Below are 144179 nucleotides of genomic sequence, written 5' to 3' on the forward strand. Positions count from 1 at the left end.
CGCTCTTAATCGGAACTCGGGTTGGGCACGAGTCTGGTATAAAATTTCATAAACTATACCTGAGTCAGTGTATTAACCAAACCTTTGGGTCCAGACCCAGGTCTTAATTGGGTATTCTTATTTGTCACCATATCCGGATCCTATAAGGTTTGGTGGCATTTTTAGTGTCGACATTAATTGAGCCATATGTAGGGGTGTCAACTGGTCGGTTTTGATTCGAACCCAGGTGAAACCAGACCTGGCCCGATTTTCGGGTATGGTATCCATCCTAATCTTGAGTCTAATCAGACTCATCATAAGAGAAACCATACCCGGACCGATAAAAACTACATGAACCAGACCCGGGCCATACCCGATAAAAACATATTTTTTTATCACTTTTGGATTGAAAAATTTGTGGGTCTTAATCGGAACTCGGGTATAAAATTTCATAAACTATACCTGAGTCCGTGTATTAACCGAACCTTTGGGCCCAGACCCAGGTCTTAATTGGGTATTCTTATTTGTCACCATATCCGGATCCTATAAGGTTTGGTTTGGGTTGGATCCTGATAAACCCAATCCGTTGACACCCCTAACCATATGGGTTGATGTCGTAGGAGATCAGAGGGTCAGGCGCCATTGATAGTTAAAAAAGAAAGAAAATAGTAATGAGGCCATCGAAACAATAAACTATGTCACGTTTGTGGAATGCACGTTCCCTTTAACAAATCAGTGACAACGAACCAACAACAAAAAAGTTAAATAATGTGGAGAAAAAAAAGCAATGAGGCGTTCTTGCAAATCACATTGGGCCGTGTGCAGTAACAGTAGAAGCTCAGATATATAAATATTTCTGTGTGTTTGTTTGCAATGATTTTTCACACATCTTATGAGTCACATGAGACCCGCTTGGCTGATTTGGTCTGACGTGGGGCCATCACAATCGCTCTCGAATTGCAGGAGTAAGTAAAATAGCTGCAGGGTGATTCACCTGCTTCAGTAAATACTTAATGAAGGCTCCAGTTTAGATTTTGGAGAAGGGAGTTTGTTCCTTGGAGAGAATCAGGTGAATGGGACTTGGATCCAAGTTTCCTCCTCCTCTGCCCCTGTTTGGCAGTAGGAGAGAGGATGGGGTGGTTGGGAGAACCCAGGAATATCATTCTACTTAATTCTTTGTAGAGAGAGATTCACGTTTTTAAAAGTTTGTACAGTAAATACAACTAGTTGGGAGGAGCCAACTGTGGACTATACCATTGAACCAAACCTCAAAGGCCACCAATCCTGCAGGTGCATTTCACTCTTAAAGATTTGGGTGTAGGTGAATCCATCCAAAGATTATCAGCTTTGATGGCAAACTTTGTCATAAAAAAAATTCAATAATCTTCGTTAGTTAGCTGATGCCTTACCTCAACTTGGCTTGTTTGTCTGTCTGATGTTATTTTCTCTTGTGCTTTCTTTATTTGTTTTGGCTTTTGCTCTTGTTCAGTTCATGGGTTCAACATTTTGTTGATCTTCATGAGTGGTAATATTGAATTACTTTCGGCTCAACTTGGCTTGTTTGCAAAAATAAAGAGAAAAGAAAAAAATCAAGAGGGGGACTCTTTCTCGTTTTTTTCTTTTATATATACACAGTTGGAAGTCGAAACCAGAGACCTAGACGAACTGGCGTGCCGTACGTGATCACTGTTCTGTCATGGTAAAACTCGGTGGAATTCTCTCTCTCTCTCTCTCTCTCTCTCTCTCTCTCTCTCTCTCTTTCAAAAGCAATGGTTATGACGCAGACAAAAGTTGACACCCTATTTCATGTGTTAAGAGGACAGAGTGAAGACTGACCAGTTAAAAGTTGGAAAAATTTACCTTTAACAACTTGTCATAAATTTATTTTTAAGCGCTTCAGTTTCAAAAGTTTTCCGATAATAGAAGCCCTTTTAACACACAACCAATATTGTCACTTTTTCCTATCAAAATTACTTATTTGGACTTAATTGCACTACACCTATGAAAAGCGATTTTCAGCAATTTAGAAAAAAGGGATGGTTAAAGAGTCATTTTAAAGAGCCAACGTGATAGAAAAATCTTTGCAAAAGGTTTTTTTTTTTTTACCATACTATAAGCATAAAAAGTGGCATTTAAATCTCATTTGAAATTTCATGCAAATCAGAGAATGAATTTTATGTGGGAAACCCATGTAAAAAATCACATTCGGGATCATATATGCGAATCACTCTTTCATTTGAATGATCGAATGATTCTCGTATCCCAAATCTCATGTCTAACCAAACAAAAAATGTGGTTGGTATGAGAAACCGAATCGATTTGATTTTTCTCCACCATGACATTTGAAATCTCATATAAATATGTGATTTTGAATCATATGATTAGAAATCAAAATGAATTGTGAACATTAGAGCTCTCAAAGCCCTCCACGTCTTTCTTTCTCTCAACCCCTACATCATTTACTCCTACAACCCATAAACCACTATCGACAACCAATCGGTGTCCCCTTCTATGCCGCGGGGGGGGGGGGGGGGGGGGAGGGGTCCTTCCCTTAGCATCTTGATCATGGCATGGACCACTTCTTCTTCTTCTCTTTTTTTCTTTTCTTGGTTGCGTGGTAGAGCGTGCCAAAATCTCAATTTGAGCAAGCTCCACTGCTCCATATACCATGGATTAGGGGGTTGTTGTCAAGCCCTTGTTTCATTCATCATCTTCTTGTTTGTGTTTTTTTTTTGTGATATCAATCGGAAGGAAGGGCAGATAAGGGGGCTCGCCGGAGTCCCACCACCCGCAAGCTCTACTACATCATACAAAATCAATCAAAATAGGAGTTCATGCGGATAAGCCCTTGTTTTGGCATGAACCACATCTTCTTCTTTTTTCCCCTCACACCAACCAAACTTGAGAATTTAAATCACATGGGATTCCAAACCTCATGTGATTTATTTTCACTTTTGAAAAATACAACCAAACATAAGTGACTCTTATGTGATTCCAAATCTCATGGTGTAATATGTGGTTTGAAATCATATGGCTTCAAATCACTTTGGTTGCTTGTGGGGTGCTGTGCAAATGAGATTCACTTTCTAAATCTCATGAGAACTCAAATCTCATGTAATTCTAGTTCTCATGCAAATAAGGATTCTCTTTATCATGAGGGTACTTTTTACCTTTGGTTGCTTTTGCAAAAAAAAAAAAAGAAAATAAGATTCACTTAAAGTGTACGAGGAAGTGAATCTCATGTGAAAGAATCAAACTTATCCATCACCAAAGATTCAGGAAAAGAAATGGTTAAATTGTTATTTTAAAGAATCAATTGGAGTGAAATGAGAGAAAATGTGACTCATAAGAGCAATTTCTTCAAAAGATAAGGGCCTATCTAACATTTTTACAACGCAGGCCGTTAAACCATAATTTCATCATAAGTTATGGGGCTTAAACGTATTTCCGTAAAAGTTGTCATCTAAACGGGGTGACACCTTTTGCCCCATATTTTAAAAAGTGTTTTAAGGTTTAGGGATGCAAATGGGTGGGGATCACAGTGACAAACGTTTTTATCGGTAATTTCTCGTTTTGCAAAAACTTGCGAGAAATTGAAAAAATTTCATAAATTTTATGTTTTTTAGGCAAAATCTCGGCAATAAAAAAATTAATTAAAAAATATAAACTTTATTTTTTATAAGAAAATATTAATAAAAAATATTTAAAAATAAAAATACATGATTTTTCTATTTAAAATGTAAATATCGCGTTTAAATCGTGGTATTTAAGTTTTTTTCATAAATCTCGTGATATTTTGAAAATCTTGCAAGAAATTGCCGTTTTAAACTTTCAGGCAATTTCTCGCACTATTTTCATAAATCTCACGATATTTGTCACTATGGTGGGGATCCAAGATGGAGGTTTTGCATTTTTTTTTTGGTTCTGAATCTGACTCTCCCATGTATTTAACTGTTCTAGAGGATCCGTTTTGCACCCTTACTTTGGCTCTCTGGAAAGACATTTCAAGACACTGCTTTTTAGTAAATCTGTCAAATAGAAACCTCCAATGGATTAACTCAAGTTAACTGTGAGTTTGTATAATAAAATTAGTAAGCTGCCTCTATTTCATATTAAACAAGGCAAAACAACTTTTTCGAATTGAAAGAAGGTAGAATTTGTGTTTTCTATCCAGACTTTAGCGAGGAATTTTCAGATGAATGAAATTTCACCATATCCAAATGTTGTCAATGCGATACCAACAGAGGCTTCGGTTGTGTGGCAGGAGCAGTTAGTATACGTCACCTTGTGTTGGGATGTTGCAAGTTCGAACACTACAAGAAAATACGTTGTTAGCGACAGACTTTAGTGACGAAATACTTTCATCGCTAGTTAGCGACGGATTAACGAGCGAAAACCATCCGTCGCTATAATGAATGAAATTTATGAAAATAGCGACAGACGATATCCCGTCGCACAATCCGTCGCTACTTAGCGACGGATTTTGCGACATAATGTTTTGTCGTAACGGACGCAACATTTGGCGACGACCTTTGCTACGAAACATTGTTCGTCGCTACTTAGCGACGAAATATATTCCGTCGCTAGTTTCGTAAATTTGATTTACATCGGCTTAGCGACGGAATTAATCCGTCGCTAAGCCATCGCGAATTTTTGAATAACCCTAATCCCAAACAGCTTTTCCTTTTCTTCTTTCGTTGCTCCCGCTCCCGCCGTTCGCTCTCTCCTGCCGTTCAATATTTTCTTCATCGTAGCATTCTGATTATTCTCTTTTAATTCGTTAGGTTATTATTCATAACATCATAAGAAAATGACTGCAAACTGTGAATGAATGTGTCATAGGATAGTAGATAATGAGTTATCGCATGAATATATGGATGATGTTGAAAGTTTTATTGAATTTGCAACGACAAGTGTCAGTACAGTGGATCCCACAGGTCGGATTAGGTGTCCCTGCAAGATTTGTATAAATAATCGATTTGTAGAACCTCATGGCGTTAGACATCACCTATACAGGAAGGGTTTTGTGAGTGATTATCAGAACTGGACGTTTCATGGAGAAGAATTTAGAAACAATTTTGATGCACGGGTGAATGTGGTGCACGATAATCCATATATAGATTTGATATTTGATGCCGTAAGAACAGAACTGGGTTCTGCTATGAGTTCTAGTGATGTAAGAATTGTCGTAGATGAAGAATCACCAAACGATGCAGCTAATAGATTTTATGATTTACTTAGAGATGCTGATGAGCCACTTTGCAACGGTTGCGAGAGTCACACTATCTTATTTGCAGTTCTTCAACTAATGAATTTGAAGTTCGAGTTTAATTTGAGTCAATCATGTTTTGACCATTTGTGCATGATTGTGAATAGTATGTTGCCCAAAGATGAGAAATTGTTACAAAATTTCTATCGTGCGAAAGTTATGGTCAACGCTCTAGGTATAGGTTACAAAAAGATTGATGCTTGTCCAAATCACTGCATGTTGTATTTCAAGGAGCAGGAAAACAACATATCATGTCCGTCATGTGGGAATTCTTGGTTCAAGCCAAACGCAAGAGGTAATGGTAGCACGAGATCAAAGAAAGTTTCATACAAGTCGCTCCACTACTTTCCTATCACTCCTAGATTGCAACGATTGTATGTCTTCAAGGACAGCTAAACACATGAGATGGCATGCAAATAAAGTTCGACACGATGAAAACAAGATCACGTATCTTGTTGACGCTGAAGCTTGGAAGCACTTTGATCGTACTCATCAAAACTTTGCAATGAAAGTGCGAAATGTTAGACTCGGTCTATATACAGATGTATTTAATCCATTTGGGGGTAGATCAACTCCATACTCATGTTGGCCAGTATTTGTAACTTCATACAACTTTCCACCAAGCTTGTGTATGAAACGTTCAAATCTTTTCTTGTCTCTGTTGATCCCTGGTCCGACCTCACCTGGCCAAAATCTTGATGTATATTTAAGGCCATTGATTGATGAACTAAAAGTACTGTGGGATGACGGTGTTACCACGTATGATGCCCACAAAAAACAAAATTTTAACATGAAGGTCGTTGTTCTATGGACAATCAGTGACTTCTCTGCATATGGTATGCTATCTTGTTAGAGCACACATGAGAGGTTGGCATGTCCGTACTGCATGGAAGATTCCAAAGCTTTTAGATTGACACACGGAAGGAAGCCTTGCTGGTTTAAGTGCCATCGTCGATTTCTACCCAATGACCATCCGTTCCGACGACAAAAGAATGTGTTTAAAGCAGGCACAACTGAAATAGAAGGTTCATCCTCAAGATTGTCTGACATAGAGATTCTAAGAAGATTACGATACTTTCCAGATGTATTAACAGATGCCCGCAGTCCTACACCCTTCCGTGGATTTGGAAAGGATCACAATTGGACGAAGAAATCTATTTTTTGGGAACTACCGTATTGGCCGACCATATTGATACAACATAATTTGGATGTGATGCATATGGAGAAAAATGTGTTTGATAATGTGTTCAATACAGTAATGAATGTTAAAGGGAAAACGAAGGATAATCCAAAGGCCTGTATGGATTTAAAAGTAATATGTAAAAGACTAGAATTGGAACTCAAAAAGTATAATGACAAAGTACTAAAACTAAAGGCAAAGTACATGCTTGGACCTGATCAAATAAAATATGTATGTCAATGGTTGAGACAATTGAGATTTCCAAATGGATATGTCTTTAACATTGCTCGGGCTGTGAAGATTGACGATGAACAATTATATGGGTTGAAGAGTCATGATTGTCATATCTTTATGCAATGATTGATACCCCTAGCATTCCATGATATGTTAGACAAACCTATATGAGGGTATTGTCTGAGTTGAGTGAATTTTTCAGAACATTGTGTGCATCGGAGGTCGTAGTATCATATATAAAGAATATCGAGGACTCTATCATCACCATTGTTTGTCTGCTAGAAAAGATATTTCCGCCAGCATTTTTCGATGTTATGGAACATTTGATCATACATTTGCCATATGAACTAAGGGTTGGTGGCCCTGTGCAATATCGATGGATGTACCCATTTGAAAGGTATATGTTTTTTTTATATTTGTCTCTTTATTGACAGATATTTAAAATTTGAAATGTATATTTTTGTCAGATGCATATTCGACCTCAAAAAAAAAAAGGTTCGTAATAAAGCAAGAGTAAAAGGCTCTATTTGTGAGGCGTACACTTTAGAAGAGATTTCAAATTTCTCATCTATGTACTTTGAACCTCATATTCTAACATGTTACATATGCTTGCCTCGTAACGATGATGGAGAACAAGTAACTATAGCTGACAAGCTGTCGATATTTCAACCACTTGGGCATGCATTTGGTAGTTGTCGATCAAGGCTCTTGACAGATCGAGAGCAAGACACATCACACATCTATATTCTTTTTAATTGCTCAACAATCGACCCATACATCGAGTAAGTATATGTGGACGCAACACAATTATAAATCCTTTTATGTTCTATACGTGGATACATGTCTCGGTAATATAAGTATTTGTGGTTTGCAGACAATTTGATCTGGAGTTGCAATGAGAAGTTTCACATCTCACTGATGCAAAAGTACAAAAAGAATGTGAAACTAAGTTTGTGGAGTGGTTGAAACAGTTGGTAAAGAAGCTAACATAAATTTTGTACTTGTAAACAACACTAAGTTACTTAATTGGTCGTGATCACAATCATTGTTTATGTCTGTGCGTAGGTCTGCCATGGTGATGTTAAAGATCAAGAAATATGTGATTTAGAAAATGGTCCGACCAAAGTTGTGCAATGCTACAACGGGTACATCGTAAATGACTATCGATTTCATACAAGAGATTACGGTATAAACAAATCAACAATGAATAGTGGCGTGTGTGTCAAGGGTAGCAGCTATAATCACATATAAAGTTTTTTGCCTGCCTTAGAGCACATATGGGCATGATAGAATCACATATAAAGTTTCTTTGACTGCCTTAGAACACATATGAGCATGCTATAATCACATATTCAGTTTTTTGACTGCCTTAGAACACATATGAGCATGTTATAATCACATATTCAGTTTTTTGACTACTTTAAAACACATATGAGCATGCCAAAATCACATATAAAGTTTTTTTAATGCCTTAGAACATATATCATTCATGATAGAATCACATATAAAGTTTTTTGCTTTGTCTGCCTTAGAGCACATATGAGCATGATAGAATCACATATAGAATTTTTTTGACTGCCTTAGAACACATATGAGCATGCTATAATCACATATTCAATGTTTTGACTGCCTTAGCACACATATGAGCATGATCGAATCACATATATAGCTTTTTGCCTACTTTAGAGCACATATGAGCATTCTAGAATCACATATAGAGTTTTTCTAGCTGCTTTAGAACACATATGAGCATGATATAATCGCATATAAAGTTTTTTTACTGCCTTAAAACATATATAATTCATGATAGAATCACATATAGAGTTTTTTTCCTGCCTTAGAGCACATATGAGCATGATAGAATCACATATAAAGTTTTTTTACTGCCTTAGAACACATATGAGCACATGATAGAATCACATATAGTGTATAATTTATTTCATAATATTTTGTTTATCAATACTGATTGTTCTTTTCTTGTGTAGGCTGCTAGCGATAATCAGCGTAGCGGAGTTGAAGGGACAGATCAAGGCAATGAACAAGAAGACGCACAAAATCTTGGCGATGATTAGAAAACTGTGTTGAAGAAGTTCTATTTTTTTTGTTTTGAAATTGTAATTGTTGAATTGTAAATAATTAAACTTGTTAATTTTAAGGTGGAACGATTAATTGTTGTAGATTCCTTTTATATGAAATTTTATGTGTACTTTGTTTTTTATTTACAGGAAATATAAATTGTACCGTTCTCGATATTTAATTTTCAAATAATTTTTTTTATTTTTTTTCGTGTTTGCGACAGATTAGCGACGGATTATTCCGTCGCTATGCATATAAATCTAGCGACGGCTTAGCGATGGATGTAAATCCGTCGCCAACCGAGGTCGCTGTTTAGTACCGTCGCTCGTTATTTCGTCGCCAACTTTTAAATCTGGTGACAGAATACGTCGTTCGTTATTCTGTCACACCTAGCGACGGAACTGGCAACGGATGTATTTCGTCGCCAACTAGCGTCGAAAAATTCGTGACGTAAGCTTTCCGTCGCCTCGTCGTCGCTATTAGCGACGGAATGTGGTCGTCGCTAATCCACTGCTTTGTTGTGGTGGAATTCCTATGGTATAGTTGTATAACTGGTAAGGGTTTGCCTAACCCCAGCTTTCTCTATCAAAAAAAAAAATGTTCTCGTGCAATATAGCTAATCTTCACTAGGGCAGTATGTGGTCAGTGGGGTCTTGTGTCAAGCTGAAGGCTCATGATATCTCGCTGGTGCATGGGTGCTGCCATTAGGGGCATGCAATACTCGGTGGTCGTGTCCTCGACCCGGAGTGTGTTTTCCTTCGTCATTAAATAAAAAAAAAACAGTATTGAATCTTCCGCATAGTGGTGGTTCCATGTGATGCATGTTAGTCTCATGCCATACCTGACAGCCACTATGTTTGGGGTGCTCTTATTGTAAAGTGCTGCCAAATCACTTGATCAGATCGTTTTACCCTTTTACTGCAACTATGTCTACATTCCAATTTAAATAATTCAAAAGAAGGGAAAAAAGAACTGAACAAATGTACTGAGATCACTATGAGCCTTCTATTATTATTATTATTATTATTTATTTATTTATTTTTAGGATAAGCTAGGAGCCTTTTATTTAAGCAATAACAATCAATATCTGAGCTGGAAACCGGATAAAGAAATCTTAGGGTGTCATGATCATCCGATTTGGCACACTAAAACAACCATTGGTTCATAATGACCCATGGGCTTTGTTGAGCAAGTTGCTAGAAAGCTTTAGGTGGGTATAGGCTACAAGGGGGAAGCCCACTTGGCCACAGTTTCCCATCTTTTTTAATCATATTGATATGCTTTTATAGGTCACTAGCTTGAGACATTGGTGACGTACCTAGCAAAATTTTCAACTTTGGTTGGTTCATATGGACCTACAAGCATCTTGGCCTTAGAAGACAAAGTTTATCATGCTTGATGTGGACCTACAAGCATCTTGGCCGTAGAAGACAAAAGATTATCCCTAGTCGACAATGGAAAGTCTAACCCAAATATTTCTGATTAGCAAATTACTGGTTTAAATTTGTATTGGGGGATTTGGGACAATCATCACCTGTCATGCCCTGCAGAAACAAAGTTGAAGTAGGAGACTGGATTGACACAGTTGCCACAGCTAGAAGTGGCTGCCAAGATGCAACGCGTAAAGCTTTTATATATATATATATATATATATATATATATATATATACTCTGCCTGTTGTACTTACGATCACTGTCCTGACAGTGTAAAACTCTGTAAAGCATTTAAAAAGGATAAGAAGCAAGCAAGAAGTGATAAAAAAAAAAAACTACAAGTTTCTACTTGTCTGGTGACTAGTGAATGTCACCAAGTTGACAAAATATCACAATTTCGAAACCCACCAGTTGCATCCCTTGCTGCAAGGTTGAAACTGGGTGTGCTACTCGCGGTGGACGGGGGGACCTCAAGGGTTTTACCAACTGCAGGTCAGCCAATGTGCGGTTGGTGATGGGGTTTTTCCCTTGGATTATCAAAAAAAAAAAAAAAAAAAGATAAAACTTGCACATTTGACTTAAATACATCTTCACTTGATTTCCCCCAAAATACCTATCATATGTTGGTTTTACAACAAATTTTTTTTAAAAAAGTGTCTTTCTAATATAAATGGATATTCAACATGGTTGGGAAATCGAGCTATCATAAAGGTTAAAAAAAAACAGAACATGCATTTTTACTTAAATTCATCTTTACATAAATTGTCCGAAAATACATATCATATATATGATGGTTTTACAATAAAATCTTAAAAAAAATAAATTGTCTAACATAAAAAAAAAAGTCCATTTCTAATATCAATCAAAGTTCAATTTCATATCCAGTGAAGCGTGACAAAAGCCTGCAGTTTCACGATTCAGAATCAAGCTATCAAAGTTTTCAAAAGATTTTGGTAACCATGAATTGACACACATCATCATTTAGCTTTGCTCATTGGGTTTCATTTAGAATGAAAACTAGTTAGCGTGCGAGTGAAAATGAAAGATTACACAGAAATTCAAGTCTCTTTGTGATTGTTTGACAGATGTATAATCTGGTACCATTTCGATCATAGCAAATTCACCATGCCAAACACATCTGCATGGTTGTTTCGAAAAAAAAATTATTGAAATTAACCAGTTCACACAGTTCTCATATTCTAGTGACTATATATATACACATTCCTACTAAATAAAATATGCTAAATGGGTTTTTCACTTTTCTAGTATTTTTTACTGACCCCATAAATGTGTTGGACATGGTAGATTTACTAGAAATCCATGTTGGGCATGGTCGATTTACTAGAAATCCATACTGGATAATGTGTTTTCAATAAAAAAAAAGATATTTGGAGCCTGAAAATTTTATAAAGATTTGAGACCGTTGTTTTTTCAAACCTTATAAAAACTCACCCGTGTGTCAGAATCGAGCTGATCCCTATAAAATCAAGTACATGGATCACATCTAGGTCAAAATTTAAAAATAAAATGAAAAAAAGCCCAAAAAAACCCATTTATCATGTTTCATTCAGAGTATTTCATTTAGCACCGATGTATTACCCTATATATATACATATAATTTATTTATTTATTTCACTGTTAAAGCATCGGGTTGGATACCTTACTCGGTTAATGGTAAAAGAGGGTGTCCCATAGGGAGATCGGACTTGAATTCCATTGAAGAGGATGTCGTTCTGGAAACATACCCTAAAATGTCATCGAAATTGAGGAATGCTAAGGGCATGCCTGTGTCCCATAGAACATGTGGCCTTTCAGTGCAAATGCATGAAAAGCTGAGTGCTTCCGTTAGCCCTACATTGACAAACAAACAAGGCACCAGCTTTCCTTGTGGAAAACAGGTGCCTCCAATTTTAAATGAAATCCATATTTGCTTTGATCGTAGGGTGGACGAGTCATCATAATTGAAAAAATTTGATACGTGATTGTTGGTTAGAAGATCAGTCTTGTTGAGTTAACTTTTCCCAGTTTTAAGGGAGGAGCATTCTCAAGTGAGAATCATAATCACAACTTCCACTTTCTCACGTTTCAGTAAACTTGAGGAGATGCTTGTAGTTTGCAATTAGTGGCTCTTGAGAAATCCAACTTTCACAGGGCATTGCAAACGTGAATTCCCGGGGGGCGTACAAGCGCCGGAGGCCAGATTAGATGATGGAATAGAACCAGAATTTTGGAAACAAACTTTTGCAGGACAGAACCAGATTTTTTTTTTTTCGACAGAGAAAGCTGGGGTTAGGCAGACCCTTACCAGTTAAACAACCATATCATTGGGATTCTGTTAGTCGAAGATAAACCCAATCAATTCGTTCTAAGAATTACATTTTCTCGGAGCTCAACGTCCATGTTCATAACATACAAGGAAATTGTATTTTTTTTTATGACAAGGAACCCTTGCCGAAGCGAGGAAAACCCAGGGTGTATTTGCTGTTTTCACTCACACGATTTTGAGATTTCAATTCCAAAGGCCAAACAGCTCATTGTCAGCAATGCAGAAACCCAAGAGAAATAGATGATATAGCAAGACTCCCATCGGCAAACACATCTTTCTTTTTTTGAAAGGCAAGCTAGGATTAGGCAGACCCCCACCAGTTACACAACATACCATTAGGTTTTGAACTTGCAACGTCCCAACTCATGATGACGTTCACTAACAGATCCTACCAAACAAGTTTTAAGGAAACGTTTAGTAGACTAAAATTTATATTAAAAAAAATACTTCATAAAAAACTCAGGTAAGGATTGAATTGTATCAAACTCAGTATCAAATTGCAGCCTTGAATTAAAATCACACAGTTCCCATACCGTAACTCTATTTCATAGAATTATATATGACTATTTTCCACCTCATTTTATAAAATTAGAAACAAATTAAACCCACATATACTATTTGCTGACTCGGTCTTTTGAATGTAAAACCTTTTTAATCATGTATTCATTATTTAACAATTTAACTTTTGGTGGGTTTTGCAATTTGGTAACCATGTTCTGGCTTCTGATTGTACTTTGAAATGCCTTTATGTACCACAGAGGATAACTATACCATTCAGATCCAGGATTTCTAGTTGTTAATGGAGACCAAAAGCATCGTTAGATTTAACAAAAACATCCCGTGAAAATTCTAAAATGTTGACACAAGGTTGCACAAGGGGAACTTACTGGAGCAACCAAAAATGGTTATCAACCTTTGAAATGCCGAGCCCCAAAGGGGTTTGGCCTAGTGGGATGGGATTTAGGCCTCTAGGCAGGTGATCTAGGTTCAAATCCCATGGGCGTTACACCTTGTGCAAGCCGAAGTATGGTAACTCCCTGGGGGCAAGGGGTAAGCCCACAAAGTTTTATGCTGCCAGAACACTGACCATAAGTACGGCAGGCAAAGCCAGTGCAGCTAGGTCTCTGATCCTGGGGGTGGTTTTTCCGTGTAAATATAAAGAAAAACCTTTGAAATACCTTAATTGTGAAAAAAAAAGGCATCCAAAATAAAATATATAGAGATTAAGAAGTTACTACACTTGTAACACTTATGGAGATTCGACAGTAGGAACTAAGCGGTTTAACCAACAGATATCTAAGTGAAAAGAGACAAAGATATGACAAGTTTTAAAAGTATTACAGTTGTTTCCAAGCACGACAGCACCTGTAAACAAATCGGACCTGCAGCTTTAGATGTTAGCCTTTGAAGATAAAGGATTTGGCAAACATCCATGTTAGTCTTTCAGCTGGATACCGGATTGTGTGACTCCACATCATCTGTGTAACAAAGATGAAAAAGCAGGGCATTCCTCAGTCTTTATGTCATTAAACAAATAGCGCTACCTGGTAAGTTCACTGAACCATTACTGAAGAGGTATAGAATGCCAAGGATTTGAGAAATGCTGAGCTTAATTGCATTGATAATGTATCCAAGCATGTATTAGAATACACTGTTGTCTACTTGTATATCTAGCACAGTGTCCTATTCCAAACTAGGAGCTGCTTTGAGCTAAATGAGGATTCATTAACTGCAGTTTACACAAGCTTTCAGGTATCTGTGTGCTATAATTAATAATGAACAGCATAATACATTGACTTCAATTATTTGCAACCTAAGATATCGATATCAATTTGGAAGAAAGCTCACTTAGAATAAACCACTAAATTTGGCATAGGCTAAGAGATTTCCTCTGCCAAAAACTCTGCTAGACAGACGTTCAGCCGGTTATAACACCTGCAAGTATGTCAATCTTTCCACGTGCATAGATGGTGTAAACAAGACGAACTGCATCCATCCATCCATCCATGGAATCCCATGTATCAGCTACCTGAAATAAATGGTCGGCGTTAATCATCCTATGGTAAAGTAATTTATTGTGCATATCCAAGTCAAATAGGCACTTCCAAAACAGCCAATCTAAAATAACACATCTTAAGAAATAGCCATTGCAGAAAATATAAGAAAACAACATACACATGAACAGATTTTTATACCTTGAAACCTTTTCACTTAACTGATTTCTTTTTACTGTTTTCAACCGTCTACCAAAAATAATTGATAATAAGAGCTTTGGAAGGGTACCAAAAAGCTGCTGGTCAAAATAGGTGGCTTGGAAAAAGAAAAAAGGACTTATTTTTTTAAATATATCAGCAACTTCAACCAACAATATGCAGGGTATCATTATTCAAACATCATGTATATTATAGTATGTGAAAGAGAAAAACACACTCTTCATAGAAATTATTAATGCTGGAAAAGTGATTTTGCACCTCATGAATGCACAACTAAAATCGTCTTGGACATGTCATAGTGGAGAAGATCATAGCATCCCCAACAAGTATGTCAAACAAAGGAATAGTGCAAAGAAGCCATTGAAAGATGAATGAGGATCTGCACAACTTGATCACAGTTAGCGAAGAATACTAAAGGAAGAACTAGTGCTCAGATTTGTGACATTGTATGGAAGTCCATCACAAAAGAAACAAGATAAAGCAAAGCAAATTCTTAACAAGAAAATCCTGAAAATGCATCCCTTGAATGACTAATTTTGTGGGGAAACTTTAGCTTTTATCCACGTCTTGCTAACAAGGACTCTACTGGAACGTTTTTAACATGCACAATTCAGGAATCCATGATATAATGACAATTCCTTCAATTCAATATCCAATATCGAGTTCCATAACAAAATGCAGACCACAGAACCATGGCTTGACCAAGAAAGAAAAGATAGAGAAAGCAGGATTTTTCTTTGAGTAATTTACAAAAAGCTGCCCGACCTATTAGCTATTTATAAAAAGTTGCCTAACGTTCCGGTCATTACATTTAGCTGCAAGCTTTTATAAGTAATATTTTCAAAGACATGCTTGATCCTAAAACCAGTTGGTTGCCCATTAGTCAAAGAGTGACTTTGCTGATTTGTTTAACAAAAAACCATAAGATGACATAAGATCAGTTGCTTAATAGAGAAGACAAAAATGTTATTTTATACCTCAAGCAGGTATTTGATATGCATCCAGATAAAGTAGGTGGTTAGATGTAATAACCAAGGTTTAAAAACTCGCCGGGTCAACTCGTTGACTTGGTTGACTCAGCACGGATCACCCAGTTACTGGGTCAACCCAGATGACAGACTCGTCTTGAGCATAACCTCTCCCTGACTCGTCCGAGACTTGGTTGACTTGGGAGAGTCATGAATCAGGAGTCACTCAAAACTCGAACGAGTTTTACGTGTTATTTTCACACAAAAAAAATGGACAAGTTTTGTCCTTGACTTGCTTGACTCGGCCGAGTCATGAGTCACTAATGACTCAGCCGCGTCAATCAATGGTTGGCTTGTAATTATCGGAAAAAGGCAGCCTTTTTTTTTTGTACATGAGTTTTTAAGTTTTTAAAATTTGGGAAACAGGAAACTCGACATTAGGTTTCCTGTTTCCTTCTCCCTCAGTTTTCCTCCCAAGGCTGAACCCTCCCATTCCCACCAAGGCAGCAAGGCACAATTCCGGTGCACAGGCGGTGACCGGTGAGCTGCTCTCTCTCTCTCTCTCTCTCTCTCTCTCTCTCTCTCTCTCTCTCTCTCTCTCTCTCTCTCTCTCTCTCTGTGTGTGTGTGTGTGTGTAAGAGAGAGAAACAAAAGAGTTTTTTCTATTTGGATCAGGCTAAAACAAGCTCTCTCTCTCTCTCTGAAACGTGAAACTAAAGAGGTTTTTTTTATTTGGATCAGCTGAAATGAGCTCTTTCTCTCTCTCTCTGAAATGTGAAACCTGAACTGAATACGAAAGTGGTTTTTCTTTGTTCTTCAATTGTTATGTGGTGCTCAAGGATCGAAATGATTAGTGATGATCATTGTAATTTCTTTGAATTTTGAAAACTGCCATACATGGGGTAGGATGTGGAAGGAATCATGCATTTCTACTCTGACATCCCAACTTGAAAGGAAATGAGAACCTCCAACAATGTTCTTCAAATCACCAAAGTGGATACACAAGATCCACCGAAAACACCACCAAGAACCACAAAATAGGCTGATACAAACCCCACTCAATGGGCACAAAAGGAACACTCACAAATAAAAAATATTATTTTATTCAACCTCAATTCATGCAAGAAGCATTACAAATGAGAGGGGTTTCACACACACACACACACACACACACACACACACACACACACACACACACACACACACACACACACACACACGAGTGGGAAGCTCCAAAGAGCTGTTGGGAAGGCTCAACGGCTCTATTTAGAGTCGTTGGGCCTTCCCAACAGCTCTTTGATTTGACTAGTCAACAAGTGTTGACTAGTTCAAACTCAAACATTAGTTAGAAATAAACTAACTAATCCTAGTCCTAGTATACACACATATATATACATATGTAAATATACATATATAGATAAATACATATATGTTACATTATGTATATTTACATTTTTAAGACTTTCCCTCAAACTTACGGTTAGATAACCGAAAGTTTGCCTTAAATTGTTATTTATTTATAATTTTATACTTGGGTTGTAAGTTGCAACAGTTAAGTTGTTAATATTTATGTGTGCAGCAATATGGTGGAAAATACATGGCATAGGTACTCCTAAACTCTAATGAATTGTTGTGTGCATACTCATCCAAACATGTTCATCGGGATGTCAATGCAACTAGAGTACTTTTGACCAGATCCAGACTAAAAGAAGGAATAGATTGGCACAAAAAAAAAAACTAAATGGCCTAGTATTTGAACATTACAATTTACGTTTGCGAGAAAGACATAAGAAAAACAAGTATTAATTCAATTTCTTTGGTCAATATATTACTTACAAGTTACAAACATCAATGGGTAAATGGATCATGGAAGGAGTTCTAGATGGAGACAAGGTTAAAATTTTATATTTTTCCTTTATCTATACTTTATATGTAACGACCCCAACTCATACCTTTGAAAAATGCGATTTTTTTTTTCTAAGAGTTGCGGAAAACTTCTCAGAGACCTGGGGTCCCTACAGTTCCAATTTCAGTTGGATAACCACACACCACAAACCAACTTACATTTATCATTCATAACCAACCAACTGAACTCTTTTATTAATGAATCAATAAAAGTCATATTTAATGTCAAAAGTGAAATAGCAATTTGCAGGAAATAAGAAAAAAACTAAAAGAAAATAAAAGTAGAGTCACTCTGTCCGTAAGTGAAGCCGTCTGAAGTAAACGTGATTCTCGTATCCCCTCAAAAGCGAGTCGATTTCATTGATCATCTGTGTCTGGGAAAAACCAATAAAATGAGAGGGTCAGAAATCCGAAGAATTCTGCGTACAGGTTTCCCTAATGAATCAAATAAGAAAAAGAATATAAATAAGATTCATGTAATATTTTAGAAGGATACAATTATAACCAAATTATAAGGCAATTAACCATTCATGCAACAATAAAATAAACATTAAGCATGAGGAAACACTAAGTAAGTAACAATGATTATAATTTAATCAATAAAGCAATTAAATGCAAAAGAGATCAACATCATGCAATGATCCACATATAACAACCAAGTGAACAGGTAAACATGCATGAACTAATGCATAGCAAGAATATGCATGATTTATGTGCGATGCATGAATCCTTATTATCTTTCATTTAAGTTCCCCTCTTTCCATATGCATGTCCTATTAAATGCACAAAATCTTTAAATTTCTCTTTTTAATTTACCATTGCCCGCGGATACACCAAACGGGTACAATCCCCGAGGTCAAGTAGGGTTCCCGGGGTAGCTTCACACACAATTTGTAATTTATTACCGGGTTCCAAACTTAGCCCTCGACCGAAATCAGGAAACAGCACCATCCGTCGGAACCTTGGAAAACAACATCCAAAGTCGGGGACACCATGGAAAACAGCATCCACTGGCGCCACTTTCTTGGTATACCAAAACAAACTCACAGCTGTAACTAACACACCACTCCCGGGTAAAGTGGCGGATTCTCCCTAAAACCGTGGTCAGGAGAAGAACCTCAATATCGGGTTCAGGGGCAACAAAACGCACACGGAGTTTTTGTATCCTCACGGTTTCCCCTAAACCGCAATGTCCAAGATTCTCACGCTAAAGCAGGGACATCAAGGAGAAAGTGAATTACACTGTTCTTTACTTTCTTTTATCTGGTTATTAATTCATCTTTCTTACATTTACAAATTTACATGCAGAATTAGTAACATAAGCTTGCACATCAGCATGCTAAGCTTTTCACGGGACCACCGCCCGTGACAACATAGAACAGTGCGGTAAAACAATAATATTACATTTGATTTGTCGCAATGCATCAAAATAACTAAAACAGAGAACAACTGGTTCTCGAGGCTCACCCAGCCTCCTGATGATCCAATTTGATCATCACTGCATTGACATGCAAAAATCATGAATAACAGGCCATTATGAATTCTTTTCTATGCTTCTCAATGCACATTCATTTAGGATAATTTAAAGGTGTGCATGAAACAATAACATACATATACATGTGCCTGAGTTCACAACTTTAATTTAAATTTCATACTTCCATTCCATACACATGCTCATATCCCATGTATGATTTTATTTAGCCTATGCATTCATGTCAATGCATGCTTTAACATACATGTTCTTGTCACATTCACACTTTGATGAAATCACACATCTTAATCAGCATATGAACCTTCAAGTGGTGGTGCACGTGTCAATACATCAAGTTAGTATACGATATGCATAAAATGTAGCTTTGCAGCAAATACTTTGATTTTAGCTTAATGTGCGAAATGCAGGAAAACAAAACATATCATGCTCTTACACACATAGGTCTGAATATCAGGTAAGCATAAATATGAAAATTTCAAGAAGAACTGAACCTTACACAAGCTAATTTAACTCAGCCTATAATATTTAGTTTAAGCCTTGGAAAACAGCCTGTACGATAACAACCGAAAACATTTACATGTTTAGCTAAATTATGATAACACCCATAACGTTTGTGTCATACAGATTACGTGGGTGTATTCCTAACAATCTTTGCACGTCCATATGCCTCTTAATCACCTGGTAAATAGGTATGACAGGATGCATGACATTAATCAATTATGTTACTAAGACATTTAACAATTATGAAGCAAATGACCACTTACACATGAGTAAAAAAAAAAACAATATAACCACGCAAAGCTGGACTAACACAGGTATAATGTAGTCTTATTTGAGAAGCAATGACCCAGCCAATGCACTTGGATGAGGCTCCAAAACCACCAGGCTCGGCCTGTCAGGCCAGCCAAATTCGGCTGGGCTGACAGCCAGCCCACCTTAACAAAACCTTTCATATATATATATATATATATATATATATATATATATATATTGTTACAGATGGGGGCTGACAACACTTTGGCAAGTGCTGCCAGACCTCACAGGGACTGGGTATTGCCCAGCCGACCCAATTTGGTTTGGTTTAAGCCTAGTTGTTAAATACAGTAACCCAAGTTTTATAAATAAGAACTCAGATAAATATGTATTTCTAGTTCTAATAAAATAAAATCTCAGGTTCAGTGAGTATCAAAACTATAGATGTAATACGCCTCCGAGCTTAGCCTGTATGCATTATAAGTATTACTCATATAAGAGAACTAGTTCAACCCTGAAAACGAAATGGGGGCAACAAACATAGGAAAAATAAAAGAAACATAATGCTAACAGGTAAGTAGAGTTAAAACTCTCCTCTGAACACTACAAACCAAATGTGAATCTGGGTTTGGGCAGATTCTGGATTCAATTCTGAAACGCAACAACAAGTAAAAAGAAGCATAAACAACCAAAAACAGAGTGGAAACATGTAGGATCCAAAAACCTATTTACATATTAACAATTAAAATTTGCTTTTATAATTGATATCTGATCACAGGAGTGTACCATTCAGCATGTCTACAATTTATCTTAGTTTTCATTAACCTCAAAACATAATACAGAAGAATACGTACTTTCAAAAATTAGTCCATAAAATTTCCAGACTTCGGTATATAGCAAGCGCTAAGCCTATTCCAATACTTATTAAGACTACAGAGGTTTCACAGCAACATCGATCGACTATTAAACATGCTAAGCTTTATCTAGATGGAATTCACCAGAAGACATAATACCTACGCCAATTAATAAACAGAGGCTTATTCAAAAGGATCGTGTATGGGTATATCTCCCTCCATAAGGACTCAGAGTCATAGTTCAACAACCCAAAACTCCACAAATCAGCGAACTTAAATCCCTAAAATTGTCGATTTGGGGTCTCCGGCACATCAAACCCCCAAATCTGCCTCTCCCTAATGATTACCCTAAAATATTCCATGGAAAGCAAATCTACACCCTCTTTCTCACTCGAAATCAAGAGGAAAACCCGTACCTCTTGACGAAATTTTCCGGCGAACTCTCCGGCGATCGAAGGCTGCAGTCGCGAGGGTAGGGTCGGCTGGTGATGCTCCTCTCACTGCCGTGACAAGGTGCTCGCTAGAGGTCGGTGACGGCAGCAGGTAGCCGGAGCTTTGCCGGCGACTGAGCTCCCTCCGGTGAGCACGAAAACGAGAGAGAGAGAGAGATGGGAATCGAGGAAAGAGGCCCACTAGGGACCCCTTTTGAAGAGGAAGGCCCGGCGAAATCGGAGCCCCCTTCCCTCCAGCGGCTGCGCTTCAAGCCTCCCTTTCTTTCCTTCCGGCGATTTCGGTTAGGGTTCTCTCTCAGAACCCTAACCCCCCCCCCCCCCCCCCCTTTTCTTCCTTTGTTTCAAACATATCGGGCAACCCTTATCGGGTTGCCCTTTACTTTTTAAAAGGGCTGCTACAGGGGTGCAGTTCGGGTCCGGACCCGAGGCCCGTAACCCGACCCCCAAACTATATGGATCCACCAGTTGGATCCGAATGGATCCAACTGTGGATCCTCGGATAAATAAATAAAAATTTAAATTTTATTTATTTCTTCTTCTTATTACTATTATTATTAGTTTTATTATAGATATGGATATAAAGACCACTTTATGGATCTTAGATCCACATGTTGGATCCATTTGGATCCAAACACGGATCCAACCTTAAATACTTGGTTTTTTTTTATACTATTAATTATTTATTTAAATATTATAAGTATAGTTTTAATACCCCATGGTGGGTTATTTACGCATTCTTTTATGGATCCGGTAACGGATCCGAGGCCCAAATTTAGAAAAGTACTCGTTATTTTCAAATAAATTTAAATAAATAAATTACAAAAATTGAGGTTATTACATTATAATATCTGCCTTTACTTCTTTTTAATTTTTTACTTTCTATGTTTTACTTTTCTAAATTAAGTTTTATTTTCTTAATTGCGAGGATTTTTGAAGGAATTGGAGGAAGAGATCAACATTGATGAAGTTGAGGAAGAGAATGGAGATGCCGGTAGTGAAGAAGAAATAGCAAGTGCTCCTACTCCTATAATCGAGTCATCTGAGCATGCTGAGCATTCCCGTGTAAATTCATCAACGGAAGATAACTAGCAACTAGCAATGTGGAGTTTGTCGTTGTTATTTTGCTAATATTAATCACTTAAACTTGAAATTTAATGTTAAGTTTTAAACTTGAGAATTGTGTGATTGTGATTTGAGATGAAACTTGAAATCCAAAGTCCAAACTTTTAAGACTTAAGTTTGCATTAAAGTTTACATTTTCTAATGCTTGGATAGAGGAATTGGACTATTGGAGTTTATTCTCTAGTCTTTAAGTTTAATAGTTTAAGATTTTAATTATGTTGATTGGTGAATGCTTGAATAGTGTTGAACTAATGTTTGATGATGTGATGGGCCATGGAGTTTCATCTATTAGAATTTAGAAGTGTGGAAAGTTAGAATTGTTGTGATTTGTTAAATTTGCAGCTTGAAACTTGAAAATAAAAGTGTGAAACTGAAAAGTGAAATATATGATAGAGTATGGACTATGGACTTTTAGACTTTAGTTGTTGGCATGTTGCAATCATTAACCTGCAAGTACGCATTCTAATTGTCTAACATTTTTTAATTTTGGTAAATGTTAAATACTAAAATTTACTAGTCAATTTCAATTTATTGAAGATCTTGAAGTTCAATGCTTGTTTTTGTTTTTGTTTTAATTCATTGATATTGTTAGACTGCTTACATGAACTATGTTATATAATCCATAGTTGGAGACACTAGTTTAGTTGTTTGGTACTTCAATTTCTTGTTAGTAAATGGTTAAATGTAGCATAGTTGTAACTTAATATGATGTTATTTGATTTATTTAGTGATTTTAGAAGAAATCATGCCTTTTCTATCCCTTGTACAAGCCGAAGCGTGGCGACTCCCTAGGGACAGGACGTAAGCCCATGGACTTTTATGCTGCCAGGAGCGCCCGTAAGTATTGCAGGCAAAGCCAGTGCGGCTAGGTCTCTGATCCAGGGGGTGGTTTCAAAGTGTAAATATAAAAAAATGTCATTTTCTAGTTTTTTTTGTATTTAGTTGACTAATAGTACATTACTTTTATACAAAATCAAAAGTTAACAAAATCCTAACGAGTCATCAAGTTGACTAGCTTGAGTCACGATTCACTAGTGGATGAGCCGATTCCAGAGTTAATGGATTTTTGAACCATGGTAATAGCTCAAATGTTAGGCAGCTTCTTGTACATACTGTTAAAATATGTATATATAAATATATATATATATATATATACATATACTTATATATATACATGCGTATATATATAAGTATATATATATATATTTATAATTCAAATACCCAAAAGGGGTATTTGTGTAATTCCCATGTATTTTTTACTTTTTCTTTTTGTTTCTCTTTTCTTTTCTTTTCTTTTACTTTTCCTTTTTTTCCCATTTTTCCTTTTATTGTAAGAGGACCACTAGGGGCCCCACCTTGTAGTCGTTGGGGCCCCAAGGGGCTCCCAACGACTACAAGGGAGCCCCTATGTGGTCCCTTCCTCTACCTTTTCTCCTCTATAAAAAGAGGGTCCTTCCTCTTGCATTGTAATGGGTTTTTCACCCTCTTCTTTCTTTCTTCAATAATATTCAACTTATGACTTTTAGTCATTTTTCCCTTTAGTGGGTTTTGTATACACTTTTAGTGTTTGTGTTCTTGGCTCTTGGCTTCACTCTTCTAAAAGAGTGGTTTGCGTTATTGGTGCTTCCGCCCTTTTCATTACATGGTATCAGAGCAAGGTTAGTGATCGGGCTTCTCTTCTTTTTTGGTGTCTTGGGACGTGTGCGTCTCAAGCTTTTGAAGAAAGGAAGGCTATTCGGTACCTATGGAGCACGAATCTAAAGTAAAGCTCTCTTTTAAGCTCAATGGATCCAATTACCTTATGTGGGCCTCCGCTATGGAAAATCATCTAAGAGGTAAGAAACTTTGGGGTTTTGTTATGGGAACTACTCCCGAACCCTCTCTTGTTCTCACTAAAATTGAAAGTGGGATTGAAAAAGCGTTAGATGGCGATGAGCACATCAAAGCTATCAATGACCATCAATCCAAAGTTGAGGATTGGGAAAGTAACCATGCCAAAATCTTGGCATGGTTTATGAACAATGTTGACCTCAAAAATTGTGCCAGCATTGCTAAGTTTAGAAGAGCCAATAAGGCATGGTTCTTTCTTAAGGGTATGTATACCCAAAAGGATCTAACTAGACAATTTTTTTGTCAAGAAAAAATTTGTTCTACTAGACAAGCCGATATGAGTATACGTGATTACTTTAGTTCTTTAACCCCCCTTTGGGATGAGCTTGTTCTTCTTGAGCCCAAATGGGTGGCTCCAGAAGATATTAAGTTAAGAAGAGAACAAATTGAAAAAGGAGTATTTTTTCCAATTCCTCCATAGTCTTCGGCCGGAATTTGAACAAGTTAGGACATCCCTTCTCCATAGAAGTAAAGCCTTACCCATTGAAGACGCTCTTGCCGAAGTATGGCAAGAAGAAACTCGTCTTGGCATAAGTATTAAGAGTGATGAAATTTTGGTCGTTGCTAGGCCCGGATCAAATGTAAAAGCATATAGACCTCCCCACTTTAACAAAAATAATGGATATAGAAAGGGAGTGATTTGTCAGTATTGTAATGAACCGGGACATATCAAGCCGGTTTGCCCAAAGCTTAAAGGAAAAGTGGTCGTGGTTGGAGAAAATTCTCGAAAGAAAGAAGAAGAAAGTGTCAAAAAAGAAGATATCAAAGAAACTCTTAACCATATCTCCGAAGTTCTCCAACATCTTCTCAAGACTTCTTCATCTTCAACATCAGGAGCCGCCATCGCCTATTCTTCATCACCTCCAGGTATGTGGATACTAGACTCTGGTGGTTCTTTTCATATGACATCTCATAAAAACTCTCTTTCTAATGTTTTTTCCGAACCCATATCTTCTTATGTTTCAACGGCCGATGGGACATCCTTAAAAATTGAAAGTATTGGAACACTTGATTTTAAGACTTCTCAAAACTTTTTTGTTCCTAAAGTAAGAGTCGTTCCAAAAATTAATCTAAATCTTTTTTTTGTTTCCCAAATCACCGATCATGGATGCCAAGTCTCTTTCTCACCTAAAGATTGCACCGTGCAGGATATCCAGTCAGGGAAGCTGATTGGGCAAGGCCATAGAAGGGGTGATCTTTATTTTATGAACTTTTTGACCCTTCCATCGAAGTCATTTTGTAATCTTATAAAGGATAAAAGTATTGGAGTTTGGCATGAGAGACTTGGTCATCCAAATTTTGTAAAGATGTTTCTTTTTGGTTTTTTGAACAATACTTGTAAAGTCAAACACATGACTTGTAAAGATTGCATTTTTGGGAAATCTAAAGCTATTCAATTTCCTCAAAGAAATTATGTCATCACTCGGCCTTTTGAACTTGTTCATTCCGATGTATATGGACCTTCCCCTATTTTATCCAAATGAGGCTTTTCATACTATGTGGTCTTTATTGATGATTTCACTCGATTTACATGGATTTACTTCTTGAGTCGCAAATCCGAAGTTTTCTCCTTTTTTAAAGAATTTCATGCAATGTTTATAAAACCATTTTTAGGAAACCTATCCATTCTTAGATCCGATTCGAGAGGCGAATATATGTCCAATGAATTTTAAATCTATTTGAAAGAAAATGGTATTTGTCATCAACCTTCTTGTCTAAACACTCCGCAACAAAATGGTATTGCGGAAAGAAAGCATAGACACATAATAGAAACCACAAGAACTTTATTAATTTCAAAGAACATTCCAAAATCCTTTTGGGCTGAAGCGGTTCTAACCTCAACATATCTTATCAATAGAACTCCTTCATCTTCTTTGAAAAATCTTTCTCCATTTGAAAAACTTTACAATATGTCTCCCGATTATAAAAGACTAAGAATTTTCGGGTGTAAATGCTTTGTTCTAACTCACAAAAATGATAAACTTTCTTCAAGGGCAATTGAATGTATTTTCTTAAGATATGGCGAAAAATAAAAAGGTTATCGATGTTTTGACTTATTCAAAAACAAACTTTATATCTCAAAAGATGTCACGTTCTTAGACGAAGAAAATGGTTTTTCGCATAAACTAAATGAAAATATTGATTACTCCTTTTTATTTGACTTGTTACCCCAAGAAAAGGTTATAGATGATCATGTTGAATCTAGTGAAACTCTCGTAGAAGATCATTTTGAACCTCCAAATGATGGGCAACATGACCAACATGAAAATTTAGAAGAAAATATACCAAGTCAAACACAAGTTTACTCTAGAAGGAATGAAAATAATCCTCCTTGTGCCCTTGACAAATTCTCTCAAAACGAGTCCGTTGAAGAAGCCTCTCAAAGAAGATCAAATCGTATTTCTAAAATACCAAATAGATTTGTATCTTATGATTCTTTTTCTCCAAATTTTCAAGCATGTTTGCTAGCCCTTCATTCATTCCATGAATCATCTCATTATAATGATGCTAAACAATATGCTCATTGGAATAAAGCAATGGAACTTGAACTTAATGCACTTAAAAAAGCACAAACTTGGGAAATTATTGATCATCCTAATGGCAAGAAACCCATTAGATGTAGATGTGTTTTCAAAGTAAAAACTAAGAGTGATGGCTCTTTAAAAAGATATAAGGCTATATTAGTAGCCAAATGATATGCCCAAGAATATGGGGTAGATTATGATGAAACTTTTTTCTCAGTTGCTCGAATGACTAGTGTTCGAGCTCTTATTGCAATAGCCTCTATTAAAAAATGGCCAATTTTTCAACTTGACGTTAAAAATGCATTTTTAAATGAAAATCTAAGTGAAGAAGTTTATATGGAACCACCTCCTAGCATGAATTTAAATGGTAAAATTTTGAAATTGAAGAAGGCCTTATATGGTTTTAAGCAAGCTCCTAAAGCTTGGTATGACAAGTTTAGTAATTTACTAATCAATTTGGGGTTTATTTCTTGTTATACTGACACTGCTCTTTTTATTAAGAAAACAGGTGACTCCATTGTTATTCACTTTTGTATGTTGATGATATGATCATCACTGAAAGTGACAAAAAGGGAGTAAATGAAGTTAAGGTCATGTTAAAGAAAACTTCTGATATGTCTGACCTTGGATTTTTGAGATATTTTTTAGGTATTGAAGTGGCATACTCTCCGCGAGGATATACTCTATCTCAAATGAAATTAGCAGCAGACATCTGTACCAAGTCGGGAGTATCTGATGAAAAGAAAATGGAAACTCCTGAAGTTATTAATGCAAAGTTGAGACTTGAGGATGGCGTTCTACTTAGGATCCCACTCCCTATCGGTAATTGATTGGATCCCTTACTTACTTATCCATCACCCGTCCAGATATTGCTCATGCGGTTCATACTGCAAGTCAATTTCAGCATGCTCCTACTACAATTCACATGGAGGCCGTGATGCGAGTTGTGCGATACATCAAGAACACCATTTCCAAAGGGCTTTTCTCGTCCTCTTCTTCATCTCTTGAATTAACTGCTTTTACTGATGCAGATTGGGGAGAAAATCCCAATGATCGTATCTCAACTACTGGTTTTTGCATTTTCCTAGGTGAATCCCTTATTTCGTGGAAATGTAAGAAGTAGCAAAAAGTCTCTCTATCATCCACTGAAGTCGAATATCGGGCCATGGCAATGACAACTATGAAAATTGTGTGGCTTAGAAGTCTCCTCTGTGACATGGGCGTCCTCATTTCTTCCTCCACCAAGATGTGTTGTGATAACAAGAGCGCAATTTACATTACAAGCAACCATACTTTCCATGAGCGCACCAAGCATATTGAAATGGATTGTCACTATGTTCGAGACGAATTTCTCAAAGGAACAATCACACTACCATATGTCACTTCAGAATATCAGTTAGCGGATTTCTTCACCAAAGCGCTTCCAACTCCGCGTTTTTTGTTTTTCCTTAGCAAACTTTCGGTCTTCTCCCCGTAAAGTTTGAGGAGGCATGTTAATATATGTATATATATATATATATATATATATATATATATATATATATATTTATAATTCAAATACACGAAAGGGGTATTTATGTAATTCCCATGTATTTTTTTACTTTTTCTTTTTCTTTTTGTTTCTCTTTTCTTTTCTTTTACTTTTCCTTTTTTTTCCCTTTTTTCTTTTTATTGTAAGAGGACCACTAGGGGTCCCACCTTGTAGTCGTTGGGAGCCCCAACGGTCATAAATATGATCGTTGGGGCTCCCAACGACTACAAGGGAGCCCCTATGTGGTCCCTTCCTCTACCTTTTCTCCTCTATAAAAAGAGGGCCCTTCCTCTTGCATTGTAATGTTAAAATATGTGTATGAGTATACATATATGTATGTTGAAATATAATCCTTAAATGTACATATATATATTTATATATATATATATAAAGATACGTATACATATATATGTATACGTATCTCTATTTATATATATATAAATATATATTTTTTTTCTTCCTAAAATACCCTCAAGGGTATTTCTGTAATTTGTCATTTTACGCATATTCCAATTCGAATATGCATTGTAATATTTTCCTTTTTTCTTTTTTTCTTTTTCGTACCATATTGGAAGCCTCCCAATAGAGACGTTGGGAGCCCCCAACGGTCACAAATGTGACCGTTGCTCTCCAACGTCTCCTTTGGGAGCCCCCAAGGTGGTCCCTTTAAGGCTTATAAATAGGGGTCTTTCCCCCTTGTGTAGAATACTCTTTGTAGGAGCATTTGCTCCATTGTATAGGGTTTTTACCTTCTTCTTCCTTTTTCTTCAATAATATTCAACTTATGACTTTAAGTCATATTTACCCCTTTTATGGGTTTATGTATTAGCACATGATGTGCTTGTGTTGTTCCATTGAGTGGGTTTATTCGCACTTCATGTGCATGTGTATGGGTTCATTATTGAACCTAATATATTCAAAGTCACTTTCTAACATGTAATGGGTTTTTCACCCTCTTCTTTCTTTCTTCAATAATATTCAACTTATGACTTTGCCATTTTTCCCTTTAGTGGGTTTTGTATACACTTTTAGTGTTTGTGTTCTTGGCTCTTGGCTTCACTCTTCTAAAAGAGTGGTTTGCGTTATTGGTGCTTCCACCCTTTTCATTACACATACCTGATAAGATAGGCAGCTTTTTGCAAATTACTCATTTTTCTTTCTGTGACAAAATACAGTGTCCAACACTAAGCATCAATGCAACAATCTATTGTGCTTCAGAACCCTAATTGCTGACATTAGATCATAAGAATGATGACTTCAGATGCTATATCATTGTGATTTTCATAGGAGAAGTAACAATCCTAAAGCACATTGGTCATCCAAAGCTTGTTTGCCAATAATGTTACAAACCTAGGAAGGTAGTCATTCTACAAGGGTTTCTTTGCATCTACATTGGAAAGGATGAGATGGGAGAAACAGGAGATTGGTGTGAAGACATTTCCTACACATACTGAATTTCGTACTGTCTTCCAAGCCTTTTAGAGTCTATGTACAAGTGTGCCATTGGCCCCTTTAAGTATTGTGGCTAGTGACCATTCTGCTACATGTACCATGTGGTCATCCATCTTCATCGCAATACAAAATTTGTATTTAGTATAAGTTAATTAGGAGCAGAATATTTGAACAATATAAGACCGCTTAACAGTTGCCAAAACCAAAGCCAAAGGTATGGGTGGCAACTTGCAAGACTCATCTCAAACCCTTCTATTTAACGAGATGAACACATGCGGTTCTGTGGATTGCTTAACATATGAACTGATATCAAATGTGCATGCATCCAGGTCAGCTAGGATTGTTTAGGCTTTTTAAAGAAGCATGCCTGTCTACAAGTGTGCGTGCACACATGCTGTAAAATTTGTGGCCATCATATTTGTTTCAGCAGATATGTGCTTCAGGCACTTGGATCACGTCAGACAAATTGAAGCAAGGCACCATGCAATGACATGAAATGTCTATCATGGTGGAAAAATGAGCACACTGGACTGCATGTTAAAATATGTGTATTATCGACATTTGTAATCTCGTATATATTTATATTCATATATATATATATATGTATATATATATATATCTATATATATATATATATGAATATAAATATATATACTTTATTTCACCCAAAAGGGTATTTCTGTAAATTCCTGTTTTACGCATATTCCATTTTGGAATAATGCTTGTAATTTTTATTTTTTATTTTTATTTTTTCTTCTTTATTTTTCTTCTTTTTCCCTTTTTTATTTTTTGGCTTTTGCGCCACATAGGGAGGCTCCCCAAAGAGTCGTTGGGGAGCCTCCAACGGTCACATATGTGACCGTTGGGGGCTCCCAACGACTCTCTTGGGAGCCCCCTTTGTGGCTCCTTCTTATGCTTATAAATAGGGGTTCTCCCCTTTGTATTTTGTAATTCTTGAGGGAGCTTATGCTCCATTGTAATGGGGTTTTCACCCCTTCTCCATTATTCTTCAATGATATGTAACTTATGACTTTAAGTCATATTTTTCCCTTTTTATGGGTTTTATGTATTGGCACATTATGTGCGTGTGTTGTTTCCCTTTAATGGGTATATTTGCACTTTACGTGCATAAGTATGGGTTCATTATTGAACCCAAGGTATTTCAAGTCACTTTCTAACATGGTATCAGAGCAAGGTTACGATGGGGTTGTCTCTTGGTGCAACGGAAAGCGTGTCGCTCAAGAAATGGTGAAGTATTCATTGCTCTTCCTAAAGTATTATGCTTTTGAAGTTATTCGGTATGTATCCCTTTTCTCAAAAAGTATTATGCATTTGAAAGTATGTTTCTTGCATATAGTTTGTTCGTTTGATGGTCATGATAGTTGAATTATTTCTTTTCACATTTCGTGTGCTCATATATTTTGAAAATATCTCCTTCTAAATTTGGTGAAATCGTTTGTTGTCCAAATATAAAATTCGTGTCTATTTATCGAACTACTCATAGCATATAATAGTAATTTATGTTTTTAAAAATTACCTTCAATTATGTGAGATTTATAGTTCTTAAATAAGTATTTCATGATTGACCTATAAGTTAACTTTTAAAATTATATATGATCTCTTGCCAAAAAAAAAATGATCTTTGCTTAAAATTTCTTAACTCTCATATGAACCCTAATTTGATTTGAGTTCCTCTCTTGATTATGGATTTTAGTGCATTTTTGAAAAATTTGATATAATCATTATATGAGAATCTCTCACATCTAAAATCTTTGTTGAATCCTAAAGTAGTTCTTGTTAATGATAACTTATAAGAACTCCTAAAAAGTTTTTCAATGTTTCTTTTTTGAAAAATTATTTATGATAAACCATTAGGAAAGATTGTTTTTAAAAGGGAATTTCCCACATAGAATGCATAGTTCATCTATTGCATCCTTTTTTGGTATAAATGATTTCATTTTTCATCCTTATAAACTTGTTGGTTTGTATTTTTCATAAGGTTTCGAAATCTCTTAATAATATCTTTAAAAATGCCTACATTGGCCATAATATAGTTTTAGTTGTCCTCAATTGCACTTGTCAAGCATGTAATTAGATAATTAAAACTTGAGAATTTCAAGCATTGCTCTTTTTATAAAGTGCATACTTGCTCACTTTTGTGTATTTTTGTATTTTGTGCACATTTGCTTCTCAAAATATTTGCGCTTGTATGCATTCCCTCTTTTTTATGATATACATGCCTTAGTGCATGTTTGTTGACACCTTGGTGTGTATTTGTTCAAGTATTGTATGAGTGCTTTCGTGCACATCTTTTATAAAGCCTTGTGTGCTTACATGTGTATTGTCTCTTCGTAGACATTTTTGCATTATGGAGCCTTTATGCACATTTCTTATTGTGAAAAACATAATGAATTTAGATATTGAGTCCTTTTTAAATCATTGTAAGTGCTTATAGCACTTTGTACGTTTCCGCATATCTCATCTCAATCAAAGAATATTTAAAACTTGTTGTATGGGATTTAATCCCAAATCTATAAATTTTCAAGTACTTTTTCCTTGAGTATTGTGTTAAAGCCTTCTTTGTGAACCATTACGGTTCTTATGATTTCTTTAATTAAAAGCTTGATTGTCTTGATGAATTCTTTATGTTGTGGTCTTTTTGATACAAGACTTCTTTTAAAGATTAGGCATAATTCGTGTTTATGCAAAATTGTTTTTGATGGATTATATTGGACCTTTGATTCAATTTGTTAATCGGTCCTCTTTGTAAAAACTTTTTGGAAAATGATTCCTTATGTGTTTATTGCCCCTTTGTGGCATTTATATTTGTCCATCACATGTTATTTAATGCATCGTTTATTTGGCCTTATTATTGTCATATTAGAGATGTTTGTCGAGGTGAGTTATGGGCACCTCGTGTTGTATCATTTTAGATTGTCCACCTTCCATATTATAGATGGTTGTTGAGGTGAGTTATGGGCACCTTGGGACTCTAAAATGATTTGTTATTTGATCTCTAATTCTGAGTGTGTCACTCATTTTTTCTCTTGTGGCCATTGATATTATGGATGCCTCTATGTAAATGTGATGGACATATGGTGTTTGAAACCTTAAATGTTTTTAAGGTATATTTAAAATCAAGGTGTTTTGGGATTATAGCCCAACCTTTTATTTGTTTAAGAATCTTATGAGTGCACTTGCACATTTGTGATTCCGTATGTTGTGCTTGTTGTGCACATGTGTTCTTGTGTTTTTTCACAAGTGTTCTTGGTGTGTGTATGTTCACACATTTGCTCTCAAGAATATTATTTTATCGATTGTAGTATCTTGTTGAAGATACTTTTTACATGCATTTATTCCAAAATGTTATTGTTATGAGTATTCTTTTTTTTAAAAGGAATATTGTTTCATTCGAGGTTTTATTTATATGTTGTCATTACAATCTTTATTGCCTCAAAAGTTCTTTCCTTTTATGCCCATTATCTAGGTGTCATCATATGTAGACAAGAATTTTATTACACCTTCGTGTGTTTTTAGCCCTTTGTTGGCTTTTGTTCTCTTGGTCTAGTAGCTGAACACACTTGTCTTGAGTGTTATCATATGTAGACAAGACACGTTGATGCACACCATCGTGTGTGGTCTTAGTCCATGTTGGCGTTTGTGTCATTGTTCTAGTCGCTTAGATGTATGCCCATGGTTGGCTTATTTAACTCATTTCAAGTGCCATCTTATGTAGACAAGATATGCATTGTGTTTTAGCCCATGGTTGGCTTATTACTCTTGTTCTAGTAGCTGAACATACTTGGTTTTAAGTGTATTTTTTACGTAGACAAGAGATACTTTTTAGTCCATGTTGGCATGTATTCTCTTGTTCTTGTCGTAGATGCACTTATTTCAAGTATTATTATATGTAGACAAGAGGTTCTTTTACACACCTTTGTGTGTGTCCTTGGCCTTTAATGGCTTTATATTCTTGATCTAGTAGCTTATACACTTGATTTATGGGTTTTGGAGGACTAATGAGGAAGATGTTTGTAATGGATAAACTATTGTTGAAATTGGCAAAATTTCATTCATGACTTGTGTTTTTCAAGCAAATCATATTTTTGATATGCATATCAAGTTGATTTCTTAGCATTTAATCTATATATTAAGTGCTTATGGTTTTTGCCACCCTTATATGCAAAATGTGTATTAAGTATGTCTTTCATAAATGATTTTAAAACCTTGTGAACTCTTGGGTTTATTTTGCCTAAAGTATGCTTGGAGACTTTGTTTCTCTTGTTTGGCACTTCATTACATGTTTGAAGCATGTTCATTAATGAGTTCTTTGAGTATTAATTTATTTCATGATAAGTATATGCATATGCTCTTTATGGCCTTTTTGGGCCCTCATTTAATAATGTTTATGTATATCATGCCTCTTCGTAGGCTTATTGTGGTGTCCCTTAGTGGACCATTTTGTTATTCCCCATTATGGGGTTATATTTGTCCAACGTTGGACCTTATGAATGCATTATGCATTCTTGCAATTTATTTCTGCATAATTTGCTTCCGCTCATTTTGTTTTAACATGATTTTGAAACTTTGGTGTCATTTCTGCATAATTTGCATAACTTCTAACATGTGTCATCCATAATTATGCTAGTTAGAAATGTTCCATTTGAGTAAAAGTGCAAAGATATGTTTTACTTGTTTCTTTGTTGTTTTTCTACAGGATCGCTAAGATGTGGAACATTAGGTACATCATGGATTCGATCGATGGTGAATTGGATTTGAAGACCTAGCTCAACTGTCATGAAGATGGAGCTTTTTCCTTAAAGATTTTTTGAAGAATTGGACTTTGTTTCAAGACTTCCCTCTGTTTTGAAGAAATGTTTTTCCAAACTTTCGGGTTTTTCCCCGCAAAGTTTGAGGGGGGATGTTAAAATATGTGTATTATCGACATTTGTAATCTCGTATATATTTATATTCATATATATATATATATATATGTATATATATATCTATATATATACATATATATGAATATAAATATATATACTTTATTTCACCCAAAAGGGTATTTCTGTAAATTCCTGTTTTACGCATATTCCATTTTGGAATAATGCTTGTAATTTTTATTTTTTATTTTTATTTTTTCTTCTTTATTTTTCTTCTTTTTCCCTTTTTTATTTTTTGGCTTTTGCGCCACATAGGGAGGCTCCCCAAAGAGTCGTTGGGGAGCCTCCAACGGTCACATATGTGACCGTTGGGGGCTCCCAAAGACTCTCTTGGGAGCCCCCTTTGTGGCTCCTTCTTATGCTTATAAATAGGGGTTCTCCCCTTTGTATTTTGTAATTCTTGAGGGAGCTTATGCTCCATTGTAATGGGGTTTTCACCCCTTCTCCATTATTCTTCAATGATATGTAACTTATGACTTTAAGTCATATTTTTCCCTTTTTATGGGTTTTATGTATTGGCACATTATGTGCGTGTGTTGTTTCCCTTTAATGGGTATATTTGCACTTTACGTGCATAAGTATGGGTTCATTATTGAACCCAAGGTATTTCAAGTCACTTTCTAACACTGCAATCCCAGTATATGTGTCCAATATATGACACAGTAGCAAGAACTTTCACCCCTTCCTGCATTTTGTGCTTTCTGAGGCCCATCTAAATGGTGCACAGCACATAGTTCATGCCAAATTAGATGTGTTGGTGTAGCTAAAGTGTTTGCATCCAAGAGCTCACAAGTTCAACAGCCATTTCTCTTCTCCATATTCCTTTGCATTTTAATAATGCAAAAAGGAAAAGCTCTTCTCTCATGACTTTAACTCAGCTTCACCAAGCAAGGCTTGAGCATGGTTGTTCAAGGTTCTGTTTAATCATTTAATGTCAAATTTAATCACAAGCCAAGTTGATAATTGATCTCAAACGAACAGAAACATGGTCCCGTTATTGCCATTTCAAAGATAACTAGAGGTTAAGAACTTTACCAAGAACTGTGGTCCATGAACTGTGTCAATGCACAGGCCAGCACCTGGAGGTAGTGTAAGATCTGCACATGGAGAGACAGAGACAATATCCGGAACATAAATTTTGATCAATGATTTGTCAGTTCTTGTGCTGCTTCCAAGCTTGCTGGAAAGGCTCTGTGACAATTGCACCTGCTCAATCTTGTTTACCTGCACAATGCAGCAAAAGTCAGGTTCTAAAATATTGACAATATGATGGCCACCTATTTGGAGTTTAAACCTTCTTCTAAAATAAACGAATCACTTAAGTCTGTTTGTTTCAGGCTACTTTCATGGGAAAATGCTGTGATGGCACTCCCTTCTCACCATGGGTGAAATAAACAGGCAAAAAGTAGGTGGGAAAGTGCCAAGCTGGCCCAAGTAGGCCCCAGTATTTACGCCTCCCTCTCATTTTCATGTGTAAACTCGGTCAAACCTCCCCCATGGGAAAGGTATTTCATAGGAAAGGCAACGTGGCAAGAGTTTTTAGAGACTCATGCCAATCCCATGAAAGTAGACAAAAATATATAATATGAAAACCAAAGATAAGGGATGAACAATTAAAAACATGAGATTAGGCACCTGTGGACAGAGATTCCACCTCAAACAATATCTCACAAATAATCTCTTATCCAAAAAGATGACGCATCCAAATTTTTAAAATTCAGCTGCATTGAATGAACCAATCTACACACTTATTTCAGCTTCCTCTACCAAGGGAACCACTAACAATTTTTATAATTTGCACCATTTCCATGTATTAATACCATTTATTCCTTGATGATGTATATCAAGGTCATGCTCACATTATTTACAGCACTGTTTAAATAATAATCCAACGTACATTTCCTTGCTAAGGATTGGCATTCACTTATATTTTCTTATTCTGTTAGGTTCTTTGATAGCAAGAAACTCCAAGGTTTACTAACAATGAATCATCTTTAAAATAGTTGTTTTTTATGTCATTCATTGAATTAATTTATATAGCAGCTAATAATGGACAAAGCGACACCACATATACAAGAGGCGACCTGATGGCATATGATTGCAGATAATTTGATGTGTATAACAAAATCAAGGAAGAGATAACCATGGAACAAAACTCCAAAGAAAAGAAGTTTAAGAGACAGCATGATGACTAAAGAATACATTAAGTACAATTCCAACTATGAATAAGAGAGAACTATGAATACTTTGGAAATTGCTACTTGGGTATCTAGAATATTGATTGTCAAAAATCACACATTATTATATATCTTGAATGTTGGGCAAAAAAAAGCAATAGGCAGAAGAGGGTGCATGTAGGTAACAGATGTTAAGATGAATGTGTGGAGTAACAAAAATAATGCCAATGAAATAGAATAGATTACCAAGTATGATCTGAGATGATTATGGTATGTCATGCATATGAAACAACATCATGATACAGGTCAAAGGAACTAGCACAAAAGATAGCCTAATAATGACTTGAAGGAAAACAATAAATATAGACAAGGAAAGATAGTTGGACAGGGAATAAAAAAAAGATCTGGTGTAAAGTCCATGCTTTTTACAAAAAAATAAAAAATAAAAAAACATATACTGGACCCGGATCCAGATTCGAGTAGCCCCCCCCCCCCCCCCCCTTGCCTATTTAAAGCATGCAGGGGAAGGGTTCCTCTCTCTCTCTCCCGCTCGCCGTGTTCCGGCCACCCGACGCCAGCACCCCCCGCTCTTTGCTCTCTCCCCAAGCCTCCCCTCTCCCCAGTGTTTTCTCCCTCTCTCTCGCTCATCGTGTTCCAGCCACCCGACGCTGGAACCCTCGTTAAGCCGGTGACCCCCTTGCGCCGCCTCTCGCCAGCAACACCCTCCCCCTTCCGTCCACCTCTCAGGTGAACCCTCCTCTCTCTCAGTCTCTCCTAGTTGTCGCATTCGTCTTCTTTTTTTCTTCTGCTTCTTTTTCTTCTTTTCTCCTTTTGATTGCGGCAGAGGGGAGGGCGCCTCTGCCCTCCCCCTCTCTCGCTCTGGGTCGGGTTCGCAGTGGAGGGGCCCGACCCCTCCCTGCTCCCTTCTATCAGGCAAACATGGTGGGTGATGCGCCCCTGCCCCTTTTCCCTGTTCAGTTAGGCCGGTGGGCAGGGGTTGCGCCTCTGCCCCTTCCTCCCTTCCTCTATTAATCGACGGGCAGGGGTGCAGCCCTACCCTATTTGGGGTCTCGACCCCCTTTTATTTCTAAGCATTTTTATATTGGATTAAGTTTTTACTTTTTGTTTTTTCGGAGCTCACGCAACGGATCCCGCTTGTGCCCCGAGGCCCGAGCCTTTTGTCACTTACACTCGGAGGCGGCTGCAACCCCAAAACTCGTCAAGTTAGGGAAAAGTTGCGCAAAGGACAATGGACAAACTAAATTAAGCAACTAACACTAAAATGGAAAAAGGAGAAAAAAAAAATATATATATATATATATATATACGTATATATATAAACGCTTTTAACTCAAGGAAGCGGTTTCGCGATCCTTGTCCTTTTCTTTTCATCATTTACTGTTTTTTGTCTTTACTTTATCGTCGCGCTTTAGTGCACAGGCTTTTGTTTCTGCATTTACTGCTTTTTGTCTTTACTTTGTTGTCGCGCTTTAGTGCATAGGCTTTTGCTTTCGCATTTACTACTTTCTTTCTTTACTTTGTCGTTGTGCTTTAGTGCACAGGCTTTTTGCTTTCGCATTTACTGTTTTCTGTCTTTTCTTTGCCGTTACGCTATGTGCACAGGCTTGCATGTTGAAAAATGTGATTACATAAATGCAACCTCGCAGGATGTTCAAGAGCATATATTGTTTTCGCTCTTTTTGAAAAGACGCGAGTTTTGCGTATGTTCTTAAGAGGGGGATTCCTTGCGTGGATCCAGCTTCCCGAACACGCAGACTTGCAAAGCGAAGTTTGAAAGCCTTGTAAGTTGTGAAATAGCAACTAAGTTTCCCCAAGTCGACGCATTTGGGAGAAGTGTTTCAAATCCGTGGCAATCTCATATCATGCAAGTTGTACTTCTGTTTCAAAAGACTAAACATGTCAAAATAAGTTATTTGATTACATCATGTCTTTGCGAAACTTTGAGTTAGGTTTTCTTTTGAAAAACCCATACCCCTCTCATCATAGCCATACTTTTAGACAAGTACAGTATGTTTGTACTACGATGAGTAGGATGAGAGATCTCTGGTAACCTCGAAATGTGCGATGGGCACTTTGTTGAAATCACATAAATGGTGATGATCGCATTCACAGTCATGATGCTCGAGTTGGTTTGAAAGACCAGAGCATGTAGAATGGGTCGTCAGTTAAATAAAATCTGACACAATCATTCGCCTCTTGTTTTTGTCAAAGAAGATGATGGATTGATATAAAAACTCTGATGGACAGGTTGTTAACAACCACCCCTCGAGCAAATGACTCAGTGTCTCTAGTCATCGGAGTTAAGGGACGGGACTACCAAAAATTATCCTATGTGGTAGATCCCATAAACTTTTACAGAAATAGGATGCATCCATTGCCACGAATGCCTTTAGGAAATCCTCTCTCGGTCACCGACCGTCCCTTTAGGAGCGGAATCAACTAGTTATTCGGGGTATTAAAAATACATGGCATAATAGACCCCCGAACTAGTCTCAGGTGTTTCTACGTTTCGCGTCTGTGCGTACCCACAAGCCAGTTAATATCAAAACAAAGTTATCATGTTCACAATACTTGTTGATTGAGCATCTTGTATTAATTAACTACTTATTACTTGTGTTAATTAACTACTTATTACTTGTATTAATATATTGCTTATTACTTGTGCAAATCAAATGCTCATGCTAGATATAGCTTATTACTTGTGTAAATCAATTGATCATGCTAGATATAGCTTATTACTTGTGTAAATCAACTCATCATGGTAGATTTAGCTTATTACTTGTTAAAATTGCTTATCATGTTAGAATAAAATGCATATGCTTAATTTTACTTTATAATGTCTTACTTGTGCACTTACCACTTTTTCGTGAAACTGATCAATTTTATGGGTGCAGGTGATTATTAGGTTTACAACACGGGTGATGGCGTGATTGCAAGATGACTTCATGATCCCACTGTTTCTAATGGCATTCCGCGTTTAGGATACATTTTGAAGTTTTGCATTTTTTATAAGGGTTTCCTCAGGAAACTCCATTTTGTATAAACTTGTTATTTCCTTTTAATGTATATGATTTCCTGAATGTTTTGCGAGGATTCAATCTATTGTGAAATGGAGGTTTTTACGCTAACGCGCCCAAGGTTATTGACTTGTCTCTTTTCTTTTCGAAAATCGTTTTCGCTGATTTACTAAAACAAAAACTCTGAAAAAAATAAAAGATTTTCTAGTCTCTTTCAAATATTTTGAAAGGTTTACAAGTTCAAAATTTTGGGGCATTACATCTGGACCTATTTTTTTTTGCACTTATACATATCTGGTACTGATATAGCATGCAATGTATATAGCAATGGAGAAAATGGAAGTTACAAAGCTGACCCATGTTGAGGGGAAAAAGCTTCATGACTATGATGACAAATATGTGAATGGATCCTCTTAGACAAGCTATTATACCAAAAACAAGCTAAGACAGTGAATCACCTCAACAAAAAATTGAAATTATGGCATTCAGCATGTAAACTAGAATAACCAACATTTCTATGATTTTGACTCATTAAGATTAAAAAGAAAAATCAAGAAAAGTACATCATCTTGTATAATTAAGGCCATGGATTTGATCAATCAATAAATTTCGAAGAGGTAACTAATTCTCATGAGAAAGTGGACAGAGATTCTCTAAAAAAAAGTGGATGCCGAAATAAGGCCCAACAAAATGTACCTAAAACAAACTAAGTTATTTGCAAAAATGCAGCCATTTGAAAAGATTTAGTACCTTCCTGAAAGATAATCATAAATCACACAACCAAAAATTGTTTACTTATCTTACTTTTTCTTGATCCTTGTTCTCTTAATTATGCAAGATAGCTGCTTGTTGCTGGCTGAATCCTTGTTTGGATTTTTTTTTTTTTTGCAATAGAATAAATTGATTTTTTTTAATTATGTGCACCATGTCAAGTTTGACAATAGATTTGCTTTAATTAGTGAGAGAATTATTCATCTGGCAGTGTAATGAGGTATCAATGGGAACATTTATTCACTCAATATGCATAGGTGTATGCGTTAATCACTCAATATGCATAGGTGCATACAAGAACTAGGCTTGGGCGAGGCTCAAGTCAGAGCCGAAGGACTTGAACAGGCTAGGAGAAATGTCTGATCTCACCAGCCTTCACTCAGTTCTTATGCAGCTTGGCTCTAGACCAAGTTTTTCTTAAGCCAAATACAAAAGTTGTTTGAGTCATATGTAGAGATGGGCTCAGAGAGAACCAACCAGGCCCCATTAGTTCACATTTTTTGCTTCCAACCTGTCACATGGATACTCCATTTTGACTCCCATCCCGTATCCCCTTATATACAAGTCATATTGGAAACTTCATAAAAATGGTTGTATCCTTGTATCCTCAGCCGTATCCATGTGACAGGGTTTTCAACGCAAGGACCATTTTCATGTCATATCAAACCTAGGCCAGGGTTGTTCAGATTTAGGTGAAAAATCTTGGCCCAAGCCTGGTCCATTCTAGACAGGTTACCCAAAATCCCCAGATACCCAGCCCAAGGTCCATTCCTACATATAGAGTGCTGAAGAAAGGGCAATTTTGTCATTCGAAATGTACCATCACCATATTAGGTGGAACTGTTTGCCTTGATTAAATTTTCCATTTTGGATGATCTGCGAGAAATACCAAACATCAATGACTGTAATCTAAAACTCTATGAAGTTTATCTTCAATCGATTAATCATCCAAAATAACTGCTGTAATTTCTAATCATTCTAATTATTAAATCAATATGTGAAGAATGTCTAGTTGCAAGAGCATTAACCCCTCTTCCTCCAACTTACACTCTTCTTAAAATCTTTCTCTATCTTTATTTCTTTGGTGATATTCAGTGTTAATGATCCTTAGCATTTGCATATTTAATTACCTTCCTAAATCTTTGATTTATGCAAAGATTCACTCGTATAACCTTGCACATAACCTCCTTCTCTTGTATCATACTTTCTTCCACTTCTTCTTTTTTTATCTCGGAGGACCTTCAGCATTAGTGATGTTTAGTACTATCATATTCAATTCCCTTGCTAAGTCTATGGTTCCATAAGTTTTAATCATATGCATTTTCAGATAATTACAAGCAATCTGATTACCATCTAGAACATATTCACAATGAGAACTCTATTGAAGTTCCTATCAAATATTACTACCAGTATCTTAGTTTTCAAGACAGTTTAATCAGGGATAAACTAAACAAATGAACCTAGCCATTAAAGTGTATTATAATGAAAAAGTTTTTCTTGGACCTATTATGGCTCCCACACTCGTCATGCTTCACCATTACTCAACAATGAGTTCTCCCTGAAGACCTCCACCAGAAAATGCTGTTCTTTTTTACAAAAAATGCCTTTGAAAACTGTCACTGATATGGATGCCACTTTGCAATTTTGGTTATAGTATAAGCTATCTGGGACAGGACCAGAATGTGCACTGCTGTGTGCAAAGTATCATACCAAGTAACAAATTGTTTAAATGAATACCATATGATAATACAAAACCAATTCTGGTTTTTAATAAGGGAGGCATTGAGAGTGAAAATTATTATAGACCATTTTAGCTCTACAAGAGTAATATCGCGTATTTTTCACACTTAGTCATTTTTCTTTTCGAAAAATTGGCTTAGAGGAAAAATCGATAAAACCTTGATTTATGCTGACGTCTTTTGAGTCTGGGCTTGGCCCATGTCTCATCGACAAGGTCGAGACAAGCCAATCAAAATGTGAGAAAAAGTTTTATTTTCAACCTTTAAATTCGAGCGAAATTCGGGTTATTTTTGGGCAAAATTAAGAAGCAAAATTCGAATTATATATCATTTGATGCGTCTCGAAATTCTGAGCGTAACGATATTTTACTTTTTTTTAATTCAGGCTACGACTGGTCCGAAAATCACATTTTTTCAAAAAAGAACCGCCTCGACGGGTCGGGTCCGGATTTGGATCGGACTGGATCCAATGCTTTTGATCCAAATTAATATGAATTTGGACTCTATCCAAAACCCATATTAATCTGGATTTGATCCAGTCCATAACCCAATTGAATTTTGGATATGGATTCGGACCAAATCCAAAACCCATGCCCAATGAAAATCCAGCTTTAAATTCACTTTTATAGTTAAGTTGAAGTTAAATTAGTGTTAAAATGACTCCCAAAATGATAAGGTACCCTCTAAAAGTTTTTGGATATTTAATTATTAATAAATAATTAATCAATTAATTCCGAATTTTAATTTTGATGGTTGTTTAGGACTCCTTGATAGAGTCCTTATATATGTCTATTTAGGCTAAAGAAGGTTTGAGAAAGTGGAATTGAATTAGGAAAGAAACATTGAAAAGTCAACTTTAGAGTTTCAAAAATTTTGGAAAGTGAAAGAGTCCCAATTAGATATTAGCTCCAGCCCTCTCTAGAAGGGCTGGATGGATAAGAGGGGGTGTCACCCCCTTTTTCTTTATAAATAGCCTCAAAAAAAATGTCAACCCCAACAACAGAGAGAGAGAGAGGAAGAGAAAGAGAGAAAGGGAGAAAGAGAGAAAGGGAGAAAGAGAGGAAGGAAAAGAAAGAAGAAGAGGGTTTATTCTCCAATCATCCAATGTTTTCATCATTGATTTCTAAATTTTTTTCGATATGTGATCAAGGTACGGGTCTTTCTCTTGTTTCAAATGAGAAAAAGACCATGGATTTAATTTTCATGCAAGATTTTAGTGGAAATCCATGGGAAAAGAGTAAATCTAGATATTTACTCTAGTATGGGTTTTATGTTTCTCTTTTTCCGAGGTTATTTTGAAATAAAAATACATATATCAATGCTTGTATTCTTGGATCCCTAAATCAGGGCAGATTTGCCATGTTGGTAACATGCGCAAATCTGGCCCAGATTTAGTGCTTGTAAAACCTTGAAACTTAATGAAAAAAAATCCGGGTATGCATGTATGCTTGCATGGAAACAAAAAAAAAAATTATGTATAAGCACGTTGTTTGATTTACAAATCTGGGTATACTTTAATGAAATCTTACTCATGCAGGCATACTTGAGATATGAAATAATAATTGGATGTATACCTGATTTTTTCATACATTCGAATGTCAACCGAGTGGGTCTTGGCAGCTAAGTTCAAAAAAAAAAAGGATTTTGATATTTCAAAAAAAAAAAATCCAATAAAGCTTTCCTGGTGGGCTGGCTATCAGACCAGCCGAACCCTGTTCAGCTGGCCTGACTTACCAGGCCCTATCGGTGGCTCGGTTGGTGTCTGGTCGGGCCAGGCCAGACCTGGCCTGGTGTCGGCTGGGCAGTCAGGCCCTGTCAAGCCCAGTCCAGCCACTGAGCTAGACTGGTGCAGGCCTGGCAGGCCCGTTTTGCATATGGTCCAAAAAAAAAAAAAAAAATTTAAAAACAAAAGTTTTTAAAGAGAAAGGCTTTTTATGCATGTTATTACTTGTCTGGAAAATATCCAGATTTCCTATGTGCTTCGCATGAACAGTTATGCATAGGTGAAGTTCAGATTAGTATATGTGAATTTTCATTTTGTGCTTATGAGATGTGCATGTTAAAATCTGGGAAAAAATTCAGTTGGTATGCAAATTTTCAGATTTGCTTATGATAATAGATCTGGTTCTATGCATGTTAAGAATGAAAATTTCCTCATGCTTGGCTTGATACATTATGCTTGATTAAGATATTATTGCATAGTGGCTTTCATGTGCATGCGCATATATTAAATGGATGTGTTTTGGCATGTGCATAATGGCATGAGTGTTCACATTGTTTACTTGAGATTATTCTTGAATGAAAGCATGTAAATGGCATGATTTTGTGAACCCATGCATATGAATAATGTTGTTCATGCACATTTCCGAATTTGCATATGTAATTGTGCATTGACAAAACGTGAAATAAATGCATAGTGGCATGTTATTTATGATTTTTGCACATGAATGCATGGATGATCAAAAATGGATCATCATGGGCCGTGTGAACCTTGAGCCTATGTTAGCTCCTTATTTAATTGTTTATGCATGGCAAAAATCACACTTGATATTATTGTTTTAGTTGCACTGTTCTATGTTGCCACGGGTTGTGGTCCCGTGAAGAGCATCGCATGTTGATTTGCGAACTTGTGTTATTAATTCTTGCATGTTGAATTGCAAATTAAAGAAATTGAATTAATAACAAGATAAAAGAAAAGTAAAGAACAGTGTAATCTATGTTTCCTCGATGTCTCTTCTATAGTATGGGAATCCTGGATATTGCGGTTTTGGAGAACCGTGAGGATACTAAGACTTTGTGTGTGTTGTTGTGCCATTGAACCTGATATGAAGGTTTCCCTACCGGCAATGGTTTTAGAAAGATTCTGCCACTTTGCCTGGGGTTGGTATGTAGATACAGTTGTTGTTTTGGTATACCAAGAAAAGTGGCATTACTGGATGTTGATTTCTATAATGTCTCGACATTAGATGTTGATTTCTAATGTTTCGATGGATGATATATATTCCTGATATCGGTCGAGGGCTAAGTGTGGAACCCAGTAATAAAATATAAGTTATGTGTTAAGCTATAACTGGGGACCCACTGACATCAGAAAATTTTACCCATTTTGAGTATCCGCGGGCAGCAGTAATAAAAAGAAGAACTAATAGGGACATGCATATAAAAGAAAACTATGATAAAAGATAATAATTTATTCATGCATGTGCATTGAAATCACGCATATTCCTGTTATCCATTAGATCATGCACATTTACTTGTTTCCTTAATTATGATGTATTGGTGATTGCATAATATTTGCTCCATATTGCATGATAAATGTTTTAATGCTTAATTGATGTTTCCTAATGCTTAATTGATGTATCTGTTGTCTAATAATTGCTCTCTCTTGTTTAGCAATTGTTCTCTATTAATTGAATGATTATTTGAATTATGAATTTGTTATAATTGCATCCTTCTAAAATGTTGCATGAATCTTATTTATATTTTTTTTACTTATTTGATGCATTAGAGGGATTTGTACGCAGGATCTTTGAATTCTAACACCCGTACTTTTGTGTTTTTATAGTCTTTGAGGCCCAGTGAAGGGACTTGCTTTTGTGAGGAACTACGCGGCTACTTGGCAGACTTTTCTTGGACAGTGTAGCTCCACACTTTTGCTTTATTTATATTTACTTGCACATGTTTTTTGGACTCTATGAATTTAATTAATAAAGTTGGTTTATTTTAGAAAATGGGTATAAGATCCCTTGTGGTTGTGGATGTGTTATAACTGTAAAGGCCCCAGGTCTCTAGGAATGTTTTCGCAATTGTTTAAAAAAAAATTACCACTTTTCAACGGGTATGAGTTAGGGTTGTTACAAGAACTGCTACTCAAAAGCCCTTGATAAAAAAGACACATTGTAAAGAGTGTGTTCAATTAGAGGTCAAAATTTGGCCACAATGGTCGACAGAATGCAGTAAAACTTAATTGGTTTACATTTGAAATAGCAATCAACAACCAATATGATGGTCAAGAATTTTTTATGAAAAAAATGATCGTCATTGTTAATGTGCTTTATGCATTCTAATAAAATCTTTGACTTTGGGAGGACACAATATTTTTATTGATACAATAACATGGTTTTGTGTGAAGACAGACATCGCCAACCAGTCATCATGGTGAATTTTGTTCAAGCAACTCTAGAGTTTTCTAATGGATGGTAGGTTGGAAGTTGGAACCAATAAGTCTTGCATTATTTTGTCTGTCCCACATGACCGAATCATAGCATTTCATGTTCTGCGCGAATTTACCACCAAAAAGAACAATTTATATTCAGGATGGTATCAAATAACAGATCATGAAAGATAGTGTCTACACAGCATCAAACATATGAAAGTAAAATTGGAAAAATAAAGTTGAACTCAACCAAACTGGACAAGTACCTTTAATAAACATGCTTAGGGATAGAGAACCCTTTTGAATAGATAAATTTACTAAAGGTTTGAATGACAAGCATTAACCTTTTGCCCGTGGAAAAAGTGTTTATGTCTTGGTAATGGAGAGCAACCATTTGCAGCTGGCAAGTACATGAATGACATTTTTTTTATGGACAACACAACTTGGCATGGTATGTAAAACTTTAAACAAAAGTAAAGAAAGATGAAACTAATGAAATATTGCATTTTCTTACCAAAGATGCTCGAGGACATGTTGAGAGCGTGTGCTTTAGATTGGGCAGGTGATTGGGACAAACATGTGAAGCTTGTAGAGTTTTCATACAACAATAACTTTCATGTCAGTATTGGTATGGCTTTGTATGAAGCCCTGTATGGCCGACCATGTCGATCCTCTGTGTGTTGGGATGAGGTTGAAGTGAGAGCAGTGGAGTCTCCAGATATCATCCAGCATTATGCGGACTAGATACGTTTGATCCGACAACGATTGATCACAACGCAGAACAGGCAGAAGACCTATGCCGATCAGCGGCGTAGAGAGCTCAGTTTTGATGTAGGTGATCACGTGTTCATGCATATCTCTCCTACGAAGAGTATCTTACGGTTCGGAAAGAAGGAAAAATTGAGTCCTCAGTATGTGGGACCCTTTGAGATCCTTGAGCGGGTTGGGGAGACTGTGTACCGTATGGCACTTCCTCCTCAGTTTTCGCTGATCTGCGATGTGTTTCATGTGTTGATATTGAGGAAGTATGTACCTAACCCCTCACATGTGATTCACTAATAAGGCGATCGAGGTACAGCCTGACTATATGACAGAAGAGAGGCATGTAGAAATTGTGGATCGTCAGGATAAAATGCTGCAGAGTAGGACGATTTCGTTCGTGAAGGTGCACTGGCAGCATCACGGACTGATGAGGGAACTTAGGAGTCTGAGGCGGATATACGTCAACACTACCCACACTTATTCGATACATTCTAATTTCGTGAACGAAATTCTTTTAAGGGGGTAGGAATGTAATATCACTTTTTTTCACTCTTAGTTAAATTTAAGATTCTCGAAAATTTGGCTAAGTATAGAAGAAAAATCGGTAAAATCTCGAGTTTAGGCCGATGCTTTTAAGTTTGGGCTTGGCCCAGGTCTCATTGTCAAGTCCTTAACGTGCCACTTAAAACGTGAGAAAAAAAATAATTTTCAACCTTTAAATTCAAGCGAAATTTGAGCAAAATTTGAGTTATTTTCGAATGAATTTCAGAGGCAAAAATTGAGTTATATATCGTTGGATGCGTCTTGAATTTTTGAACATAACGATATTTTATTTTATTTTCTTGTATTCGGGCGATGGTTGGCCTAAAAATCGCATTTTTTTTCGAAAAAGGTGCAGTTTGTCAGATCATATCGGATTTGGATCGAACTGGATCAGAAGGATTTGATCCAAATTAATATGGATCTAGACTCTATCCAAGACCCGTATTAATCTAGATTTGATCCAACCCAAGACTTATTTGGATTTTTTGAGATGGATTTGGATCTTGGATCCGGATCTAGATCCAAATCCATGCCCAACGATTTTCCCAACTTTAAATTCATTAGATATCTTTAAATTGGAGTTAATTAATGTTAAGAAGCCTCCCAAGTTAATTTGGAAATTTTTGAAAGTTTCTAGATAATTATTAATTATTTAATACTTATTAATTAATTAATTAATACTTATTAATTAATTAATACTTATTAATTAATTAATACTTATTAATTAATTAATACTTATTAATTAATTAATACGTATTAATTAATTAATACTTATTAATTAATTATAAAAATTTATTTTGATGATTGTTTAGGACTCTTAGTAGACAAACACACCTAGAAGAATCTAAGAAGATTTTAGAAAAGCCTATTAAAATAAAAATTTTGAAAAGTCAACTTGGAGGATTTTAAAATTTTCGAAACTCTCAAGAGAGAAGAGAGCCCATATTGGGTTGTACACTCTTCTCCAGCCCATCTAGAAGGGGCTGGCTGGGGGGGGGGGCGTCACCCCCCTCTTGGCCTATTTAAAGATAAAAAAAAAAGGAAGAAAGAGAGAGAAAGAAAAAGGGGGAAAAAAAGAGGAGAGAGGAGAGGAAGAGAAAGAAGAAGAAGGCTTCCTTCTTCAATCATTCGTCGTTTCCACCATCAAATCCATATTTTTTTCGATCTACGATCAAGGTACGGGTTTTTTCTCTTGAATCAAGTGAGAAATTGAATATGGATTGGATTTCCATGCAATATTTTGGTGAAAATCCATGGAAAAAGAGTAAATCTAGACTTTTACCCTCAAAGTCATAGATGAGGATTTACGGATCCTTTTAGGAATATATTTTTTATTTCATTCGTTTTGCAAAAAAAAAATTGTACATGTTTATCTCCCGTGATAAAACAGAGTTTTTATGGTAGGTTGAGTGTGTGCTTCATGATAAATTTTGATTCCCATGAACAGTCCCATGTATGAATTGTTGGAGGCCTGTAAGCCGGTAGAAAAAAATATATATACAGCTATATGTGTGTGTTGTGATATGACAGCAATTCTTTTTTTTACTACTGAAAATTTGATTTAAAAGTAGGATGTTGTGGATCTATTGGTTGTTTATGATTTACCATTAGGTAGTGTATTGCTTTCATGTTTAGGCAAACCAAGGATCTTCTGTTTTAACAATATTTATGTGCATTGATTTATGACCACGTTCGGTTTAAAAGAAGAAAAATATATATATATATATATATATATATATATATATATATATATATATATATATATATATATATATATATATATATATATACTTGGTATTGCAGGTGTACTGCAGCTGGGCAGCCCGGCTGAGTGTTCGGCTTGCCAGACTGGGTTCTGTCAAGCCCAGTCCAGCCACTTGGCTGGACTGGTGCAGGCCTGGCAGCCCAGCTTGCCTAGTTTTCAAAAAAAAAAAAACTAGACTAAACTTTTAGTTTAGTTGTTGGGCCGGCTGGCAGCCAGGCCCTGGCAGGGTGCCCAAAGGCCCGGTATGGGCATGTGTAGTCACTGCCAGGGTCGACTGGGCTGGATCCAAGCCCCAGCCGATCGGGACGGCTGGTGCTGTTTCAAAAAAAAAAATCTACCAGGAAAGAGCATATGCAGTTTGGCATGAATATTTCTAGATTCTTGCTCATGAACATAAATTGGTTATGTTATGCATGTTCATGGTATTATTACAAAACTGTTTCATGTACATATGCATAACGTTGGTACCTACTTGAGCTGGTATAGAGATTCAGTCGTGCATGTAAATATAAAGAATATGCTAAGTGTATTGGACTTAATCTTATGAATACAAAGGGGTGATATTTCTCACATGCTTAGACTTGCTATGTGACGCATGTTCGAGATATTGTTGTAAGAATGTTTACATGTGCATGTACATACATGAAATTGAGATGCTTTTGCATGATCAAAATGGTATGATTGTTAACATGTTTTAATTGGAATGGTTCATGGATGAAAGTGTGCAATTGGCATGATTATGTGAATGCCTGCATTTGAATATTGAACACATGCATATGAATGTTGTAATTCATGCACATTTTTATATTGGCATATATGAATGTGCGTTGAAAAGCATGTTGACATCATTGCATATATGGCAAGTTGACATGATTTTTGCATATGATGCATCAATGATCAAAATGGATCATCGTAGGCCTAGTGAGCCTTGAGCTTAGGTTACTCCTTCTTTACTTGTTTTTATGCATCGTAAAAGTTATATTGATATTGTATCATTATATTGCACTATGTTCTATATTTTCTACGGGTTGTGGTCCCGTGATGAGCCCTGCATTTGGATATGCAAACTTGTGTTACTAATTTTGCATGTTGAATTGCAAATTAATGAATTAGTATTAATAACAAGATAAAGAAAGAGAACAATATAATATACATTCTAAGATATCTCGTCTTTAAAATGAGACTCTTAGAGTTGCAGTTTTAGGGGACCGTAAGGATACTAAAACTCCGTATGCATTGTTGCTACCCCTTAACTCGATATTGAGGTTCTTCTCCTAGCCATGGTTTTAGGAAGAATCTGTCACTTTACCTAAGGGTAGTCTATAGACACAATTGTTGTTTTGGTATATCAAGAAAGTGACACTTGTGGATGTAGAGGTCTCTGGTGTCCCGACATTAGATGTGGAGGTCTAATGTTCTGAAGGCTATTTCAGTCGAGGGCTAAATTTAGAACCCAGTAATAAAATATAACTTGTATGAAAGGTTACCTTGAAAACCTTACTTTACTTCAAAAAAATTTACCTGTTTGGAGTATCCGCAGGCAACAATAATAAAAAGAGAAACTTAAAATATGTATATTTAATAGGGACATGTATATGAAAAGAAACTCTGATAAAAGATAATAATTTATTCTTGCATGTGCATAGAAATCATGCATATTCCTACTATGCATTAGTTTATGCATATTCATTTGTTCCCTTAATTGTTATATACTATGTCACATGGGTGCAGGTACGGGTGTGATACGGGTGCGGAGCAATTTTAAAAATTTTGGACACGGGGACACGGCTATATATATATATATATATATATATATATATATATATAACAATAATAAGATCCGACCCCGATATCGTCTTGGATCCGGATCGGGTCCGGATCCAGACCAGAGACTAAATTAATTTTAATAAATAGACAAAAATAGACTCGGTCAAAGTTGACCGAGTCCAAAATGTGGACGGACTCAGCCTCGGTGCATTGACCGGGTCCGACACTTAGTTGACCTTGTCTGCCCCGTGTCCAAAACCGAACCCGTGTCGGGGCGTGTCGACGCGGGTGCGTCGACCTTTTAGCCGAGTAAGTGCGACTTAAGTTATATATTGATGAGTGCATGATGTTTGTCCCTAATGCATGTTAAATATTTTTATTGCTTAATTGGTGGTCTCTGTCGTTTATTAAATTGTTCTTTCATGCTTAATAAGTGTTCTCTATTGCATAAATGGTCAATTGAGTTATGAATTTGTCATAATTACATACCTCTAAAATATTACATGAATCTTATTTATATTCTTTTTACTTATTTGTTTCATTACAAGGATTCGCACACAGAAATATTTGGATTCTGACACTCCTACTTTTGTGTTTTTCGCAGCCTAAGAGACCCAGTGAGGCGACTTGCTTTTGAGATGAACTACGAAGGGACCACACGATTGTTTGGCAGATTCTTTTGGATGGTGTGGCTCTTCTTTTTGGTTTATTATTATTTTATTTTTACAAACTATATGCACTTTAATAAATAAAGTTTGGGTTGGTTTGAAAGATGAGTATAAGATCCCCTGTGGTTGTGGATGTGTTGTAGTTGTAAAGGCCTCAGGTCTCTGAGAATGTTTTCGCACTTGTTTTAAAAGAAAAAAAATTACCACTTTTTCATGGGTACGAGTTGGGGTCGTTACACCAACCACAATAAAATAGAAGCAGGCAAGCTGAAAGCTGAAAGCTTGCTATATAGTTTACTGCAAAAAAAAAATCCACAACCTGGACAAGCCACAAAATAAAAGATAAACAATTATCCTTATAGAGTAACAAATATATACAAATTAGAGAGCAGAAAATAAACAAATGAGAAATTGGAAGTCCATATTTCATCCTAGACATATGTTGTTCAAAAACAACTAATGATTCTATCACTTAAATAAAGTCTACATGTTTCCATACTGTGTATATTTGGAAGAACTCCACTATAAAGCAAATACATGAGTACAACATGATTGACAGAATTGTATTTATGAAAGGAAATATGACCTGTTGTAGACCTTCATGATTCAAGACAATCTGGGATCTTTTCCAATCACCATGTGGCGCAACTGGATTCCCTGAAGGTGGTGCAAGCAAGTATCCCACCTTTAGGTAGGGCAGGGGCATCTGTGAAACAAAACTTCATGAGAACAGCTAAAATACATCTATGTATACTTTCTTTTTCAGCATTCGTTTTCAGGTAAACCAATAGCAAAAGAAACAGACAAACTGTAATAAAAACAAATTATCAAGACAGCAGCTAGAGCATTTGATTACCAAAGATGATAAATTGGAGATACAAACCAAAGTTCCAAACAGGTAATTAAAACCAAGGAACAGACTAGATGAACAAAAGAAAAGTTCAAATAAAAAAAATAAAAATCTGACACAAGCAATCCTTGACAGGGGAAAATGTGAAATATTGTTATGCAGATCATAATTCTAGCTAGGGCTAGGAAACAAGCCAAACTCACATGTTCCACTCATAAAGAGCTTGTTCAAACTTGAAAAATGGGCTCAGCAAGTTGAATATGAACAATAGGTACTCGGCTTGACTTGTAGAAGCTCGTTAGGTAGTAATAAATATATTTTAGACATATTTTACACAGTTTTACATGTACTCTTTTGTAATCATATTTCTCCCAGCTCTAAAACAATGTATCTTTTCCATAAACAATCCACCTCAAATTCAGCATGTTTAACTCGGGCTCACTATGAACTCAAACTTGGCTTGGCTAACCAGAAGAATGAGCCAAGCTTGAACACTTCAATCTTGGTTCGTCTAGCTCGTTTACAAGCCCTAATTCTAGCTGATGGTGGAACTTTAAAGCGCCTCCAATCCAGATAGATGAAAACATGAAATAAAGGAAAGCAAACAAAAATAAAATATAAGATACCAGAAAGCCAGCATTTTCATAAATAACATAACATGGCTGACTTCTTTACAATAACTGAAACAGATACAAGATTCCAAACATAGAAGAAAATGCACAATGAACCCTTTCTCCATGAGTTTTAGAGAGAGAGAGAGAGAGAGAAGTTTAAGACTATTGCAAAGTAAGTCCTAAGGCTATTTTCCAATATGTCACATGCAAGCTCTTAGCAAGTATTGGACGCCTCACTTCAGAAAATGCAATAGAAATTGTGACTCCCATGTTCCCTTATGTTTCCCTTGTGCTTCATCCACGCTTTCCCTGTGCCTCTGATGATGTATCTCACACACTTCTCTTAAATTCAGAACCACGTTTTATATATTTGGGCATCTTAGTTCATAGGCCGACAAATCACAATAGACCTTTTGTTTTTAGTTTTTAAAATAAACCAATAAGTTTTTAAAAGGGAGAAAATAGTGATCTTGCTAAAAGAGAGTTATTACTATTAAAGAGTAAAGACAAGTTATGGTTTTGAACATTATTTTCCCTTCCCTCTTCTTTTCTAGGCATCCAACAATTTCCGACTTCATTCTTTCATGTAAAAATTTATTAATTTCATGAACACTAATGTTTCATTTGGCATATATCCAAATATTTTAGGATTGGCAATGCACTCAAAAAGAGAAAAAATGGAACACAACATCAAAGGGGTCTATTGTCGTTTAAAAGCTAAAAAATAATGTTACACTTAGCATTATAGTTTTATATATGAATTTTTAAGTTTCATTTAATGTTATTTACTATTATAGTTTTATATATTATTTAGTTTTAAGTCACTTTCAAAATTATATTGGTTTTATTTTCATATCTCAATAACAACATGGATCATATGTTTTAATTTGTTAAAAAATTGAAAATGTCACATTTCATGCTTATGCTTCCCACATGGCTTCTCGCTTCTGATTTTAAGCCTGGCAATCTTGTGTTATTACATCAGCCAAGGTCCCTAAATGCATGCAACAGAAGCATACATCCACACCCAAATGTTCGAGCCATGCCTGGTACCAAAGTCTTGAGGTACAGTTTTGCCGAAAGGATACCACATGGACACCAAATGGAAGAAAATATTGCTCTAAAGTTCCTAAGAATACTTACATTTTAGATCTTTTATGTTTTTCTGTCTGATGTTAGATCCTGAGAATAATGAAAATGTGATTTGTATACATGAGACAAACAGATCCATTTTATGGAGAGAGAGAGAGAGAGACTCCAACTTCCTCTTGGATAAATACAAGTTAACAAGATTCTTTTTTTTTTCAAATGTAACAATTACTGATGTACATAGCAAATTACAAAGAGAAAAACAGTAAGAAATGTCAAAACAAAAGCTCAAGTTCATAAAGAAACATAAATGAAGTACATGAGCACAATCTTAGTTGTGTCTGACACAGGTTTTACAGTGTCCATGAAGTCTCATGGTGTATCCAGTCTGCATTATATCGTGCCAATACAAGATATAAATGATAAGTACCTAGGACTTGTGTATGCAGCCCTAAACAGAAACATTTTCGAGACTCAATTCTAAAATAATTTTAAAAAAGGTTAAATTTATCACGAGTTGAAATCTTATACATAAATGTCATACTTTGTCATACACCATTTTCTTGTGCTTCCTAAATCTAAAAGTTCTCAAATTTCCTAGAATATTTTCTTTTCCCCTTTTTTGGTTAACGTTGCATGAAAGGCACCTTTTTAAAAATGTTCTTAGAAACAGCCCCACTGCCAAAATGTTAGTGTTTTTAACAAGAAGGTAATTCCTAAATCCTCGATACGCTCTTGAGATCTTCTGCTAATAGAAATGGATAAAAATCTCAGCACTTGCTTTTGTCTTCATGTTTTGCCCTTGAAGCTAGACCATTGTTTCCCACAAATCAGAATCATTTACCAAGTATCAAGTTCTCACATCACCAATACGATTGTTGTTTAACAAGAGGTCCAATACGCAGGGAATATCTAAAGTTGATTTTGATCAAGGACTCATCATCAACATTTGTGAATAACCTAGTATTATTATGAATGAATTATGTCACATCGGTGTGGGTGCGGGTTGAAATGAAATGGGCATCTTCGAAACACGAGCTTAGATTAACAAGGGCAAGTGTCAAGAATGACACTAAAGCATAACCCTTAAAAAGGGTATAACTGGAAAGAAAATAAAAATAAAAATGTATTCTTTATTGATATGAAAAACCAATTGCTTAAGAAGCATTGGAATAAAATACAAGAGGGGCTGCACCCCTTTATATACACAGCTGAGAGAGGACTCAATAGAGCTGTTGGACACAGTCCAACAACTCTATTTAGAGCTGTTGGAATGTGTCAGTCCAACAGCTCTATTAAGAGTTGTTGGACTGTGTCAGTCCAACAGCTCTATTGCTAGTCAAGTCTGGACAGGACTTGACTAGCAACAGTCATTCTAGTTCAAACTGAACTAGATGACATAAAGACAAAAAATAAAAATAAAGGAAAAAAATTACAGAAAAGAAAGAAATGAAAAATGTATTTATATATATAATAATATAATATTATTATATATACATATATGTACAGTTTTACATTTTAACACTCCCCCTCAAACTTACGGTACAATGAGCGAAAGTTTGTCTAAGAGAAAGTGAAATCGGGGAGCAGCGAGAGGCTTTGTAAAAAAGTCTGCTAACTGATATTCTGAAGTGACATATGGCAGATCAATTATCCCGTGTAGATATTCCTCTCTGACGTAGTGACAATCCATTTCGATGTGTTTGGTGCGTTCGTGGAATGTTCTGTTACTGGCAATGTAGATCGCACTTTTGTTGTCACAACACATTTGTGAAGCCTTTGTTGCTTCAGCTCCCATGTCAGCAAGCAGTCGTCGGAACCAAACTACTTCCATGGTCGTGGTTGCCATGGCTCTGTATTCAGCTTCGGTGGATGAGAGAGATACCTTCTGCTGTTTTTTACACCTCCACGAGATCAATGATTCTCCTAAAAAGACACAAAAGTCAGTGGTTGAGTGTCTGTTATTGGGATCACCTCCCCAATCAGCATCAGTATATGCAATTAAATCAAGAGAAGAGGAGGAAGATAAGAAAAGTCCTCGTGAAAGAGAGGACTTGATGTATCTGATAATACGCATGACTGCTCCCATATGAACAGAAGTAGGAGCATCTTGAAATTGACTTGCTGTATGAACAGCATTTGCTATATCTGGTCGGGTAATGGATAGATAGGAAAGTGCCCCAACAAGCTGTCTATAAGGAGTAGGGTCTGCAAGAAGTTCTCCATCATCAATCTTCATTTTAACATTAACAACTTCTAGAGTGTCAACTTTCTTATCATCAGTAATACCATACCTGAAAACAATATCAAAAGCAAATTTAGTCTGAGATAATAAATATCCTCTAGGAGAATAAGCAACTTCAATGCCTAAAAAATATCTCAACAAGCCCAAATCAGTCATTTCAAAATGAGATTTAAGAAGTGTTTTGATTGTTTCAACTCCCTGTTTATCGCTTCCGGTGATGATCATATCATCCACATAAAGAAGAAGCACAATGATCCCTGCATCAAAATTCTTAATAAACAAAGCAGTGTCAGTTAAACAAAATTGAAAACCAATATCAATCATAACACGACTAAACCTATCATACCAAGCTTTTGGTGCTTGTTTAAGTCCATAAAGAGCTTTTTCTAAGCGAAGGACTTTACCCTTAGGAATACTTAGACCAGGAGGGGGTTCCATATATACTTCTTCAACTAGCTTTCCATTTAAAAAAGCATTTTTGACATCCATTTGAAAAATAGACCATTTTTTGATAGAAGCTAAGGCAATTAAGGTTCGGACAGTAGTCATACGAGCTACCGGAGCAAAGGTTTCTTCATAATCAATCCCATATTCTTGGGCATAACCTTTGGCTACTAAACGAGCTTTATATCTTTCAAGAGTACCATCACTCTTGGTTTTAATTTTATAAACCCATCGACATCCTATAGTTTTCTTCCCTGGAGGAAGATCTTGAATATTCCATGTAGAAGCCTTTTCAAGTGCATCTAATTCAGCTTTCATGGCTTCTATCCATTTAATATCATTTTTTGCTTGAAAATATGTGGATGGTTCTTCATATGAGTGAATTAATGCAATAACTACCCTATATGTGGGTGAGAAAGACTCGTATGATACAAACTTTCCTGGAGGCGAGATTCGGGATGATTGTCTAGTTGGAATGTTAGAATATTTCTCAAGTGCACATGGAGGATTAGACTCTTGTCGCCTGGAATATTGAATACTAGTATCTCTATGAACTTTTTCATTTTCAACATTAAGATCAATAATTCTTTGATCATCATCAAAGTTACAGTCAAGGTCATATTCATCAGATGTTGATGTTAGATCTAGCAAAAAGGAGTACTCAGTGACGTCTTTTAATTTTCTAAAATCAAAGAAGCTCTCCTTTTCAAGAAAGGAAACATTTCTAGACACATATAGTTTATTATTTTTGAAGTCAAAACATCTATAACCTTTCTGGTTTTCAGCATATCCTAAAAAGGCACAGGGAATCGCACGAGGGGAAAGTTTATCATTTTTGTCAGTAAATATGAAACATTTGCACTCAAATATTCTTAGTCTACAGTAGTCTGGAGAAATGTTCATAAGTTTTTCAATGGGAGTGATATTTTGTAACGAAGAAGATGGCATCCTATTAATGAGATAGGTGGCAGTTAAGGCAGCTTCTGCCCAAAAGTCTTTCGGGACTTGATTTGCTATTAATAAAGTCCTAGTGGTTTCTATAATATGGCGATGTTTTCGTTCTGCTAGTCCATTTTGTTGAGGTGTATAAGGACAAGATCTTTGATGTGTGATGCCATGCAATTTAAGATAATTTTGAAAATCTGTGGATAAAAACTCTCCCCCTGAATCTGTGCGAAAAATAGTAATATCATTTTGAAACTTGTTTTTAACCATATTATGAAAAGTTTGAAAGTATGAAAATACTTCAGACTTATGTTTGAGAAAGTACATCCACGTATGTCGGGAGAAATCATCGACAAAAATAACATAGTAAACAAATCCTCCTTTAGAAATTACTGGTGCAGGACCCCAAACATCCGAGTGTATTAATTCAAGTGGTCTTGAAGAGAAAAAGGTTCTGTTCTAAAATGGTAATCCTTTCATTTTGCCGAGAATACAATCTTTACAATCAAATGATTTAGAGTTACAAAATTTCCCTAGATTTGGAAAATGTTGGATTTTGGCTATATGTGGGTGACCAAGTCTCTTATGCCACAGTTCCAACTCTATTTTTTGAATATTATAACAAAAAGCTTTCTTCGGCATTTTCAAAAAATCCATGTAATAGAGTCCTCCTTCTCTATGGCCTTCCCCAATCAGCTTGCCTGACTGGCGATCATGTACCCAACAACCATGAGAAGAAAAAGAAATATTACACCCATAATCAGAAATTTGAGATACAAATAAAAGATTTAAATTTAATTTGGGAACATGTCTAATTTCTGGAATAAAAAAAAATTTGTTTTATAAATGTTTTCAAAATTTCCTATTCCTTCTATTTCAAGAGAAGTCCCATCAGCAGTAAAGACCTTTGACACACTTGTTTTATTTTTAACACATTTGGATAGACTTTGATTATTTGGGGTCATATGAAAAGATGCACCAGAGTCAAGAAGCCAAGAAATTTTACCTAGATCAGAAAAAGATGAGGCTGATGCGCCGGTTGAAGCTTCAGATGAGGAAGAGGCACCTTTGATGAGAGGCTGAAGAATCTCCATTAGTTGGGCCAGGGAAACTGGTGCATCCTGGTCTTTAGGCTCCGATCCAGCAATTGCAGCTCTTTTTTCTCTCAGCTCCTTAAGTTTGGGACATTGTGGCCTGTAGTGTCCCGGTTCATGACAGTGATGACAAATAACTTTCTTCTTATCATAGTCACCATTTTGTCGGTTAAAGTGAGGAGGCCTATATGATCGAACATGATTCCCTGGTCTAGACACGGCTAAAACGGAATCATCTTCAATTTTTAAAGAACCTTTCCGGAGACGATTTTCTTCCATTGTTAACTCTTCAATAGTTTCAACAATAGAAGAAATTTTTCCCCGATGAAGTAGGGCCGATTTAGTGGTTTCAAATTCCGGCCTTAATCCAGTGATAAACTGGTAAAAATGTTCAGCATCGAGTTGTTTCTGACGAAGCTCGATGTCTTCGGCACAATGCCACTTTGGTTCTAAAAGGGAAAGTTCTTTCCAAAGTTCGGACAACTCATTGTAATATTCACGAATAGTTTTGTCTCCTTGTGTCATCATTCGAACTTTTTCTTGGAGGTTGCACACGTGTGCAATATCTTTAAGGGAATACATATTCTTAAGGTATTCCCATGCCTTATCGGCATGATCAAATTTGGCAAGACTTGAGCATTTTTTAATGTCAACGCTATTGATAAGCCATGACATTATCTTCGCATGAGATATTCTCCATTCTTTCCATTTCTTCTCGTATGAGGCAATAGCCTTGATTTTCTCTTCTTCCAATAGAGGGACCTCCTTATCTCCCTCCTTTTTAGTAAGAGATAGCTTAGGTTCCGAATCAGAACCATCCACAATCCCCCATAAGCCTTTTCCCCATATATGGTGCTTCATGATTGAAGCCCATGTTACATAGTTCGTATCGCTTAGTTTCATCGGCATGATGGTGACTTTATCGTTGTCATCCATCGATTACAAGGAGAGAAAGAATAGGGATAGAAGAGAAACAAGAAGGAAAATGAAAAAGAAAGAAAAAAAAAACAATACAATAAGATGTGAAATCTTCTCCAATGAAGTGATAAAACACTTTTCTTCAAGTGGCGAACACTTTTGCAAACGGGCACGGAAACCGAGGCAGCTTTTCCTCAAGATTTAGTACTTCCACGGCTTTGATACCATGAAATGAAATGGGGATCTTCGAAACACGAGCTTAGATTAACAAGGGCAAGTGTCAAGAATGACACTAAAGCATAACCCTTAAAAAGGGTATAACTGGAAAGAAAATAAAAATAAAAATGTATTCTTTATTGATATGAAAAACCAATTGCTTAAGAAGCATTGGAATAAAATACAAGAGGGGCTGCACCCCTTTATATACACAGCTGAAAGAGGACTGTTGGAATGTGTCAGTCCAACAGCTCTATTGCTAGTCAAGTCTGGACAGGACTTGACTAGCAACAGTCATTCTAGTTCAAACTGAACTAGATGACATAAAGACAAAAAATAAAAATAAAGGAAAAAAATTACAGAAAAAAAGAAATGAAAAATGTATTTATATATATATAATAATAATATAATATTATTATATATACATATATGTACAGTTTTACATTTTAACATGGGTGCGGGTGCGGCGCAATTTCAAAAATTTTGGACATGGGGACTCGGCTATATATATATATATATATATATATATATATATATATATATATATATAACAGTAAATTAACACATAAAGATTGTACATTTTAAAGCAAAAATAAAAAAGTAATTCTTAACAACACAAACGCACCCAAAAGGCACAAACCTGGCAAGAACGATGCAGGGGGTGATGAGTTGTGGAGCCTGATTCAGATTTTTGCCCTTACAGGAAGGGGGGTCTGGGGGCTCCCCCCGGCGCGGACTCATTCAAAATGAGTTTGAAAATGGACTTTTATAGACTCAGTCAAAGTTGACCGAGTCTATAAAGTAGATGGACTCGGCCCAAGTGCGTTGACCGAGTTCAACACCTGTAGACCGAGTCCGCCCCGTGTCCAAAGCCGCACCCATGTCGGGGTGTGTCACACTGGGTGTGTCGCCTCCCCAGCCGAGTCTGTGTGACATAGTGAATGAAGGACATGTATCTTTAAATATTTAAGTACATTGTGATACTTCTATGATTCTATCTGAAAGAAGTATGTAAGATACATAGGTACATTATTATAAGCTATTTCTTTCCCTTTTGAATATGCAGCTAGGGTATGGCTTAATTTAGTACAAATGATAAATGAAACTTTTAGTTATTGTTCTGTTCATCAGCTTTAAAGGTATCAAAGATAGAGTTTTGAGGAACAACTAATTTGCGTACCTTGTTTTTTCTAATGACCAAGGTGCAAGTAATGGAGATTATGCCAAATTCCAGCAACACGGTACCGGCAGTGTGAGGCATCTGTTGCCAGCGCACCATGAAGAAAAGGCTGAACTGAGATGATTATGGCCTACCATGCCGGTTTCAGGTTATAAACATCATATGTGCTATATAGGGCTCGACTGTTTCTGAAGGGTACTAATTTACGACTAAACTTATGTTTATTCTTATGAATCAATATGTATAATCACTCTTTATGTAAGTTATTTGCTCCCATTGAAATGAAACGTTTTCTTTTTTTACTTCACTGGCACCTAGCCTTTCATATTTCAAAATTAAGACCAAAGATGTGTTTGAATTCGCACATGCAGGGAGGGGGGCGGGGGGGAGAGAGGAGAAGAGGACATTTGTGTTAAATTATGTAATCCATTTCATGTTCTCCAATATATATTTTATATATATAAGGTAATACATATACATATATTATATATATGTATATGTATTTACTTATTATATATATAAAATATATATTTATGTATTGATAGCCGTAGGGATAGTTTAGTCTTTTTATGCATATTCTTTTTCGTGAATATGCTTGTAATTCTTTTTTGTATTTTCTTTTTCTTTTTCGTTAAATTCTTTTTCTTTTTATTAAATAAGTTGAATTTACCTTGGGAGGGGCCAACACACTAGTCGTTGGACCCCTCCAACGGTCACATTTGTGACCGTTGGAGGGGCTCCAACGACTATGTGTGGAGCCCCTTCCAAGGCCCACTAATGCCCTATAAATAAGGGCCCTCATTCTTGTATTAGGTATGGCTTTGAGTCAAAGCCCAAGCATTCAATAAAAGCTTTTTATTCTTTTAGTGCATTTGTGAGATTGATTTGTGCTTTTGTGCACAAGTGTTCTAAGTGTTCTTATTGTGCATGTGTGCACGTATTTGTTATCAAGAATATTAAGGTCTTGATCTTAGCATCTTGTTGAAGATACTTTTACAATTTGATCGTAGAAAGTTTCCAAAAGGTTGATTTTTTTTCTCTATGCAGTTAAATTGAGTTGTTGAAAGCAACCTAAAATGGGAATAAAAAAACAACCAACGGCAGGTTTATGTGCGAAAAAGAAAGTCTTGACAGCTGACTACCACATCCAGTGTAATGAAAGTTCCTCTCCAAAAGTGTCTCTGTTTTCTATTAGTTCCATAGGTGCCACTGAATTTTTTTTGTACAAATGGCAGTATGAAGTGATGGAGATGTGACATTTGGTCAGTCTGGGCCACTGCATCACCAATCAATGAAAAAGAAAGAAAAAAAAAAAAGGATTCCATTCTCCAAAACAAAGCCATCTAAACATCAAGGCAGACAAGTAGAATGCATATTCATTGGCAATTTAATTAATATCGACTAAAATACAAATATATCCATAACAGCCATTCTGTACTAACCATGGATCGTACAAGCCTCAAGGCACTCCGGTAAACCTGCATGGCCATGTACAAATAATCATGAAAAAGGTTGCTTCCATGCAGCTAATTAAAAATTGCAGTAATTGGAGGAAAGGAAGATGAACAAGTGGTTTTTAATCACTAATGTATTTAAGAGTGTCTCTTCAGGCAGATTGAATCAACATGCAAGACTGACAAAACAATTAAAATCAGTCAGAACCTTCATCAATGATACAGCCAAACCTTACAATTTCTTTGCCCTTGGTAAGAGATCATCTTACTCAATTCTATATACATGGAAACAAAATCTGCTTTAACCATAGAATCATAACAATGAAACAAACATTCAAATAAAAATAACATTTATAGCAACAACAACAACAACAACAACAACTACGCCTTCATCCCAAAACAATTGGGGTCAGCGATATGAACCAAAAAAGAAATTCATTTTGGGTCTTCCACATGAATCATTTTCCTCCAATCATTTCTATCCAACGCCATGTCCTCGGTGAGGTTCAAAGCATTCATATCCTTTCCTATCATCTCCATCCAAGTCTTCCTAGGCCTACCCCGACCTCTTTTAACTAATATATTTTCCCATTTCTCCAACCTTCTAACTGGAGCATCATTAGGCCTTCGCCGAATATGTCCAAACCACCGTAAACGATTCTCTCGCATCTTATTTTCAATGGGTGCAACACCTACCTTCTTACGTATCTCTTCGTTCCGAATCTTATCTTTTATTGTATTTCCACACATCCATCTAAGCATCCGCATCTCAGCTACACTCATTTTTTGAATATGATGTCTCTTGGCAGCCCAACATTCCGTACCATATAGTAAAGCGGGTCTAATAGTCGTCCTATAAAACTTTCCCTTCAACCGCAATGGCATTCTACGATCGCACAGCACTCCAGTAGCACTTTTCCATTTCATCCACCCAACCTTTATCCTATGATTTACATCTCCATCAATTTCTCCATACTTTTGAATGATGGATCCTAAATATTTGAAATAATCATTCACCGGTATATCTTGCTCACCAAGTTTCACTACACTCCCATCACTACTTCGTTGCTTACTAAACCGACATTCCATATATTCAGTCTTACTCTTACTCAACTTAAAACCTCTAGCTTCCGACATTCCATAAAAATAACATTTATAGCATATATGAAAAATAAGAAACATAAAAAAATTGACTTGCAATCAGCACATATCTTACGCATGGACAAGGATAGCAAGTTGCACATATGTGGTGGCAGTTAAATCCACTAGTTTTACCAGCATCAAGGGAGAGAAAATTAATGGATAAAACTCCCAGATATGATCAAGAAATATTGTAGACTTAGTAACCGCTCCTCCAAGAATCCTAAAGGACTTCATTGGTTTCAATCCAACATATCATAGCACAGAGATTTTATTAGATCTCTTTTGTCAATATGATGTTAGCTTTCTTTTTGGTTCTTTCTCGGCCAATCAAGAATTAAATAAGGGTTTCTTTATTGTGGAATGCAGTCTAATTTGTGGAGGATTTGGTTATGATGAATGAAAGGGCACTATCCAAAAATATGAATGACCATAGTGCCTTCTGAATGAAGAAATGGGGTTTTGGTTGATGTTTCTTCACAGCCGTGGTAGAGGAACTATGATGGTACAACAGCCAAATTTTTTATTCCTAATTAAAGCCTCTTTCACACAAAACCAGGTGGAAAACCTGGTTTTGGGTGTCAACCAGGTTTTACCCCTAAAACCTGGTTTGGTGGTTGTTTGAGTACACCAAACCAGGTTAGGTATGTCAAATACACAAATTAGAGAGAGAGAAGTTAGGGTTAGAGGAGGCTCAAGAGAGGAGGGAACCAAAATAATCCATATTGCACTATCATAAGCGCGTGAAAAGATATAGGAGGGTCAACCCCCTTAGAGAACATCAAAAAGAAAAATTAAAGAAAGACTAGAAAGACTAGTATACCCCCTTCTTTGTAGGGTATATAAATAATAGCCTAATAAAGCTACTTTACACATACTTATACTACACTATATTACATAGACTTTCAATACTCTCCTTCAAACTTGGAAGAATATAACGGAATCATTCCAAGTTTGGAAAGGAAAGAAGTGAAATGCAAAGGAGAAAGACTTTTTGTAAACACATCTGCTATCTGATTCTTTGAGCTGATATGCTCAAATGCTATAATCCCGTCTTCATAAGCTATGTCACAGGGATTCGGCCAACCAGGTGCCGCACCCGCGTCGACGCGACGCAACGCGGGTGCGCGTGCGGGTGAGGCACCTGGTGCAGTCAACGCAATCCTGGGTGCGGTCAATGCACCCAGGGTCATTTTGGTCCAATTTTTAGATTTTTAAAAAAAATTATGCCCGGCGAAATGAGCTGCAGAGGGAGGATTAAGACAAATTTTTTTTGCCCTAATCCTCCCTTTGTCTCCTCTCCGACTCCCTCTACTCTCCGCCGCCACCGACCGCTCCGCCAGACCTCTTCAGGTATGCCCCCGACTCCCTCTGCTCTCCTCCTTTCCTCTTTGTCTTCCCTCTCTCCCTCTTAGAATGTCAGGGAGGGGCTCGGCATCGTCGTGGCTGCGAGCGGTGCTAATTTGCCACGAGGTGCTTGGGTGCTCGACTTCTCAACATGTCCATCGTGCACATGGTTGTGCGCACGGCTTGTGCTTTTTGGGGTCTCTGTGTTTGCTTTCCCTTTGCCGCAGCAGAATTGTGTCCCTACTCGGTGCTAACTGCTCAACTGCAAGGTTCCTTGTGCATCTTGCCAGAGGGCTTGGACATGCGATTTGGCAGGCCACACTGTAACGTTCTATCATTGTTGGTTCCCTTGCCGCTATGTGGGCTTTCGAATGTTCGGTATGTGTTGGCTCAGGTGGGGAGTCGAAACAGCTCTCCTTCCTGCACTGATATTTTCAATGTCGGAATCGACGGATGACGCTTCACAGTTGCGTGGCCTTCGGGCCAGTGCTGCAACGTTTACGAGGGCACACAGGCAAAACTTAATTTTTTTTCATTAGTGTTAATGTTGTTAACTGATAAAACTTAAAAATTGTATAATATAATTTTTTTGCCGCACCCCCGCACCCATGTGACATAGTTCATAAGCCCTTCTTGTATAATGGCAATCTATTTCAATATGCTTGGTGCGCTCATGAAACTCTAGATTTTTGGCAATATGAATACCGCTCATATTGTCATAATATAGCTAAGTTTTCTTGTCATAAAGAATTTTCAACTCCTTTAATAGTCATCGTATCAAAATAATCTCAACCACAACTTGAGTCATTGCTTTGTATTCAGCTTATACAGTGGACAAAGCAACCCTTTGTTGCTTCTTGCTTTTTCATGAGATAAAAAAGCTTCCAAGAAAAATACAAAACCCTATAGTAGAAAGACGATCTCTAGTGGAGCCTCCAAAATCAGCATCATAAAAAGCTCTCAACTCTTTGTCAGACGAAGACGAGAAAAACATGTCATAGTGCATAGAATCTCTGACATACTTGATGATCTCGAATATGGTTGTCAAGTGAATTGATCTTAGAGCACTCATAAATTGACTCACTACATGAACTGCATGAGTTATATCAGGTCCAGATATAGTCAAATATACAAGGCTCCCAACTAACTCTTGTATACTACAGAATCTTCTAGCTTAACACCATAAGTTGCCCTCATCTTCAAGTTTGCCTCTATGGGAGAATTTACCTATTTTGAGTCATCTGCCAATCTTGCTTTCACATCCAATTCCATAGCATACTTATGTTGGGACAAGTACAGTCTCCTTGGAGAGTAGGTTATCTCAAGCCCCAAGAAAATACTTCAAACACCCCAAATCTTTCATCTTGAACATATTGGTATGCATCTTTTGGTCTCTTCAGTCTTCTTTGTCATCTCAAGTGAGAATCATATCATCCACATAAAAAAACAATATACATTTTTTAAGAGCAAAGAAAGAGACAAACATGCAGGATCATAATGACTCTGCTCAAAACCAAGTGACCTCATTGCTGAATTGTACTTCTCAAACTAAGCTCGAGGTGCTTGTTTGAGACCATATAGAGCTCTGTGAAGCCTGCACACTCTGTCTTCCGGATCTGAGTATCCTTGTGGTAATTCCATACACACTTCATCTTGTAAATCTTGATTCAAGAATACATTCTTGACATCTAACTGCCAAAGGTCCCATTGTTGCATGGTAGATACTGCTAACAGCGTGCGAATTACGGTCATATGAGCCACAGGAGCAAAAGATTTTGCAAAATTAATTCCAAAACACTGACTTTATCCCTTAGCTATCAATCTAGCTTTATACCTCTCCACTGACTCATCTGCCTTTGTCTTTACCTTACACACCCATTTGTTGCCAATAATATTTTTCTTTGGAGAAGGTTTCACTAGTTTCATGCCTGCATTTTTCAAGTGCATTCATTTCATCAACTATGGCTCTCTGTCTCTCCTCCTTTTCTGTTGCTTTTGCATAGGAGTTAGGCTCAACACAGGAATGAATTAAGGCTAAGAAAGCATGATGATAAGGTGCAAAGGACTCATGGAACACAAAACGAAATGAAAGTGCAAAAGGTCTAAAACTTTTACGCACCTAAAAAGATGCAGAAGAAGAAGATGGTAACTCTAAGTTTTGTTGTTGTTGTCCCCGATCAGTTATCGCAGGAATGGGATAAAGATTGGCCTCTTCACTTCCCTACTCTTCCACTTGATCTAAAAAGGAGATTTTAATCACTTTCATGCCTCCTCGAGTAGGTTTGACCAAACCTATCATCTCTAGTTAAAACTTACTCACCTTGGCTCTCCGTCAGCTCTCTCCCACATTCCCATTCTTCAAAGAGAACTAAGAAGGACAAGTCAGTCTCATTTTATATCTTTTCTCTATACTGACTAAAATATAACATATTCTTTTGAAAAACATGTTTAGATACCCACACGTTCTTCTCAACCGAATCATAACACTTATATCCTTTTTGACCCTCAGTGAAACCAAGAAAGCAACATTTTACAGCTTTAGAAGATAACTTGTCTATGTATCTCTCAGCTAGCAAAACAAAACATACACAACCAAATACCTTCAACATATCATAGTTTGAAACTTTTTCATACAATTTTTGTGCTTCAAAAGGCATACGATAAATCTGATAAATGCTCAGTTAAATTGCATCTGTCAAAAACACTTTGGGTACTTCTCCACCAAACAGAAAAGCTCTTGTTGTCTCCAAGATATGTCTTTTTTTTCTCTCAACTACACCATTATGCTCGTCGTTGTAGGGACAGGACTTTTGGTGAACCATGTTTATATATATATATATATATATATATATATATATATATATATATATATATATATATATATATATATATGTATTTTTCTGTTTTATTCAAAATACCTAATAGGGGTATTTTGGCCTTCTAACATGTAATAAAAGTTTTAAAACAACTTATTTTAGGTTTTTCCTTTTCTTTATTTTTATTTTATTTTATTATTTTTCCCTTTTTTTATCATTGGGGACCCCATAAAGGGAGTCATTGGAGTCTCCAACGGTCATAAATATGACCGTTGGGGCTCCCCAACGACTCCTTTGTGGGGAGCCCCAATGCTCCCTCTGTAATATCGCGTATTTTCACACTTAGTCATTTTGAGATTTTTCAAAAAATTGGCTAAGTATAGAAGAAAATCAGTAAAACCTTGATATAGGTCGGTGTCTCTTGAGTTTGGGTTTTGCTCAAGTATCATCGACAAGGTCGAGATGAGCCAATCAAAAGGTGAGAAAATTTTTTATTTTTAACCTTTAAATTTAAGCAAAATTTAGAAGCGAAATTCAAGTTATATATCATTGGATGCATCTCAAAATTCTGAGTGTAACGGTATTCTATTTTTCAGGATTTGGGCTACGGTTGGCCCGAAAATCGCGTTTTCCCAAAAAAAGGACCTCCTCAACGAATCGGGTCCGGATTTGGATTGGTCTAGATCCAATGGATTTGATCCAAATTAATATAGATCTGGACTCTATCCAAGACCTATATTAATCTGGATTTGATCCGGTCCTAGACCCGTTTGGATTTTTGGAGATGGATTTGAATCTTGGATTCAGATCCAAATCCAAATCCATGCCCAACGAATTTCCAGCTTTAAATTTATTAGATACCTTTAAATTGAAGTTAATTAATGTTAAGAAGTCTCCCAAGTTAATATGGCAACTTTTGGAAGCTTTTGGATATTTATTTATTATTTAATATTTAATAATTAATTAATTAATTAATTCAATTTAATTCCAAATTTTCATTTTGGTGTTTGTTTAGGACTCCTAGTAGAGTGCTTAAACACACATGGAAGAATCTAGGAAGGTTTGAGAGACTTAGAGTCCAAATGAATTAAAATTTTTGAAAAGTCAACTTAAGAATTTCAAAACATTTGAAACTCTAAAGAGAGAAAAGAGTCCAACTTTGGGAGAGTTCCCTCTCTCCAGCCCATCTAGAAGGGGCTGGAGAAGAGGAGGGCATCACCCCCTCTTTGCCTATATAAACATCAAAAAAAAAAAAGAGAAAAAGAAAGAGAAGAAAAAAGGGAGAAAGAAAGAGAAAAAAAGAGGAAAGAAAGAGAAAGGAGAGGAGGAGGAGATCATCTTTCTCCGGTCATCCGACGTTTCCACTATCAAATTCACATTCCTTTTCAATCTACACGTATGGTACAGGTTTCCTCTTTTGATTCAAGTGAGAAATTGAATATAGATTGGATTTTCATGCAATATTTTGGTGAAAATCTTAGAAAAAGAGTAAAATCCAGATATTTACTCTAATATGGGTTTTATGTTTCTCTTTTTTAGAATTTATTTTGAAGAAAATACATATAATCGTGTTAGTACTCGAGAATCCCTAAATCGGGGCAGATTCATCATGTTTGTAACATGCACAAATCTGACCCAGATTTAGTGTTAAATTATGTATATATAAATATATATATACATATACTTATATATACACATACGTATATATATATAAGTATATATATACATATATACATATCTCTTTTTTGTTTTTTCTCCAAATACCCAATAGGGGTATTTTGGTAAATCCCCATGTAAACTCTTCCTCTTTCCTTTTCTCTCCCTTTTTGTACTTTTTCTTTTTCTTTTTTTGTTTTTTCTTTTGCTTTTTGTAAGACCACAAGGGGCCCACTCATCTTGTCGTTGGGGCCCCAACGGTCATATTTATGACCGTTGGGGCTCCCAACGACTAGATGGGAGCCCCCTTGTGGTCCCTTCTTCTTGGCCTCCTCCTCTACAAATAGAGGAGGCTTTCTCTTGTATTGTATTGGGTTTTTTACCCTCTTCTTTCTTTCTTCAATAATATTCAACTTATGACTTTAAGTCATTTTTTCTTTAGTTGGTTTTTTGTATACACTTTTACTGTTTGTGTTCTTGGCTCTTAAGGTCACTCTTAAAGAGTGGTTTGCTTTATCGGTGCTTCCGCCCCTCTTCATTACATGGTATCAGAGCAAGGTTGGTGATCGGGCTTCTCTTTTTTGTCATCTTGGGACGTGTGTCTCTTAAGCTTTTGAAGAAAGGAAGACTATTCGGCACCTATGGAACGCGATTCTAAAGTTGAGCTTTCTTTTAAGCTCAATGGATCCAATTACCTTATGTGGGCCTCCGCTATGGAAAATCATCTAAGAGGTAAGAAACTTTGGGGTTTTGTTATGGGAACTACTCCCGAACCCTCTCTTGTTCTCACTAAAATTGAAAGTGGGATTGAAAAAGCGTTAGATGGCGATGAGCACATCAAAGCTATCAATGACCATCAATCCAAAGTTGAGGATTGGGAAAGTAACCATGCCAAAATCTTGGCATGGTTTATGAACAATGTTGACCTCAAAAATTGTGCCAGCATTGCTAAGTTTAGAAGAGCCAATAAGGCATGGTTCTTTCTTAAGGGTATGTATACCCAAAAGGATCTAACTAGACAATTTTTTTGTCAAGAAAAAATTTGTTCTACTAGACAAGCCGATATGAGTATACGTGATTACTTTAGTTCTTTAACCCCCCTTTGGGATGAGCTTGTTCTTCTTGAGCCCAAATGGATGGCTCCGGAAGAAATTGAGTTGAGAAGACAACAAATTGAAAAGCAGCATTTTTTTCAATTTCTCCATGGTCTTCGACCGGAATTTGAACAAGTTAGGCGATCCCTTCTCCATAGAAGTAAAGCCTTACCCATTGAAGACGCCCTTGCCGAGGTATGCCAAGAAGAAACTCGACATGGCCTAAGTATTAAGATTGATGAAGTTTTGGCCGTTACTAGGCTCCACTTTAACAAAAATAATGGATATAGAAAGGGAGTGATTTGTCACTATTGTAATGAACCGGGACACATTAAACCAGTTTGCCCAAAGCTTAAGGGGAAAGTGGTTGTGGTTGGAGAAAATTCTCCAAAGAAGGAAGAAGAAAGTATCAAAGAGGGAGATATCAAAGAAACTCTTAATCATATCTTCAAAGTTCTCCAACATCTTCTCAAGACTTTTTCATCTTCAACATCCGGAGCCGTCATCGCCTATTCTTCATCACCTCCAGGTATGTGGATACTTGACTCCGGTGCTTCTTTTCATATGACATCTCATAAAAACTCTCTTTCTAATGTTTTTTACGAACCCATATTTTCTTATGTTTCAACGGCCGATGGGACATCTTTAAAAATTGAAAGTATTGGAACACTTGATTTTAAAACTTCTCAAACCTTTTTTGTTCCTAAAGTAAGGGTCGTTCCAAAAATTAATCTAAATTTTTTTTCTGTTTCCCAAATCACTGATCCTGGATACCAAGTCTCTTTCTCACCTAAAGATTGCACCGTGCAGGATCTCCAGTCAGGGAAGCTGATTGGGCAAGGCCATAGAAGGGGTGATCTTTATTTTATGGACTTTTTGACTCTTCCACCAAAGTCATTTTGCAATCTTATAAAGGATAAAAGTATTGGAATTTGGCATGAGAGACTTGGTCATCCAAATTTTGTAAAGATGTCTCTTTTTCCTTTTCTGAACAATACTTGTAAAGACAAACACATGACTTGTAAATATTGCATTTTTGGGAAATCTAAAGCTATTCAATTTCCTCAAAAAAGTTATTTCACCACTCGGCCTTTTGAACTTGTTCATTCCGATGTATGGGGACCTTCCCCTATTTTATCCAAAGGAGGATTTCTGTACTATATGGTCTTTATTGATGACTTCACTCGATTTACATAGATTTACTTCTTAAGTCGCAAATCCGAAGTTTTCTCCTTCATTAAAGAATTCCATGCAATGGTTAAAAATCAATTTTTAGGAAATCTATCTATTCTTAAATCCGATTCAGGTGGCGAATACATGTCCAATGAATTTCAAATTTATTTGAAAGAAAATGAAATTTGCCATCAACGTTCTTGCCCAAACACTCCGCAACAAAATGGTCTTGCGAAAGAAAGCATAGACACATAATAGAAACCACAAGAACTTTATTAATCTCAAAAAATATTCCAAAATCCTTTTGGGCCGAAGCGGTTCTAACCTCAACATATCTTATCAATAGAACCCCTTCATCTTCTTTGAAAAATCTTTCTCCATTTGAGAAACTTTACAATATGTCTCTCGATTATAAAAGACTAAGAATTTTCGGATGTAAATGCTTTGTTCTAACTCACAAAAATGATAAGCTTTCTTCTAAAGCAATTGAATGTATTTTCTTAGGATATGGCGAAAAACAAAAAGTTATCGATGTTTTGACATATTCAAAAACAAACTTTATATTTCAAAAGATGTCACATTCTTAGAAGAAGAAAATAGTTTTTCGCATAAACCAAATGAAAATATTGATTATTCCTTTTTATTTGACTTGTTACCTCAAGAAAACGTCATAGATGATCATGTTGAATCTAGTGAATCTCTCATAGAGGATCATTTTGAACCTCCAAATGATGACCAAAATTTAGAAGAAAATGTACCAAGGCAAACGCAAGTCTACTCTAGAAGAAATAAAAGTAATCCTGCTTGTGCCCTTGAAAAATTCTCTCAAAATGAATAGATTGAAAAATCCTCTCAAAGAAGATCAAATCGTATTTCTAAAATACCAAATAGATTTGTATCTTATGATTCTTTTTCTCCAAATTTTCGAGCATGTCTGCTAGCTCTTCACTCAATTCATGAACCGACTCATTATAATGATGCTAAACAATATGGTCATTGGAATGAAGCAATGGAACTAGAACTTAATGCACTTAAAAGGGCACAAACTTGGGAGATCATTGATCCTCCTAATGGCAAGAAACCCATTGGATGTAGATGGGTTTTTAAAGTAAAAACTAAGAGTGATGGCTCTTTAGAAAGATATAAGGCTAGGTTAGTGGCCAAAGGATATGCCCAAGAGTCTGGGGTAGATTATGATGAAACTTTTGCCCCTGTTGCTCGAATGACTAGTGTTCGAGCTCTTATTGCAATAGCCTCTATTAAAAATTGGCCAATTTTTCAACTTGATGTCAAAAATACATTTTTAAATAGAAATTTAAATGAAGAAGTTTATATGGAACCACCTCCAGGTATAAATTTAAATGGTAAAATCTTAAAATTAAAAAAGGCCTTATATGGACTTAAGCAAGCTCCTAAAGCTTTGTATGACAAGTTTAGTAATGTATTAATCAATTTAGGATTTACTTCTTGCTATACTGACACTGCTCTTTTTGTTAAGAAGATTGGTGATTTCATTGTTATTCTTCTGTTATATGTTGATGATATGATCATCACTGGGAGTGACAAAAAGGGGGTAAATGATGTGAAGTCTATGTTAAAAGAAACTTTTGATATGTCTGACCTTGGATTCTTGAGATATTTTTTAGGAATTAAAGTGGCTTACTCCTCGCGAGAATACATTCTATCTCAAATGAAATTAGCAGCAGACATTTGTACCAAGTCAGGAATATCTGATGAAAAGAAAGTTGAGACTCCCGAAGTTATCGATGCAAAACTAAGACTTGAGGATGGTGTTTTTCATGAGGATCCACCCCCTGTCGTCAATTAATTGGATCTCTCACCTATTTATCCATCACCCGTCCAGATATAGCTCATGCGGTTCATGCTGCAAGCCAGTTTCAGCATGCACCTACTTCAGTTCATATGGCGGCCGTAATGAGAATTGTGCGATACATCAAAAATACCATCACCAAGGGACTCTTCTTATCCTTTTCCTCATCTCTTGAATTAACTGATTTTAGTGATGCTGACTGGGGAGAAAATCTCAATGATCGTATCGCAACTATTGGTCTTTGCATTTTTTTTAGGAGAATCTCTCATTTCCTAGAGATGCAAGAAGCAGCAAAAGGTCTCACTATCATCCACTGAAGTTGAATATCGAGCCATGGCAATGACAACAATGGAAATCGTATGGCTCAGAAGTCTCCTTGGTGACATGGGCATCCTCATTTCCTCTCCCACCAAGCTTTGTTGTGATAATAAAAGTGTGATCTATATTGCAAGCAATCATACTTTTCACGAGCGGACCAAGCATATCGAAATGGATTGTCATTATGTTCGAGACGAATACCTCAGAGGAACTATCACATTATCATACATTACTTCAGAATATCAACTGTTGACTTCTTCACCAAAGCGCTCCCAACTCCATGATTTATGTTTCTTCTTAGCAAGCTTTCGGTCTTCTCCCCGTAAAGTTTGAGGGGGCATGTTAAATTATGTATATATAAATATATATATATATATACATATACTTATATATACATACGTATATATAAGTATATATATACATATATGTATATATATACATATCTCTTTTTTGTTTTTTCTCCAAATACCCAATAGGGGTATTTTGGTAAATCCCCATGTAAACTCTTCTCCTTTCCTTTTCTCTCCCTTTTGTACATTTTCTTTTTCTTTTTTTGTTTTTTCTTTTGCTTTTTGTAAGACCACAAGGGTCCCAATCATCTTGTCGTTGGGGCCCCAACGGTCATATTTATGACCGTTGGGGCTCCCAACGACTAGATGGGAGCCCCCTTGTGGTCCCTTCTTCTTGGCCTCCTCTATAAATAGAGGAGGGTTTTTTACCCTCTTCTTTCTTTCTTCAATAATAACCAATTTATGACTTTAAGTCATTTTTCCTTTAGTTGGTTTTTTGTATAAACTTTTAGTGTTTGTATTCTTGGCTCTTAAGATCACTCTTAAAGAGTGGTTTGCTTTATCGGTGCTTCCGCCCCTCTTCATTACAATTTATTATATAAAAGAATCTTGGAACGGGATGTAGAAATAAGTATATACATGCATTTTTGTAACTGATTTGTTTGGTACATGCATTATTTAATTAAAAATCTGCATAAGAGTCATCATTGGGTTATGGATAGATGCAAATCTGAAACATGTTTATATTCTTGAGAGTGATTATCCATATGAATGCATACGTAAAGTATGAACCTGTACATGCAATCCAAATTGAGCAAAACCCTGTACATGCAATCCAAATTGAGCAAAACCCTGTATCTGTATGCATATTTGAACAATGCAATTTCCTATGCATGCAGCCTAAATTTGAATATGCATGTGCAGGTATCACTGAACCTGACTATGTGTGTCTTTGCATGTTAAATGCATACTCTGTTTTTGTTCTTGTTCAAAATCTATATATATAAAACAGGGGTTCTAGGGGCTGGTCTGGTCGGCTGACTGAGCCCAGCCGAGTGGGCTCGGCTTCGCAGATTTCAAAAAAAAAGGGGGGGTCAAGTTTTTAAAAAAAAATATAGATATTTTTGGTGGGCTGGCCAGGCCTTGCCAGACTTGGCTGGGGTCTGGTCGGGCTGAACCAGACCCGGCCTGGTGCTGGTTCGGCTGTAATGAAATGGTGGTCTTCAACAAATGCACAAATAACTCACAAACAAGTGTCTATTGGAGACACTACAAGCATGACCCTTGAAAGGGTATAAAAGGAAGAACACTTGAAAAATAAATAATACTTTATTCATGAACAAAATGCTTAAGAAGCATGGTTATTTACATTGAAGGGGTTCACCCCTATATATACAAAAAAGTGGAAGAGAGAGGAGAGCTCATTTTGAGCTCTCCAAAAGAGATGTTGGATTTCAACGTCTCTTAATACAGCTGTTGGACTACAGTCCAACAGCATTTATTATAGTTGTTGGACTACAGTCCAACAGCTATTTGCACAGTCTCAAATATCTAGTTTCTATTGAACTAGATGCTAAAAAAGAAAATAAAGAAAAATAAAAAAGAAAATAATAAAAGAAAATATAATAATATTAAATATATATATATATTACAGTTTACATTTTAACACTCCCCCTCAAACTTACGGTATAATAAGCGAAAGTTTGTCTAAGAGGAAGTGAAATCTGGGAGCAGCGAGAGACTTGGTGAAGAAGTCTGCTAATTGATATTCTGATGTAACATATGGCAGATCAATGGTTTCATGTAAGTATTCCTCTCTGACATAGTGACAGTCCATCTCAATGTGTTTAATGCGCTCATAAATGTCCGGTTGCTTGCAATGTAGATCGCACTTTTGTTGTCACAACACATCTTTGAAGCTTGAGTTGCTTTAGCTCCCATATCCGCTAGCAATCGTATGAGCCAAACAACCTCCATAGTGGTGGTTGCCATGGCTCTGTATTCAGCTTCGGTGGAGGAAAGAGAGACTTTCTGCTGCTTCTTGCACCTCCACGAAATTAAGGTTTCACCTAGGAACACACAAAAACCAGTAGTTGAGTGTCTATTATTGGGATCACCTCCCCAGTCAGCATCAGTATATGCAATTAAATTTAATGAAGATGAAGCAGACAAGAAGAGTCCTCGTGAAAGAGAGGATTTTAAGTATCTAATAATACGCAAAATCGCTCACATGTGCACGGAGGTGGGAGCATGCTGAAACTGACTGACTGTATGAACCGCATGAGTTATATCTGGCCTAGTAATGGAAAGATAAGAAAGAGCTCCAACAAGCTGTCTATAAGGAGTAGGATCATCAAGAAGTTCTCCATCATCAATTTTCATTTTACCATTGACAACTTTTGGAGTGTCTACTTTCTTGTCATCTGTAATTCCAGACCTGGAAACGATATCAAGAGCAAATTTAGATTGAAATATCAAATACCCTCGAGGGGAATAAGCAACTTCAATGCCTAAAAAATATCTTAATAAACCTAAGTCATTCATTTCAAAGTGAGTTTTAAGAAGAGATTTGATATTTGCAACTCCCTGTTTGTCGCCTCCGGTGATGATCATATCGTCCACATAGAGAAGAAGAATAATGATGCCTGCATCAGATTTCTTAACAAACAAAGCAGTGTCAGTTAAACAAGGTTGAAAACCAATATCAAGCATAACATGACTAAATCGGTCATACCAGGCTTTTGGAGCCTGTTTAAGACCATAAAGAGCTTTTTCTAGACGAAGAGCTTTACCCTTAGGGATATTAATACCAGGTGGGGCTTCCATGTATACTTCTTCAACGAGATTCCCATTCAGGAAAGCATTTTTGACATCTAATTGAAAGATAGGTCATGTTCTAATGGAGGCCAAGGCTATTAAAGTTCTAACAGTGGTCATATGGGCCACAGGAGCAAACGTTTCTTCATAATCGATGTCATACTCTTGGGCATATCCTTTTGCTACTAAACGGGCCTTATATCTTTCCAGGGTCCCATCACTTTTGGTTTTGACTTTGTATACCCACCTACAACCTATAGGTTTCTTACCCGGAGGAATATCTTGTATCGTCCAAGTATTGGCCTTGTCTAGTGCATCCAATTCTATTTTCATGGCTTCTATCCATTCTATATGATTTTTTGCTTGAGAATAGGATGATGGTTCAACATATGATTGTATTAATGTAATGGCAGCCCTATACGTGGGTGAAAAAGATTCATAAGACACAAATTTTTCTGGAGGTTTAGAGATTCTAGACGTTCTTCTAGGTGGGACTTCAGAGTATTTTTGTAATGCACATGGAAGATTTTGCTCTCTACGTCTTGAATATTGTAGACTAACATCCCTATGGATTTGCTCTTCATTATCATCATTTTCAACAACAATAGGACTTTGATCATTGTCAAGGTCACATCCAACATCACATTCATTGGATTTTGAAGTTGGATCAATTAAAAACGAATATTCAGTGACATCCTTGGATTTTTCAAATTCAAAGAAGCTTTCTTTTTCCAAAAAAGATACATTTCTTGACACATATAATTTGTCATTTTGAAAATCGAAACACCTATAGCCTTTTTTATTATTAGCATATCCTAAAAAGGCACATGGGATTGCACGAGGAGAGAGTTTGTCATTTCTGTTAGTGAAAACAAAACATTTGCATCCAAAGACTCTTAATCTAGAATAATCTGGAGTTAAATTAACAAGCTTTTCTATTGGAGTTGTATTCTTTAATGAGGAAGATGGCATCCTATTAATGCATCCTATTAATGAGGTAGGTGGCAGTTAGGACCGCTTCAGCCCAAAAACTTTTTGGAACTTGATTTGCAATTAGCAATGTCCTAGTAGTTTCCATAGTGTGTCGATGTTTGCGTTCGGCTAGGCCATTATGTTGTGGAGTGTGTGAACATGATCTTTGATGTGTAATACCATGTAAATTGAGATAGTCTTTGAATTTGTTGGACATAAATTCTCCCCCTGAATCAGTGCGAAAAACAGACCTATCATTTTAAAACTTATTTTTAACCATTTTATGAAATATTTGGAAGTTAGCAAAGACATCAGATTTATGTTTAAGAAAATAAATCCAAGTATGTCTAGAAAAGTCATCAACAAAAATGACATAATATATATAACCACCTTTGGAAATAACTGGTGCGGGGCCCCAAACATCCGAATGTATTAACTCAAGTGGTCGTGAGGAAACAAAAGTTCTACTAAGAAATGGTAACCTTTTCATTTTGCCAAGAATGCAGTCTTTACAAGAAAAATTTTCAGAATTATAAAATTTTTCCAAACTTGGAAAATATTGAATTTTAGACATATGAGGATGGCCAAGCCTTTTGTGCCATAAATCTAATTCTAATTTCTGAATATTATAACAAAATGCATTCTTGAGTAATTCCAAAAAGTCCATGTAATAAAGTCCTTCTTCTCTATGGCCTTCCCCAATCAGCTTCCCTGACTGGCGATCCTGTACCCAACAACCATGAGAAGAGAAGGAGATATTACATCCATAATCAGATATTTGCTAGACAGATAAGAGATTCAAATTAAGTTTAGGGATATATCTAACTTCTGGGATAAAAAATCTTTTGGATTTTTGAAGATTTTCAAAACATCATATTCCTTTTACTTCAAGAGATGTGCTATCGGCTGTAAAAACCTTTGACACACTTGAGTTATTTTTAAGACATTCGGATAGACTATTAACATTTGGGGTCATATGAAAAGAAGCACCAGAATCTAAAAGCCAAGGAAAGTTACATGGACCGGAGAAAGATGCAACTGCCGCTCCAGTTGAGGCTTCGGTTGAGGAGGATACCCCTTTGAGAAGAGGTTGAAGGATCTCCATCAGTTGAGCCATAGACACAGGTGCATCTTGATCTTTTGACTCAAATTCAACAGATGCAACTCTTTTTTCTTCTCTTCTTTTTAACTTTGGACATTGAGGCCTATAGTGCCCCGGTTCATGACAATGATGACAAATAACTTTTCTTTTATCAAAGTCGCTGTTTTGCCTTCCAAAATGAGGCGGCTTATAAGTACGAGTATGATTCCCCGGTCTAGATACAGCTAAAACGGAGTCATCATCAACTTTTGGAGTACTTTTTCTAAGTCTATTTTCCTCCATAGTGAGCTCTTCTATAGTATCAACAATAGAAGGAATTTTTCCACGATGTAAAAGGGCCGATTTGGTGGATTCAAACTCCGGCCTTAGACCATTCACAAATTGATAGAAATGTTCCATATCGAGTTGCTTTTGGCGAAGCTCGATGTCTTCGGCACAATGCCATTTGGGCTCAAGAAGAGCCAACTCTTCCCAAAGTTCGGACAACTCATTATAATATTCTCGAATAGTTTTATCTTTTTGAGTCATTGTCCGAACTTTATCTTATAAATTGCATACATGTGCAATATCTTTAAGGGAATACATGTTTTTGAGGTATTCCCAAGCCTTATCGGCATGCTCAAACTTAGCTAGACTAGAGCATTTTTTAATGTCTATGCTATTGATGAGCCATGACATAATTTTTGCATGCCCTATCCTCCATTCTTTCCATTTCTTTTCATAAGTGGCTAACGCCTTACTCTTCTCTTCTTCCGTTAGAGAAACCTCTTTATCACCCTCTTTCTTGGTAAGAGATAGTTTAGGTTCCAAATCGGAACCATCCACTATACCCCATAAACCTTTTCCCCAAATGTGGTGCTTCATAATCGAAGCCCACATTACATAGTTAGTATCATTTAGCTTCATAGGAATGATGGTGATCTTATCATTGTCATCCATCTTTTACAAGGGTAAGAGAGAAATAAATAGGAGGAGAGAGAGAGAAAAATAAAAAGAAAAGAAAAAGGGTAGACAAAGGAACAAGAGAGGATACAAAACCAAAATTTTTTGTAGCACAAGTTCGCCTTTCTTCAAACAAATCTTCTTGAGCCAAGAACAAGGTGATGAAACACCTTTTGTAAATGTGGCACGGAAATCGAGGCGGAAGCACTTCAAGATCTAAGGATTTCGTAGCTCTGATACCATGTAATGAAATGGTGGTCTTTAACAAATGCACAAATAACTCACAAACAAGTGTCTATTGGAGACACTACAAGCATGACCCTTGAAAGGGTATAAAAGGAAGAACACTTGAAAAATAAATAATACTTTATTCATGAACAAAATGCTTAAGAAGCATGGTTATTTACATTGAAGGGGTTCACCCCTATATATACAAAAAAGTGGAAGAGAGAGGAGAGCTCATTTTGAGCTCTCCAAAAGAGACGTTGGATTTCAACGTCTCTTAATATAGCTGTTGGACTACAGTCCAACAGCATTTATTATTATAGTTGTTGGACTATAGTCCAACAACATTTATTATAGCGGTTGGACTACAGTCCAACAGCTATTTGCATAGTCAAGTTCCAACAGGAACTTGACTGGATCAAATATCTAGTTTCTATTGAACTAGATGCTAAAAAAGAAAATAAAGAAAAATAATAAAAGAAAATAATAAAAGAAAATATAATAATATTAAATATATATATATATATATATTACAGTTTACATTTTAACAGGCAGCTGGCAGCTGGCAGCCCAGCGGAGTACTCGACTGGGCATGTCGGGCCTTGTCAGGCCCAGTTGGCTGGACTGGTGCAGGCCTGGCAGCCCCCTGCCAGGTCTGCCCAGGTCAGACCCAGCCGACTGAGCTCGGCTGGGCCTGAGCCGAACACCAGCCGACTGGGTCGGCGGGGTGCAGTTGATGTCTTCTTCAAAAAAAAAGAAATTATAATATCATATGTATATTCAGATTCATTTTGTGTTTCATTTAAGTGGGGTTTTCATGCATGTTATGTTTGTCCGACAAAGATCCAGATCTCCAACATGATTGCATGTTCGGTTTATGCATGAGTGAGGTTCAGATGGATATATGTAAATTTTCAGTTTGTGCTCATGTGATATGCTTATTTGAATTTGAAAAAAACATATTCAGTTTGGCATGAATATTTTCATATTCTTGCTCATGAAAATAGTCTTGTTATTTGTTTATAGTATTAATGCATAGTTGCTTTTCATTTTCATGTAAATGATTGCATGAGTGTTCACATTTTGATTAAAATGATTCATGAATGGAAGCATGCATTTGACATGAACATGTGAATTGAATGAAAGCATGCATTTAACATGAAGGTGTGAACCCATGCACGTGCATATGAATATTGTTGTTTCATGCACATATCTATATTGGCATAAATGAATATGCATTGAGAAGCATTTGAAAGAAATGCATAGTTGTAACCATCAAAATGAAGATTGATGATGGAGAACCACTTGAAAATCCAACACCTTACAGACAACTTGTTGGGGCAGTCTTACCTCTGTATTACCAGACCTGACATTGCACATGTCGTCCACACAGCGAGTCAATTTCAGCATGCTCCTACCACTGTTCATATGAGAGATGTGTTACGCATTATTCGATATATCAAAACTTTAGTTTTTCGAGGACTTTTTTTATTTGCTTCTTCCTCCTTTGATTTAACTACTTATACCGATGCAAATTGGGGAGGTGATCCTAATGATCGACACTCAACTACTGGATTTTGTGTGTTTTTAGGTAAGAAGTAACAAAAAGTCTCTCTCTCAACAACTAAAGCCGAATACAAAGCGATGGCTACAACCACTATGGAAGTGGTCTGTCTAAAGCGTCTGCTTCATGACATGGGTATTGAAAGTACAGGAGCATCAAGACTATGTTGTGATAACAAAAGTTCTATTTATATTGCCAGCAACCGGACATTTCACGAATGCATCAAGCATATCGAAATGAATTGTCACTACGTACGAGAAGAGTTCCTACATGGCACTATTGATCTACCATATGTTACCTCAGAATATCAACTGGCAGATTTCTTTACCAAACCTCTTGCTGCTCCTCGATTTCACTTTCTCTTGGGCAAACTTTCGGTTATTCAACCGTAAGTTTGAGGGGGAGTGTTAAAATGTAATAAACATTTATAATATATTTAGTTAGTTATTGTAGCTGCATAGTCTAGTTAGTTTGTAATTAGGATTAGGTTGTCTTTTTAACTTTTTGGACTTTAGTGCTTTTTGACCAAGTCAAAAAGCACTTGTATCATTAGAGTCGTTGGACCCCCAACGGCTCTATTAAGAGCGGTTGGGGGTCCATAGAGCCGTTGGGGGGTCCAACGACTCCCTCTTGGCTCCCTATTGTGAGCATTATAAATATAGGGTAAAACCCCTTTGTATAATATACTTTTTGTGTGGGCTTTATAGTTTATCCCACTTTAACGAGAAATATTTTTCACTCTTTTGTGTGTGCACTCTTTTGAGTATTTCGGTTTTTGTAAGTGTGTTGTATGAACCATTGTGTTCATTGTGAAAGATTGTTTGTGAGCTTCTTTTTGAAGTTCCGTTTGTGAGCTTCCTCTTATTACAGATTCCAAATGGGAAGTACAAAGAACTTTCCTATGCCACTAAATTATATGCTGAACAATCCTCTCCAGTTCAGCAATAATATACAGTCATACAGAATATAACTTGTAAAGAGCATGGATACAACTTACCGAATAATTTGGTTTCAATGCATGGGCAGCAGCAATATAGATAGCAGACTGGCTATACAACTCATCAGGTGTAATTTCTTTTGCATTAACCTGGCGTCCAGTTCTTAATGTGTCTTCTGCTAAACCATACTACACAAAAACTCAAGTTCAGTGGCATGCTAAAATTAACAACTCACCTTCATAGTACTAAACATGATAGAATGCATATAAATTTCAAAAACCATATCTCTAATGATGACAAAAATCAGCTTTATAATTTAAAACTAATAGATAACTGAATCAAGAAACGAACCAGAACTGTGCCCAGATTGTAAATTGCTCGATGGAAGTCAAATTGTAACCTGATTGCTGCACGGAACTACCAAGGTAATAGTAAATTAATAGATAAACAAGGCAGAGAATATAACTTCACAATTTTCTTGATTAATTACACAAGTTTACTATAAATCCTGCACCTTGCTGATTGCAGTTCTTACTATGGTCTGCTTTTCCTTAAGAGGAACAATAGCACTTAATTCCTGAATGTGACATCAAAACCAGACCAATCAAAAATATGCAGATAATGACGGGAAAAGTGACAAGGAAACCAAACATACAAAAGGAGAAGTGTGGATAGAATTAGGTAAAGGAAAAAGAAAAAACAAAAGATTTTTGAAATCATGTACTGCATTACAAAAGAACAACATAAACCACATAAAAACTGCATGGTAAATACCTGTAGAGCAAGCCCCCAATTGTTGAGTGCCTATAACAAACAAGATCAAGTAAAAAGTAAGATAAATGAATCAAAATTGGTTCAAGGTAAACTGTACATAGAAAACATGCATGCATGCACACAAACAGGGGCATAGCATTTTTTTATGGAATCTAACCACGATACCTTCCTGTGACTTTTGGTTAGCATAGGTCCAATTGTCAACGTTAGAACCAACTTCAGGGATATGTTTGGCATAGCCAACTTGCTATTCCTATACACCAAGTATAATATGACAATTGGACCAATTATTTGGTCACGAAAATCTTTGTTTGTTTGGTATAGACCAACTTTGTGAAAAGTGTTGAGGCGTAGCGAGGCGTAAAGCGTAAACCTCAAAAAAAAAATTGAAGACTTAAAAAAAACTATAAAAAAATATCTAAAAATACAAATAAATAAATAAAATGCTTTATTGATGAAGCAACAAGCAATAAAAAATAGAAAATCTAAAAGAAATACTAAAAAATATGAGATTAACACGTAAAATTAACTGAGAAACTGATCGTAAAGCGTAAGCCTCAAAAAAAAATTGAAAACTTAAAAAAACTATAAAAAATATCTAAAATACAAATAAATAAAAAAAATGCTTTATTGATGAAGCAACAAGCAATAAGAAATAGAAAATCTAAAATAAAATACTAAAAAATCTAAAATAAATACTAAAACATATGAGAGATTAGCATGAAACTGATTATATAACTTAGAAAAAAAAACTAAGGATTAAACTATAAAAAAATATCTAAAAATACAAATAAATAAAATACTTTATTGATGAAGCAACAAGAAATAAGAAATAGAAAATTTAAAATAAATACTAAAAAATGCTTTATTGATGAAGCACGCCTTAGGCCGGCGCCTTGAGGGGCAGAGGGCCTCGCCTCAAGGCAAGGTGTGCCTTTTGCACCTCAAGGCGTGCTTTTAACAACATTGGTATAGACCATTAATTTTTCACTCTCATCTAATACTAATCCAAGACCAATGAAAAAAAAGAATATCAACCAGCATTTGATCATTTTTTCTAGAAATAACATATCCACAATAACTCAAGATGCATCGAAAAACAAATGAATAGATTTTATAGCCTTCTTTCTAGATTGTTTTGTAAATGCCATCTTTTTGGCATTCACAAGAGTCAAACTTCAAATTATGTTCTTCAGCCTTCAGAACATTATTTTATTAATGCATATATAAGTCCAACTTAACATGCAACATTACTACACAATATAACAAAGACGTGTTAATTTTGGCAGAGTTTTAGCTTGTATATGATGTAGAGAAGAAAAGAGAGTACGGAGAAACACTATGGGACGTTGCTCTATTCATAAACAAGAGGGTGTGTATTTATAGAATAAAATATAGAGTTACAATAGGACTGTTGTACAACAGTTTGTGTTTAAGTAAAACTGGTCCAGCACAATGACCAAAATACCACCCACCTAGAGTCCTAATTATAATAGAGCTGGTATAACCAGTGTCCTAGTTATAATAGGACTGGTATGACCAAAATATGACCAGAATACCCTCTCTATCCTCTTTAAGTCTCCTTAACACTCCCCCTCAAATTGTGCAAGGGTCAAGACCATGGACAGTTTGTTTTCAAGTATCCAATGACGAAGAGAGGGTAATGGTTTGGTGAAGAGATCAGCCACTTGATGTTCTCCAAAAATAAAATGTGGTTGTACTTCCTTATCCTCCACTTGTTCGCGAACAAAATGTTGATCCAATTCAACATGCTTTATCTTCCCATGTTGAACAGGATTAGTTGCAACCGCCACTGTATTTAGATTGTCACAATATATGAGAGATTTATATATCTACTGCCTCAAGGCCGAGAGAAGGTGATGAATCCATAAAATTTCAGCCGTGGCAGCAACCATTGCTCTTTATTCAGCTTCCGTGGTTGATATGGCTACCGTTATTTGTCTCTTGCTAGACCATGCATCAAAATGCCTTCCCAAAAATACTTCATAACCTGTAACTGACCTTCTTGTGGGGGTATCACCTGCCCAATATGTGTCTGAATATGCAATCACCACAAGGTTCATCAAATATAAATGATTTGTCGATTTGGAGTATACAAGAATATCAGTAATCGTACCTTTGATGTATCTAAAAATTCTTTTCACAACATCCATATGACTTCATCTAGGACCATGTATGAACTGTGCTACCAGGTTAACGACATAGGAGAAATCTGGTCTTATAAAGGTGAGGTATTGAAGTGACCATACTATGCTTCTGAATCTTTCTGGGGAGTCCAACAAGTCATCATTCTCACTATCTCCATGCAGTTTTGTATTTAATGCCATTGGCGTTTTAGCAGGCTTACATTTTGCTATACCACTGTATTGTAAGAGATCCTAAGCATATTTGCTTTGTGAAAGAGCCAAAGATTTAGGTGTTCTATCCCTCTGTACACAAAGATCCTTCATGTAAAACTTGTGATGTAGAAACTCCTTCAGGTTGTGGATGCGTGACTGACTGCTCCCTTTTATGATTATGTTGTCAACATAAACAAGAATCAATGTCATATCATGATCATCAATGTGGGTGAATAAAGAGCTATGTCACACGGATTCTTCTAACAGGGCACCGCACCCGCGTCGCACCTGCACCCAGGCGGGTGCGACACTTGGACACAACTTCCTATCCAGCAATAAGTGACTTGGTTCCTTCATCCTGATCAATATCCAAGTTTTGCTGCATGCTGAACTCATGATCCTGATCATCATTTCAACTAAACTGCACATCATTAGTTGTTGGTTAAGTCTCCAACTAGTTGTTGACTGACCGTACCTGATTTGAAGGTGGGCCATATGGTTGATATAGGCTAGATGATGTTGGAACTGCCATAGGCCAAAATTTTATCAAGGATTTAAACTAATCTGAATTATGTTCCTTAGCAGAAACCACACACTCATTTTCGTTGAACATAACATGTCTGGAAATAACGAGACGATCAGTCTCCAAATTATAACAGTTGTAACCTTTAACCTCATCGTCATATCCAACAAATTGGCAAATTTGAGCTTTTGAGACAAACTTGTTCCGAAGGGAGTCATCAACATGAACATAACACTTGCAACCAAAGGCACGAAGTATAGAGTAATTAGGGTGTTTTTCAAATAATCTGAAGAAAGGTGTGTCACTGTTTAATTCATCCAAAGGCATCCGATTAATAAGAAACGGCGGTGTGGAAGGCTTTTGTCCACAAGTCTGCTCTCAATTTAGAATCTAAGTCATCACAGGGATTCAGCCAATCGGGTGCCGCACCCGCGTCGACGCGACGTGACGTGGGTGGGGTGCGGCACCCGGTGCGGTCAACGCACCCAGGGTCATTTTTGTCCAAATTTAAGACTAAAAAAAAATGCCCGATGTTTTATTGCTTGAGAGGAGGAGGATTAGGGCAAAATACTTTTGCCTTAATCCTCCTCCCCAGCCTCCCTCCTGAAGTCGACGCCAACGCCGACAGTCTATGACTCCTTCCTGCCGCTCCTCCTCACTTATCAGGTACGTCTCTCTCTCCCACTCTCACTCGCTCTCTCTCTCAGTCTCACGAGCTCTCCATCACTCTCAGTCTCTCTTCTCTCACTCTAAGTTGGTCTCTCTCTCACTCTTAGTCTCTCTTCTCTCACTCTCAATCACTTAGAATGCGCCTCTAATAAGTTCCCTCACAACCATGATGTCAACTCCTTCTGCTATCTCTCTCTTCAATGTGGAAGAGTCGGCTAGCTGAAAAAGCAAAAGAAAAAAAAATAAAAACATTAAGCAGCATTCATGAAAGAGATCCAAACGTATCTCATATCTATATCTTACCAACCTAGAGAAGCTAACATATCAAAGTCATCAATTATCAATAATAAAAAAGCTTTGTTGAATCAGATAATAAAACAATTAATTTGATTTTATCTGAAACAGATAATAGATATTACAGAATTTTCATTTTTATGCAAATCGAGCCTGAATCAAGTTTTCCTTTGACTAGAAAGAGAGAAATAGTTTATTGGGCTTCAACATATATCAGGAGTTGAAATTACCATAAGATTTTCAAACACTGTGACTCAAGCATGCTGATGTGGCTCAAAACAGGATCTGTAATTATGCCACCATCACTCTCTAATGGAAGGAGACTATGAGGTCAAAAGAATGATACAATATCAGAGTCTATCCATGTTACTCAATGAAGATATTATATAAAGGCTCTTGGATATATAAATATACATATAAAACATGTATATGCAGTAAAAAGCCAAGGGTGCCATGATATAAGGATACACTCATGAATGACAAACCACCCCATCCCCTTTCGAAAAACCCAGTCTAAGAAGTGGTAGTTAACCTAATATGATTTGTGAGATATTAGGGTGTTTTTTTCTTCAAATTTCTCTTGTTCGATCATACTATGAAAATATTTTAAAGATGCATGCCTTTTAATGAGGATATATGATTTTTGTTGAGACACGTATCTGAAATTTTGTTCGTCTATTCTGTCATCTGAATGCAATATCGAAAGATTGTTTATTGTGAATATGCTTAAAAGATACTGCAATAGTACAGGTTTCATTCAATGTTTTTATATTATTGTTGCAGTCTTGAATGTGCATTAAAAATAAAAAATGAATGTGAATTTGTCCACTTGATTCATATTTTTTGATATTAGAATGGGTTTTGACTGTTTTTTTTGTGTTTTCAGGACAAAAATTATGGATAAAGGGAAAGGACTTGTGTCATCCTCATCCCCACGTGAGTTTTGCTGGTAGTTATAGTGTGAGTGATGATGTGGGGCCACTATGGGTACATGTAGATAAGCTTGCAAAAACTGGAGGTGGTGGAAACAAGAGATTTTGATGCAAGCTCTGCGAAAGAGATTTTGTTGGGTCTTACACAAAAGTTAAGGCTCATTTGTTGAAGATACCAGGACATGGCATTTCAGGATGCAAAAAAGTTGATGAGGCAATGCGAAGACAATACAAGAAAATACAAGAAGAATATGAAAAGAGAAAGACAATGAGTGATTCTTGTGCAATTAGTGTGTCATTTGGAAGCCACCAAGAATATGCTAAAAAAAAAATTGAGTTTGGAGAGTGAGTACCCTCATATTTTTTGGACTCCCTGTGTAGCACACAACTTAAATCTGACCCTCAAGAGCATCTGCAACCCCAAAGAAGAAGAAAATTCACCAGCATATATTTTATGTTCATGGATTGAAGATTTAGAAAGAAATGTCAAAAGCATTAGGAATTTTGTTGTTAACCACCATCATGCTAATGTTATATTTAATAGGCATTCTGACCTAAAATTGTTGAAGGTCGCTGAAACACATTTTGCGTCCATCATTGTGATGATAAAGAAGATTAAAAAGTGAAGAATGTTTTGTTTAGCATGGTGACTGATGAGAATTGGACATTCTATCATGTTGATGATGACGTCAAGGCTCAAGAAATTAAGAAATTCATTGTTGATGATGAGTTTTGGGACAGATTGGTATACTTCATTCAATTTACGCAACCTATTTGGGAAATGTTGAGAGAAGTTGATAAGGATGAGCCCATGCTTCATAAAGTTTATGAAATGTGAGATAATATAAATAAAAAAATACAAGTAGTTTTCAAGCATGAAGAAAAAAATCCTGCATTGGATGATTCCGAATTTTTTAACCATATTCATTCAATTTTAGTCAGAAGATGGGATAAGAGCAACACTTCTTTGCATTGCATGGCACATTCTCTTAATCCAAAATATTATTAAAAGAAATGGCAGGAAGGTGGTATTGGTCGTGTCCCTCCAAATTCAGACCCAGAGCTATCAAGACATAGAAATATGTGTATGACAAGACTTTTTTCAGAAGCACATATTTTAAATCAAGTCACAAGAGTTTGAAAATTTTACATCTTCAAGATTATATGGACAAGCATTACTCGCGAGAGAGGAGGATAATATAGATACTATCACATGGTGGTCAACATTTGGATCAGAAATACCTCTTCTTCAACATCTTGCATTAAGATTGCTATCTCAGTCTGTGTGAAGAAGACGTTAATGATATGATATCTTGCATTAACGATTTAAACATAAACACTAATGTCAATGTAAACATTAATAGTATTTTCCATTGACTTTGTAATGAATGATGATGTATGATTGCTTTTAGGACTGATACAATCAAGCATTGGCATCCATTAAAACATAAGAGAGGAACAAGAAGAAGTAGAGAAGGCTTAGAAATTTCATTTGTTCTGAATTACAAAATACAACACTTATGGGGAGAGCCCTTAGGGCTACACTAGACGACAAAAGTTATTAACTATAATCCCTATTGCTAAGTTACAAATGTACCCCTCTATAATAAACATATATACAAAGACAAAAGAGGGTAGCAATATTACATTTCTCAACACTCCCCCTCAAACTTGAGATGATGAGAATAGAATCATTCCAAGTTTGAAAAAAAATGGTTGGAATGTCCTTCAAGGCAAGCTTTTAGTAAAACAATATGCTATCTGACTAGTTGACCCAATATATGACAACGATATAATTCCTTCCAAGTAATCTCTATGAGTGAAATAACAATCTATCTCAATGTGCTTAGTCCTCTCATGAAACTCCAAATTTTTGGCTATATAAATAGCACTTTGATTGTCACAATACAAGGTAGTAGCCTTCTCTACAGTAACTCCTACATCATGCAATAATCATCTTAACCATGTAATCTCTTTTGTAACTCTTGCGCACAATATGCACAACAAAGGTGATGTTCGGCCCAGAAATGGTCAAGTAAATCAAACTTCCTACCAACTATTAAGATATTGCACTTGATATATATTTGTATATGTATGTGTTGTTATCATATATATATATATATATGTATATAGTATGCATATACATTATATGGGTCGTGAAAGAAGAGAAACAAACTCACCAGCAAGCGTGTAGAGAATTTAGTATATGTTCATTCAAATCTTCAACTACTTTTGTAAACCAATGATGAATACATGTACTAATTTGCTCTCTTAGTTATTTGATTATTTCTTAGTTTTTCATTTAAATATACTTGTATTGTATTTAACATTTTCAAATTGGGTTTGTAATGCAGACAAGGAACATCCAAATTTTTGGATGTAAACCCAGAAAAGTGTGACTCAGAGGGAAAGCATGATTTCAACATGACAAACATGAATTTATCTGAGCCCAATCTTCATTCTTATGATGAATTTGATGATAAAGCAGAAAATTATTAAGATCCATTACTTCATCGTCATATACATTGTAAGATATACTTTTGATATGTAATTTAGTTCTTTTCTGCTTTACTTATTTGATTGATATTTAGGTTGATTTAATTGTGATGTTAGTTTTTGTAATGTATAATAGAATTGTAGATTGTTAATTTGATATATTGCATGCATGATGAATGATATTATGACAATGTTAACTGTTAAAACTTTAAAATTATATATATATATATATATATAATATATATAATATATATATATAATATATATATATATATATATAATTTTTTACATTTTTGCCCTGCTGCACCCCCACACCCAAGGTTTTTTAAAGTGCCGCATCCTCGCACCCGCACCCATGTGACATAGATTAGAATCATTCATCATGGTGAGAGCCATTTCTGTCACATGATGTTTCCTTGTAGTGGTTCCATTTTGAGCTGCAGTTCTTGGGCAGGACATTTAATGCACAATGCCATTATCGTAGATATATTTAATGAAATAATTTGAGGTGAATTCATCTCCCCCAACACTATGAAAGGCAAGAATCTTTCTAGAAAATTAAGTTTCAACATAGGCTTTGAATTGTTTAAAAGTAAGGAAAACTTGATCCTTGACTTGAAAAAGAAGATGCCAGTGTACCTACTGCAATTGTCGACAAAGATAATATAGTATTTGGATTTAGAATGAGACATAATAGGTGTTGGTCCCCAAACATGAGAATGGATAAGCTTAAATAGAAATGAAGTCCTTTTATTAGAATATCAACATAGTAATTCATGACTCTTACAAACGTGACAACTATTACAAGAAATGAAAGACCCTTTGACTTTGTCTCTCAATAGAATGGGATTCTTATTACACAAAAAACTCAAGAAACCATAATGACAATAACCCAACCTACAATGCCATAACTCAACATCATTAATAGAATGAGATACTCTAGACAAAAGCAATAAACAACCAGGAGGAGGTAACACAAGACAATCCGATGATGTAGGAACTCATTCACTACATAAAGGATACCACATTGCTTCCCTTCAACGAGCATCTATTTTGTATGAATATCCTTCACTGAAACATAAGACGAAGAGAAGAAAACATGAGAATTCATTTGATCAAACAATTGAAAGACAAAAATAAGATTACGTTTAATACTAGGAAAAAGAAGAGTGTTTGGACAAGTAAAGGGGACCAATATTGGTAGGTACCAAGACACTGTCTATATGAGTGATAAGGTGATATTTACCATCTCCTGTAATATACGACCCAATCCACGATAAGGCATAGCATGTATGAATTTACCTGAATCTCCTATTACATTATGTGCTACCCCACAATCAAGATACCAAGTATTCTGAGAGGAGGAAGAGACAGGTTGCCCTTTAACACTGTGTTGCGCTTGCGTACTTGTAGACCATAGATTCACCAACTGGGTTTGTTGCAAGTTCAACCGGCTGAATGTGGTGTTAAGAGTATCATGATCCTGGTATGATGCCACTAACCCAGGATACAAAGGTGGTGCTGGAGAAGGTGATGGGGGCCTTGGACCCCAAAAGAAACACCTGAGAGTGCACGAAAATGTGTTGGAATAGTTACCATTGGTGGGTGATACGTAGGCACATACCTCCAATAACAACCTGAACTAGTGTGCTCATGTTTGCTACATATTTGACACATGATGTTTGGACGTGGTCCACCACTGAGGGTCCGTAGAAGTCTTGCACATCTACCAAAAGAGTTGGATCTACCATGTTCTCTGCTTCTTCCACCACGACTAGATCCAAAATATGAACCAATAAAAAGAACCTCATTAGATGCTTGATCCATAATCTTCTTTCGAGAGGAGTTGCCAAGATCAAACATAGCATCGTGTTCTATGCTATAGAACACAGCTAATCAAAAGGAGGTTGTGGTCTATGTCTTGAGTACATGATAACAAACATATTGAATCTCGACCCCAAACCTCGAAGGGTTTGCATGCATATATCCTCATCCGCAACAGAGGCACCTATCGTTGCAAGCTGGTCAGTGATGGATTTTACTTGGCTCAGATAATCTATCACACAAGAATCTCCTCTAGCAATCCTCCCAAATTCTCCGTTCAGATGATAGAACTTTGGTGTGGAGATTTGCTCAAACCAACGATGCAGAATTTGCCAGAGATCTCGAGCGTTGATATCTGTAGGCATATGAAGTAAAACTTAGAGAGAGAGAGAGAGAGAAATATATGCTACAACAGCTTGGTCATTTTTAGAACAAATGGAGAAATCTGGATTTGGTACAAGTTTATCTATATACTTGCCATCCTTTGATTCAGACTGTAATAAGAACTCCGCAGGCACACGTAGAGTCCTGTTGAGATGCACAATGAAACAATGGCCGCTGATAAAGGGGGGTGATATGTTTCTTCCAAGTGACAAAATTGGAAGAGTCTAACTTGTCAAAAACAAGCTGACTAAGAAAAGAAGAGTCTATGGGAGAGTTGGAACTTAGGGTAGCCATGCGAGAGGGTTATTAGCATTTCGAGAAAGAAGAAAGAGGTAGTAATAAACCAGCACCTGTTTTTTTTTTTGCTGATCGAAAACAGTAGCTGCAAACTATCGAGATTCTGCAGACTCTATGCTGGTAATGTCAGCTAAAACAGAAATATATATATATATTCTTCCACTTTTTTTGTATAAAGAAAGGAAAGAAAGATTCAAGAAAGAAAGAAAGGACTCAAGAGAGGAAACAGTCCAGCAGGTTCAGATCTAGAATAAAGTGGATCCAGATCTGAGTTTTCTTTTGGGATTCATTCCTGTTTTTTTTGGAACAATAGCTAGACCATATATATATATATATATATATATATATATATATATATATATATATATATATATATATATATTTTATATATATATATATATATTTTATATATATATATATATTTGCTAAAAGATAAAGAAGCAGGGCAGTAATGAGAGAAGGTGACGGATCAGATCTGAATCATTTTAGAGTTCTTGAAAATGATAACAGTAAGGAAATAGGAGGAAGATCACCTTACCGGCAGCCTTTGATTTGATGAGGTGCTTATTCTTGCCCCCACTCTGATACCATGTTAATTTTGGCAGAGTTTTATCTTGTATATGACATAGAGAAGAAAAGAGAGAGAAGAAAGAGAGAGAGGATGGAGAAACTCTATGCAACGTTCCTCTATTCATAAACAAGAGGACGTCCCCATGTGTGTATTTATAGAATAAAATATAGTTACAATAGGACTGTTATACAGCAGTCTGTGTTTAAGTATAATTGGTCCAGCACAATGACCAAAATACCATGCCACCGACAGTCCTAATTATAATAGGACTGGTATGACCAGAGTCCTAGTTACAATATGTCTCCTTAACAAGATGAACTATGACAATGGCAGATGGAGGAACTGCACAAGAAAAAATTAGAGGTCAAACCCACAGAACAGTACATCCAGAATGGCAACTGGAATAATTTGCAGTAATCCATAGCTAAAATCCAAAGCAGGAAGTCTTAACATGCAATAACCAAATATCAAAACCAAAAACAGGAAGGCTGCTTCAGTCAGCCAACATACAACAATTTTTTACTCCAATCCCCAAGTGAAAAAAAGAATAAAAATGGGAAAGATATGCCCTGCTCACCTCCCAACTTGTTCATTCAGAATTATCTAAATGATTGTTTGAGATGACTAAACACACTAAAAAGAGAAGGATGCAGGAAGATGAAGATGAATTCAAACATTTATTCACCTTGTTGAAAAATGAAAGTTGGGATTTGACATAAATTGTCACAATAAAAAAGGTTCATAGTTGCTTAAAAGATGCAAACATTAAGTTAGAACAAATGTTTAGAAAAATGGAATGTGAAAAGAAACAGATAACTGGGATCATGAGCATTTGATGTTGCAGAATGGAAGGATGTTGCAGAAATGGAAGGAACCATTTGATTACAAGATACCAAGCAGTAGATGCTAAGGGGCGTAACAAGACAATATAAAATCTTCAAAAGCAATACCTGTGGACTATTCCAGTTGAGTTGAACAGCTCTATCATAGTTCTTAGTAGCCTGCACAAGGTGGTTTTTCAACAAATTACTGTTATCAGGTCGCACAAAACATTTAGAATAAAAATCAACCACTGCCTGAACCATTCTACCAGCACTCAACAAGGAAAGCACAACTTTGGCGTGAATTCAGAAAATTGACAATATAACACAGTCACTGATATCAGTGATATTTTGAAAATATTGTGCGCTCTAAATTCAGCGAATGACAATACAGGTAAAATATCGTGATATTTTGACAATATCGCCAATTTGATAACATTGTGATATTATCACGATAATATCGTGATAATATCACGAGAATATCGTGATATTATCACGATATTATCAATTAGTTTTACTGTTTTTATTTGTTTTTTACATTTTATATATGTTTTTCTTCTTTCTTTTACATTGTTTACTTATTTCATTTATTATTTATGTATTTTTGTCTAAACATGTTATTTTCTTACTTATTTTTGTTATTTTTTATATTTTTTAAGACCCAATATTTTTCCGAGATTTATCGCCAAACCTATAATATCGCGAGAAATAGCCTCGTCGAGATATAGCCGATACCGACATTGAATGTAACGACCCAAACTCATCCCCGTTGAAAAGTGAAAAAAAAAATTTAACAATTGCAGAAACAATCCCAGAGACCCTGGAGTCGTATAGTCATAATACAATCACGCCACAAGAGATCTTACACCACTATTATCCAAAACAAAATAAATTTATTCATCAGTTAATAAAGTTTAAGAACAAAAAGTAAAGCAAAATATAGAGTCACTCTCTCCCAAGGTAGAATGTCAAGTACTCATGTTGTCCTCATAGCTCTCTATAACAATCCGTCTCATCACCGGGCATCAGAGGCTGTGAAAAACATAAAATATACAGTGTCAAAATTATAGATTCTGCATACGAATTCCTCTAATGAATCAAACAAGCAAGAATAACATAAATCAAATTTATGTAATATTTTAGAGGAAATACAACAACAATTCCAAGATTAAAATAATCATTCATGCATTAGCAACACTTATTATGCAACAATATTATATCATAGTTAAGAGAACATGTAAATATGCATGATCTAATGCAGAACATGAATATGCATGATATCAATGCATATGCATGACTAACTTATTATCTTTTATCAGAGTCTTTTTGTACGCATATCCCTATTAAATGCAAACAATTTTAGTTCAACTTTTCATTAAAACCTGCGGATACTCAAAAGCAGGCACAACAAATTCCCGAGTTCAAGTTAGGTTCCTAGTTGTAGCTTAACACACATTTGTATTTTATTACTAGGTTTCACACTTGGCCCTCGACCGATATCAGAAATCAGCATTATCCATCGGAACATTAGAATTCAGCATCTAATATCGGGACACTAGGGAAATTAGCATTCACTAATGTCACTTTCTTGGTATACCAATAACAACAGTTGTGTCCACACACCACCCACAGGCAAAGTGGCGGAATCTCCCTAAAACTATGGCCGGAAGGTGAACCACTTAGTTGGGTTCAGGGTCACAATTGCACATGAAGTTTTAGTATCCTCACGGTTCCCCAAAACCGAAATTTAGGATTTTCACACTATAAAAGAGACATCCAGGAAAAAGCATTAATTACACTATTTTTCTCTTTTTATCTTTTTATCAAAAGAAAGATTTATTTCTCAATATTCATTTTGCAAATCAGCATGCAAAACACAACACGGGACCTCAGCTCGTTACAATATGAAACAGTGTAATTAACTCATAAATTCAATAAATATCAATTTGATTTTTGCAATGCATATAACCAATCATAGAGCAACACCAGCTCGTGGCCCACATAGCCTACAGTGGTTCACATTTGACCACCGATGCATCTAATGCAAAAACCACAATGAGTATGCACATATGAAATCATTTATCATGCTCACAAATGCACATTCATGCAACCATAATGAGAATGTACATGTATAACCATTTCACATATGCCTAATGATTACATTATTGCAAAAATACATCTTTATTTTCATGATTCATCTCACGTACAATATGCAAACATGCTTGAGATTATGCTAGTACAACAACAATATAAATTTCAGTAGTGCACGTGTTCACTACATGCATATGTATGTAAACAACACATTAAATGTCATAATCATGCATAACCAACAATTCTTTTTGCCATTTCGGCAAGCTCGGGGTACAACACTTACCCACTGAGTCCAAACCATGTTGCCCGCATATGAGACAGCATTGGTAGACACATGAATACATTCCAATGCTCATATGCAAATGTGCATAACAGTCCAATTATAAACATGCAAAATCTAGCATTTGAGATTTTGACTGTTCAGCCAATTTACAACACCCAGCTCATTTGAGATTTGGTTGAGTGTTGATTTGTTGCTATGTCACAGGGATTCGGCTAGCAGGGTGTCGCACCCGCGTCGACACGACGCGGGTGCGGTCAATGCACCCAGGGTCATTTTGGTCCAATTTTCGGATTTAAAAAAAATATTTGCCAAGAAAAAAAATTTGCCCTATATGTCACAGGGATTCTCTAACTAGGTGCCGCACCCGTGTCGCACCCGCACCCGATGCGGTCAACCTGACCCTGGGTACAGTCAACGCACCCAGGGTCATTTATGTCCAACTTTTAGACTTTATATATATATATATATATATATATATATAATTTTTTATATTTTTGCCGCACCCCCAAACCCGGGTTTTTTGAAAGTGCCGCACTCCCGCACCTATGTGACATGGATTTCTTGTATTTTGAGGAACAACATTTTCTATTAAATGGAACCTGAGAATCTCTGATCAGATTAGGCATTAAACCTCTTGTCAATCACTAAATGGAACTTAGATTTGCTGGTAGAAACTGTGTTCTCTTAGGTTTTGTTTTTATTTCTGTTGGCAATAAGATATGCAACCTGTTATAGAGCTGCGTTGATTACTTGATAAATTTGGGGTTGAGATCTTAAAATAGAGGTTGTAATCTAATTTCTATACTCTGAAGAATTCTATTATGAACTAAAATCAATTACTCTTCCAAATTTTAACATGAGTCTGATTTAGCAGTTATGAATGTATATTTTCTTTTATGTCTAAATCGTTAGATCTGCAATGGCAATAAACCCTTGTGAATATGAATACTCAGAAAATTCATTTTGGTGGATGTTCTAAAATCCATGTGGTAACACCAGTTCCTTTCAAATTTTCTTTGATGTTAGTTCCTGTCAATATGGTCTGGTAACATGTATTTTTTTTTAGCATTTCATTTATTTGGTCTACTACGGTGTGAGCCTTGACAGTCCACCTATAATCCCAGGACTTTTAGCCTTTTAAAAGTGTGGTTAATTCAACCGGATACACCTGATATGAATCAGCACTGCTTTCTATTTTTTTTCTCGTTGGCTGAAGCCATGAACACCAAATTTCAATACTCCGTAGGCACAACAAAATCTGTTTTGAAGTGATTGTAAGTGTGCTGAATTCTGTCGCACTAAAATCGGTTTTTAACTGATTATAAGTGTAATGAATTCAGACACATAAAAACTAATTATTTTTACTGACTATAGTGTGCTTGATTCAGGCACACAGAAACTCGTTTTAACTATATATGTGTGTTGAACTCAGACACACACAGCAAATGTATTTAAGCATGTGATTGTGCTGGATTCATTTACACACTTGAAAAGTAAAATTTTATAGTAGTTTTGGTACCTATGCTTGTATTGAATGCAAGTTAACAGTGAATTTGTCCATGCTTCAACTGGATTAAGGACACATGAAAATTTTATTCTCTTACAATGGAAAACCCACAGGACAATGTACTTTGTCCAGACTGGTCCCTGTTGTTCAACCCTTGTCTTATTGACAAAGAGGATGATTTTATTGAGCTCTTGAATTAGTTGATGCGATAATACCTCTATACTGTTAGAAGAAAAAATTTTGCAATGCACATCAGAAACTTGAGACTTCTTGATTATCATAAATGCTGGAACTAGCCATTCTTCGTTAGCTGGCATGCTATGAATTGGGGCCTTGTTGGAAAATTTAATGAATCAGCAGAAATATTCTTGCTATTTCCTGTGTGTAAATTGTCAAAATCTCATAACAGTTGGTAGCCCATTTAATATTCATATCCTTGCTTATACTTAGTGCGTCATTCAGATTTATGTTTTCTGTCATTTTTGGTGTCACCAATTTGAATCCACTTAAAATTAAATGCACAATCTTTCACTGAATAGATTTATTTGTATACTGTTCATATGAAAATTTTAATATATGACTTAGTGACAGTGGAGTTATGTCACTTGCAATTATAGCCTTCTATGTCACAGGGATTCGGCTTGGAGGGTGCCGCACCCGCGTCGACGCGACTCGACGCGGGTGCGGGTGCCGCACCGGGTGCGGTCAACCCGATCCTGGGTGCGTTGACCGCACCCAGGATCATTAAGGTCCATTTTTTTTTTAAAAAAAAAATTGCCCAAATGGGCTTCTCGAAAAAAAATTTAAAAAAAATTATGCTGAGTCAGCTGCTGACAGCAGCTGTGCTGACAGCTGCTGCAGCTGTCAGCAGCAGCTGTTCTGTCAGCTGCTGACAGCTGTCTGTCAGCTGCTGACAGCTGTCTGTCAGCTGCTGACAGCAGTTGTCTGTCAGCTGCTGACAGCTGCAAAAAAAAAAAAACCTATTCCCCGACCCCCTTTTTATATATATATATATATATATATATATTACATTTTTGCCCCTGTCGCACCCTCGCACCCGAGTTTTTTGGAAGTGCCGAATCCCCGCACCCGCGCCCACACCCGCACCCATGTGACATAGATAGCCTTTATGAAGATGTATGATTGCATTGATGCTTGGTGATTTTTAAGTTTAAGCTACCTGTGTTTTCGTAAAGGGGCTCATATTTGAGCCCGTGGTTCGTGTGAATTATCGTGGTGCCATGTGAGTACGGGTTATGCCCTTATATGTAAATAGATGTCGTGTAGTAATGGTTTAATGAGGGCACATGGGTGTTAAAATATATTCTTCAATCATTGTAATCATATATATATTTTATATATATAAAGGATGATACATATATATATATGGTATATTACTATATATGTATATGTATCTACCTAATTATATATAAAATATATATTTCTCTATTATTAGCCATAGGGGTAGTTCAGTCATTTCACTTAATTTTACGCATATTCTATCTAACGAATATGATTGTAATCTTTTTATTTTTTTATTTTTTATTTTCATACTTCTCAAAGTACATTGGGGGGCCCTCTCTTAGAGACGTTGGGCCCCTCCAACGGTCACAATTGTGACCGTTGGAGGGGCTCCAACGTCTATGAGAGGAGCCCCTCCTTACCTATCTTTTGTGTTATAAATAGAGGACTTCCCTTTGTATTTCATATCATTCTTGTGGGAGCTTTAGCTCCATTGTAAAAGGGTTTTTACCATATTTTTCATAATAAAGAAATATTCTTTTAGCCTTTTGGCTTAACCCCTTTGTGGGTTTATGGGTTTAGCACTTTATGTGCTTTTGGTTGCCCCTTAGTGGGTATGTGTATTTGTACCTTAAGTGTGCATTTATGGGTTCATTATCGAACCCTTTGTTTTCTAACAATGGGTTGCTGAATCAGGGGCTTGCAAACTAAAAGATTTAAGGTTACGACATATACTCTTGAAAAGCCTTATAAATCTAATACAGAAAAACTCATAACTCTAATTTTGCCTGACTGTTTTAAGGCACCATGGCACTTGTGCTCGCTGGTTTAAAGGTACCGAAGCACACTGAGTGGAATTGCATAAATAAATTGATATTTGGCAACCTACCCACCTACGGTGGGAATATCTGGAATCATGTGACTACTGTTATACGATTCATTGCCTCTGTGAGTACCTGTAACATTGAATTATTGGGTTTGAATCATGTAAAACCCCTGAGAGGTCAGGTATCTAAATTAATAAGATAAGTAATTCACTCAGACTCAGGCTTACCTTGGAGAGGGTAGGTGGTACATAACTCCAGGGATATGTGTTATTTAGCTTCGAACGGCAATGGCTCGTTGGTCTCCAGTTCTCGAAGTTAGCGGACCCGGACTACCAAATTGTCCTAGGTGGTAGGTCCAAATTCTTCTGCAGAAGTTAAGGGTGCATCCTATTTATTTGGCCTTTGAGAGTTTCTATTGGTTATTAAACCGGTCCCTTAGGATTTCAGTTTTGATTAGACATTCGGATTAATAAAAACACAGCATAACAAACCCCCGAATGTTCTCTTCTGTTACGGTTGCCTTGGCCTGCGAGTACTCGCGGGATAACTAAAGAGAAACTTAAATTAATTATTTTATTTTATTTATTCATATGAAATTTATGATATACTATGCCTAAAAATGCTTATAATTTATTGTGCTTATTTATATGTCAGAAATAAGTTATGATATTAAATGTTTCATGTGATATTCGTTTAATTATCTCATGATATGCCATAGCTTTACAATTCATTGAATAACCAATAGCATTATACATTCTTGTTACATTGTACACATGCATAATCATAGTAATCCTACTGGTCAAACTGGTTGTAGTATGATCCTATTATTTTAGCATTTTAGGTAAAGAATAGATAATGCAGAGCGTTTGCAGAATAATGTAAGGACTATGATGCAAGAATTTTTTATGTTCCCGAGACAACTTGAAACATTTTTAGTTATTTTCATTTCTGATTTTGTAATGAACTTAATCTTTATTACTTATTACACTTTATTGGTAGTTGGAATGGGGTTATTGGTTTGAATGTCCTCTGGCGTGCCCGAAATGATATTGTTCGTTGTGTTTCCTTTTAAAAAAAATCTCAAAATTCGGGTTAAATTTTAGGATTGTTACAACCGTAGCCCGTTGAACTCAGAATTTTGAGGCGCATCTAACAATATATAATTTGAATTTCGCCTCTAAAATTCGCCTGAATTTAATCCGAATTTTGCTCGATTTTCACTTGAATTTAAAGGTCAAAAATAAAAGTTTTTATCATGTCTTGTTTGGCTCATTTAGGTCTTTTCAGTGAGACCTGGGCCAAGCCCAGACTCAAATATCATAACCTAACATCGAGTGTTCTACCGATATTTTTCCAACACTTAGCCAAAATTTCAACAGTTTATGAATTCAACTAAGTATGAAAATACGTGATAGTACATTGAACTTCAACATATTGCTTCAAATAAGTAAACTCCCATAATCAAGATATGGTGGCCAAGATTTCTCAGCAAATGTTTTTCAAGAAAGATTTTAGAAAAGCACAAAACCTTGCCATTTTAAAAGATTGAAATTTTTCAAAAATTATAAAAATAAAAAACAATAGGTTTTAGTTTTTTTTCTGAAGAAAATATGAAGAATTAGTCCGAAAAGTTTTCAACTACAAAAGAAACAAAGAACCAGAAAAAATATTTACTTAAAATTATGAAAATAAGATTTTTTTTTAAAATATTGTGATATTAATAGGATATTTGTGTTGCAGTGGTATTTTAAAAAGATCATGCTATTTTCAGGTTAAATATCACGATTTTTTCAAAATATCAGCAGTATTGGTGACTATGGTGAGAAATACCATTTTATTTGGACTAGGCTTAATCATGAAATTGAGTAAAATAACTCCATTTGATGTCAACAGAGCTCCAGTGGCCACAATGTCGAAAAGACAAACTTGGTAAAACAGTAAACCTGATCCCAGAAAATCTTATAGCCATAAGATATTTTAGCAAGTGGTGAGGCTGTCCGTGTAATGGTAAGCACCCAGGTTCTCACGCTCTCAAGACTCGGTTGCATGCAGACTGTCAGCTAAGTCCCAGAAAAAGCAAGAAAATAAAAGAAAAGAGAGACACTATAGAAAGTAAGGAAACGAACTTGGAGATGGTATGATGCTTTGCAAGGAGGCAATAAAAGAACTACCAGACAGAGGAAGGATGCCAAGGCCCTTGGAATGGTTGTTAGTTATAGGCTGCTATCCACTACTTGGACAATAAATGGTTGGAAACTGCTTGTAGTGTACTGCTAGCATGTTGCAGCTGCTACTAGTCTACTGGTAGTAACTTGGTATCTTGCAGCCTTTTTGCTCTTTTTGGATTCTATATAAATTTATATTTTGGACTTTATAGGTCATTTGTGTTGCAAGTTGCAACAGACATGTTGCAATGAGAATATATGATACCAAAATTGCAAAGTTAACATGAGGGCACCTGCTTCCATAATTCTTCTGCTTCCTTGGTTCGACCACGCATTTTTGCCCGGTCAGAGATAGCGATGGCCCAATTGTAGAATGCCTGATATCAAAAGTAAGTTGTGTATCAATTAAAAGCACCAATGTAATCAGATTTCGAGTGCAACAACTAAAGACATTTCTTGCCAAACTCATGACTTTTGGATTGAAGAGAAAAATCTAACAGATGATTAATTGCTATCAATCTAAAACACCCAACCTGGAAGCTAATATTCTATGACAGAATAACACAATAGCAAAAATAACTTCAAACTTGATACCTCTAAAAACCACAAAAGAAGAACATAATATGTTAAAAAAAGGTGAAACAAGAGCATAAGCATAACCCTTTCAAGCCCTCACGGTAACCTATGTAACACAGACTCTTTTACCAGGGCACCGCACCCACGCCACACCCACACCCACACCCATGCGGGTGCAACACTTGGACACGGCTTCATTTATGTCAGGTTAAGTCACCCACACTGAGGTCCATTTCTGTCCAATAGTAGATTCAGTTAACCCTAACCAAGTCTCTCTCTCTCTCTCTCTCTCTCTCTCTCTCTCTCTCTCTCTCTATATATATATATATATATATATATATATATATATATTATATACATATATTAATGCACACACATATACTTAGTGTTAACTTAAAACTGTTAAAAATTATATATATACCCTCCCCGTACCCCCACACCCAAGTTTTTTTAACCGCACCCGCACCTATGTGACATAGATGGTAACTAACAAAAGACAACAAAAACACAAGAGATATCCCTTGAGATCTTCATGATATGTGAAAAAGAGAAACAAGAACACAAAAGAACATCCCTTAAAGCCTTCTCACTCTTGCTAGTTAAGCCCCTACTTTTCCATTCACTTTATTTCTAACAGAATGATATTTAAGGCATGTTTGCTTTGGTCATAGGTGGGATGAATGATTACAGCTGAGAGCCCAAAAGCTGTGATTGGTCATAGGTCAGTCTTGTGACGAACTTTCACAGGATTCAAGGGAGAAGCAATCTCAAGTGAGAATGGCATCACAACTTGCACTTTCTCATGTTCCACCAAACTTGTAAAAGTGATGCTATTGTGATTTACAATGATAGGAAACTGAGAAAACCCAAGAATCACTGGGCGTTGAAACATGCCCTTACATCCAATAGCAGAAAAACAAAACATATGGTTCCCAAGTTTTCACTGTTTTAAGGGACTATTATTAATTGCATGTACCACAACTACAGAAGCAAAAGAACCAGCTTCATTCTTCAAATGGTCATGAAATACTAAGTACGGGTTACAGTCTTAGTAAAAAGGCAGATCTAGCAACAACCTTCATGTATAAATACCTTTCAACAACATAGAGTTTACACGTTAAGATATGTTGTATATCAATATATATATATATATATATGTGTGTGTGTGTGTGTGTGTGTGTGTGTGTGTGTGTGTGTGTGTGTGTGTGTGTGTGTGTATCATGTTTATTGATTTGTAATAGGTTATGCCCCTTAGGGGTATTTTGGTTATTTTGTACACTTGTAATAGGCCCTGTCCATTAGGGGCAGATTTGACCTTTTTGTTATTTTTCTTTATTTTGTCTTTTTATTATTATATAGGGGCTTTTTGGTCCTTTATACCACAAAGTATTTGGGGGGCCCCAACAGCTATATTTATAGCCATTGAGAGCTCCCAAACGACTATATTGGGCTCCCTTGGCCCTCCTATTTTGTGTATAAAAGGGACTTGTCATTATTTTCTTTAATATTTTTCTAAGCATTCTAACTTAATAAAGATCTATTATTTTTATGTTTTGTGATCTTTTGTGCATGCTCATTGGTGGCTCTTGTGATCTTATGTATTTGCCATTGATTGGTTTGTGTATTGTCTCTATGTGGACTTGTGCTTGTGCACTTTCTTTTGATCATTGTATGCCCTTGGTGACTCATTTGTATTTTTCTTGCCTTCATTACATGGTTTCAGAGCCAAGATATAACCATCTTGGTATTTGGCTTTTAATGATAGATTTGGGATTCTTTAATTGTGGAAATAAGGTAATCTTAATCCAGTAAGTATTTTAAAATCTTTGTTTATTTTTTTTGTCGCTTATCTCATGCATTTTGTATGAGAAAGCATTTGTTTATGGTTTAAAAAAAATTATTATTAAAAATTGTTTGTTTATTTTTCCTTCGAAATCTTTTTGAAATATTCTTTGTTTCTTGGTTGATCATAAGCACATGATTGAGTTCTTTTTAATGTAATTATGTTTTATTGTTTTTTCGATTTTTTTGTGTTTTATCCTTATCTTGGCCTTAGTTGAACTCATATTGGTGTTTTTTTTCAATGTTGTTAAATAGTTTAAAATAATTTGAAATATATTTTTTAATTTTGTATAATGGTTTTGTGTGTTATTCACATGCCTAATCTTATGAGATCTTGCTTAACTAGTGTTTGAATTTTTTTTGACGCTCTTATATGTGAATCCTAGATACACTCGAATTTTAAGGATGTTGAGTTGGAGGTTAGAGAGGTGATTGTTTGTGGTGAGCAAACTATTGTTGAAATTTGCAAATATCATTTCTCTTGTTATGATATATTGAATGTATGATTTTTAAATCTCTCTATATTTTTTTCTGATCTTTTCAGCTACCTGTTTTCCCTTGAATTAAAAAATGGTTATTCACTGAAATTTTTTCATGCATTATTATGTGCATGAAATATGTTTTCATTGCATGCTGGATATATATGTTGAGGATATTTAGATTTGTTTCATGTTGGTTATTTTGCATTTTTTGTATGAATTTAATTAGTTCTACTTTTGTTGTGAGCTCCTTTGAGCTCTTGCATTTAATAAGCATGTTGTTGTGTTGATTAGTATAATTAATGATTTGTACCCTTATTTGAAATGTTTACCTAAGCCTTTGGGACTTTATTTATACATAATTGTTTATATCTTCTTGATATTTTATGTCTAACATATATTTGTCTTTGGACTTTAGTGGTCAAAATTCTACTATGATTAGTATTTATGTTTTCTTGAAAAAATATGTTGATTTTATGATTATGATTGTCTAAATAAGAATTCTAAAAATTAATTTTCGAAGTATATCCCTTGTGTATCTTAATGACTATTGTACCTTGCTTGAATTGTTGTTAATTTTTCTAAAATTTTAAAATTATTTTTGGATACTCGCTTTTAAAATTGTGTATTTTATTTTCTATATATGGTACTTTTATGTTTTGTTGACATGTTTAACCATCCACTCTCCATATATATAAAATACCGATCTACTTTAATTTGTGTTGTTTTTGTTCAAAATATATTTTTTTGTTTTGAAACTATATATATATATATATAATCTATAACTATTCTTAACTTTTGTCGTGTTAAAACTCTTTTTCGTTTTCTCTTCAAACTATTTAGTTAGGATATTTGACATTATATAGCTAGAACCCTTGTTTTGTTCTCTCTCCAGGTTCTTAAAAATGATATGGGTTGAGAAAGTATTTTTTTATATATCATATCATGAAGATGGAGATAAACAATGAATGCATTTGGTGAAGATTACTAATGAAGACATTCGAAGATTGTATTTACAAACTTTCGGTTAGCACACCGTAAGTCTGAGGGGGAGTGTTAGGATATATATATATATATAGTCACTAGAATATGAGAACTAGAATATAAGAACTAGAAGGTATTTTCAACAGTTTTTTTGCAAATCCAACCATGTGGATGTGCTACGCATGGTGAATTTGCTAGGAATCAACCATTAGATAGTGTATTTTCGATGAAAAAATGTGGTTTTTGAATGCTTGAATATTTATGAAGATTACAAGCCATTGATTTTAAAGCCTTAAAAAAATCTAGTTTATGTATCAAAATCAGATGATTTAAAAGCGGGTTCTTATAAAACCAAACATGTAGATCACATCCGTAGAGTTAGATTCAAGACAAAAGAACAAAAAATCTATGAAAATTACAGTTCACATATTAGTTAGTTCTCATATTCTAGTGATTATACATATATATATATATGTGTGTGTGTGTGTCGTGTTTATTGATTTGTAATAGGTTATGCCATTTAGGGGTATTTTGGTCATTTTTTATTCTTGTAAAGGCCCTATCTATTAGGGGAAGATTTGACCTTTTTGTTATTTTTCTTTATTTTGCCTTTTTATTATTATCCAGGGGATTTTTGGTCCTTTAGACCATAGAGTCGTTGGGGCTCCCCAACGGCTATATGTATAGCCATTGGGAGCTCCTAACTACTATATTGGGCTCCCTTGGCCCTTCTATGTTGTATATAAAAGGAATTTCTTGTCCTTATTTTCTTTATGTTTTTCTAAGCATTCTAACTCAATAAAGATCTATTATTTTCATGTTTTGTGTTCTTTTGTGCATGCCCATTGATGGCTCTTGTGATCTTATGCAATTGTCATTGATTGACTTGTGTATTGTCCATTTGTGGACTTGTGCTTGTCCACTCTCTTTTGATCATTGTATGCCGTGGTGACTCTTTTGTATTTCTCTTGCTTTCATTACATTACATACCAAGGTTCACTCGTGTTTCAGCCTCATGGAAGACAAACAAATCAGTGTTAAAGCAATTTTTTCCCATGAAATCCAAAATTTGTAAGATCCATATCAAAAAACAAATGGCATTGAGGAACAAGACATGAATATGCAAGCATACATCATGAAGAGTAGGGCAAAGTCGAGTAGCCTCATCATATTTCTTACAAGCCTCTTCAAGCAAAGCATCTTTTGAAGGCAAGCTAGAATCTGGGCCGACGTTGTCAGCACTTTCCTGCATGATGAAAATGCCCTGGGTAAGTCCTCAATGATTGAACCCAAAACGAGAGAAGATATAGATCAATCAGCACTCAGATTTCATGCAGTTGTCTGAAGGTAATAGAACTATTTATATGAAAGTCTAATAACAGATTTGAATAGCAGAGCTACTTGTGGATTATCAACTTCTACTAAATTACATTTCTGTTAGACAACTGAGAAGAATGAGTTAAGCATGCTTTGGACTCATTTAGAAAAAAGTAAAAGAAAAACTAACATCATAGTCAAACATGCAATCAGATGGTCTATAACCATACATATTGCAAAGGCAGCATAAAGCAATCACATTTTCTTCAGTTTTCAATAGCACCTTTTAATAAAGTCAGAACACAGGTTACTAAATTGAGATGCTTAAAACATAACCTGAAGAACTAATGCCCAATTGTAAAGTGCATCATAGTCTTCTGGATTCCTTTCTAATGCATTAGCATACCTGTAAGAAACCACCAAAGATATCATTTGGGATGGTGTGGAAAAACCAAAAAATATTTCAAAATAAATAAATAAACTAAACGTTTAGCTAGCAACATGTCAAGTAGAAATAAGGTAGTATGCTGAAAGCAGTAAATAGAAAATTTGAAATCTGAGCAGAATTGAAGTGACAAAATATATGTCATTGGATATGGATACAGAGATGGCAGTATGGAGTTTTCTGCTAGTACAGAAAGGGAATAAGGTACAGAGGAAAATGGAGAATATGTGTTATAGGCCTAAAGGTAAAAAATGATTGTTACTGAAAACAAAAGATGATTGTTCGGATGCACTAAGGAACCTGTGAATCCCAAAGCAAGTCAATGGGAAAAGTATACAATGTAGATTACCAAAAGCACAAATTAATAAAGGAACAATACCGTTTTGCAGCAAAAGCAAAAATACGATGGTGTGAGCGTCCCTCTTCATCCACTCCAGTGACACTGTTGATCAAATCCATGGCAACATTTTGTTGGCTAACATATTGCTGTTGTGCAACTTCCTGGCTGATATCAAAGAGGGCAACAAGCGTAAGTTATATAAATGACAGAAACGTTCATTGACAATATAAATAACACTGAAAATACAATATTATCACTGAAGCAATCGGGAAATGCAGCATCTAACTGACAAAATTATTGCAAAACTCAATCGAAACCTAATGATTTATGTCAAGAGATAACCCAAGTTCCTCGTTCACCTTCTGTTAAGAACTATAAATTGAAGCATTCTAAAAATGTCGTTCTACTTAGATAAAAGAACCTTGCTTCCATGCAATTTCAGAAGCCATAGAACTGTGACGTAACCACTGCTTAATAGCTATAGCGAAATTCACTCTGCCTGAGGAAATTTAACACAGAATAAAATTCAAAAAGAAGAGTACACCCCTCCGTTCGTTTGGCTTCGGAAGCATTACACCTAAGTTGAAATTTAAGAAGCCTAGTATTCTTTTATCATAAATTGCAGTGTTTAGGGCAAAATTTCTCTCCGTCCCTAAGATGACACAAACATCTATTAAACTAAAAATGAAACGCAAAAGGAAATCAATTTTCACGAATCTTGCAGAGCAGTGAGATCCGAAGCAAAATCTTTGTTTCTACTGCAATTTCTCAAAAAACATTATCAAGTACTGGAAAGTTAAAAGTTGAGGAGACAAATTATGGCTTCACAACAAGACGCTTACTTGTACGATGGACCCTCGTTCTGCCGAGTTGCATCAGAAGCCTCGGTGGTTCTATGCAATCCTCCATCATAAGCTCTCGTCTCTTGCTTTCTTTCCCCGTTCTTCTCCTTCAATTCATCCAGCAACTCCCTCATTGTGAACGACCGGCCACCTTCCCTCAGTGGCGGCTCCGTTTGCCCGCGTTCTTCGGAGACGGGATCTTCCGCGGCCTCAATTCCGGATTTCTCAACATCCTTTTCTTGATCTGCCGCACTTTCTACAATCTCAGGCTCCGTCCGATCTCCGGTCTGCGAATCCGATCTACCGATTGCATTTTCCGCGGTTTCGGATTCCGGCTGATCGCTCCGCAAATCCGCCTCGCTAACGCCTTTGTTCGGCTCGGATTCATCGGCATTTCCAGACATTTCGAAGAATTGGGGCGAGAATCAACAGAAGCAGAATCAACAGAAGCAGAGAAGATCCGATTGGGAGAGTTAGACTACACAGTCTTAAGCACACAGTTATTGGGGGTGTCAACGGGTCGGGTTTGGTTCGGAACCAGGTGGAACCAGATTTGAGATGATGGTACTGGATCCTGTTATGACACTTAGAAAAACTGACATGCAGCACATTTATGTGTTTCCAGCCAATTTAATTAGGCAACAGTTGGCTGGAGATAGACCAGTTTCATCCAAAATCTCAACAACTAAACGGATGACAACATGGAAATAAGGAAATTACCAAAACAAAAAAGAAAATAAATCTTCACTTACTAAAAAGGGGATAATGAATGATAATTATCCCTATTGTGACATTATCTCCCTCAAGTTGGTGCACAGATATTCATCAAACCCAACTTGCAACTCAGCCTGTGATGGGATTCACGACTTACAGATTTAGTGAAAATGTCGGGGATTCACGACTTACAGATTTAGTGAAAATGTCGGCTAACTGGTTTTTGCTTCCAATATATGACATGTATACTTATTTATCTTGAATCTTTTCTCTTACGAAGTGGCAGTCAACTTCAATATGTTTAGTTCTCTCATGAAAAACCAGGTTATCTCCAATGTATATAGCAGTCATGTTATCACATTTGAGTTCCTTGAGTCATTTTTATACCCATATCTAACAAAAGAGCCTTAATCCAAATGAGCTCGCACATACACGCAGTCATGGCATGATATTTCGTTTCAGCACTGGATCTAGCAACTACAGACTGTTTTTTGCTCTTCCAAGAAACAAGATTATCACCAACAAAGAAACAAAAACCTATAGTTGACCTTATATCATTAGAGTCTCTTGTCCAGTCAACGTTTGTGAATCCTACTATGTCCAGGTTTTTATTTTTCTTCGTGAGAATCCCCTTGCCTCAGCTTCCTTTAAGATATCGGAGGATTCTATAAGCCGCTTCAATATGAACGGACTGTGGTTGATGCATGAATTGACTGATAACACTCGCAGCATAGGTAATATTCGAACGAATAATGGTCAGATATATTATTTTTTTCACCAGTCTTTAGAATCCCTCGAAGTTGGCAACAATATCTCCTTCATCTTTCTTTAGTTTGCAGTTAGTTTCAAGGGGAGTTTAAGTAGCCTTTGCTCCAATTACTCCAGTATCTTTAAGAAGATCCAGAGTGTACTTTTGCTGACATAAGAAAATTCTTTTGTTTAAATGTGTGACTTCGATGTCAAAAAAATACCTTAATTTGCCAAGATCTTTGATCTCAAATTTGGCATGTAGGATTTCTTTGGTTTTCTGCATCATAGCTCTATTGTCACCTATCAGAATTATATCATCAACATATACAAGCAAAATGACATTGTCCTGGGATGAACGATGCACAAACATGGTATAGTTAGCAGTATTGCGCTTGAATCAGATATTGATAAGAACTTCATTGAGTTTGGCAAACCAGACCCGAGGAGATTGTTTTAGGCCATAAATAGATTTTTAGAGTTTGCACATTTTACCAAGATCATAATTGTATCCAGGCGGAAGATATCCATGTACACTTCTTCTAATTCACCATGAAAGAAGGCAGTATTTACATCTAGTTGAAAGATGCTCAACTGTTTATTAGCAGCCGCAGAAAGGAGAATATGGATAGAACTCATTTTTACAACATGTGCAAATATTTCAGTGAAGTCGATACCCTCTTTCTGAGTATACCCCTTTACGATCAATCTTGCTTTGTACCTCTCCACAGATCCGTCACTATTATATTTGATTTTGTATACCCAACGACATCCCACTATTTTCTTTCCTAGAGGAAGCTCAACTAAGGTCCAGGTATTATTTTTGAGCAACGCTTTTAATTCATCATCCATGGCCGATTTCCATTTGGGGTCTTCATGGGCTTCTTTGAAGTTTGTTGGTTCATGGTGAGCATAGGTTTTGGCCAGATAGGTACGGTATGACATGGATAATTTTGATAGATCCAATTGGTGTTCTATAGAATGTACTTTTGGAGCTTCGGTGGTATAATAGGAATAATAGTCTTTTAGTCTAACAGGTGGTCTAGTGGATCGAGATGACTTCTTGATGTTACCATTTTCTTGAACAGGGTTGGTTATGGACTGACTTGGGTTGGAAGTAATGACAGGGTCTGTAGAGGAGTTTGGACCAGATTCAAAGAGGATATCTCACTCTTGAATGGAGGAATCATTCTAGTTATTGAGACTACACAAGTTAGGACAATAGTCATCAAGGTGTTCAGGAATCAACAAAATGAGTCCTGGTATGAAACTTGACATATCTGGTTGGTTCTCCCTCTCATTGGGATACTGGAAGTAGGGTTCATTTTAAAAAAATCTCACGTCTCTTGACACATACAGTTTTTTTGAGATAGGATCAAAACATTTGAACCCCTTCTTTGACGAGGATTATCCAACGAAAACACATTTGACATCTCGTTTCTCAAGTTTGTTTCAAAATTTTTTCTAGATATGAACAAAACATTTACAGCAAAAAACTTTCAGATGTTTGATGGAAATTTTTATATTTCTCAAATTTTCCATGAGAATTTCAATTCCCAAACTAGAACTTGGGACCCGATTTATGATATAGCCTGTTGTGGCTATGGTGTCGGTCCAATACGATTGAGGAATATTCATGTGAAACATGAGAGACTGAGCAACATTGAGTAAATGCTAATTTTTCCTTTCGACGACCCAGTTTTGCTGAGGGGTTCTTGCGCAGGTATTTTGAGGCATCATCCCCTGTTGTTTCAGAAATTCGTCAAGAACTTCTTTAATATATTCTCCTCCATTATCAGACCTCAGAAGTTTGATCTTGTGCTCATATTGAGTAAGCACAAGGTTGTAATTTTTTTTAAAACTTTGGCCACTTCACTTTTATGCTTCAGAAAATATACCTAAGCAACTTGAGACTTGTCCTAAATGAATGTAACATAGTATTTGAAACCAAACAAAGAGTCTACACCGGCCGGACCCCATACATCAGAGTGAATCAATTCAAAAAACTGATTACTCCTAGTAGAAGAGTTCTGAAAAGGAAGTCGAGAGACTTTAGCAAACTCATATGCATCACATGATAAGTTATCATTATTCAATTCTGGTAATACTAATTTAATGATTTTAATGGAAGCATGTCCAAGACGAGAGTGCCATAGACAGTACGAATTACTTGATTGATCACAACATAAGAAGGTATGTTGCAGAGGATTGAAGATGTATAAATCATCACGTTCAACGCCTCTACCAATCGTCCTCTTCATTTTTCAATCCTAAAACACTACCTCCTTTGAAGAGAAAACAACCTAGCAATCATAAGTTTTTGTGATCTTACTTACTGACTTGAGATTAGTAGCAAGTTTGGGAACCACAAGAACTTTAGATTTAAGGTCTTGGTTGAATTTCATATTTTTTGTACCAATGGCCATCATGATAGAACCATCGACCGTGTATACTAGTTTTTGAGAACAGATCAAGTCATCATCACGGTTTGTCATGTGGTTAGAGGCTCCTAAATCAATAATCCACTCATTTTTAAACAAACATGAAAGAAGAGCACAAGTTTTACCTTGCTGGTCGGCAGGAGCCTCTTTGATAAGAGAAGTAGATGCTAAGTTTGTCTTAGTCATATGTTGGAAGAATCGGGTGAGATCATCTTTGGTGACGAAATTTGTCGTGTCTTGTTTTACAATTGTCTCTTTGTCACGACTGGGACGACCCACAAGATCCCAACACCAATCTTTGGAGTGTCCCAATTTTTTATAATAGGAACACTTAAGTTTCAACCCAGTTTTGGATCGATCTTGAGAGGGGTAGTTTGGCATCTCACTTAATGCTTGATTTTCCTTAAAGCCGACTTGAAATGACATTTTTTTTATTGTTCCTCCTTACTACTATGGATCAAATTCATGACCTTTCTGCAGGTTTCTTCACGTTGGATCATGGCACAAACAACATTGTATGATGGCAGGGGAGTTATCACCAAGATCTGATTTCGAATGTTTTCATAGTCAGGGCCAAGAATTGTAAGGACGTTGAAAATCTTATCTTCCTCAAATCTTTCCTTGTTCTCAAGAATGTTGCCGGTAGGAGGTCGATATTGGAGCAATTCATCCCACATCCCTCTAAGTGTTTCAATATACACGCTAAAGTGCTTGTCGTCATGAGTGTATTTTATTTAGAGATTTCTAGTTGAAGTTCATATACCCTTGCGAGATTAAATTGCCTGCCATAAATTTCTTTAACCGCATCCCAATTTTTTTTTGCGGTATTCATAAACAAGAAACTTCTGGCAATGGCTAGTTCCATAGAATTTAACATTCAGCTCATAACCATGTCATTCTCAGATTCTCATTTCTTATAGGCGGGATCTAAGACTTTCGGCTTCATGTTTTTTCCAGTGACACTGAGAAATAGTTTAATAGTTTTTGCCCAACTAAGATAGTCGGTCCAGAGAATAACGAATTTATGATTTTAAGTAAATGGTTTTGATCAGAACAACCAACCTTATTGTCAATTGAATTTCCCAAAGAGTTGACACTGCTTCCGGCCATTGCGTCTCTGTTCTTCTCCATAAAAAACAGCAACCAACGATCACCTCAGAGAACCTGAACGATCCCTGTTATGCTGACAGCATGAACAACCAACGCTAGCAATAAACGAGCAGCAACCTCGAGCAGAACAGTGAACGAGAGCAGCAGCAAACACTAGCAGAACAACAAACGTGAGTAGAAAACAGACAAAAAATCTTTCAGCAGTTTGTTCTTTTTGATTAACTCTTGTCTTTGCAGGTTACAGAAAACAAATCGTCCTTCACTCTGATACCATGTTACGAAACTTAGAAAAACTCATAAGCAGACCACACACATTTACGTGGTTCAGCAATGAATGCCTACATCCACGAAAAACACAGACTCACTACTTTTTATTTTCTCATATGTCGTTGGCTATAAGAGGCTGATATATATCAGCCAATTTAATTAGGCAACAGTTGGCTGGAGATAGACTAGTCTCATCCAAAATCTCAACAGAGAAACATATGACAACATGGAAACAAGAAAATTACCAAAACAGAAAAAAAAACAAAAACAAATCTTCACTTGCTAAAAAGGGGATAATCGATAATTATCCCTACTGTGACAGATCCATACCTGGATCTAATCGGACCTATCATAAGAGAAACAATACCAGGATCCTATAAGAACTACATGAACCAGACCCAGACCATAGCTGGTAAAATAATATTTTTTATCAGTTTTACATTGAAAATTTGTGAATCTTAATCGGAACTTCGATTGGGCCATGGTCTGGTATAAAATTTCACAAACCATACCCAGCTCCATGTATTAATCAGACCCTTTGGATCCGGTATGAATTATAATGAGGTCTTCTTATTTATCACCAAAACCTTATAGGGTTTGGTACGGGTCGGTCTGGGTCAAACCCGACCCGTTGACACCCCGCTGTACAGTTATAGGAAGTCATTATGCAGGTATATAAAAATTAAAAAGAAAACCCATAAAAAGCAAGATGAAGCCCAAGCAGAAGCAAATAAGAAATGATCTAAACAAAAGTACAAAATGATATAAAACTAACATATAAGCTTGTTAAAAAAAACTTTTATTCTCTAATATAAAAATGTAGAGAGTGAGGAGGAAGCGAGAGAAACGTTAAGTGTAAGAAAATCGTGAAATGAAGAGAAAACAGGTTGAATATGGTTTTACTTGTCATGATCAGGTTCGATATGGATTTTCTTGTCTTGTTTAGGCTCTGATCAAGTATGAATAGCTGCCCCCCTCAAGTGGTTGCCTTCTTTTACCCCAATTTTAGTGTTCGGGTTGGGCCAGGTGCCCGAAAGGAAGCAGGACATTTTTTGAAAATTCCTCAATTTGATTGTAAGATTTTCTAAAACCAATAGTTTCAAAAAACATCAAACGAAGAAGCACTGGCAAGAGTAAGGGTGTCAACGAGTCGGGTTTGGTTCAGACCTAAGGTGAAATGCCCCAATTTTTGGGTATGGTATCGGGTCTGAATTCGAGTTTAATCAGATCCAGCATAAGAGAAACCATATCTGGACTGGATAAGAACTACAAGAACCAGACCCAGGCCATAGTAAAATAATATTTTTTTTATCATTTTTACATTGAAAAATTGTGGGTCTTAATCGATACTCGGGTAGGGCTCGGGTCTGTTATAAAATTTCACAAACTATACCCGCCTTCATGTATTAATCGGACCTTCAGGTTTGGACCCAGGTCTTAATTGGGTTTTCTTATTTATCATCATACCTGGATCTTATAGGGTTTGGTGCGGGTCGGCTCCGGGTAAACCCGACCCTTGACACCACTAGGCAAGAGCAGTTGCCCTGTAGAAGTGGTTATCAATAAGGGTGGCAATCGGGTCGGGTTGGCGGGTCAGCATACCTCAACCCGAACCCAACCCATTTATTAAACGGGTTGGCTGTGGCAAACACGAACCCGACCCATTTATTAAACGGGTAACCCGACACGACCCGCCAACCCGCTTAATAAACCGGTTGGGTTGGGTAAACGGGTTGGCAGGTTAGCGGGTCGACGGGTTGGGTTGGGGGGTTGGCGGGTTGACCCACCCGCCTAACCCGTTTATTAAACGGGTCAGCCGGGTTGGCGGGTTGGCATACCCCTAACATGAACCCGACCCATTTAATAAACGGGTTAGGCGGGTTGACCCGTTTATTAAACGGGTTCATTTTTGCCCAAACCGAACCTGCCTGAAAGGCGGGTTGGCGGGTCGTGTCAGGTTTTGCCACCCCTAGTTATCAAATTGATCTCCCTACTTCAATGAAAAAGGTGTGAGTGTGAGTACATTGTAGGGCTTGCTTACTCAAGTAGCTGCACCATCCAAAAAAGACACTGTTTTTTGAGTTCAGAATTGACATATGAGTCCCCAAAGATTTAAAAAAGTCACCCACTTACACTGTTAGAAAATGTAAACTATAAGAATAAAAATTTAGTCGTTAGTTTATATGTTTATTTCCCAGAAAACAACTCTAGGGTTATAACTTCCTATTGCCATAAAAAAAGCAAAAAAACGATTCACCATAGCGATCGCATCATAGTTGCCAGAAATGGGTTTGGATACTGGTACGGGTATGCAGTATTAGAAAGGGTACGTGAGGACCTATAAAGTTTCTTCTGGCAAGGTTTTATTTGAAACACATAAAGAAACGATCCCGAAAAATATAGATACGAGTTTCTAATATACATTAATACGGTTTCTAAAAGAACTGGTACTAGTTTCTCAAAAGTTTATACTAAGTATATATTTTTTATAAAGATACCTATAAATTAAAATGGTTAAACATAATATGTAAATCAATCAATATTGTAAAATAGTTTTTCACAAATTATAATATTTATCACTAGTAATAAAAATAGTGTATTTATAGAATGAAATTGTTGTTTTTATGCCAAAATGCTAATAGAAATGAACGTTATGCTCATTTATAATGTAATAAAAATGTGTTCCTACATAAGATGGTACACATTTTTGACGTAATTGAGACAAGTTTCTTAAACATTTGGTACTTTGGTTTATGGTTTTAGAGATGAGTTTTGTGATTTTCAAAATCTTGGCAATATTGGTGACACTAGCTTTAATTATTTGTCATCTGACCTGTCTAGTACTGTACGATTTCTTAGATTGTGGGTATATGTAATTGAGAAAAAATTTTAGTTATAATTTGCAGCATCCATATCTCACCAAGGCAAACTTTTAGCTTATCTACATGTTTTTTTGTTACACTTATTTGTTCATCATATGATAAGCTCTATACCAAATTAATCATAGATTACAAATAGTTGACATCCATGTTTAGAAATGAAATATTACATGCAACTCCTATATTTTCTCTCAAAAGGACATGCATCTCGCCAGTACAAGAAAAGATATTGCATGTCATATTGTGAAGGGAAGGGAACTACCAAAGGGGTTTATCCTTCCAAATACAAGAAACTCTTGTTGCACCTAGTCTAAAAAGGTTGTATGAAATGAAATTACAAGATTTATCAATCCAAAGACAAGAAAACCTGCAAAACTTTAAAGGGTAGTTAGGAAGAGATTGGCTAAAGTATGCACATGAGTTCTATTTCAAGGATTTTTGGACTTGAGAAATAATATCCAACTGTGAAGACTCTAGGATGACTTGTGAGTTTATAGGAATGAAAGAGAAAGTATGATAAACCACTAGTCACATTCTTTAAGAGCGAGCTCCTTTCGAACTTTAAACCATCCAGTAGAAAGATCAAAAAATGAGTGTAATGTCCTCGTAAAATAGTGCAGAAATGCCTCACAATTTGCCCTCCATCCCTATCTCAAAATAGTTGTCTCCATCCCCATCACCATCTCCCTGTTCCCATCCCTATCTTAAAATAACTTTATTCTTATTTTAAAAGAAATAAGAATAAAATAAGGAGCGAAAGGGTTTAGGATTAAATATATATGTATATATGTATATATTTTATAATATATAAGGGTATATTAATAATTTCATTAACAGGGATCGGGGACGGGGAGGTGGATGGGGCAAGGAAGGGGCAAGAGTAAGTCCATCCCCGTACGGGTTTTGATTTTTACCTTCATCCTCGGTTCATTCTTCATTTTATGTCCTTCATCCATGGTTCAAACGGGGCGGGTTTGGACAAATACCTATTTTTTCCCAATCCACTACCACCCTAGTTATAAACGGAAGGATTGCAAGGTAGCAGGTTCTACTTATGGAATTTGATTTGAAGTATGTCTCCCAAAAGTTGATCAAGGGGCATGCAATAGTTGACCATTTAGATGAGTGGTCTATAGATGAGAAGAGTGAGGTTAATGATGGTTTTCCAGATGAGAATATTCAGGTAATAGAAGAAGATAAAAAAAAATTAAAAATTGTATTTTGATGATACTTGAAATATTAATGAATATGAGATTTGATTTGTTATCATCACTCTCAAAGAGAAAAAAAGTCCCTTGCTTTCAAATTGAACTTCCTATGTATCAATAACATAGTAGAAGTCTTAAACTAAGTGTAACACCTGCAATTTTTTTTCATAATTCCTGTATAAATAAAAATGAAATCTCGACTTAAATGTGGGTTGAATTATTATAGTATTTGAATTTTGATATGGGTTGGATATCGAATAGTATCTGATCCAATTGACATCTTTAAAACCTATATACAGTCTGATACGAGACTTCATATGTTTTAATAATAGATTTTAGACATTTTAGATGGACTTCGGAAATTAATTGCATTTAAAATGTGAACTTGGAAAATTTAGGATAAAGGTGCATTTGGATTAAATAAAATTGTAAATGGGTCTAATTAGAAAAATAATGTAATTAGTGTGATTCCCTCCTACATGGGCCCCACTGTGGCATTTGGATCATGTTTCAACCAAGGAAAGACCCAAGTAGGGTGGGACGCCCCCACCTACTTGCCTTATCTTACTCAGTTAAAATAATAATAATAATAAATGTAAATTAGATTCCTAAGTATCTATGGTAAATAGGAAAGGTAAATTAAATCCTAATTAACTAAGGGTTAATAGGATAAATTGTTAGGTGCAAGAAGGGAGGGGAGAGAAAATTCCAAGAAGAAACGTGGGGTGTTTTTCCTTTTTGGAAAAAGTTTGGTTTTGATGGTGTGGAATAGTCTCATATTGATGGTGTTTGAGTTTGTTGTGGGCTTTATAACCCATATGTACACTCTTACACTTGTTCCTAAGAACAAGAGGTTGGGATGACTACCACACACACGCGCGCGCCTGCCCGCCGTGCCGAGTTGAGCCGAGTTCGGGTAATTGGCCCTTTAGGGCCATATCCAATCAAGACCAATGTATCCTTTTGCCCTGATTTTCTGTTTTTCTTGGATTATATAAAGAAAAAGAGTCATGCCTTTTGGAATTGGTGACCCTTGGCAGAGTCACACCTTTTCAGAACTGGTGACCCTTGAGAGAGTCACACTTGTTCAAATCTGGTAACTCTTTGCAAGGGTCATGTCTATTCAAAATGGGCAACTCTTCAAGAATCATGTCCTTTCGAACAGATCTCTTCCACATCTATATAAACGTTGTTAGAGAGGTTCCAAGGGAACGGATGTACACTCTATCATCTCTCTCTCTCTCTTGCTTTGATAAAACTATGAGGTCTGCAGTTGTAGTTCCTGAGGTTGTTTTCGAAGGGCGATCTACCATCGGCGTGCACCGATCCAGATCGCTGAGGCTATTGTATCCTGTGGGAAGGACGACAGACCCTGTTTGCAGTGTATGTGGGGGCAAATCTTCTCTAAGGGGAGTACTTTCGTACGCTTTAGCCTTTTACACAGTATTAACATGTTTTCATTGTTTTTATTGTGTTCTATGCATCTGTTTGTTCATATGCTGCTGTCTGGATTTTGGTTTTATACGGAAACCGTCATGCTTGCTCCCCGTTCTTGTTTCGATCGACTGTCAATCATGATTTCCATACTGCTGTATTTCTTGCTTTATGTCATGATGTTGATTGTGAAACTGTGTGATCCGAAATATGATCCAATAGTCTTAGAGAAGATTATAAGCATGTCGACCTCTTCCGCTTTTATACCTAAAGTGAACATGATGACCGGATCTTTTAAGGGCAAGGGACAAAAATCAAAATCTGCAATGAAAAACCGGCTTAAACCTAAGGCCAAAATCCAGAAAAAGGCAAAGAAAAAACCATGCTGGAACTGTGGGCAGGTTGGGCACTGGGCTAAAGAATGTCCTTCCAAGAAGGCCAAAGCTCATGGATTATCATGATCCTCAACCTATATATCGTAAACCTCATCCCCACCCAATATGCGTCATCCTCAACCAGCTAGCAACAAATATGTAAGGCGATAAGCAAATTTGAGATTTCTGGTTCTATCACTACAAGGATGAGGGTCAATAGCGACAAATTTTCTTTATCGCTATTGCTCTATTTCTTGCTGCTATTGACTTATAATGATGAGAATTCTCACCATTAAGTCACTGTAAAGAAATGGCCTTCGTTGATCAATAACAATTAATGACATTTATATGTCACCATTAAAGGTGACCTAATATCAACCAGATTACTCAACAAAACTGGAAACACTATGAGTGGCGAGATTGTTTTAACGACGAGATTTAGTATCGCCGTTATAGACTACCTATATGTTATAACATCCCTGTGTCATGGTTATAACTTATAGCGGCGAGCATTAACTCACCATTGTAGGATATAACAGGAAGAATTAACTCGCCATCATAGGCTGGCTATAACAACAAGAAAGGGATCTCGCCTATAATGGCAAGACAAGAATGTCGCCCTTGTAGGATATAAACCTGCAAATTTAAAACTACCAATTAGTTTTACTTTTTTTTTATATTAAAAAAATATACACTTCAATGACACTTCAAATATACTAAAATTAACAACTGAAACATACATTTAACAAAACAACATCACACTTCAAATATACACTTCAAACATACATCTTCAAACATTCACTTTAAACATACATCCTCAAACATTCAACACACTTCAAACTATTGACATACACTTCAAGCACATATTCAACAAAAACTTCAAATACACTTCAAAAAACAAACATACACTTAAAAAATACAAACCTCCTACATCCTCCCCAAGCCTTCAATAAACACACTTCAAATACAAACCCACTGCATCCGCTCCAAGCCTACAACAAACATACTTCAAATACAAACTCCTTACACTCTATTTCATCCTATCTAAGCCTGCAACAAACACATTTCAAATACAAACTCACTGCATCATCTTCAAGCCTGCAACAAATACACTTTAAATACAAACTTCTTATACTCCATTTCATCATCTCCAAGTCTTCAATAAACATATACACTTCTAATATTCACATAAATCAAAATTTAATTATAGTAAAGAGTTAATTCATCAAAACATATACACTTCTCCTAGTCAAATTATGTAACAACCATGTATCCCGCATTATAATGCAGCAGTTTGGGTCCTACAATATTTGAAATCCACCTTTGACAAGGGCATCTTATTATCCTTCCAAAGTGATATCCATTTAGTGGCATATTGTGACTATGACTGGGTAAGTTGTCTTATGACTCGAAGATCTACAACTAGGTATTTTACTATGTTGGGACAAATCCCACTCTCCTGGAAGACAAAAATAGTTCATAGTTTCAAGATCCTCCACAGAGGCCGAATATAGGTCTATGGCTGCTACAATGCATGAAATTTTGTGGCTACAAGCCCTTACGAATGATATGGGATTTCCCCATCCTCGGCCCATCTAATTATATTGTGACAATCAAGCCACCCTTCTCATTGCGCCCAACCCGGTGTTTCACGAACAAACCAAGCACATAGAGCTTGATTGTCACCTTGTTTGGGACAAGATCCAAACTGAGCTGATCTCTACTGCTCATGTAATGCACTAAAAATCAAGACTTAAAATTTCACTAAACAATTTTATCTAAGGTTGTTTAGTTCGAAAAAGAAACCCAGTTCTTAAAAATCGGTCATGTTTTAAGTCAGTGGACTCATGTATTAGACTTTCACCACCTACGTCCACCAATGGTACATGACTTTTATAAATATGATGATGTGTGCATGCTTGCTTTGCAATATATATACAAAGTAAACTTTTGCTTCCTTATATATAATCGAAGGAACTAAATCATGTTAATTACATATAAATAGACGGATGGATTCTACGATGAGGAGAACCATGTTGAGCGAGTTGTCCAATACTCAAGGGTTCATTTTGGAAACCCTCAATAATCTGGTCACAACCATCCTTGAGACAAGGCGGGAGCCGATCCTACCTCATAATGAGAATGCCAAAGGAGTTACTTATGAAAAATTCCTCAAGATAGACCCATCGATTTTCGCCAGCAAAGCCAACCTAGAACTTGCAAAGACCTAGATCAAGAAAACTGAGTGTGCATTTCAAGTGCTAAGAGTGCCAGAGGAACAAAAAACCAGTTTTGGCACCTATTGACTCAAGGATAATGCACAAAAGTGATGAGACACCACCAAGTTAATCTAGTTCTCCGTGTATGAGGTCATCCCTTGGGGTGATTTTTGAAGGGCCATCATGGATAATTACTTCTCCATACACTCCAAAAACCAAAAGGAATTCCTAGAATTGGAATACGGTAGTATGAGTCTTATCGACTATACTACCAAATTCCAAAACCTTGAAAGATATTGCTTTAGGTTGTTCGAGACTGACCAACAAAGAGTCGACAAGTACATGCAAGGGTTATGAGAAGGGTTGCAGTCTTGAGTAATAACAAGTATGTTGCAGATGTTCCATGCTGCTGTAACGGTAGCTTTAAAAATAAATATGTTCCCTGTTGGGCATGAGTCACAACCATCTATTCGTAAGAAGGAGTTCTAAGGAAAGAACTTCGCTCCACTAGCCGAGAGGCCACCACAGATGGAAGAAGCCACTCAACCCTACCAACAGTCCAATTTTAATTGCTCAAGGTGTAGCATACATCACCACAGACAGGCTTGTCCCACCAATATAAGTGGTTGCCTATATTGTGGCAAGTAGTGTAACACCCTAATTTTTGAAACCAAAATTTTAGGAATTTTTTTAAACCTTTTTATACAATTTTCAAGAACATAATAGAAACTATTTTTAAATACGGTTCAAGCCTTGGGTGGGTTACAGATACAACACACACATATAAAACTAGAATAAGTAAATCAAACCATTATAATATTAAAATGAATCAAATACAAGTCTCAACCATTATTAGAGTTTATAGGACTTAATCAAATAACCAAATAAAAAATATCAAGTGCTCTCAACAACCTAAAGAACTGTGACCCTCTTGGCACCACCTCAAGCCTACTGTCATCACCTTACAACCTACTCATTACCTGAAATATTATAAGTAGAGACATAAGTCCACAACCTTAGTAGGGAATCACCAAATCACATAAATACAAATATTCCAATCATAGAAATAAGCATTGACACTTTTTCAAATAATATCTAAATCATGCAATATAACATATCAGAACAAAGCATAATTTATATTTATACAATTAATCATGCTTGAATTCATATTTTTAGAATAAATATGCTACAATGCATCATGCCAATGAAGTAACAATTTATGCATAAACTAAAATATTATAATGAATCCATTCTGATTTCTTTTGTTCCACTTTTTCTCCCTTCCGAAGGTACACTCCTGGGTTCCTAACTTCGATTCAACCAATCCAATTAAGGGTTTATTAGGCCATGTATTTTATTAACCTCATTGAATTGAAGAATCTGTAACCTCACACCGAGGTTTCACTAGAGTGGTTAGTGACCGAGAGAAACTCTCAGTGGTCCAGCACAAAATTGATTCCTACTCTGTAGAGATTTTGGACATACCACATATGACACCTGGTAGTCCAGCCCCCCTATGACTGGAGACTGGGGACTAGGGAGATGCCATTACCCTTAAAAAACCAAATAATACTCAATCGGTTGTGTGTACCCCCACTTTTTCTAAAGTGGCCCCTGGTCCAATGGACCTGGTATGAGTAGGTCATGGGAGGTTTTAATTATTAGGCTCATCAATTAAATTCCATGTGCTCACAACATACACACCTGGGTGCACAAACCCAATCTCCCCACCAGAGATTCCATAATACAAGTTTGTTTTGACCTATTCAAACAACTCACAATTCACACCATGAGCCTCCATGATACAATTATGTGATTATGTGCATGGATATCTTTTGTTTCCTTGGTTCACTACAAACACCTATAGGTTCCAACGAACTCAGGCTCACAACCAAGCCATACACATCCTCATATCACACATCATATACTCACATGCATACATAAAGGCTGCAATCACATGCAATCATGATCATGCTTCAACAAGCAAAAACATGTGTAACAAATTTTTTTACACTGATCATGTCTTATGATGCACAATGTCCATTGACATGCATGTCATGTGAATGGTTATAAGTCCAAAATAACATGAAATATGTTCAGTTTGCATGCATATCAGATCAAATTTTAATATAAACATCCATAACCATGCTGCATAAAGTAAAATACAATTAGGCATCCATACATGTCATACTGTGCAGTTCAGATCTTTTTTAACCCAATTTTGGAAAACCCACAAAAAATTACACGAACTAAAATTCACTCTCCCAATTTTATTGGGATTTCCCCCACATCTCAAAAACATAATTCAAAAAATAAAACTGCAAAATTCGTTATAAAAAAATCAAGAAAATTCAGGCACTAAACCCTTTTCAAGAAAATTACAAGACAAATCCTGTCAATTGCAAAAAATTATCCTGATTTTGATAATTTTTCTAGACTTGGAGAGACATCTTTTCATAAAACCATTTTACAAGATCTTCGTATACATATTAACATTCACCAAAATGTTTCTCAATTTATTTTGATCAATTTTGACTGAGCTTTTTGAACTGTCAAAATCTCTGGTCGAAACAGTCCTGCTAATAGGATAGAAAACCTGTGCTCTATTGCAATGAAAATTTTGGCCTTAAAACTGATCCAAACAGAATAAAACAAGATTTTAAATCCAAGCTCTAGATGTATAGAACACTTCAGTAGTTTTAGAATTATTTATTAGCTTAGGTTTCATAGAGATATCAATTTTTTTCAAAAACCAGTTAGGATAAAAAATGAGTACAGAATAACCAAGATTCAAACTCATGCAAGATCCATTAAGCAAGTATAAGATTCAAGGTAAAAATCTATATAATCATGGTTTTTAATGCTCTAAACATATTTGCAACATCACACAACACATTTGATCATATTCATGCTGATCTTGTTAAAATATTAACGTACATCATCTAAGAAACATAAAACCTTTTTGAAATATCTCAAATATAATTTCATCTATAAAAGAATCATGAGAAACCCTAAACAACATGAAATCATGGTTTCTTTATGCAACAACATTCTGTTTATTAATGCTAAACATGAAATAATCTAACATATATGCTCTGATCAACTTTCTTTATCAACTAAAAACGATTTTGCCAAAACCTTCTTCAAAATGATTTTTCATATACAAGAACATGAATTCAAGCATATATCAAATTTTCAGAACTTATAAAACATCTATTTCATCAATATAACCTAATATTAATATCTTAAACCTACTAGAACAAATAAGATCTAAAAAATAACAAGAAACAAGTTTTCCCCCAAATCGTTTTTCACTTTGAAAGCTTGAAAATTGTCTTGTTTTGAAATTTCTTTTTTATTCCATTGTGACATTGTAAATACCCTAAATTTTTCACCTTCGCTCACAAACCCTTTTCTCTTGCCACTGGGACCCACTCTCTAAATCCTTCAGGGAACCAATTTATCGATATCTGAGCCAGAGCCATTCAGAGCCTGAATTTTGCCCCAAATTTAAATATTCTAAAAGACAATCTCCATTATGGCTCAATTTCAATCATCAATCTTTACCTCTGAATAGAAATGTTTAACTCTTTGTTTCCGCCAGGGGTCCGGGACTTCAAATCCCTCATCCAGGGTTTGCCTTTTGTATCTCATTTCATATCATCTCGCATCATTGTATGTCATTGCATGTCATCTCATAGAATTGCATTACACTGCATTGCATCTCATTATCGAGATTCAACACTCTTGTTTTTCAAAATATTTAATCCAGATTCAAGTTTTAAAACTTTTCTTTTGAAATCAATTTCAAAACCTGAGTTTTAGATCGATGTTTGCCATTTGTTAACCCCTAGGATCTTATATTCCTTTATTTCAAAATATTTTCTTTAGAAAGCGATCTGGATTCATTTTAAACTCAATTCTAACTGATCTCAATTCTCAAATGAGACCCATCTAGGTGGTGTCACTTCCAGATTACTTCTTTCATCTGGATTTCTCAAAATTTTAGAGACCTAGTTGGATTAGGACTCTGTCTTTTCACCTTTTTAAGCCTTTTTTAAAATCTCATTTCTATTTTAAACCATAAGTAGTCCTACCCCTAATCCATTCCTTTCATTTTGGCCAAAATCTCAGAGTCCTAGTCGAATTGGGACTCTTTTTCAGAGTTTCTGTCAGATCAGGACTCTGCCTTTTACTTCTATTTTTGTCTATTTTTGAGAAAACCTTTCAAAATCTTTCATTTTGACCAAAATTTTAGAGTTTCAGTTGGACTAAGACTTTGTCCCAGAGTTTTAGTCGGATTAGGATTCTATCCCAATTTCATCTTTATTCCTGTTTTTTATTTATTTTCGAAAACCTTCTCATTTGACTTTCAAAAAGATAAAAATCTTAGAGTTTCAGTCTAACTAGGACTTAGAGTTTCAATCTTAAAGATAAAAATCTTAGAGTTTCAGTCTATTCAACTTGTCAAAATCGTGTTCTACAATGTCAATTTTATTTCATGTGAACCTAGGAGCCTAGAATCAAACCCAATTGACATGGATTGCATATAGACTTACACATGGTTTGGTAGGACCAATTGAGGAAGCATTATTCATGCTCACATAGACTTAGGTGAAATGCAATCCTCAATCTAAAATGTGATTGAAAACAATATTTGCTTCTCAAAAATTTAAAAAAATCTATTTTTTTAGGTCATTAGAGCCTTCTGTTTTCTTGCATGTTGATCATATTTCAAAAACAACCCCACATACTTTTACCTGGCCACCACGTTGTTGGGCTTTTTTCAGAACCATAGTTTGGGACAAAGCCTCACAACTAGGCCACCTATTTGGGTTGAGCCCCCTCTGCCACATACCAAGGGCCATAGTCCAAAGTATATCGGCAAACGCTCAAGGATGTTGGAAAATATGAGCCTAGAACCAGAGAAATTCTTTTTATGTCACGTACATCGAGCCTCGACTCGAGTATATTGGCATAACATGATTAAGCACAAATGATCTAAGCTTTAGAGTTAGGATTATGGTTCTACAACTATTTCAAAACTTGTGCACTTAGAGTCAGCTTCTTAGGGAATGTTGTATGAGCATACTTGATTGTTCAGGATGTGTTTGAATATACTTTAATTATTTCCCTTTATCCCCTTTATTTTCTTATATATGTTTTCCATAATTTTATCAAAAATACTGAATGATTTTCAAATCCTCTTATTTTCTATTTATTTTCTCATATTCTCTTTATTTCTATAAAGATTTTCTTAAACTCTGGACAATTTTCATAAATCCCTTTTATTTTCTTCAAAACTCTAGGTGATTTCCATCCTTCCTTCCCTCTGGATCTCAAAGTTCCAGCCTTGTTTTTATCCTGCCTACAACTTTTTCAAAAATTGTGTATACTCTTAAAGTCTTGTCTTTACTTCTTCTTTATTTTTCAGTCTATCCTGATGGCATTCAGTCAGCTTGATTAAGTCGTTCCTGACGACCATATCTCTTATGAGGTGCGGCAAGGTCTTCCTGATCATCAGACTCTGAACACCGGATCTTTCATTCCCCGGTGGTACTATTTTTGGCACAATAACTTCTCTCGTATGTTCCTGGACCATTTAAGTGACTGCGGATTGAAACTGGCATCATCAGTGGGAGAGCAGATCATTAATGATAATTTGATTCAAGCATTAGCAGAGCGGTGGAATCCGTGCACCTGTACCTTTTGATTCATGTGGGGAGAGATGACTCTACTACTAGACAAATTTTCAGACATCATGGGTCTACCTGAATCAGCTGGTCAGCCAGATGATCTCATAGAGCAGCAATTTCTGATCAACGTCAAGAGACTCGACCATTGAGATGCTTTAGCCTAGATGATTGAACGCAAATCTTGGCCACTGATAGATGGATATAAGAGTCAATATGGCGACTTGTTTGAGCTATACCAACAGTATGGAGCATTTAAAAAAGTTGACTCCTTATCCCGAGCAGCACGAGAAAGAATTCAGCATGCGATGGTCTTGTGCACAGTAGGACTAGCCTTCTTCCAGAACGGACAGAACTATATTGATATCAGAATAGTATAACTTTTGCAAAGATAGGGAAGTAGACAGACCAACCATCTCTCTATCGCCATGGCCACACTTGCCTTCTTATACCGTGGATTGACCCGTTTCATGCTTAAAGATTCTATCTTAGTAGAAGGGTGCACCTATGCACTACAGTCTTGGTTCCTTCGGCACATACCAACTCGAGCCAGCTCATTCAGATATAACAGCAAGAAGTCATTACTCACTTCTCGGTACAATTTTTTGATCGAGAACCTCCATGAAGAAGAAATTGTGTGGGACTACTTCGACCGTTGGGAGTTACCCCCTCGATACACTTATGCATATGGCAAGCGATTCAAGTTACTCAGACCTTTCTTTTCCGTTTATTACCAACCAGAGTGATGTGTCAGGCAGTTCTCACAGAGGTAGAAGCGCACTGAAGCTCGATTATTGTCAGGCATTGTGCCAGAATTCGATCTGAAGTGTGCTCAGTGGTCCGGAACATACTATTCTGCCAAGCATAGTTGGGATTCTTTTGTCACTCTTACAATTTTTTCTGGTCCTTGAGTGTCTTTTGATTATCATGAGTGGTGGCAAATTGTTTGTCCACCCCCTCTCTGTCAAGTCTATTATTAATGAAATCATTCTTCTTTAATAATTAATCTTTTTATTATGGTTTGATGACCTCGCCTAGGTAACAAGGTATATTCTAGTTGTTTATTTTCTTTACAAGAATAACAACGCAATTGTCGTGATTCCAGCGATGACCCAATCCTTGGTAATGGGATATCCTTCAAATTGTCAACCTAACTCTTATCAAGTATTTTTCCCTTATTTGTTTTATCTTCAAGTCATTCTCCCAATCTAATTGCCCCTTTTATTCTGAGAGAGCATTTGCAATCCTACATGGTTCAGATGAGGTTCGGCAAGAAGACCGCATCTATCCAGCATATCAATCACTCTTTTGTATCTGAACAAGAAATGTCGTCTCCACGATCTCTCAGGGATCAAAACCAGCAAGGCAATGGTGATGTTGATCCTTAGATGTATGCATTGTTCTAGAAGATGATGAAAAAGATGTTGTCTGCGCAAACAGGGGCTACTTCAGGCAAAGCCAAGAAAAAAGCTAAGGATCGGACAATGAAAAAACATATGAAAATCTTAAAAAAACAGTGTCACCCCGAAGACACTTTTGATGAAGCTGAATCAGTGGGCGATACTGATGAAGAATATGAGACCCAATAAGCACTTTGAAAGTCGACTCAGAGGCAAGGGTCGACCTATAAATCTAATGATCAGTCTGTTGATGACCCTGATCAGCCACAACTCAAAGACATGGTCAAAATGGTCAAGGATCTGCAGGCCCATGACAAGGGCAAAAAGGTCTTCATGAGTGAAGACTTTTATGATAGATTAAATGGGGATGACAGTCTCAACAATCTTCCTAGAAAATTCATCAAGTTTGATGGTTCTGGCGACCCTAAAGCACATCTCGCCATGTTTTTTGCTGAATGTGCCAAGTTCAAGTGAGACAACCAAGCTCTATTCCTTTGCTTCCCTCGCAGTCTGAAGGGAACATCAGCTAAGTGGTATTCAGAACATATTAATCCCATTGAGTTGAAGGAATTCGATAAGGTGGTCAATTTATTTATTGAGCGATTCCTATTCAACACAGAGGTGCTACCAACCCTCAACCATCTCTGCAGCCTCAAGCAAAAGGAAAATGAGAAGGCCAGGGATTTCATTCATAGGTGGAGATTTGCATGCAATAAAATGAGGGATCCGATATCAGAAGGACACGCATTGTCAGTGATCCTGAGCACTTTCTCACAACCTCTGAGGGGCCTAATTTCTACCTCTTCATTAAGAACTTTCATTGAATTGACATAGCGAGTTGAATGGCTCGAACTAGGCATGGAAAATGGGGTGTATGAGGGCATCACCCTCACCAAGAACAACAGTCAGTAGGAGTCAAAGAAGAAGGATAATTTCACTTACTCCACTGATGCGGGCCACGGCAAGAACCATCGAAAGAGTGAGGGAAAATCATTCAGTTACGCAGGCTTGAATCCTAGTAAGAATGAGCTGAAGGGTAAGTCATTCCCACAGAATAAAAAACCACCTCCGCCAGCCATTGAATAGGAACCAAAACCACAATAGAAGGTGAAACATGAAGGGTGGAGCTATAATCGCAAGTTTACCCCTTTGGATCAATCACTAGAGTCTGTGCTCGAATATATGCTTACCAGTGAAATGATCAAGCTCTCGAAGGTGGCTGATCCACCAATCGTCATGGGAAAGATGAAAGATCGATTCTACAAGTTCCACCGAATCATGGGACATGATACTGAGAATTGTTTTGTTCTCAAAAATATAATTTAAGATTACATTGACAAAAACCTTTTGGTAGAAGGTGGTGACGATGAAAAAATGGCCATTTTAAATCAACCATTTCTTTAATATTCTGCAACAATGATATTTGACCAGCCATTCCAGCCCCAAAAGCATATTCAGTCGTGATCAGGTGAGGATATCTGCATCCAACATCAAATATTGGTGTTGCATCAAGCACAGTCCAACACCCAGAAGATGGACCTTGTTTCAACTTTCAGTAAACTGAATGTCTCAAGATAACCCGCTAGGGCATCCCTTGAAGTTGCTAGAAGAATTCCAGGGTTTCCTAAGTGTTTCATAAGGCTGCTCAAGACAAGAGCAAAGCAGCTGGTGAAAGTGTCAAACTGGTCCAGAAACCAATCACAACCCTCTCGAATGTATCAATTCTTGAATTGGCGCATGCCTCTTCCAAGCATCGACAGGTCTTAGATGATTTGTTACAAAAGATCAAAGTGAAACAAAGCACAACTTCTAAAGACATGGATTAGATCATCAACCAGGCCATGATTAAAGCTCCAATCACTTTTTTCGATGAGGACCTACCAAGGCCTCATGCCTTCCATAACAATGCCTTGTATATCGTGGTCAAAACCAGGGGAATGACCATACCCCATGTGCTCGTCGATGGAGGCAGTAGCCTCAATATTTGTCCAGAGATGACTCCCAAGGCCCTGAATTAAAGGAAGAAGAATACCTCCCTGATCCCATCACTATTTATGGATTTGATAATCATGGATAAACAACAAAGGGAAAGATTTTTCTCGAGATCTTCATCAACTAATCGGTCCATACAGTTCTTTTTCATGTCGTCAATGTGCCACCAACATATAATCCTTTATTGGGACAAACATGAATTCATAATGCAAATACAATACCTTCTACCCTTTATCAGTGCATTAAATGGTCTAAAGGCAACATGATCACCACGATCTTGGGGAAAGATCCAAAAGAGAGGGTGCCACAACCAATGATTCCCAGACTGACCTACATAGCCGATATTCTTAGCATCAGGGAAAGCGATGGGGTTATTCTCAGTGAAAGCCTTGAAATGTTAAAGCTAGAGGAAGCACAATCGACAGAGCATACTGCAATAATGGTCTGATGGCAATGACCATATTTTTTCAAGATCAGAGGTCGTCTTGATTATAGCACTTTCAGACACCATCCTTTGTTCCCGTAGTTTGTAAAAGCCAAGAAATGATTTGATCTTTTATTGAAGCATGGCTATCAACCTTTCAAAGGCTTGGGCAAGAACGAAGATGGCCGGCTAGAACCAGTAATCCCTAATCATCACCCACGTAGAGCAGGATTGGGATTCATGGGTGAGAGATCTCATAAGAATACTGTCTTCATCAAGGGGATCCATTAAAAGTATCTGTCGTCATTCTTTTCATTTTATTCTTTTAATTTCTGCATTTTGTAGGGACGATGTCCCATTTCATTTCATTTCCTTTATTGTTATTATTATATTTAAGTCTTCAATAAAGTTATCAATTTTTACGATTTATCTGGATGCCATTCTTCTCCTCTCTCTACAATTTGTCTTTGAAATTTATTGTTATTATTTTTTCTATTTTGTGCAATTTGTTTTATAATGGGTGAATTTCTCTGAATACTACTCTTTTTCCAAAATTTCAAAATGTCTTCTCAATCAACAAGGAAACTCGTCATCAATCCTTTAATTGTGTCGAAGCCCACAAAGATCTATCGGGTCAAAGCAAGAACAGAGGACAACATGACAACAAAGCAGTCAGAAGAACTTGCAAAATTTGATTAATCTCTTCAAGAATTGCCAGAATTCACAGTAATTCAGAAGCAAGATGAGCCATCGTCCCTAGTTCAAGATCCAACTGAAGACATCAATATTGGTTCAGAGGATAGTCCAAAGATTCTCAGGATCGGTACCAGTCTGAGCACAGATGAGAAGGAAAGACTCATCGATTTTCTCAAGCAAAATCAAGAGGTATTCATATGGACTTACGAGGATATGCCGAGTTTAGATCCCAAATTGGTTGAACATCACCTCATTCTGAAGCCAGATGTTAAATCAGTTAAGCAGAAGTTGAGGAAAATGGATCATCGAATCGAGCAACAAGTCAAGGAAAGACTTGAGAATTTACTCAAAGCTGGATTCATTCGAGCAATAGATTATCTAGATTGGTTAGCAAATATTATAGCAGTTCCCAAGAAGAACGGTAAAGTTCAAATTTGTATCGACTTTCATGATCTCAATAAAGCTACTCCAAAGGATGACTATCCACTCCCCAATATTGATCTCCTGATCGACAGCACGGCTGGTCATGCCATGTTCTTCTTTATGAATGGATATTTCGAATATAATCAAATCAAGTTGGCCGCTCGTGACCAGTCCAAGACGTCCTTCACCATACTGTGGGGCACTTTCTGTTACACAGTCATGCCACTTGGGCTTAAAAATGCTAGGGCAACTTATCAACGTGAAATGACAGTCATTTTCCATGACCAGATGCATAAGATTATGGATGCATATGTCAATGATATCCTAGTCAAATCCAAGGAGGAAACATATCACATTAAAGCTCTTGGTCAAGTCTTCAAGCGACTCATTTTATTCAAGCTAAGACTCAATCCTCAGAAATGCATTTTTGGGATAGAGTCAGGCAAGTTACTTGGTTTCACGGTCAGCAAAAGGGGGATAAAAGTAGATCTCGCTAAAGCAAAGGCTATCATTGATATGCCACCTCCGACCAATCTCAAAGAGTTGCGTAGTCTTTAGGGATGTATGCAGTCGATTTGACGATTTATATCCAACTTGGCTATGAGGTGTGAACCTTTCAATCATCTACTTAGAAAGGGAGTTAAGTTTGAATGGGGATCAGAGTGTCAGCAGTCATTCAAATGCATCAAGAAGTATTTTCTCAATCCTCCTGTTCTGAAGCCGCCAAAATTGGGAAAGCTTCTTTTGTTATATGTCTTGGTAAATCAAACTGTTTGTGGTGGATTCTTGGCACAGTATGAAAAAAGCAGTCGGGTAGAGCATGCCATTTACTATGTGAGCAAGACCTTCATTGACTACAAGAAGAAGTATTCTCAGATAGAGAAGACATGCCTAGCTCTGGTTTGGATGTGTCAAAAATTGAGACATTACTTGTTAGCATCAGAAGTCAAGATTTTATCAAAGCTTAATCCTCTCAAGTATATTCTTGAACAACTGTTTCTTAGTGGACGGATCGCCAAGTGACAAGTTTTGTTGATGAAATATGACTTAGAGTATGTCTCTCAGAAGTCAATCAAAGGCCAGGCCATCGCCGACCAACTAGCCAATTTTCCTTTGTTAGAAGATATAAAGGCCAAGGATGATTTCCCGGATGAGCGCATCCATAACATTTAGCAGTCTTCAGTTTGGAGTTTATTCTTCGACGGTTCCAAGAATATGGCTAGTATAGGGATCAGGATCCTGTTAATAACGCCTGAGAAGGAGATGATCCCTTTCTCCCTCAAACTTGATTTTCAATGCACTCATAACATGGCCGAGTATGAAGCTTTAATACAAGGTTTGAGAATTCTGCAAGATTTCAATGTCAAGAAAGTGCACACCATTGACAACTCATTGCTCATCATCAGCCAGGTCAAAGCTGAATGGCAGGTGAAAGATCAAAAGCTACTTCCTTACCAGAAGATTGTTCTAGCCCTCATTGACAATTTAGATGAATTTCAACTTTATCATATCAAAAGAGAACTTAATCAAATAGCTGATGGCTTGGCCAACCTAGGCTCCATTATGTCTTTCAAAGACAAGTAATCCTGTCGCTCTTTTGAAATTGACAGACTCGATCAACCTGCCTTCATTCCAATTATGCAAATCAACCAGGCAGAGCAAAAGAAGAAGCCTTGGTATCACGATATCAAAAATTTTATTGAAACTGGTGAGCTTCCACCAGAATTATCAAAGAGGGAGCAGAAAGCGATTCAACGTATGTCTGCTCGATATTTTATTCTTGCCGATGAGCTTTATTGTCGTGGATTCAGTGTCGAGTATTCTAGATGCTTAGACGAAGATGAAGCCAAGGAAGTCATCCGAGAAGCGCACAAAGGTATTTATGGTAGCCATGTCGGCTACCAAACTCTTGTTAAGCAGATCATTCGGGCAGGGTATTATTGAAAAATCATGCAACAAGACTGCTATCGTTTCGTAAAGAAGTGTGTTCAATGTCAGATGCACGCACCTTTCATTCATGCACCAACCACATATTTGCAATCAGTTGTGTCTCCATGCTTATTTTCTATGTGGGCTTTCAATGTGGTGGAACCAATTACTTCTTCTGCTTCTAATGGCCATAAATATTTTCTTGCCGCAACAGAGTATTTCACCAAATGGGTTGAAGCTGTTACTTTATATACAGTAGAAGGCCGACATATGGTTTCGTTCATCCACAAAAATATCCTTTGTCGTTTTGGCATACCACATGATATCATTTCAAATAATGGCACTCAGTTCAAGAATGAGAGAATGCAGATCTTTTATTCAAAATTCAGAATTCATCATCATTTCTCAGCTCCCTACTATCCCCAAGGGAACGGTCAGGCGGAAGCTATAAATAAAATTCTGATTTGCATCTTGGAAAGAACTGTTGAGACGAGTCATGATTGGCATGAGAAAATCCACGATACACTCTGAGCATATAGAACCACCATTCAGACCCCAACTAATGCAACTTCTTCAGAGCTTGTTTATGGAACGGAGGTGGTACTGTCTCTTCATGTTCAGAAACCCGCTCTTAAATTCACATCTTTACTAGAGTTACCACTCGATCAATATCAACAACACAGGTTGGTACAGGTTGATCTACTCGACGAAAGAAGACTCAAGGCGGCAGAGCACGCTCAATCTTATTGTCAGAGGATAGCTAGGCAATATGCCAAGTCAGCCATCAAAAGAAGATTTCAAGTTAACGATCTGGTCCTTAGATCTATGGCTCATCTCAAGCACCGCCCACATGGAAAATAGTCACCAAACTGGGAAGGTCTCTACGTGGTTAAAGAAGCATTATCACGCAATTCATATCATCTGATTAATGCAGATGGGATAAAATTACCTGATTTGATCAATGCCCGACATCTGAAGAAATTTTATACTTAGAACTTCTATTCTATCTTTTGTATTTTTCAGTGATTTTCTTTCAATAATGATAAATTATTCTTTCATCTGAACATCTTCCTCCCAGACTACACTGAGGCATCTTTTGTTATAAAAACTTGTCTTTTATTTGGAATACCCTGTATGCAGGCAGGATCAAACAAAATCTTTCACCATTCATTTGCATCTATTTGCATTCATCCACATTTTGCATTTATTTGCATTCATTTTCACCCATTTGCATTTGCATCAAATTTATTACCCATTCAGGATAAGGGATAATCCTGAGACTCCCGACAGTTGTCCAAGTCATCGTGAGGCTGAAGACTGAAAATCACCCATCACAATCAACAAGCACTTTTCAAAACCCCAATCATTTTCAAAACTCGATCTTCGAATCAAGTCTTTTATCAAAACCATTTTTGCTGGTCTTGCCAAAATCAACCTTTGGGTTAAGCCTTTTATAAATCCAAATTTTACTGGTTGAACTCTCTAAATCCAGTTTTTACTTGTCAATGTTTTTGAACCTAGTCCACACAGGTATAGTTTGCCTTCGGGATTCGAGTTCCCACTTGAATTTTCTTTCCTTTAAAACCCAATTGGTTTAATTTTCCTTCGAAATTCGAGTTCCGATCAACTCGAATTTTCTTCCCTTTAAATCCTAATTGGTCTAGTCTTCCTTTAAATATTCGAGTTCTGACTCAAATTTTCTTTCCTTCAAAATTCCAGAATTGGTCTAGAAGATCTGAGTTCTGACTCAAATTTTCTTTCAAATTTAATTCGCCTAGTTTTTTCTTTGAAGATTTGAGTCTCTACTCAAACCTTCTTTCAAATTTAAGAATTAGTCTAGAAGATCTGAGTTCTGACTGGAATCTTCTTTCAAATCTAATTTGTCTAGTTTTCTTTTGAAGACTCGAGTTTCGACTCAAACTTTCCTTCCAAACCAAGCTTTATGTCGATCCTTTCACCAAATCCAGTGCTCGTACTGACGTTGTTTCAAAATCCAGTGTTCGTGCTGGTACTTTTTTAAAACTGAGTGTTCGTACTGGTACTTTTTCAAAACCCAGTGTTTGTGCTGGTACTTTTTCAAAATTCAGTGTTCGTGCTGGTACTTTTTCAAAACCCAGTGTTCATACTGGTACTTTTTCAAAACCCAGTGTTCGTGCTGGTACTTTTTCAAAACCCAGTGTTCATGCTGGTACCTTTTTTAAAACCCAATATTCATGTTGGTACCTTTTTCAAAATCCAATGTTCATGCTGGTACTTTTTCAAAACCCAGTGTTTGTGCTGGTACTTTTTCAAAACTCAGTGTTTGTGCTGGTACCTTTTTCAAAACCCAGTGTTCGTGCTGGTACTTTTTCAAAATCTGGTGTTTGTGCTGGTACTTTTTCAAAACGCTGTGTTCGTGTTGGTACCTTTTTCAAAATCCAGTGTTCGTGCTGGTACCTTTTTCAAAATCTAGTGTTTGTGCTGGTACCTTTTAAAAAATCCAGTGTTTGTGCTGGTACTTTTTCAAAACCAGTGTTCATGCTGGTACTCTTTTAAAACCCAGTGTTTGTGCTGGTGCTTCTTCAAAATCTGGTTCTCATATTGGTCGCTCTTTCCTAGGGTGCCATGCCAATACTCGCATTGTAGCTATTGTTATAGGTAAATTCTACTAACACAACATGCTTATCCCACTCACCATTCCAATCCAAGGTACAAGCTCTCAGCATATCCTCCAGAGTCTGAATCGTCCTCTCTGACTGACCATCTGTTTGAGGATGAAAGGCAATACTGAACTTCAACTGAGTCCCCAAAGCATTCTATAATTGTCCCAAGAACTTTAATGTAAAACGCGGGTATCGATCTGAGATGATCGATAGAGGTGTTTTGTGTAGCCGCACGTTCTCCTACACGTATAAATCCACCAGACTCTCTAAAGACTGGTTGGTCCTGATCGAAAGAAAATGGGCTGACTTGGTAAGTCGATCCATAATCACCCAAATCGTGTTTTTACCCATGTTGGTTCTGGGTAGACCAACCATAAAATCCATCATGATAGCTTCCCACTAATATTGAGGGATCTCAATCTGCTGCAATAAACTACCAGGCCTTTGATGTTCTATCTTCACTTGATGGCAAGTCAAGCATTTTAAAACATATTCTGCTATGTCCCGCTTCATTCTGCTCCACTAGTAATTCTTCTACATGTCTTTAAACATTTTTGTACTACTAGGGTATATGATAAAATTACTCTTATGCGTATCATCAAACACTTCTTCCCCGATCTGAGGGTCGCTAGGTACCTATAACTTCTTCCCATATCAGATGCTTTCATCTTCATAAAGGTACAAAGTTGACTCATCATCTTAACATGCAACTACCATTTGAGAAAACTTGGGATCATTCTTTTACTTCTCTATGATCCACTCTATAATCTCAGTCATCACAGCCATATTGGCGATGCTAATCTTGTCATCCTCAGCTCTAAAAAGTCTCTACTCAATGAGATCCTGAGTCAAACTCCATAAGCCTGCTAAAACTCCTTGTGCCTTGTGGCTAAGAGAATCCGCTACGACATTCCCCTTCCCTGGATGGTAAGCGATCGTGAACTCATAATTCTTGATGAACTCAAGCTACCTCCTCTGTCTCATGTTCAACTCTTTCTGTATAAAGAAGTACTTGAGGCTTTTATGGTCTATGAAAACCTCAAACCTCTTACCATAGAGATAATGCCTCCACATCTTCAAAGCAAAGACCACTGCCGCAAACTCTAGGTCACGAGTAGGGTAGTTTCTTTCATGAACCTTCAATTGATGAGATGCATACACAATAACCTTACCGTGTTGCATCAGAATGCACCCCAGGCCAATGCTTGAGGCATCTATTTACACGACAGACACCTTGCTCTGACGACAATGTTAACATTGGTGTAGTAGTAAGCTTCTGCTTCAAGGTCTGAAAACTCTCATCATACTGGGTGTCACATACAAACTTTACTCGCTTACAGAGAAGTTTCATCATCGATAGAGCTATCCGTAAGAAATCCTGTATAAAATGCCTGTAGTATCCAGCCAGTTCAAGAAAACTTCTAATATCTCTGATATTCTTGAGCTGATCCCCACTTCAATATTATCTCCACCTTAGCAGGGTCCATCAAAACTCCATCCTTAGAGATGACATGACCCAAAAACATCACCTAATCGAACTAAAACTCATACTTAAAGAATTTTGCACAAAGCTTATGTTCTCTAAGGGTGCTCAAAATGATCCTTAGGTGCTCCTCGTGCTCTTACTCTCAGAATAGATAAGAATATCATCAATAAAATTAATCATGAACGCATACAAGTACAATCAAAATATTCTATTCATGAGGCCCATGAATGCTGTCTGGGCATTTATGAGTTCAAAGGGCATAACCAAGAACTCATAACGCCTATAACAGGTCCTGAACGCTGTCTTAAGGATGTTCTCATCCCTAATCCTAAGCTTGTGATAATCTGATCTTAGGTTGATTTTAAAAAATACTTGTAATCCATTAGCAATCATATCAAAAGTTATGTCTTTACAATCCTTTAAATCCCCAAATTACAAGTTAGGATTTATCTTAGCCTTCTAAAGCTGATCAAACAAGTCCTCAATTTGTGGCAAGGGGTATTTGTTCTTGATTATCACTTGGTTCAGCATCCTATAGTCGCTACATAACCGCATGGAACTGTACTTTCTTTTAACAAACAACATTGGTGTTGCCCAAGGCGCCACTCGATCAAATGAAGCCCTTATCTGACAATTCCTACAACTGCTTCTTAAGCTCCCCGAGCTCAGCTGGTGCCATCCTGAATGGAACTTTGGAGATTGGGGTTCTTCCAGACAACAAATCAATAGCAATGTCCATTTCTCTCATAGGAGGTAACCCAAGTAGTTCCTCAGAAAAAACATCTACAAACTCTCTCATGACCTCCAACTCTTCTATCGAGGTCAGAGTGGGCTCAACCAAAGACACACTGGTAAAAAAAAGCCTCATAACTGCATCCAACTAGATGTTGGGCCTTTAATGCCGAAAGTATCTTCGGCTTTTTCATCGGTTTCCCCGCTTTATACAAAAAGATGGGTTGGTCTGAGCGAACAAAACATATCTGCCTCCTACGACACTCCATACAAGCGTAGTGCTTGTGCAACCAATCCAACCCCAAAATCATGTCAGAACTAATCATATCCAAGATGATTAGGTTGGCAGATAGATTCTGCCCCACAATTAACATCTCTACCTCTAATGGGTACTCACGAGCTATAGTCCTACCGCTCGAGGGTGTAATTATCTCTAAGGTGTAACCCAGAGTAACAGACGATAGATTCAACAAAGAAGAAAAATGTGTGACAACAAAAGAGTGTGTTGCTCCAGTGTTGAACAACACTCTAACACTAAAACTTTCTAAACAAAATAAGAACCAAATGAATTTCTAACCAAATTTTTAAGTAGTGTCCGTAGCATATGTCTAGGTTCTCTCATTACACCATATTTTCAGCAACAAAAATCAAACAATAAAAAATTTAAGCTGAACCATACTTACACTGATGACTGAATTCCCGATAGGCCAAGAGTCACAATTTCTTTAACTTAGCTCTGATACCAAGGCTGTAATGCCCCAGTTTTTTAAACCAAAATTTTAGAATTTTTTTAAACCCATTTACATGATTTTTAAGAACACAATGAAAACTATTTTTAAATACAGTTCAAGCTTTGGGCGGGTTACATATACAACACATACATATAAGACTAGAATAAGTAAATCAAACCATTATAGTATTAAAATGAATCAAATACTAGTCTCAACCATTATCAGAGTTTACAAGACTTAATCAAATAACCAAATAACAAAATATCAAGTCCTCTCAACAGCCTAAAGAACTGTGACCCTCTTGGCACTACCCCGACCCTACTGTCATCATCTTCCAGCCTACTCATTACCTAAAATATTATAAGTAAAGGCATAAGTTCACAACCTAAATAGGTAATCACCAAATTATGTGAACACAAATATTCCAATTAAAAAAATAAGCATTGACACTTTTTCAGATAACATCTAAATCATGCAACATAACATATCAGAACTAAGCACAATTTACATTTACACAATCAATCATGCTTGCATTTATGTTTTTAGAATAAACATGTTACAATGCATCATGCTAATAAAATAATAATTTATGCACAAACTAAAATATTGCAATGAATCCATTCTGATTTCTTTTGTTCTACTTTTCCTTCCATCCGAAGGTACACTCTAGGGTTTCTAACTTTGATTCAACTAATCCAATGAGGGGTTTATTATGTCATGTATTTTATTAACCTCATTGAATTGAAGAATTTGCAACCTCACACCAAGGTTCTACTGAAGCGGTCCATGACTGAGAGAAATTCTCAGTGGTCCAACACCAAATCGATTCCTACTCTACAAAGATTTTGGACATACCACCTGACACCCAATAGTCTGCCCCCCTACGATTGGAGATTGGGGACCAAAGAGATGCCATTACCCTCCAAAAACCAAACAATACTCAATCGATTGTGTGTACCCCCACTTTCTCTAAAGTGATCCCTGGTCCAATGGACCTGGTATGAATGGGTCATGGAAGGTTTTAATTATTAGGCTCATCAATTAAATTTTATGTGCTTGCAACATATGCACTTGGGCTCACAAGCCCAATCTCTTCACCAGAGCTTCCATAACGCAAGTCTGTTTTGACCTATTCAAACAACTCACAGTTCATACCATGAGCCTCCATGAGGCAATTATGTGATTATGTCCATGAATATCTTTTGTTTTCTTGGTGCACTATAAACACTTATAGGTTCCACTGAACCCAAGCTCACAACCAAGTCATACACATGCTCATATCACACATCATATGCTCACATGCATACATAAAGGCTGCAATCACATGCAATCATGATCATGCTTCAACAAGCAAAAACATGTGTAACAATTTTTTTTACATTGATCAAGCCTTATGATGCACAGTGTCCATTGACATGCTTATCATATGAATAGTTATAAGTCCAGAATAACATTGGATATATTCAGTTTGCATGCATATCAGATCAAATTTCAATATAAACATCGATAACCATGCTGCATAAAGTAAAATACAATTAGGCATCCGTACATGTCATACTGTGTAGTTTGGATCCTTGTTAACCCGATTTTAGAAAACCCACCAAAAATCACAGGGACTGAAATTCACTCTCCCAATTTTATTGGGACTGCCCCCACATTTCAAAAATATAATCCAAGAAATAGACCTACAAAATTCATTGTAATAAAATTAGAAAAATTCGGGGACTAAACCATTTTCAGGAAAAATATAAGATGGATCCTGTCAACTGCAGAAATTTATCTCGATTTTGATACCTTTTTCAGACTTACAGAGACATCTTTTGACAAAACCTTTTTACAGGATCTTTGTATACATCTTAGCATTCACCAAAATGTTTCTCAATTTATTTTGATTAGTTTTAATTGGTCTTTTAGAACTATCAAAATCTCTGGTGAGAACAATCCTGCTGATAGGGCAGAAAACCTGTGCTATAGTGCAATAGATGTTTTGGCCTCAAAACTGATTCAAACGAAACAAAACAATATTTTAAATTCAAGTCCTAGATATGTAGAACACTCCAGTAGTTTTAATATTATTTATTGGCTTCAGTTTTATAGAGATATGATTTTTTTTAAAAAGGGGTGAGAATGAAAAATGATGATAAAATAACCAAGATTCAAATCATGCAAGATCCATTAACAAGAACAAGATTTAAGGTAAAATCTATACAATCATGATTTTTGATGCTCTAAACATATTTACAACATCACACAACACATATTTGATCATATTCATGTTGATCTTCTTGAAACATTAACATACATCATCCAAGAATCACAAAACCTTCATAAAATATCTCAAATATAATTTTATTTATGCAAGAATCACGAGAATCCTTAAAACACATGAAATCATGGTCTTTTTATGCAACAATATGTTTTTTTATTAATGCTAAATATGAAATAATCTACCATATATGCTTCGATGAACTTTCTTTATCAAAAACATCAAAACC

The 144179-nt window shown here is 36.3% G+C and overlaps 1 protein-coding gene across 1 annotated transcript; it reads right to left on the bottom strand.

The window, feature by feature from the left end:
* Window positions 1–14090: 14090 nt before the first annotated feature.
* Window positions 14091–110605, bottom strand: LOC149829540 (protein HLB1-like). The gene is made up of 14 exons (XM_090015571.1): window positions 110144–110605; window positions 109341–109466; window positions 108853–108922; window positions 108332–108445; window positions 103612–103695; window positions 95333–95383; window positions 84033–84062; window positions 83773–83835; window positions 83610–83675; window positions 83318–83446; window positions 63022–63057; window positions 52571–52690; window positions 35634–35822; window positions 14091–14527 (listed from the first exon to the last, which is right to left on the bottom strand). Exons 1-14 carry the CDS (start codon window positions 110545–110547, stop codon window positions 14417–14419), a joined length of 1593 nt encoding a protein of 530 aa, XP_089871697.1. The 5' UTR covers window positions 110548–110605; the 3' UTR covers window positions 14091–14416.
* Window positions 110606–144179: the final 33574 nt, after the last annotated feature.

This window comes from Nuphar pumila, chromosome 8 (assembly GCF_984573655.1).
Source record: "Nuphar pumila chromosome 8, dmNupPumi1.hap1.1, whole genome shotgun sequence".
Classification (NCBI taxonomy): Eukaryota; Viridiplantae; Streptophyta; class Magnoliopsida; order Nymphaeales; family Nymphaeaceae; genus Nuphar; species Nuphar pumila.

Bases quoted from the DNA above. Each gene is read 5' to 3' on its own strand.
- LOC149829540 (XM_090015571.1), bottom strand. From the start codon at position 110,547: ATGTCTGGAAATGCCGATGAATCCGAGCCGAACAAAGGCGTTAGCGAG. The intron at 52,691-63,021 runs GTTAGTACAGAA...TTTGTTTCACAG, and splicing joins TGAGGCTTGTACGATCCATG to ATGCCCCTGCCCTACCTAAA. The intron at 14,528-35,633 runs GTAAAGTTCTTA...CATTTATTTCAG, and splicing joins TTCATGGACCACAGTTCTTG to GTAGCTGATACATGGGATTC.